The 144,179-nt window shown below is 46.7% G+C and overlaps 2 protein-coding genes across 4 annotated transcripts; one reads left to right on the forward strand and one right to left on the reverse strand.

Moving 5' to 3' along the window:
• Positions 1–53,826: 53,826 nt before the first annotated feature.
• Positions 53,827–101,383, forward strand: MESK2 (misexpression suppressor of KSR 2). 3 transcript variants are annotated; one of them, XM_084590104.1, is made up of 14 exons: positions 53,827–53,943; positions 79,178–79,277; positions 79,388–79,487; positions 80,318–80,438; positions 80,967–81,029; positions 81,113–81,173; positions 82,338–82,502; positions 83,148–83,251; positions 87,256–87,321; positions 91,987–92,086; positions 92,159–92,243; positions 93,725–93,772; positions 94,468–94,518; positions 99,911–101,383. In XM_084590104.1, exons 2-14 carry the CDS (start codon positions 79,182–79,184, stop codon positions 100,033–100,035), a joined length of 1,185 nt encoding a protein of 394 aa, XP_084446230.1. In that variant the 5' UTR covers positions 53,827–53,943; positions 79,178–79,181; the 3' UTR covers positions 100,036–101,383. The 3 variants fall into 3 exon arrangements, with proteins under 3 accessions (XP_084446230.1, XP_084446229.1, XP_084446228.1); XM_084590103.1 differs by lacking the exon at positions 53,827–53,943 and adding an exon at positions 73,197–73,335; XM_084590102.1 differs by lacking the exon at positions 53,827–53,943 and adding an exon at positions 73,735–73,891.
• On the reverse strand, positions 100,943–113,020 carry LOC146205435 (sodium-dependent organic anion transporter-like). Its single transcript, XM_084590105.1, has 4 exons — positions 113,002–113,020; positions 111,798–112,025; positions 109,343–109,514; positions 100,943–102,311 (listed from the first exon to the last, which is right to left on the reverse strand). Exons 2-4 carry the CDS (start codon positions 111,978–111,980, stop codon positions 101,713–101,715), a joined length of 954 nt encoding a protein of 317 aa, XP_084446231.1. The 5' UTR covers positions 111,981–112,025; positions 113,002–113,020; the 3' UTR covers positions 100,943–101,712.
• Between the last annotated feature and the right edge of the window lie 31,159 nt (positions 113,021–144,179).

The raw sequence follows: 144,179 nt of genomic DNA on the forward strand, positions 1-144,179 counted from the left end.
AGAGCTTATACTGCAGAGCGTTTGTCGCCCTATCGGGCTAGCTTTTGTCTTCCGGAAACAGCGTCGTTGTCTGATGGGGGTGGCGAGAGATCTCCCACTGCGCTGTTCGGCTGTGTCGCTTCTCAAAAACGTCGACAGAACCGAGGCCTTGCAAATGCAAGCGGTGGTGCAGGTACATCGCTCTCGGAGAGAGCGGAAACGGAAATGAGTTCGGCAGCCTCCTTTCTGAGATACCTTATTCATTTCAAATACCTTTCAGATCAACAAACGTTATTAAAACTCATTTTTAAGATTACGGACGTTTATTTTCATCTGTGAAGTCTGATGTTCAATGCACGCTTCCTTTTGCAATTTCGTCGCTTTTTTTTTTTTTATTCTTATTTTTTTTTACCGCCCAACGAAAGCTCGCCTATTACAGGCGGTGGGACGTACCTCTTTCTGTGCAAGAAAGCGTATGCCACAGTGTGAATCCTGCGAACAAATGTATGACCGCACTCAAGTTTAAACGAACAACTTAAACAAAAGGGGAACTAAGGAAAAAAAAAAAAAAAGCTTTCGTGCGATTCTCTATACGGGAGAAATGGCGTTAACACGTGTTTTTGAGAAGATATCGAAACACACTGTTTGAACAACTTAGGACTGCTAAGCCAAAGGCATAACCCCTGAATGAAAAATTTATTTGTATGATAAGCGCTCACCGAGCAGCTGTTTTAAAACGACGATTGGTTTCGTTTAGTTTTTTTAACATCCCAAAGCGACTCAGGCTATGAGAGACGCCATAGTGCAGGGCAACGGAAATTTCGACCACCCGTGGTTCTTAAACGTGCACATGACATCGCACAGCAACACGGGCACCTTGCCTTTCGCAGCCATCGAAAAGCGGCCGCCGGGACCGGAATTCGATCCCGCATCCTTGGGCACAGCAACTGAGCGCTGTAAGCACTACACCACTGCGGCGATTTAAAACGATGAGAACTTGAGCTAAACCGACCGCTTCTGTGTCGATGCTCGGCAAGCAGCTGCGGCGGTGCACCCACTGGTGCAAAGAAGTGGAAAGCGATAGCGCCCCTGTTCGCATTGTTACGACCAAGCATCCGCATTTGCGCGCTCTATTGTTCGCCTGTGGGCATGAATAAGTGCTTTGGAAATGTGGTGATGGTCCAATGGCTCTAAGTGAGCCTGTTTCCAGGAATCCTGTTTTGTAAGCATGTTTTGCTTTGTGGACAACCTGCAAATGCCAAATTGGCCCTGTCAAGAGAACGTCTGGAAAAACACAAAGAAACGTCCCCCTGCGGGAAATAGCAGGAAGTGCTTTCTTTTGTTCACCCTTCCAGTCGAGAAGTGCTATCCTCCAGTGATGAATGCCTCCTATCCAAAGGAGACGACAGAGTGACATGTCCGCTGACGTGCAGGACAAGAAAGGAGCATGACTCATACGGCCATTAAGTGATTTCCCGGGAATGCAGGAAAGATTTGCAATTGTCGAAAAGGGACCATGTTGGGAGCCCTATGCGGCGCCACGTGCACTCGGGTTTCTGAGAAGTAAAACCCCTTGTCAGAACCAGCCTGTGGTTTCTTTGCTGAAGAATAGAAATGTACCTCCTCTCCTCGCCGTTCCCAAGCTTTTCCCGCCAACAAGTGATCACGCCCAACGAATGAATGCCGGACCAGTCAGTGCTTCAGACCATCAGTGCAGTGATGTGTTCGATTGGATGCCGATACCTGAGGGGCGTGCCCTGGATTTGGTTGGTCAGCATCTTCAGAGAGGGGCTGGACATAGGGGGTTTTTAAGGACGCTGCAGAGCACGAAATGTCGCTCTGGGCCCTGGGTAAACGGCTCATCCAGTCGCTTCTCGCTATGAACTCTTAACGCTTGCCATTTTGCTGATGTACCCTTCTTTTTCGTGTAAATATTGTAAATAAGTTTTCTCAAAGTGCCAGTAAACCTGCTTGTACATATTTCACCAACTTCGAAGATTCAATCCTACTTCAACCCCGAGTCTCTGCACGCTACCAAGTGAAGGCCGGGTCGACGTAGCCCCAGCGTCACCACAACTGGTGATCAGCGGTGGGATCTGAAGCTACAAGCACAACGACTGGTGCCCAGCGTTGGGATCTGAATCTACAAGCTACAACATCTGGTGATTGGAGGTGGATCTGAAGCTACAAGCCACAACACCTTGTGATCGGAGGTGGCATCTCAGGCAACAAGCAGGCGCAACAATCGGCCAACAAGAAGCAGCTCGGAACATCGATCGCATGTGTGGGTGAGTGCTTGGCTTTTCTTCTGATGTGGACCAGGTTCTAGAACAGGGTTAGATTTTAGAACTGGTAAAAAGTGTTGAAACGCCTTTAGGTTTGGTAGTTTGCACTGTTGTTTTGGAAGTAGCCGACACTCGGAGCGATCATGGACCTACAAAAGCTGCAGAAACCGGAACTGTTGCAATTGTGTGAGGAATTGGGAATTGATACAAGTGGTTTGGCACGAAAACCCTTGATTATAAAGGCAATCACTGATCTGGGAACCGATGATGAGGAGCTCAGTGAAGCATGGAACCTCATCGGTCAAAAAAAGGAGCAGCTCAGACAGCAGAAAGAGCGGGAAAAAGAGGAAAAGAGGCGTGAGAGCGAACGTGAGTGGGAAAAAGAGGAAAAGAAGCGTGAAAGAGAAGCAAAAAAGCTGGACCAAGAAATTGAGCTCCGGAAATTAGAACTAGAGTTGAGCACGAGGTCGGGCAATTGTCCCCAGCTAGCGGTACCTCTTCTCAACAAGGAGGCAGATTTCAAGATGTCAAAGTACATGCAGCCATATGTGATATCAGGGGATATCGGTCTGTATCTGGCTAACTTTGAGCGAACCTGCGAAAAACTGTCCTTCCAGCGAGACACTTGGTCTCAGAGATTATTGACGGTTCTGCCCTGCGAGGCAGCGGAGGTTGTCGCGCGGCTAAGCAAGGAGGACGCGGACAACTACGAGAAGGTCAAAGCTTGCCTTCTGAGAAAGTATAGGCTTAGCGCCGAGGCGTTCAGACAACGTTTTCGGAACGCTACTAAGTCCAGGGACGAGAGTTACCCTGAATTCCTGTACAATTTAAGAGTAAATTTGGGCGAGTGGCTAAAGAGCACTGATTCCTACAGTGATAGGGACGCTGTAGTCGAACGAATTCTTTTGGAGCAGTTTTATAGCTGCCTCCCAGAAAAAGAAAGAAATTGGTTACAGGACCGAGGCGACATTAAGTCGGCAACTGAAGCTGCCGAAGTCATTGAGGAGTACGCTTCGCGCCGACAATTCAGCAACCCAGCAGTGGATAGGCTCCGCAATCCCAAGTTGAGTGTAAATAACCGTCAGAAAAGGCACTTTGCTAGATTTGCAAACGAAGAAAGGAAGGCTTCTTCAGGCAAACGCCCTAGAAAGGACGGCAGTGAGAAAAGTGGGGAAGTGACCAACGCGCAGAACACAAAGAACAAGCTTGGGGCTAGGAAGCCGCTCACATGCTTTAGGTGTAATGAGCAGGGTCACATTGCCGTCAACTGCCGGAAAGAAAAGTTTGCTTTCTCGTATGTCAGTGACTGCGATGAAAATATGCAGCTTTTGGAACCCTACCTGCATGACCTAGTAGTCAACGGGAAGCCTTGCAAGGTACTGCGCGATTCGGCCGCAACGATGGATGTTGTCCATCCGGCGTATGTATCGCCTTCCGACTATACAGGACAGAGTGCATGGATCCGACAGGTAGTTGAGGAACAGAGTGTGTGCTTGCCGATCGCGAACGTGGTCATCGAGGGCCCTTTCGGCGAATTAAAAACCGAGGCTGCCGTTTCAGGAAAGCTTCCTAAGTGCTATCCGTATTTGTTCTCCAACAAATCGGACATGCTACTGCGAAAGAGGGGCATCCTTTTCGGAGACAGAGTTGTGCAAGCCTTAACACGTTCAAAGGCGCGAGAACTAGCTTCACTGCTCATACCAGAAAATTCCACAGCGGAGGAAACGGCAGTTAAAACAGTGGTAGATGCAGAAGATAGCAGGTCAGAAAGCTTTGAGAGCGAGGCATTTCAGATAAGTCAACATGAAAGTGAGTTTAATAAGACACGGAATGAGGACGTTCTAGAGAGTAACCTCTTGCCGCCGGTGTCTAGTAATCTCACGAGACTTCTAAGTGAAACCCGAGAGGACTTAGCTATGGAGCAAGCCAATGATCCCAAGAATAAGCTCGAAGTACAGTGGGAAGGACCTGCTGAAGTCGTTGCAAAGCTTGCTAACCCTAACTACGCAGTGAAAATCTCCGATAGGCGTAAAGCAGTGCGCATTTATCATTGCAATCTTATGAAGCCCTATGAGCAGAGGGAAACCATGGTAAATCTAACGTTAAAGCTTCCTGAGGAGATTGGGGATAACTTGATTTGCCTCAGCGGAAAAGGAAGCAACGCTCAGGAGCTTCTCAGAAAGACGGAGAAGAGAGGAGAACTAAAGAAATCCCAGCTGTCCAATCTGGGCGAAATAATAACAGAGTTTGAGGCCTGTTTCGTGGACAGGCCAGGCAGGACTGATTTGACTGAGCACGATATTGAGCTGACTTCAGACGTGCCAGTGCGATCAAGGTGCTACCGATTCTCTCCAAGGCAAAGAGAAATTCTGGATAGGGAAGTAACTCGCATGCTGGAATTGGGAGTAATAAAACCCTCGGAAAGCGATTATGCTTCGCCTATGATCTTAGTAGAAGCTCCAGGTAAAGACCCTAGGCCTGTGGTAGACTACCGAAAGCTAAATTCTCTCACCAGGGATCAAGTGTATCCTATTCCGAATATTGAGGAGAGAGTAGAACAGGTCAGTAGAGCGGCATATGTGACTACGCTGGACCTTACTCGAGGATACTGGCAAGTACCGCTCACTGAACGCGCCAGCAGATACGCGGCTTTCGTCACTCCGACGGGCAGCTACCAGCCAACAATGATGAGTTTCGGGCTCAAAAATGCTCCATTTTGTTTTTCCCGACTCATGGATAGGGTTTTAAAGGGGTGTGAAACATTCGCAGTGCCTTATTTAGACGACATTGCGGTTTTTTCCGACTCATGGGCGGACCATATGGTACATCTAAGAGCTGTACTGAGCCTTTTGCGTCAAGCTGGATTAACCGTAAAGGCCGAGAAATGTTGCCTGGCAAGGGCGACCGTGGACTACTTGGGTCACAATGTAGGTCAAGGTTTCAGGAAACCCAGCGAGATTAAGATTTCTGCGGTAGCAGACTATCCGCGGCCGAGCACGAAGACGGAAATTCGAGCATTCCTAGGTCTGACTGGGTACTACAATCACTACATCCCTAACTATTCAGCTTTGGCCAGCCCTCTGACCGACGCTCTCCGCAAGACAGAACCGACAAATGTAGTCTGGGACGAACAAAAGGAAGCCTCCTTCGTAAACCTGAAGGCTGTGCTGATTAGCCGTCCGGTATTGCGAGCTCCAGACTATGACCGAGAATTCACGGTCCAGTGTGATGCCAGTGATCGAGGGCTAGGTGCTGTTCTCTGCCAGAGAGATGACGACGGTAATGAGCACCCTGTGCTCTACCTGAGCAGAAAACTGAGTTCTAGAGAGAGGGCTTATTGCGCGTCAGAGAAAGAGTGCGCTTGCATTGTATGGGCCATTCAAAAATTGCAGTGCTATCTTGGAGGGGCCAAATTCACGGTAGAGACGGACCATTGTCCCCTGGCTTGGCTGCAAACTGCGACATCGAAGAACAGTCGCCTTCTTAGGTGGAGCTTGATTTTACAGCAGTACAATTTTGAAATAAGATACAAAAAGGGGAAGTTAAATGGGAATGCGGACGCGCTTAGCCGCTCTTTCTAAGCGATCCGAGATGTTCCTCACCATGTATCCAAATTGATAATCAGGTTTTTTTTTTTTCTTCGTGCGCTTGAATATATGTGACTATGTAAAGCAGCACGTTTGGTTTTCGAGGCATACGTGGGTCCTGAACGTCTTGAGAGTGGGCTTTTCTCGAACAACAATGGCAGTTTTCTTTTAACCTGGTCTCTTCAGACGGGAGCCGAGTGCTGGTTTAGACATGTGGTTGAGTTTCAGACAGCTCGAGCAATTTGGCCTACAACAATCAAGACAACGCGACAAGCAACAGCGAGCTTCAAGCGTTCACGTGCAGGCCATTAAGTCGTCTCTTCATGCAGCAGCTGGGACTGCTGCCCTCCGAGTCTCTTCTGGCGGGGGAGGAGGCTGTTACGACCAAGCATCCGCATTTGCGCGCTCTATTGTTCGCCTGTGGGCATGAATAAGTGCTTTGGAAATGTGGTGATGGTCCAATGGCTCTAAGTGAGCCTGTTTCCAGGAATCCTGTTTTGTAAGCATGTTTTGCTTTGTGGACAACCTGCAAATGCCAAATTGGCCCTGTCAAGAGAACGTCTGGAAAAACACAAAGAAACGTCCCCCTGCGGGAAATAGCAGGAAGTGCTTTCTTTTGTTCACCCTTCCAGTCGAGAAGTGCTATCCTCCAGTGATGAATGCCTCCTATCCAAAGGAGACGACAGAGTGACATGTCCGCTGACGTGCAGGACAAGAAAGGAGCATGACTCATACGGCCATTAAGTGATTTCCCGGGAATGCAGGAAAGATTTGCAATTGTCGAAAAGGGACCATGTTGGGAGCCCTATGCGGCGCCACGTGCACTCGGGTTTCTGAGAAGTAAAACCCCTTGTCAGAACCAGCCTGTGGTTTCTTTGCTGAAGAATAGAAATGTACCTCCTCTCCTCGCCGTTCCCAAGCTTTTCCCGCCAACAAGTGATCACGCCCAACGAATGAATGCCGGACCAGTCAGTGCTTCAGACCATCAGTGCAGTGATGTGTTCGATTGGATGCCGATACCTGAGGGGCGTGCCCTGGATTTGGTTGGTCAGCATCTTCAGAGAGGGGCTGGACATAGGGGGTTTTTAAGGACGCTGCAGAGCACGAAATGTCGCTCTGGGCCCTGGGTAAACGGCTCATCCAGTCGCTTCTCGCTATGAACTCTTAACGCTTGCCATTTTGCTGATGTACCCTTCTTTTTCGTGTAAATATTGTAAATAAGTTTTCTCAAAGTGCCAGTAAACCTGCTTGTACATATTTCACCAACTTCGAAGATTCAATCCTACTTCAACCCCGAGTCTCTGCACGCTACCAAGTGAAGGCCGGGTCGACGTAGCCCCAGCGTCACCACAGCATACAGATATACTTATGGCCGCTAATATATATGGTGTATCCGAGTCGGAAAAAGCGACCGAAAAATTTCGTTTTTTCACGACATAATTTCTGTGCGGTTTTTAACAGTTAACCTGTTGTGACAACGGGAATTTCCCTCCTCTAGCGATCACGCTGTAATCAATTTGGCTCGCTTCACTGCAGCTTGGTCAGGAACAAAAAAACTAAGAAAAACTTAACACCCTATGATAAAGGTGACTACACAAGTATGAATTCTGAGCTATAATCTTTTTGCGACACTTTTGCAGCCACTTATCAAGAGAGGTCTGTTGACGTTAACTGGCAACTTTTTAAAAACGAAATGCTCCGTCCAATCGCGAAGTACATCCCCACTATCACAATAACAGAGAGTGCGCAGTCGCCATGGTTCAACTCGGCACTAAAACGTTTAAACAATAAGAAAAAAAGACTTTTCCGATCTGCTAAGCGCTGCCTCTGCATGGGATAAGTATTTCTGCGCCGCTAAAGAGCATAAAAGACAATTACACTCCTCTAAACAAAATTTGTTCAATAACACTCTGCCATCTATGCTGCGTAATGACCCCAAAAGGTTTTGGAAGGCAATCAGTCCTTCCGTCTCAACCAACATTTCTTTGCTTCGTAGTGACGGCAGCAATGCACAAGATCACGTAGTTGCTGACATGCTGAATAACCCTTTTTGTGCTGTTTTCACTAAAGAGACCTCTGTCGACCTCCCTTCGCCACCAGAACATGCTCATCCACAAATGTATCCTCTAACTATTGACCCGAACGGAATTTCTAATATCATTTATAAACTAAAGAATTCATCCTCGGCGGGAACCGACGGCATTAATGCTAAGGTGCTTAAGGACACTAAACATGTGAGTAGCCTTGTTTTATCGCTCATTTTTCAGCAGTCGCTAAGCACTGGTACCATTCCCATGGACTGGAGGATCGGGTAGGTCGTTCCTCTCTTCAAGAAAGGTAATCGCTCGTCACCCAGCAACTACGGACCAGTATCCCTCACCAGTGTTTGTTCAAAAATTATGGAACATGTTATTTATTCCCAGGTTGCAACATTCCTTTTATCCGTTGGCTATTTCCATCCTAATCAACACGGCTTCCGTCAAGGCTATTCTTGTGAATCTCAGCTTGCTCTTTTCCTTCACGATATTCACACGAACCTCGACCTTAACATACCCACAGACTCCTTTTTTTTTTTTTAGATTTCGAAAAAACCCTTGGATAAAGTCCCACATCTCCATTTGCTGCTTAAACTATCTACCCGTAATTTAGACCCTTGTGTACTGAATTGGATCCATAATTTTCTAACAAATCGTCTCCAGTTTGTTGTCGCCAACTCCCATTCATCTACCCTTTCCCAAGTCCGGTCAGGCGTTCATCAAGGTACTGTATTTGGCCCTTTACTATTTCTAATTTATATTAATGACCTGCCAAATTGCATAACATCTAACATACGGCTGTTTGCTGATGACTGTGTAATATACCGCACCATAAATAACCAATCTGACATCGCTATCCTGCAGAATGATCTGCTTAACGTGCAAGAATGGTGCGACACCTGGCTTATGAAATTAAATGTCAATAAAACGTTTCATGTCTCTTTACACCGTCGGCGTAACTACTTACCTTCTACCTATCATCTTTACGATTTTCCTATAACTCAAACTGACACTATCAAATATCTAGGTATTCATATCTCCAGTGACCTATCCTGGTCCAGTCATATTTCTCATAACCAAATCCGCTTGTCGCGTTCTTGGCTACTTACGCCGCAACATTTCATTAGCTCCCCCTTCTGTCAAACTAATGGCTTACACTTCGCTTGTCAAACCCAAACTTCAGTACGCTCAAGCTATATTCGATCCTCACCAAACTAATCTGATAATTTACTGGAATCTACTCAAAATCAAGCTTCACGTTTCATTCTTTCAGGTTACTCCTATCGCACCAGTGTTACCGTACTAAAATCCAAACTTGAACTTCACAATCTAGCTTTGCGCCGGGAACTAGCTCGCCTTTCTCTTTATCATAAGTTTTATCACAGCTTGCCACCTGACAACGTGGTCATCCGTCCAGCCCATTGGTCATCTCGTCATCACCACTCCAATGCCGTCTACCCCCAGCGCGCCCATACGACAACATTCCAAAAGTCATTTTTTCTCCGCACTGTCCTGGATTGGAACGACCTTCCCGACCACATCGCCTCACTAACCGACATTCATCATTTCAAGACTGCCATCGAAAGACATTTTTCACTGTAACCGCCCTACTACAAGCTCACCCCTCTAAATGGGGCCTTTGAGGATTCAATAAATAAAAATAAAAAATAGATAAATTCTCTATATTTACAACAGCAAAGAACTACATAACTACATAAAATTCTGACGCTTACGACAATTTTTTTTTTCGTTAAACATCATAACTACAGAATAGTTTGTCGTATTTTTGACAGGGTTCAACAGTTTATTATTATTATTATTATTATTATTTTTACTGGGATATACTGTTTATAGGTACATATAGCAAGTTGGTCGTTTTCTTTCTTTTTTCTTTATGTTCCCGCTTTCTCGGAGGCACCGACGAACGGGTGCAGTGTTATCGTATGGATGAATGAACGCGTTCTAACGACAACGCATTAAAGCCCAGCCCCACTTAGAAGCGCTGTTTTGAATACCTGGCATTCCACATGATAACAACGATTAGAGCGAACAATGCAAAAACCCACCGCTTTTTGCAACCTCCGAAGTGTGTTCTTGGTCTTTTCCTTTTATACAAAAGGCGGAAGCCAAGAACACATTCTGCATACCTCAACAATGGAACGCTTTCCCTCAGACTGAGAGTATCAGCGTAACTTTTTGTTTTAAACACATTGGTCGAGGTCGCTAAGCAGTCGTGCTACCAACCAGAGCCAGTGCGCATCGACCGAGAACAGGGCAATGACCTGCGTGCGTCATTCTGAGGCAAGGGCTCAATTTATCAGCACCAAAATATCTTTTCGGGAAAGCATTTTTGTATATTTAGGGGATCTAAACGTTCAATACTGCCTCCATGCATTGAAGTCATATTGCGCATCAAAATTTAAAAGCGACGTTGGCATTGAGCTACCCTATAGAAAGTCAATTCGTAAAGTGCCCGGTGGAAGTCAAGAATGCATTTCTGCGTTTAGAAATACTACCAATCGAACCGCCACCTCAAAAGGGTTATTCCTATACCATCGATCCATCCATCCAGCTACAGATGCACAGAGATTGATAGGTGAACACAGTGATTCTGGTTACTCATGTTGTATTTACTGATGCCACCAATAATGGAAAAAATTTAGTGCAGGAAATATGAGTGGCATCCGCATTGGTTCATGCAGAGGCTCTTCGCGCACGCTTGAGTTGAGGACTGTTCATCCGGGCGAACGGCGGAGAGTCTGTCCTTTCAAACGGTGCGCATTAAAGTTGTACAAAACGGGAGTATTTGCACCAATCGGAAAGGCATCGGAAAAATAGGGGGAAAATGCTTAAAAAGAGTATCCGCCACGTTTACGATGAAGTTGTTTTAACTGTGCGCCGGCGGACACTAGGGGAGCAAAGTACGTCGAGACGCGACGTAGAAGGGGATAAGCGGTACAGCTGAAGTGCTTCGCTTCCTTAATGGCCTTCTCTCTACAACTCCCTACACTGGCTTATCTACAGTAGTCAGAGCTCGAATAAGGCGCCTGCAGCTGCGTGCCAGGGCCTGAAACATAAAAATCGCGTCCGCTCTTTTAGCGAACGTAAAAAAGCTCCCACGTACTCGGTGACGTCATCTGAGATTGGCCCAACGTCTTCTTCCTGAGCGCGCACTGCGGCTGACTACGGCGCCCGGTCAAGTTGCTGTATCCTGTCGCACACGATCGCCCGGTGTCGCAGCGCGGGCTTTGTCACGCGAGAACTACGTGGAGTGCTACATAACGGAGCCCGACAAGTCCTTAGGAGCCGCATTCCCCGTGTAAGCGAAGGGAAATGCGCGGGGCTTCATTAAAACGATGGATGTTAATGCGAGGTTCCCAGAAGGCATCAAAACACCCGTCAGGAAGACATTCTTGAAGTCACCGAGCGCTACGTTGCCGACTGCGGTCCCACTTAGCCGACCGTTCTCGCAGGTGAATTCAATGCCGACTTCATAAAGCAGAAGCAATTCGTCGCCGACGCCTCAAGAGGACCTCGCAAGCTCACTCACGGAACCGTTCGTCGCGGCCATCAATCAGCTGTTGAGCTGCCAGAGGAGCATGAACGCGATTACGCGCATTGAAGTACATTCATCTGACAGCAAAATATGCACAATACAGATGCAAGACACGGAAAACAGGAACACAGTCACTAGATGTTTCGCGCCATTTGCAGTTAGCCGTGAATTTGCCGTAAAAAAAATAAAAAAAATAAATAAAAATAAAAAAAGACCATTGTGAAGCCGCGCGAATGTAAGCTCTACCTTGTGCTGACATTAGGGCTCTCGATGACTTCTTTGTTTTGTTTTTTCTCTCTCTTTCTCTTTTCGCTGACCGAGTTGCATCGTTGCTGACGTGCTGTCGGGACCAGCGTCCCAAGGCAACGTCTTAAATTCAGGAGCTAAAATATCTTATTTGTTGAAAATCCGTCCGGTGCATACAAAAAATAAAAAACAAAAAAAAACACACAGCCGGTTTAACTCAGTTCATCACGGAATATCGTGCAGCAGCAGGGCGTTTTGACAGGGTTGTTGTTATTAAAAGTTATTTTGCTGTGTTAATCAGGCGGCCATGCTTCTAGACCATACATTGCATGTGTGCTCACTAAACGTTCCGAGAGCACTGCAGAATCTGCAGTGGAGAATTGCGAAAGCCCGAGTGTTGCCGAACACAACCAGCGTTCCGTTGAACGGCATCGAAGTGTACGCCGGTGTTCTATATTTTGGTTTACAGGAAAGGAAAAAAGCGGTATCTGTCACACTTGTTTCTGTGGACACCTGAAATCCTTCGGAAAGGTAATAGATCAAATCGGCTTCAGACATCGGGTTTTTGCGAGAATGCGGGTAGCGGGTAATTATAGTGCTGCAGCACTCAAAGAATCCGAAGAGCGGACAGGAGGAAACCATATAAGATGTTCTGCAGGAAGAGCGATGACGGCTTCCGTTCTATGCTATGCAGGAAGGGCATTCTCACTTCTCCCACAGTGAAAATCTGACTGGAAAGGTTAAAAAAAAATATTTTCAGAACTTTCAATAATTTCTCCGAAGTTGTGAAAGAAATGTTACCAATGCGCACAGACCCTTGCACTCCTTCAAGACGGCCTTGTTTCTGGCGGCATTTATGGCGTCAAATAAAGCTCGTCTATTTGTTTTTGCTTTGTTCATTGATTTGCTGCATATCATGAGCCCCATGCGACAGGAATGTAGCTTGAAATTCCACGGTCGCCGCAAAAAGGAGGAAGTTTGTTTGTTTGTTTGATTGATTGATTGATCGATTGGTCAATTGATTGATTGATTGATCGATTGGTCAATTGATTGATTGATTGATTGATTGATTGATTGATTGATTGATTGATTTAAAAAAGCAACTCTTAAAGATCTTAGGTAGGCGGCTCGTCGTGGAGTGCCCCATTCTAATGTTACCGTATTTCCAAAGAATGCAAGCTGATGGATTTTTGAAGAATGAACTTCAACTGCGGGGTCTTTCACCGCAACACAGCTGGCTGTTCTGGAGTCAGTGAATGTAATAGTTTTATTTTGCAAACGTTTTGAAGACAAAGGTTGTGGCTTGAACAGCTAGATTCCTAAACTGTGGCTAAATACTAAATAGCATTGAAGATATAGTGATAGCTCTTCGTGGGTATACGTGGTGGCACCAAAATTTGTTTCGCAGGGATCGTCAGTGGACATGGCTGTAATGGGCAGACGTCCATGACCTGTGAACCCACAATGGTTCACAGGCCGCATGACACCACATATCGTGCTCCCTTTCTGAGTTTTCAGTTTAGGTACTCCGGCCTCCTTGGCGTCACCAAGAAAGGTTTACACCGCCATCGCATAGCGGAAGCGTGACGGGAGATCCTCATCTTGCTTCCGTCGCAACGATAACGTCACTGCTGCAGCCTCGTGCCGTCATTGGCATAAGTCGCTTCCTCCACTGAACGTCCCCCATTTGGCGATTGCTCATCGTTCGTCCTCATCCAGTCCGATCGCGATCGACCTTCGCTGCTATCAAGGTTACCGAAAGCTACACGTGCTTTGAGGACACAGCAGATGCACTTAAAGAGCTGCTTCTAAACGGCTTCGTCGTCTCGTTCAATGTGTTTTTCTAAGCACAGCTGGTCGCAACGTCCCTCCTCCCTGGTTTGCGCTGTCATACTGTAAGAAGGACATTTGCGTCTTATCGCTACGTTTCTAGTTATTTTTTTTTTTAATTCGAGGCAGAGTTGACATCAGTGGCTTGTTCCGTCGCTCAGATGAAAATAAAAAACACAGGCGGTTCCGCTTAGAGTAAATCACCTTCACTTTCAAGAGCGTATATTATACGCACACAGTATGCAACCGATCTGCACACTCGGCGTCTCTTTCGAAAGCTCCGCTTTCTGACCTCGGAGGCTTTTATGGCCTACGAAGTTCTTCTCCGGCGTAGTTTATAAACCACATCTCGCTAGCGTTAACGATCCCGTGTCGCAGAAAAGCCGGTGTCGCCACCGTCCGCGTCAGCGTCGATGGGCGTCAGCAAAAACTCCCTATGGAAACAAAGGATCAATAAAATTCAGTGACATGCCAAAGAACGCACTGATTACCGCGAAAATTCTCAGGATGCTCTTGTAACCAAAAGGGAAGTAATTGAGCTGAAAATATAATTGGACTAAAGTGGGCTGGTGTGAGATTCAAACCCAAAACTTTGGTCTGCGAGACGGGCACTTTGCTCAAAGCACCAGAGGCTTGCTGATATCATGGAGGGCCCTTAGAAGTATACTGTATGTATATATATATAGGTATATATATATATATAATAAACAGGGTGTCACACAACTTTCCCGATTATCTATTTTATTCCAACAGTTTCGGACGGTGGACCGTCCTTCTTCAAGGTAGAATTGAGAATATATATATATATATATATATATATATATATATATATATATATATATATATATATATATATATATATATATATATATATATATATATATATATATATATATATATATATATATATATATATATATATATATATATATATATATATATATATATATATATATATATATATATATATATATAATCCTCAGCCTGACTATACCCACTGCAGAGCGAAGGCCTCTCCCGTATTTCTCCAATTAGCCCGGTTCCGTGATAGCTGCATCCACTTGACCCCTGCGAACTTCTTAACCTCATCCGCCCACCTAACTTTCTGCCGGCCCCTGCTACGCTTTCCATCTCTTGGAATCCAGTTTGTTACCCTAAGCGACCATCGGTTATCCTCTCTTCGCACTACATGTCCTGCCCATGCCCATTTCTTCTTCTTGATTTCCACTAAAACGTCAGTAAATTGAGTTATTTCTCTGACCCACTTTTCTGCACGCTTCCTATCTCTTAATGTTACCCCTGCCATTTTTCGTTCCATAGCCCTCTGGGTTGTCCTCAACTTAAGTAGAATTCTCTTGGCTAGCCTCCACGTTTCAGCCCCGTAGGTGAGTACAGGTATGATGCAACTGTTGTATACTTTCCTCTTGAGCGATACCGGTAAGCTGCTAGTCATAATCTGCGAGTGCTTGCCAAATGCGCTCCATCCCAATCTTATTCATCTTGTTATTTCCTTTTCATGGTCCGGATCAGCGGTTACTACCTGTCCTAAGTAGACATATTCGCCTACTAATTCCAGTGCTTCGCTACCTAGCGTAAACTGCTGTTTCTTCCCGAGGCTGTTGAACATTACCCTAGTCTTCTGCATATTGATTTTCAAGCCTAACTTTCTACTTTTCCTGTCTAGGCCACCAATCATTCTTTGCAGTTCATCTCCTGAGTTACTTAGCAAGGCAATGTCGTTAGCAAATCGCAGATTACTGAGGTATTCTCCATCTACCCTTATCCCTAACTGCTCCCATTCCAAGTCTCTGAATACTTCCTCTAAGCAAGCTGTGAACAGTACTGGGAAGGTTGTGTCTCCTTGCCTAACACCTTTCTTTATGGGAATTTTGTTACTTTCTTTATGCAGAACTATGGTTGCTGTGCAGCCACTATATATATCTTCCAGCACTTTCACGTACGGCTCGTCTACCCCCTGATTTCGCAATGCCTGCATCACCGCCGAGGTTTCAACTGAGTCAAATGCTTTTTCGTAATCAATGAAAGCTATGTATAAGGGCTGGTTATATTCCGAGCATTTTTCTATCACCTGATTGATGGTATGAATATGATCGATAGTATAGAGTACCGTTTCCGAAAACCTGCTTGATCCTTTGCTTGATTGCAGTCTAAGGTTGTCCTTATTCTATTAGCGATTACCTTAGTAAATACCTTATACGTAACAGACAGTAAGCTGATTGTTCTGTATTTTTTAAGGTCTTTAGGGTCCCCTTTCTTATGAATGAGGATAATGTTTGCATTCTTCCATGGTTCCGGTACCGTCGATGACACCAGGCACTGCGTATACAAGGTGGCCAGTTTTTCTAGCACGACATCCCCCCCGTCCTTCAGCAAATCTGTAGTTATCTGATCCTCTCCAGCTCATTTCCCCCTTTTCATAGTTTCTAGTGCTTTCTTGACCTCGTCCTTCGTCACTGGTGGAATGTCTGACTGTTTTTCCCTACGGCCAATCTCATTAAGGTCCTGACTACTTTGGCTACTGTAGAGATCACTATAGAACTGCTCAGCTACTTTGGCTATCTTGTCCATATTCGTGATGATGTTGCCCGCCTCGTCCCTTAGCGCATACATTTGGTCTTTGCCTATGCCCAATTTCTTCTTTACCGCTTTAAAGGCTTCCCCCGTTCTTTACAGCATGCTCAATTTTCTCCATGCTATATTTCCTTAGATCGGCCACCTCGCGCTTATTGATTAGCTTTGATATATTTGCCAATTCTATCTGGTCTGTTGGATTAGAAGCTTTCATACTCTGGCGTTTCTTAATCAAATCTTTCGTCTCCTTAGACAGCTAACCGGTATCCTCTCTAACTATCCTACCGCCTACTTCTACAGCGCACTCAATCAATCAATCAATCAATCAATCAATCAATCAATCAATCAGTTTATTTCCAGTTTTCTTTACAAAAAAACTGAGGGCGGCAAGATAAGAGCAGTCATTACGATACGATACGAGATATCATTACTCAGTAATGATATCTCTGAAATTATTGTTCATTGCTTCTAGGGTAATGTCGCCATCCTCGGTTAGAGCTGAATATCTATTCCGTAGCGAGATTCTGAACTCTTCTGCCCTACCCCTCACCGCTGATTCGTTGATGGACTTCTTTCTTACTAATCTGTTGCGTTCCTTCTTCAGATTTAGACTAATTCGGGACCTCACCACCCTGTGGTCACTGCATCGCACTTTTCCGATTACCACTACATCTTGCATAATGGCGGGGGTTGAACACAGTTATCTTCTCTTCTCTGTTCTCTAACTTCTCTATTCAGCGTTATCAGCTTCGTAACCATTGTAGTGCGTTTTCCAGGGCCTGTATACCATTTTCCTTTGTGCACATATGTCTGCCAAGCGGTATATCCTGCGCTGAGAAAAGTCGGCGAAAGTCCTTCTTCGCCTTGCGCTTTAAAAGGGCGGAGAAACAAAGTGTTTTCTTGTGTAATTTTGCTTTGGAACTGTATGCATGACATTAGTCAACATAGTTCACCTCGTGAAATTCGCCAGAACTCAGTAAAAACATCTAGTTATCTCTCTTTTTTTTTTTATGCAGTTTCAGTTTCGGGCTGTCGAACGAAGGTTAACCGGCGTCACAAGTGAGTATGAGATGACATGACCTATAGAAAAGCTGCAATAAATATATATGCGACCTTCTCGTTTTATTCATGAAAATTGTTACGTTATGCTGCTCTATAGAAGCCGAAGTGTCAGCAACTGGACAAAGAGCTATTGCAGCTTTTACGGCTCTGACGTATTGCAGTCGTCGTCGTTTGGCACTCCGAAACCGACACTGTGTGGCGGAAAAATACAGTTATAAAGTAATTCACCGAGCGTGGGCAGACTTAGCGCACTGTTCTATGTTTACTAATGTCTTACGCATAATTCCGAAGCAGACGTACAATACCAAAAGGAAAAATTGTGTCTCTACCTGTCTGAAGGCAACTTGCACTGTTCTGCTTGGCTAACAACTTGATGCAATGTTTGATCGCAGCATGAGATGCGCATCACCCTTCTGGTTGTAGGGAGCTCATCCACGTGCGGTGGTCTTCTGTAAGCAATACCAGCTGGCACAGCTGGCATGACGTCACAGCCAAGTAGCTACAGGTGGCGACACCCAGTGGAACTTAAATAGATAAAAGTAATACAAAATTAATCATAAAGCTCGTAAAAATAGAAGTAACAATATAAAGCGAGCACGAGAATGACATGAAAAAAAAAGCAAAAAAAAAAAGAAACACGAAAGCGAGAGGCAAATCCAGAATAGCAGTTGTGCATCTTCTTGCTGGAGATTTCTTGACAAAGGTTTGGTTTGGTTTGGTTTGGTTTGGTTTGGTTTGGTTTGTGGGACTTAACGTCCCAAAGCGACTCAGGCTATAAGAGACGCCGTAGTGGAGGACTCCTGAAATTTCGACCACCTGGGGTTCTTTAACGTGCACTGACATCGCACAGCACACAGACACCTTGCTTTTCGCCGCCACCGAAGAGCGGCCGCCAAGGCAGGAATTCGATCCCGCGTCCTTGACGGGAACAGTAGTCGAACGCCTCTTGACAATGAGTTGTAGGCATCAAATTTTTGCTCGCATGTTTTCAGCTTTCAAATGTTGCGCTAGGCATTAGTACATTTGGATCACCCCCTGGTATTCTCCTGTGACCGCTAAATAATTTATAATTTAATTTCTTCTTGATGCCGTTTCGGAATCAACAACAGCGCGATGGTTAAGATGTGTAAGCCTTATGTTAGGTAGTGGTGGCGGTCTAGGTAGCATGGCACCTTCAAAAAAAAAAAAAACGTATCGTATAGCTAGGCATCGTTTGCTAGCTGTCACTGCAGCCCATGAATCTTGCTGACCTAAGCGTTACAGCTAATTAAATCTATATATCAGAAGGTATATTGCTGTTTTTTCTTTGATACCTCGTGTGACCGAAACACACGTGACACATCACAGCCATCGAGACGAGGCATTGGCGTATATGCAGCATGCCAGCAAGTTTGAAAAACGATTTTCCGGAGTTTGGAGATAGCTTTTTTTCGGCGAAGCAGCGGCGGTGTGCATTAGAATACAGATAAGACAGGTCGACTATCGCGCTGCTAAACTAATTGTTCACTTTAGAACTATTTATTGAGAAGTTTGTATGTAGCCCATCCTAAGCACTACTCAGGTGAGCTTTAACATTATCGAAAATTCCGTTATCGCCACAGCTGGGGTGCAAAAAAAGAAAGAAAGAAAGCGGCCGCTTGCGAGAGAAAGTTCTAGATGAGCTGTGTCACGCGGTCACGGTGTTGTCTAGCCCTCACACTCGCCTCTCAATAAATGAGCCCAAGTGCAATTGGTCAATTAATTTAACCCTAGTTAAGCAACCTGGTTGTTGACCCATCTTAGCTGTATTCCGATTAACACCACCGCAGATAATGTTTGCCCCCCCCCCCCCCCCCCCCCATAAAGAAATAATACTAAGGGACTTTTTTGCTGGATGCTAAGCGCGGGAAGACAGGACAACAGGAACACTGAAAACAAGACAGCAAAATCCATGCACCAACTAGCCTGCAAGAATGCTCTGGCAAACTAAAGGACTTAATTCTTGAAAAGCCTATCTTCAAAAATTACAGACAGGCACAGGTGGAATACCCTGCATGGACATCATTGTCTCTCTAGAACTTTCGCTGAACTGAAAGTTACAGTCTGCAGTAATTTATTCAGCTCGAATCGCTAGATACATTGGCGCTTTGGCCAAAGAGGCACTTCGTAAAATTTCGTTCAAGTGAAGATATTTCGAGCGGTATATCGCTGTGCAGAACGGCAGACGCTGGGAAGTTGGACGGGAATAAAGCCTCGGGCACGTTCGTTTCCAAATACAGTGTGCTCGTTGGACAATTGGTTTCGGTTTCTGCACGCAGGAGAAGGCAAGATTTTCCATAACACAGCTGCAAAATGGACCGCGTTTTGGTAAGTCTGAAAATTAATATGTTATTACTGAACAGCATGCTCACTGCAGTGGTTTAAAAGCCAACAGTAGTGCTTTGGTTAACTCGCCTGTCCTCTTTCCTGACGCCCTCCCATTGACTGTGCCAAATGAATTGTTTGTTTTTTGAATAAAACTCTTTTCTTTAATGCGGCTGGAAGTATATGTTGAGAAACCCATTAAAGGACCAACCTAGGCAAGGCTAGTGATTCTTTGCAACTACAGAACCAACCTGGGCAACGCTAGTGTTTCTTTGCAGCTACAGATGTCCCGTTCGGCTCCTAAAAATGCCTTCTGTGGACGGCGATTCAACACCGATCTCATCTCCACTTATTCTTTTTTTCCCGCTCATATGCAGAGCGGGCCGGTTTCCCCCGTCCGCGTTGGTCTTGGTAACAACGGCTAGAAAGGAATTTCTGCTCGCCGATGACGCTGCTTTCTTAGAAAGATCCGTGTCGCATACGACACTTGAATAAAACTCGATTTTGTCCTTTTTGTCTTCATCGTCGCTACGCAAGACGATATTCGAGAATTTTACTTTTGACAGCACGCGCTCGTCTGAATGTCAGGCGATATTAGTCCTGTGTGACTAACACTCGGCCGCTCAGCCTTGTCCCGCGCGGTCGTTCTAAAAGAAGGCCACGTGCTCTACCCGAGAAAGAGGTATTAAATTGCATTTTATACGAGTGCGCTCTATTGCGACGGAGTAAAGTGATATACGGGAATTCAACCTTGAAACTTCACGTGCTCGTTCGTAGCCGAGGACGAGACTTGCCTTTGTTCCCGTGACTGCGCTCATCGTGTTAGCTTCCTTCCAGGCGTGTTTTATTTCACCCTTTGATAAGGGTTCGGTTCTCTCCGCATGACGCCATCATACATGCATACCAGAGTAGTCATTCTGTACCGCTAATGTCTATTGTTCTTGACTATAGCCCTCGTGCCCTCTGTACTGGACGTGCCTGGGAGCTCAGCACTGTTGGACACGCACGACCAAAGACAGTAAAAGGAGTCAGGCGCAGTACAAGCGCGAAAAGATACAAACTTAACACGCGCTGAGACTTCGCGGCCAAGACGGCGAGCACATGCGCGGCAGAGTCGGGACAGTTAAGATAGGCGCTTGAGTACAGTCGAAACATGCTGTATTTGCTTTCTGTCCGCGCTTATACACGCATGTAGCCTGGCCCCGTCCTTGCCAGTTCCTGCAGCGATGGGAACAGGATGAAGGGTGCCGCTGCCCAACAATTCAACAAAGGAACTTTCCTAACCATCACCTCATCCTCTTAGTTTTACCGCGGCGTTGACGAGGCTCTGCCGAAGCATCGCACTTTCGGAGCGGGGTACAACTCCAACGCCGCGGTCGGCGAGCGGTCATTCAGAATCGACGTCGGATGTCGCCATAGCCGACCCGCGAAGGTCGCTGCCAGGGAGCGCTTGCGAAACATGGCCACGCAGTCTTTGTCCAGCTGGTTCTTTGTCAGCTCCGCTTATTGATGCAACCTTGGGATCGCGTCGTTTTTCGTGAGCAGGCGCTTGGCGCGGTGGCACGCGAGGCCTCTCTTGAAATACCTTCCTCAGTCTAATGTCACTATGCTGTAAATACCTTCCTCAGTCAGACGATGCTCCGAACGGTGCCTGTTCGTGAGCCATATTTTATTGAAAAAGAAAGCAAAGAACCGCACTGCTGCAAATATAGGTTCAGTGCTGTGCCCGGAACTACTCAAAACACTTCGATCCCGCGTTCACTGCCATCAAACCCTACGAATGGGAGGCGGCCCTGCTCTCAGGCCCAACAGGACTTGGTCAAGAGGGTCAACTGGCAGTTTCGACCCGTGGATACCCGGAATAAAGACTCCGCCCATTGCAGGGCTCTTTAAAGATACTAAGAGCTTTTCAGCAGCATCACCACCACCATTCTCTAACCGTGCGATCAATCGACAGGCGTAAATGCCACTGTGTTACTTTTTTAAGCGCTAGTGTGTGGCGAAAATCAGAGCGCGTGAAAAAGTAACACAGTGGCATTTACGCATTTACAGTGGCGTTTACAGCGGCAGTGGCGCGCACTGATTTGCGCCAGAAACGAGCGCGATTTATATCGACGTTCATGTCGTTCGCTGGTCTGTGTTGCACATGGCGAAAGTACGTTGGACGTGATGCCCTCGAGTTTCCTGCGTCTAGTATTCGCAACAATCCAATGAGCGAGTGGTCTTGTCTTCTGTGCGTACACGATCGAACGTAGATGAGGCTCGCGACGGCGCGTCATTTGATTATAAAGGGGGAGCAAACGCCATATATGTCGAAATAGGGGCTGCTTAGGTGACGGTGTTACGTTCTTCCTTATTATTATTTTTTTTTAATGCGTAGCATTACTTAGCTCATGCGTGGCGAGTACAGAATGTGTGTGTACCGAATGCGTGCGAAGTGGATGTGTAGCTTATGTCGAGTTTAACAGCTACAAGTGTTATATCATTGGACAGTTTATGTCGATTATAATTGAACTGGATTGAATGTACCTCCTAATTAAGTATCGTTAAACAGTTAATTGATATTAAAATTGACCTTTACGCTACAGCATCAAGTCATATGCCACTGGGTAACTTATACCGAGTGCGATTGCACTACACTAATTGCTGCTCTTAATTTATAACCGTTAATTAGTTAATTGTGATTAACAATTTAACTTTAATTCGATGGAGGCAGAAAGCAAGGCGCCCGTAGCTGTTTGATGTACACGCTGAAAAACCCCAGAAGGTCGAAAATTCCGGAGCCCTCCTCTAGCCTGAGTTGCTTTGGGAAGTTAAACCCTACAAACCGAACCAAACCAATCATCGTTTTAAAGGAGCCGCTTGAAGAAGGTCCATCTCCAGGAGCACACGCACAATGGAAATAAACGAAAAAGAAGTTACGGCAATCCAGAGAGGGCAGATGAGCGTTAGAACTCGGACCTTTCAGGGTTAAAGCGAAACTCCCCACTGTTTTCTCTAAGAACTAGCATTAGTTGTCACCCAACCGAGCTCGACTCCTTGGGGGTGGAGTGCAACGAGTTATCGAGACCTCAGGGACGTCGCGCCCGCCTCAAGAGCATCCGTCACGCGCCCGTACGGTCTGCACCGCGTGGCCAAGCGGGGGGTGACTGCGTAGAGGCGCCGACAGAGCACACGCAAGGGACGCGCCGTGACCGGCCTCGGCGAGCGAGTCCGGCGACGTGACTGGGCCTCCCGTACAGCAGTAGCTCGCGTTGGGGTGCGCCGTCGCGAGGGGCCCCCCGGTCGCCCTTCGCGAACAATGAGCGCCGGCCCCGCGTCGCGCGTCACGGCTTGTTTCTGCGGGTGCTAGAGCTCTTCACGGTGCCGCCATTGTCTTCACCTCGGAATGCCTCCTGTTTGTCCCCGCGCGGGCTGACTGACAGGCCTCAGGAGGACGCTCGGCAGTCGCTGCACAATGGCTGCCGCGCTCACTCACTGAAGGGGGCCCCCGAGGTTCCGCACGATGCGGGCTTGGTTTGGCCCGCGGTCTGCGCGACCGGTCGGGGGCCCACGGAGCAAGGGCATGTACCTGGCCCAGCAGCGCCGCGTCAGTGTAATTTTCCCATCTTTTTTACGGTTTTTCTTATTTTGCAGCCCTTCCTCTTAATTGTTTGTTTATTTCGAGCTTGTTATTGTACCTTCCTGACCTAAGCAGCCGCCCTGAAGCATTCAGGTGAAGACTTAACGAGACTTAATCCCGTGCTCACTGCAGACGTACGAATTAATTAGTCTTCATTTTCCGATCTAATTACGTCTGGAAGTGCGTGTAGAGAAAGCACGGTAAGCAAGGAGTGGGAGGCAGTGTTACTTTAGCGCCTAGCAACAGGATGCGCGGCTGTAGCTGTAGCGCAAGCAATGCGGGGTGGGTACGCTGCTTAGACTCAGCGCGGCTGTCGCTGTTCTTCGTTGAAGTGCTGGCTTCGTGAGCAGCTTCTTCATGGAGGCAGTCATTTGTCCAGCAATAATGCCACCCGGAAACGCTGAGCGTAAACAGAGACAGAGGTGCGGTCATCTTGGCCAGATGGCCGCATTAGCGTTCGGGAAAGAGGGAAAATAACTAACCATAAAAAAATACCTACCCAAAGACTGTTGCTCAGCGGAGGACACACTCGGGCTGTCTGAGTTGCGCTGAGTAGTACCAACAATATCATCCGACAAGAAGCAGACTATCGGGTGGGCCGAGCTGCGTTTCGAGCGGTGTAAACCTTTTGGACTACACGTGGTAACCAGTTATAGCTTGTTAACTGTTTGTTCTTTAGCTATATCTTTTCATTCGTTTCAGTCATGACGTCGTTTTATATTTGTTCGTATTTCCTTCTTTTTTGTTCTTGTTGTTCACAATCAGAACGAGGCCCGCCCCTAACGACATGAGCGGCGGCTCGCTTCCGTCACTAGGCTCGCTCTCAGCGTCATTTTTACAAACACAGCCGAAGCACCACCTAATCGTCGAAATGTGCTCTGTGTGTGCGTGCCCGGTCGCCCTTCGTTCCCGTCCTTCCTGTCGGGAAGAAACCGAGCCGTTGTTGCAATTTACATGACGTTTCCACTCGACAGAGCCGCCGCTGCTTTTATTTCGCCAAGTGGTAAAGCCAGCCGCTCTTTACGTGGAATTCGCGCAGATTCACTAGAGGGGTGGAGGGGGATGCCCATTGCCTCGCCCTTTGACGTCAGATTCCCGCACATGTCGACGCGCTTTTCTTTCTCGTGTTTTCCCGTCCGCTTAACGTCGCCGCGCTGTTCTGCACAGTGTTTAGTGCGACCCGCGAGGGGAACGATCTGAGAGAACGCTTCTTCCGACGGGGCGGCAAACAAAGGACAGCCCTGGCCACGCCCCCCCCCCCCCCCTCCCTTTCCCTTCTTCTGTACACCTTCAGCAGCTCCACTGGTCGTCCGGAATCATCGCGTACACGTCGAGAGCTCGAGGTCATTTGGCGCGATCGATGACCGAGCTCGCCAGAACCCGGGACGACCCGGTTCGCCCCGAAAAGGCCACCGGGGCAGCGTGCGTTGTTGCGGCGCGTAACCCGCTAATCGCGTTACGAATACGGGTTCTCAAATCACCGCTGGAGGGCCACCGACCGCATACTCTCGAGTGGTCCATTGTGCGGAGTGAATAGTAAACGAAACATTGGAGCTATGTGGCCAGGCTCTTTTTTCAGAGCATCGGCATACTGGTGAACGGAGGAAAGTTTAATAGGCGATGCATGATCAGCCTGCTCCTGGAATGACCCGGGACACTGTTACAATAATTGCCGGAATTACCGTCAACTCTTAATTTAAGGCGTTTGACAAAATTCGAAGGAGATTATATGAGCTATCATATTTATTGTGAAAGAAGGACTTGAATGACCTATCGTCGTACCATGACCGTCTTTTTTGCTTTTATCATGCTCACCTCCAAACATGTCAGTAATTGAATTACAGTAATGACATTAGTGTAATTTAATTACTTTTTTGGTAATTTGTAATGTAATGAATTACTTTTCCGGTTTAGTAATTTAGTAATATAATGATGTACTCTTTGGAAGTAATTTCGCAGCAAAAGTAATTAATTCCTTTCGAAATTACTTTTACTAAAGTGCGCCACTACTCCTTCAATAGACAACTAAGTAGAGTGCCGCGAAAACAGGAACGACGTGCGGTAAGCCGAAGCCAGCGTAACGGATCGGCAAAAGGAGACATAATTGAGCAGAACAGCGCGTCTGAGACCTCATGTGTAGCAGGGTCACTTAGTGCGACTGTCCCATGGCAACCATTCTCCAAGCAGCAGGATACAAGGCGTCAAGGGAAGGCGAAAGGGAGAGATGGTGCAAGATGGCTGGTTGAAAACTAGTTGGGTGGTGGTGAAAAACATTTGGGAGCGCGGTGCTGTGGTGTTGCGTCGGCTAGGGCACAGTGGCGCCTAGTTGCACTCGTCACCACGGGGCGAGGGAGGATTGGAGTTGAGGGAGATAGGCGGAAGGGTACATGACGTGAGCCACCGCGGCTTCAGCACAAGGTGCCGACGTCGATCCTTGGGACTGCAGAAGCAATAAATAACCTAGCGCCCATCAAATGGCGCAGAGAGCTTCGGGCCAGCAAGACGCTGGGCTCCCCGGTCACTTCCATGATCGTTGGACGATGCTGCTGCTTTCGTTGATTTTGATTTCTTTTGCTGTTTTGTTTCTGTAATGGCAAGTGCTGTAGGAAAGAGGGAAGGAATATTAGCTCTCTAGGAGGGAATTTGGCGGGAGGACGGAAGAATGTGAGTGCTTCGCGTCTGGAGAGCAAGTTGTTTTGTTTACTAGCTTTACTTAGTTTTTGCATGGATGGGAACTAGAAAGTAATTTTAAAGTAATTGAATTACTCAGTAGAAGTAATTGTAATGTAATTTCTTTACTTTTTGGGAGCAGTAATGAGTAATGCAATTTAATTCCTTTTTAAAAGTAATTTTGCCATGTATGCTCACCTCCACCGCGAAACCGGTGGTTCTCTGTGGATAAAGTATTTTCCAACTCACTCCCATGCTTCAATGCAAGTTACTTATTTCTTATTTGTGTACCTTTACAACATTCGCTGGGATAAGTGGGAGCACACGGACCAGAAAAAAAGAAAAAAGAAATCGATACGCCACTTCACACGGGAACATTTATCTGCTGCCCTCGCGCTTCCTTCTTTCTCTTCACGGGACGTCGGAAGAACAACACAACACGCGATATTCTCCCAGCAGACGCGCGACGTGACCCGAATTAAGCCCGTTTTAAGCAAACGCAGCCGTAAACACGTCGCTGCTGCACAGTTTCGCTGGGGATCCTTGTTGCGCAGCTTCGTACATCCTGGACGTGAAGAACACGACCCATCCAATGGTGGGCAAACTCCTGCTGTTGCAGAACTTGAGCATGACGAGGATTCGTATGGGGCATCCGCGCGATGGAGAAAGGCAAATTAAAGTTGCACGTTAAGCAGACTCGCCGCCGTGTATAATCAAAACTCATATATTACGCCGGCGTTTCTGCGCTTTCTTTCTTTACTTTTTATTTTTTACATTTGCCGAGAGAATTGCTCGAGCACTAACGAAGACTTGATGTCTCGCGATTGGCCAGTGATTGGATTACGCACTTCCGCCGGGGGTAGATGTGCGCAGCCCGTGTCTTTTGCTCTCCCTGGGTAATAGGGACGCGCAACGAGGGAGCCGGCGGCACGCTCGCCCGCCGCCCACGCCCCGCCGTTCATCGCTCAAGCCGCCTCGGGGTTAGAAGAAGCAAGCAAAGCCCTTCGTCGGCCAACGTACCCGTTACTTAATTAGCTGCCGCCCGGCGGAAAGAGTCCCGCGGTGTTTGTTCTGCTCGGCGCGCTTGCTTTTCAACCCATTGTTTCCCTCCCCTCGTCTCGCGCAAACTGGGGGCTGTTGTTGCGTGGCACCTGAGGAATCTATGGACGATAATGTCGCTCCTCGGCGCCGCGGCGACGTCGTTTCCCAATCTCGTGGTTTGCGGTCGCATAAAAGAGAGTCGACAGTGTAATTAAAACTGTCACCGCAAGCCTTGATCGTGTAGTCGCTTACGAGAGCGTTCAGAAGAGCTGCGACACGTCGGCTCTAATTAAACGCGCAGCTCAGCAATCGCGTGGCGAATGCCTGCGCGGAATGGCGCGTAAGAAAACTCGTTTTCCCGTCACGACTCGTACCGGAATCCCTCTTTTCGCAACGCACAGGGTAGAGTCGACCGAGAAAAGCAACTGCTAGGAAACTGAAGTAGCGACGCCGCGGTTGCTGTGCTCACGTCAAATCGTACTGCGGCGGCCACTGTGCTGATCGGGTCCACTGCGTACCATGGTGCGGCGGAACGGCGTTTAAGGATATGCTGCTGCGCGCAGCCTGTATGCACGTTGCAGGGCATCGTGTAATTGGCGGTCGAGCTCAAGGTCACCGGCACCGATCAACGGCTTAGCTCCGAGAGGGTGGCTCGCATTCGACCTACGGTACGAAACTGGCAAAATATTAGGGGGCACTTCAACTGTACCTTTAATAGTATGATGCGATAGTTAGGCTACCAGTCTACATATAAAGCCCCGCTTTAACCAAGCCGTATGAACGTGTCTGCGTGGCCTAGAGGTAGTGTGAATGCAAGGGTCCTGGCAAGCTGATTATGATGTCACCCTCCCAAGGACCGAGTTGGGAGCTCCTATCAAGCGTAATACGTCCAGTCAGTGCTCGGCCCTTTGCCAGCTACCACCTGCCAGGGCCATGCTCATGATGTTTCGCTCACAATGACAACGCCGGCGCCGACGCTGGATTTTCGGTGAACGGGACATTTAACGCTGTCGCATTAAAATTAAACATTGCAAGTATAGTCCAACTTGGTCATTATATTCCCTTCATCACGCCCATGGCCTGAGCTACTACAGCTGACTTTTTTTTTTTTTTTTTTTTTCAAACTTGAGCTGCGGCTCCGAAAAGCGGGCACTATAGCTCTGCTAAGCACCGATGATGGTCTATCGTGCCTCAACGAGTCAATAACTCCAGACAGAAAAGGAAGCGTGTATGAAACAGGGGCACGTTGCGACAACGTTACTAGTATTCAGGATGCCTCCTGTAGCTTTTCTGATTCCATGGCAGTTGGAACAGTAACATTTTTTATCGCCATTCGAAGTTGCACATCAATAACGGGTGAGGAGAGTATGTATGTGTTGGCGAGGACACGTGCTTGTTCGGTATCCAGTAATAGATGCGATTGATAACAGACTGTGCGGTTTTCTCGGCGTCCCCCAAATACCAACGCGATTGAGACGGACCCAATGATATAAAAAAAAAAAAGAAAAAAAGCTTCGCTACACGCCTATCTCAAAGGCGTCAACATTTACGCTAACCCGACCAAGGCAGCCTGATTCAGTATGTGCCTCAGTAGGCGACTCAGTACGTAACGAAAACGCCTGCAATCCCACCTGAAAGACATCTCAATAGAGTCCCATAACACTACCCACTCGATACAAGGCCAGGAGGGCATTGAGTGAAATGAGTCGGAAATGAGGGAAATTTGCGTACGGGATATACCTATACCTCACCGCCAGAGGAAAACGCTGCTATGCGCAAACAGCCCAACACTGCAAAAAAATTATAGGGTGCCCATGCTAATACACAGAGTGTCCTCGTTAATACGACGCCATTTGATATGGGCCACTCGAATTATGGACAGTTTTTCCGGGGATTAAATTTTTTCAATTTATATATACCTTGTTATTACGCAAACACGCTCTCTACAAACTCACCCATATATTTAATTCCCTGCATTCGAGTGCAGGCCCGCTCAAGAACGTATTAAAAAATGTAAATGGCTTAAGCAATTAGTCTCGCGCGCGCGCGCGCGCGCGTGTGTGTGTGTGTGTGTGTGTGTGTGTGTGTGTGCGCGCGTGCGTGCGTGCGCGTGTGTGTGTGTGTGTGTGTGTGTGCGCGCGTGCGTGCGTGCGCGTATGCGTGTGTGTGTGTGTGTGTGTGTGTGTGTGCGTGCGTGCGTGCGCGCGCGCGCGCGCGCGTGTGTGTGTGTGTGTGTGTGTGTGTGTGTGTGCGCGCGCGCGCGCGCGCGCGTGTGTGTGTGTGTGTGTGTGTGTGTGTGTGTGTGTGCGTGCGTGCGTGCGTGCGCGCGCGCGTGTGTGTGTGTGTGTGTGTGTGTGTGTGTGTGTGCGCGCGCGCGCGCGCGTGTGTGTGTGTGTGTGTGTGTGTGTGTGTGTGTGTGTGTGTGTGTGTGTGTGTGTGTGTGTGTGTGTGTGTGTGTGTGTGTGTGTGTGTGTGTGCGCGCGCGTGCGTGCGTGCGCGTGCGCGTGTGCGTGAGTGCGTGCGTGCGTGGGTGCGTGTTTTCATGCTTTAATGAGCGAAGTTGCCGAGTCGGGGCATCTTACCATTTGCCTTATTGTATGAATGGCTGCAAAGAAAATTATCTCTGCAGCTTGTGCAGAGTATAACGCTAAATTCAGTCGCTTTCTGCCGACTGAATGTTAATGTCAGGTATGTGTATGATTGTAAAAGTTAACTCATTTATCCATGACACTCTATTAAGTTATCATAAACCACTGCACAAGTCAAATCGCACCACATTATTTTAATCATAATAATGAACAAGGTAACGAGCTTGTACGTCTAAAAATGGTGTAATTGCAACTCTACTTGCCACCCCTATGTAAAAAACCAGACCTTAATATTCGCGTGTTATATTTTTTAAATTATTTCTTTGCCATTCGTTCTTACGAAGTACTCGCTTTATGGACAAATTTTCTCGGTGGCCAAAGTTTCCAGATTAACGAAGCATGATGCAACTGACTCATGTATATGTCTCCTTCTCCACCGTCATCAACGGGTGATGAGAAATATACAGTGCTACTGCACGAAAGACTAGGACCCGATTTTCATGACATGATACCAAACTCGATCATGTTTTGCCCTTATTGGAGCATCCGCAATCCTTTGGACGAGCAGCCACTGAAAGCACCATACACCCAAGTTTCGGACAGGCTCGTGGCGCGGAAGGTGTGCGACGCGACGTTGCACAGTTTATTTTGTACAGCGTTGCGTATGCCCTTACCCTTGTCCTTTCACAATTTATCGCTCCCTTCTGTATTCGCCGCTATCCTCTCCCTGTCCCTTTTATTGCCGCCGCCCGCTGGCCTTTTACTTGTCGCAGCCGGTGACAACACGGCAGATGGGAGAACGACCCTGAACGGTGTTTGAGGGCCTTGCAGAAAGAGTTGACGTTTACTTTGAGCGCTTGCCCATCGGTAGGCGCTCAAGAATGATCGATCGCGAACGTCGTGTGCGTGCGCTTAACTCAGCCCTCGCCGCAACGTTCCTTATTTTCCCGTCATGCTAGCGCATATTCTTGTTTGGCTGCAGTTCGCTTAACGCCCTGAGGCAGCCTCTCGACGGCAGTGAGTCGGGCGCCTTGCGAGTATAGGTATATGAAAATCTATGCACAACATGATCATTCTGCAACAGATCTCAACTATGTATACCGACTTGTAACCCTGCTTTATGCATTTCTGCCATAAATGCTTTTGTTTTGCTTATTTTTAACATGGTGACATGTATAGGCATGCTCGTGTAGATAGTTTTATTTTTTATGTTCATTTCTTGTTCATTTTGCTTTTGCTTCTGCCGAGTGCCTGTGGTGCTCTTTCAGAAGGGCAGGCCTCTGTCAGGCATTTTCATACGCCTTTTGCCTGTTCCTCCTTGAGTCATGTACTGAATGAATATCTCACCCCCCCCCCCCCCCCCCAAAAAAAAAAATAATAATCTGATGAGCGGCGATGAATGAACATTTTTAACAAAATTGGGAAACTTTTATTGTTCGCCTTTAACATCGCCTTTTCACTGCGCGAATTGTTTCTTGTTTAAATCACGTTAATTTTAAGGTTATCACTGTATAGCTTTTCTGCGTCAGATGCGCAGCTGCGCGAACTTCGGAAATGCGAAAGAAAAAGAAAACGACCATTCGGATGCATAGCTGAACAAAAAGGTCTCTTTATAGGAGCTAACTTTGCACAACCCATCAGTTCATATCTTAAACACACGTTGTTACGTCATACACGCCACAACGCGCTTTCTAGGGAGTTGGAGCCCGAATGGCAACAAATTGATTTCATTAAATTACTTCTAATTTCTGAAATATTTCACTTAGAGGATACTCGTCGGTAATTTTAACTATATTTAGACGCTTCCCCAATTTGTCATATAGCTTTGTTTTGAATGTGGGGTGTTTGAATTTCCCGCACGAGATCATGTAGTTGTGACGTCATAACCCTGTCAACCAATCAGGATTTTTCCGCATGAATATTTTTGACACGCGGTGCCGACTACTACTACACCGACGGCTTTTCGACTGAACGACCTGTATAAGCTTCGCATAAAATATGGAAGCTGAACAAGTGTGTTTCACGGAGCCGACAGGTCAAGCTCCTCTCAGAGCAAAGGAGAATGACTTTTGTTCGAAGGGTGAACAAAACGAGGGGGACTTATCTCGCATGCACACGGTTAATGCGATGGAGGTTGCACTATCGCACACCGGCTTAGCAACGCCCGGCACTTGTCTTGTTTTCCCTTCTGCAGGAGAGCCGAGGGTTGCAGTAAGCCCGTATTTTCGCCGCGCGATTGCGTATGCGAGCCGGGCGCGCGGGGGAGGGTGCGGGCAGGCGTTGTCAACGGTCGCCGTGTGCCCGAATCGGAGGTCTTGCGCGCGACGTTCGGCGCCGCACGCGCCCAGCGTCGCGCACTCTTGGAGTGCCCGCGACGGGCTCTGCAACTCGGGACGAGGACTTCTCGCTATCGCCGTCCCCCAGAGGGCGTCTCTGGGCGACTATTTTCCACCTGCCTTTTTTTTTTTTTTTTTTTTTTCCTTTTCCTCGTTCCGTCTTTGTCGTCGAAGGGCGCAGGCCGCGAACCAGCATCGATTATACAGCCCAGTATCGCTCCTTCCCTTCGTTATCGGAAGAACAGTACGCAGCAACTACCGTCAGCAGCGCCGCGGCATCTCTTGTGGAACTTGCGGCTGGCCGATAGGCGCGTCTGTGTGTGCGTGCGTAGGTACGCGCGCTCGCTTATCGTTCGCCGGCGGCGCACGTCAGTGCTCTAATCTACGCGTGGAAAATTTAGCGCTCCCTCGCCTCATTTTTTTTTTCTTTTTTTGGTTGTTGTTGGCAGCCCGTACAAAGCTCAACAGCCGCTGATAAGTGCGAAACAAAAGCAATAAAAGTTTCCAGAGAGCGGAGAGAGGTGGTGGTGGAGAAGGGACATGACGCGGCTTATCGAGGTGCGAGGCGAAACTTGATGGATTGGGAGAGGAAGCGTGAGCGAGAGGAGTGTGCGTCCGTTAGGGGAGGAGGGAAGGGGAAGGCAAATGAGGAAGCGCACAACTTCTCGAGGGCGAACAGACAGCTGGCGAGCTCTGCGAATGAGCGCCCCTTCCGAAGTCAGGATAGTTAACGGCGAAGACGAGGGCGCAAGAAGGTGTTCTGAGTCAGCAGATTTCTTTGGAACTAGTAGCCTCTCCAGTTCTTCACACATCTCCGTGAGTAGACCTCAGTTAAGAACTGGACGGGCTAGGAGTTTCCGATAAAACGGCTCGTACACACGGAATGGCAAAGAGCAATGTGTGGTTGCAATTATGGTCCCACATTACTCTCTGCCGCCAATTTTCATCGGCACATTTTGGACTCGGTGAACACTTGACACTGGAAATTTTTACATTTACTGTCGTTTTGTTTTTACGCGACAGGGTATACAGCTCGTTCGGTCGAAAAAGCGACGCCGTATCCCAGCATCGAGAAAAAACGTGTCGGAAAAAAATACGCGCGTGATTTCCTATCAAAATTGTGACGCAACCTTTCTTTGCTCAGAGTTCGGGGTGACGTCATACCATTTCGTTTCTCACTCAGCATCCATCTGTAAGTCAATGTGGAGGCTGCTTTGCGATAGGCATTCGAAAAGAAAACATTTTATTTATTTACAATACTATCAGTCCTATTCAGGACAAAGATAGAAGTTGTTTAGTTTCATCAAAGTACACATATAATGGTAAACTAAAAAAGTGCACATGAAATACAGTCATGACCAAAAAAAGAAAAAAAAACAATTCATGGACAGCATACCTACAAGTGCTAATCTAGCGATTTAGATAACAGAGAGGAGAATTCCTCACGGCTCTTTGCGCATACAATATTCATGGACAGTTTATTCCAATCTCGCATTGTTTGGACAAAAAAAAAAAAAGAATATTTCATGCAATCTCTCCCCTGTCTCCTGGTATGCCTGACCGGAGACTTCGACTTCACCGGAGGACCAACTGTAGTCTTGATACGACAGGCCTCCGATCTTGTGTTCTAAATAAAGTTGCTTACGACTACTATTACCTCTCGCACGACGTATAGTAGCGCAATACAAACTTGCTTTGCTGCCACCACGATGGTATTACTGACCTCAGCCATGCTCACGAAAATCAACCCTTCAACATAGCCAAAAACCCTTTCATGTCCTTGAATGCGCTTTAACCAGCGTACTCGAGTTTTCATTATTTATGAAAGAGAACAAATAAATTAGTTGAAGCCGTGTCAACAATGAATCATGGTGGTTTGGACTGTACGGTTTAACGTCCCAAAACGACTAAAGCTATGAGAGACGCCATAACGAATCCTGCGCTGACCTGTAAACCTATTCCTCTTTCTCCTTCCTCCTCTTCTTTATCTTCACACGACAGGCTGTCGGTGACACACTGACCTTGGAGATAAATACGCAATGAGTCAACCATGTACAGGCGCGCAAATACTTTCGCAAGCAACGCAGCCAACTATATCTTTTATACATACAGATAATCGTGGAGAGCATTTGCGAAGGCATCACCGCGAAAGGTCTTTCAGGAGCCGAAGCCTTTCAGGCCACAGATGGGACGACTCTTCAAGGGTGCCCGCGCCTCGGATGACCGTCGAGGATGTCCCCACTGCACGACTGCTACAGCCACGTGGTACTCGCGATGAGATGAGCGGGCGGCCATTTTTTGTTCGTTCTAACGCACATCATTTTCTACGGAAATCGAGCCTGGAAACGTCATGTGCATTACGGTTGAATACAAAATCGAACAGGCCCATTCATCGTACTGGCCTTGGTGCCATCTTGGCCAGCGTGACACCAAGCTCTCGGTGTGATACGTAGTGGCATGACATCCGCGCTACGCTCGATAAACGCCTGCCTGAAGAAGCCACTGAAATATGGTGCTTTGCAGTTCGGGTGTTTTGCTGATAGCAAGTGATTAATTAAAGGCTCGCACACATTCAGACCAAGACACCTGTGTCGGTGGATGAGGTAACAGTATTCATGTCCGGTTGAGATCGTGGGGAACTATCCCATTCACCGTGCTCCCAATGAGTGGTGCAGTGCATGCAGATGCGATGAACGGCATGGGGGACGACATGCTGTGGCGCGTAGGCAGCGGGAAATAACTGCTCAAGAGCGACGAGGACTAATGCGGAAGCAGAATATATTAACTGCGCTTCGGCCTGCTGGTCACATTTCACCAATTCCGTTTACTTGAACGTGAAAGTAAGTTCTTGGTTAGAACTATAGGAGCGCGTTAGAATCACTAAATTACAGAAATTATTCCGGATGGTCTCAATGTTGAAATGATGCAGCTACGTCACATTTTCAAAGTGTTCGTTTGTGACTGTGCCATTCACTGGGCCCAATGACTTAGTAGCTTTGGTGGCGTCGATGAATAAGGTCGAAATGGGAAAGCGCCCGTTCGAGGTGATTGCAAGTTAAACAGGTGACCTAAATTGAGCTGGAGCCTTCCAGTACGGCGTCTCTCGCAAGGAGCACGCGCAGTGTCAGGGTAACCTGACATATACCGTATACTATGCACACTCTCATTCTGTAGCTAACACCTCAGTTGCTCACTACTCGGCATCGGGGACACTGACGCCAAGTATCTGAAATATTCGATCTCAAGTCATGACAAGCGTACGCTAACCAGAGTACAGGTCAGGCGGTGTCTGTCTAACTAGTTAACGTTCGCGGTGACTGTTACTTTACGAAGCATACCGGACAGTCGATAGATGCTCCTTGTTGGGGATGGAAAATGATTACAGGGCACTTTCGCTTTGCTCTTTTTAACAGTAGGTGGTTGAGGCTGCGGGTATATCTGAATAACACATGGCGAATGAAACGGAAGTCCAACATAGAGTGTTTTCAACTTCTACAGAACTACTTAACGTTGGTGCAGCAGTCATCATATTGAGATGCAGGCAAGGACCGTGTGACTCATTATTCAATCTTAACGTAGCGTGAATTTTTTCTGGCGCATCATGAGCTTTTTTCCTTCTGATATTAATATTTCTAGCTGTTAGGCAGTTATTCGTCAGTCTTGCAGTCCGGCGTTATCAGCACGACAATATGTCCTTTTTATTTTTTATTTTAATGCCGACAGCCATTATTGGGATCCCACTCCAAGTAGTTGTAGTAGCAGTAGTAGTAGTAGTAGTAGTAGTAGTAGTAGTAGTAGTAGTAGCAGAGTAGTAGTAGTAAAAATCCTGAAGCCAAGGAGGGCCATTAATCAGGAGAAGAGGGTGAAAGAAAAAGGGGGAGACAATAGCCGAGCAAAGGGAAAGCATAAGAGGAAGAAAATAAACGGAGGGAGGTTGAGGAGCAGTGGCTCTTGCCAAATGATTTCAGCTGGGCCGTAGCGCAGTTTAAACAGTCTTTTTCTTTCTTTCTTTTTTTTTTAACAACATGGCTTGCTTTGTACAGCTGTGATAAGACTGGTTTAGCCACGTAGCCCTGCATTCTACGCTAGGACATACAGCGTCAGCAGCGAGGCGTAATTACATAATGAATCAATATCATCGATTGATTTCAACTGACGATGAATTGAAATTGCGGTTGAAATAACTAGCAACAACCTGGCACGGGTCGCAATATGGACAGAGTAAAATCTCACTACCCATTCCTAAGGGAGAGGAAGGAGATCCCGGTAGTTTCATGGCTGGTACCCGTGCACGTAGAAGGTTCTCTAGTGACGCAACTTTGAGGACGCTTAGTCCGATTATGGGTGCGTTTCGTAGAAGGTAGCCAACCGCCGGATGCAAATTACATGCCCAAATGTGACGCGAAATGGCTGCACCTATACTATAAATGTTTTCGCTGATTAATACGCCAAGCGTGCAAACCTCAGCTGTGAATTTTTATACTTTATTTTATAGATCTTCGACATCGGGAAATTACACCGATTAGAAACGCTGTAAGTCGTGGTTTAAGCTTTCCTTTTTCGGTATCGTGACAGTATATAGTGCACCTTTTCTGCGCAGGGAGATCAAAACAAAAACACCGCCTTGCTAGCACCCTCTAAGTGGACATCACTTTAGTCCGTTATTTGTTTTTTGGCGTGCCATAAAATGGCAGTCTGCATTATACGTGTGGTCCTTACTGCACAACTGGTCATAGCGCGGTGGCATACGGACAGTACAGATTTGCTTGGCGCACGGGCGGCACTAAGCATGTCACACGATCGGCTGCGATCCTAGCGGCGTCTTTCTGAGCTGGAGCACAGAGACTCGGATGCATGCGTGCACTCACCACCATCTTTACTTCTTACAGCGCACCATGCAGTGGCAGTACAGCGTATCTGGAAGACATGCATCGACCGCTTGCCTCCTGAATGAAGGCCGCCCGGTGCGCACGCAGCAACAGCAGTAACCTGGCTGCGATCAGGTTATCCTCTTTATTGTTCTGATCATGCACCGCAACTTATAATCGGCATGTCACGCGGTAGTGACGGGTCTGACGCACATGCGCGACATTGTGGCGTCGTAGTCAAAGGCCCTCGTGCATGGAGGGACACATCAACTGTCCAGTGCACTTGTTTGTCCACTTGAGCTCGTGAACAGCTGTTTCTGTCTCTGGAGCTTGGGCATAATTTCCCTCGCGACATGCATTCGCTGTATCTCCATGTAACGGCATTGCAGCTGCTACAGAGACGCGTGTCTTGGTGTTTGCGTTTGTGTGTACCGGCGCCTTGTAGTTTACTTTACTCTGTCGAGGAAGGGGAGGGGGTACAGAGGAGGCAGCGATCAAATATCGCCTGTTTATCGGGGGAACTCTTTGAGCTGTGTCAGAAAAAGAACCACACAGCCCTCGGACACCGCACAGTGGGGGTTCCATGACAGCGCCGATCCATGGCTCGATGGGGCGGCCTCGGTGAACGCGCTGCCAGGCGCACAACCGACGCAGTCCCGTTGCCTTTGTTTGCCCCTGCACGCGAGCCTTGGTACCTTCGATCTGTGTGCGCGCGCCCCGGGACGAACAACAGAGCAGTAAGAAAGGGACGAGCAAAAAGCACATGTTTGGCCGCGGGGCTGTGCGAAGCAGCTGCTTTTTGTTGACCTCGGGTCGAAACTATTCGCGGAATCGCATTACATGTCTCCCGTTCTCGCATGTTTGTGCAGCCGCATAAGGGGCTTCCGAAGCGAATGCCCAAATAATGCTAAGATTCGCTCATCATGATGCTTTCCCACCACAGCCTGCTTGTTGATGGTATTAAAAGCCGCGACCGTTTGTGAGGGTCCTTCCCTCGGCATCGAAATCCCGTTGTAAGCCTCAAACACGGGGACAGGCAAGCCCAGTGCAGACCCGACGCTCCCGGAGCTCGGCGAATCCTACGGCACAACGACGCGACGTTTTGTAACGTGATATGTTTGTTGCCTCACCTTTCGTCGATGTACTCACCGAGCGGGCTATCGTGAGCTGAAACCGACCAGCGCTTGATCTTACGTGACGCGACATGCGTAGCAGAAACCATGAAGGGCAGTGCAAGACATAAATACTCGTGGAAGAACTTGCAACAACATTTGAACACTTGCAACTACTGAGTTGCAAATGTTGGCAAGACAGTAGGCTGACATCAGGTCTCGCTCTTCGTTGGCTATCGTCTTGCATTGCGTGCAAGTCTTAATCGCTAATAAGAGAGGGGGGAAAATAGCACAGTTTTTGTTAGCTGCAAAACTCCAGGTCAGTCCACAGTTACAAAAGAGGGGCCGAAGCGGACCGCGAAGCATGTAAGCACTGTGCAACACGAGCGTCTTTCGTGTACGTGCGCATCCGAGCTTGGCGCATCAGAGCACAGTATACATGCCTAAGGGCTCCTTTAAGGACACCTGGCTGTCGTGGTGTGTCCAGGTGCACGCAGCGGCAACAGCCGCTATCTCACGAGCTGTAGGCCGCAATCTTGCGGGCTCCCTCCGACCTATCAGCCACCGGTTTTAGCGCGCGGAAAGACTCCCAGGATAGCGGAATCTTTTCACAAGCTGCAGCTTGACATTCTGTGTCGGCTTTCCGCAGCGGAACTGCAGTGAAAGTTTTTCATCTTCCTGCTATTGTTATTCAAGAAAGTTAACCTAACTCTACAACATTTATTCCAAGAGAAGGCAATAAGCGCAGCAAGGGGCGGCAGAAAATTAGGTGGGGGCAGATGAAGTTGAGAAGTTTGCAGCGGTCAGGTGGATGCAGCGAGCACAGGGCCGGGTTAACTGGAGGAATAAGGGAGGGGCATTCGCCCTGCAGTGGCTATAGTCCGGCTGATGACGACGGCAGCATTAACAAAATATTCTTGTTATTCAGCACGTGAGATTAAGCTCAAATGCCGCATGATACGATTCATGCTACTAAGCTAGCAAAGAAAAATTCATCATTATTTTATTATTAGGGCTGCAACATCACTTCTGGGGCAGAAATAGTAACTATTTCGCTTCTATTTTAGTTTGGTGTTTGCTTCCGTGTGCAGTGCGATGAGATTATTGTTCTGGTATGTATCAAAAGTCTACAGTGAAGAATTCGTATCGTCTGTATTTGGTGCAGTATGATACTATACCTACCTTTGTAGTGTTCTGAATCGTTTTACAAGGCGGAGGCTCGGGCAAGTTGGTACATCATATTAAAGGAATATAAACCAGTGTAAAACGCGGGACGAAGAAAGAAAGTGCTGTGTGTCGTGTTCTTTCTTTGTCCAGTGTTCTGCGCTGGTTTACCTTTCATTTTGCATGCATTTTTTCTGTTTCCTGTCAGCGTCCTGTCAAGCGGTCGCATACCCCCCTCCCCCCCGCCAAAAAATAGTACTGATTCAATGTACAAGGAAAACACCCAAGACGATGTCAATTTCAATTATAGAGAGTAAATACTCCATCGTATACAGTCATACGGCTATAAAGAAAAGCTCTGCATTCAAGTGTACGAATATTCAAAACTTAACGATTCAAATATCTTCTCGAATACTTTTCGACTTTTCACATCACGTTCGAATAAAGCTCACCGTATTTTCCTTAACGGCTGTTTTAAAGACACGGTCCACACCGACGCCGCGTGCCATCATTCGCGGGTTGAAGTGTTCAGTCTCAGAATTAGGTACATTCGTATGACAGACTTCGCAGTGCCAGAATCATTCAATGCTTTTGGCAATACTCATAACTCACGAAGACTCCTCGACGCGGCAGTACTCACTCAAGTTCACATACCCTGCTTTGCTGTCCAATCTCGGAGCTGTATATCTCATACGTAAATCTGTCACCCGTCTCATGTCCTGAGGCGTGGTTCTAGATTATATTTCTTTCGCTATCGATAGTAAAATGTAATTCTCTTACACGGGTTTGGATCCCAGAGTGGAAACTCGTTGCGTCTTTCAACAACTGCTACTTTAACTTGATAGGTTATACCACCACAGTGCGGCTTTGCCTCTGGATCTTCAATGCTCACAATTGCTTGTTTTGTACGAGCATTTGAGCGAGTAACGAAAGTTACTACAGAAATACAATTCGCACATGATTGGGTTTTATCTATATTCGATCTGGTTTTTAATTACGTAATTCGTATTCAATTCAGATCGAAAAAACAAAATACTATTCGCACACCACTATATCATGACATCAACAACTCGAAGCGGGAGTGCTGTTAGTCAATAGTAATTAGGACGGATGCTAAGAAGTCAAAGGGTATCTGACCCTCTTTGGCAACTATTTAATGAGTTTTATAGGGTCCTGCTGTATAGCGAACAATTTGTAAGCTTCTACTGACCTTCGGCTCTGCAACGACTGTGAAATGCGCTTTATGACGAAGGGTATAAAGATACGCTTCGTATGAAATAAGGTTAGCGGGACCTTAAAAAACCCCGCATAGTTACTCTGCAGCTAGGTCGACGTGACCAGCACCGGGCCTAGAGACTTGAGGGTTGTTTGGAATAGCGTCTTGTTTGCGGTGCTGGTTGTCTAACCGGCGAGAGGGTTAATGGGAGGCGTTCTTGCTGAGAGAGGTAAAACGAGAACGGGCACTCGTTTTCTTCCTTTGTTTTTCCCTCCCTATCGTGCCGCGTGCGGTGTGCTGAGAACAAAAATACACTTCTGCCGCGGCTTCTCGGAACGTGGAGCGTCACGTGTTTGCTTACATTATGGACGGAAAACATGCCAGAACACCGGCCGGTACCCTTGTTACAAGGACGGGGCCTGCGCAGGGATTCCTTTGCAGGTAGCCTCCGTAGCAGATCTTAAAAAAATAAAGGAAAGAAAGAAAGATATGACAAAACAAAAAGAGGCCCTAATCGCTGTGCCGAGAGGTTCGCTTTGCATTCAGCCAGGGTCTGGCGAAACTCTTTTGTCTGAAGTGAGTGGGAAAGCAAAACGAAACGTAGATATGTGCAGTGAATATAAACAAGCACAGGCAAGTGTGACTAGGGTCGAAGAAGGGAGGATAAAACATAAGAATAAAGGAAAAGGAGAGACATGCAAAGTTCCTTTACGCGTGGGAGATGATACCTCTGTTACAGGGCCAGTTTCAACTACACCGTTCAGGCAAATCAGCTTCCCAACTCTCGTTGGATTGAGCACCAGACCTGCTCTGCGAAACTCAGTTCATCTCTCGATCACATGATCCCACCATTTGCTGCCAACTTGTGAGGAAAACAATGCCCTTTTTTGAAAATCATTTCCACGTGTTATATCATCGAATTGCAATTTACATGCAAATTTTATGCCCCTCCCAAAGCCAAGACTACCCAATAGAGGCACGTCTGTGTCCACCGTTCAGTCACTGCTTTCCTGCTGCTGTTTTGTGGATTCACGTCTTTATGCACGTTTTATTGAAGAAGATGATAATGTATTCCTCGTCTTTGTGGCACGAAGGCGACTTTGGTCAAGGAGCGCCGTGACACAAGACATTTTTTTAATCTTTTTACTCAAGGTGGTGTCAAAGACCGATTTTTCACGCAGTCCTGTTGAGCCGAGCACCGGGCCAGGGTGATGCCCATTGCATCACCGGTGGGTACCCACTGGTGATCGAACCTCGAACCTTCCGCATGCAAAGCGGATTCTCGTATACCACTAGGCCACCGCTGTGATGCCACACTAATTTATTAAGGCGAAAGCCTTTAATGGCTCATGCTGTCGTAGACAAAATGTGTCCCGCTTTTGCAGCGGCTCTGATTGGCCGAGGCGGGATTACGTCATAGAGGTCTCGACCAATCACAGAGCACCGCCGCAATATGCGCGAATGCGTGCCTTATATGGCCATATGCCAATCAATGATCGATTACTAATTAATGACAAATAATCAACTAGTTATAAATTAATGATTGATTAATGATGAACTAATTAATGCCCGATTAATTAATTAATTGCGTACTTATATTAATGAATCAGCTAATGACTAATTCAGTATTAATTAATTGTTAATTTGTGCCAGTTGCGTAGTAGAATGCGGCACTCAGGCTTTCGCCTTCCACTACTTTAGTCGCTAAAGTCCCTCGTAATGTTTTAGTAAATATTGTTAACTGAGACTTATACTATAGCCAGAAGAACATTTCGCATGATCTCAAACGACGTGGCAGGGAGAAATATTGCTGGCTCGGCCGACGCGGCGGGCCCGCTGAGCGACGTCTTGTTAACTGCGGCCCTAAACCTCAATCTAATCGAACTGCAGTTGAGATCTCAACGATGGTTGTCGTTGCCGTTAGCTGCCGTTCAGTTTTACCGTGACGGTTCAGTTAAGTGCCGTTAGAAGCGCCCATGCAACCGGGGTCACACGGACCTGAAGACTCGATGCTCAATCACAGGAGTGCGTGCAATCCGCCCTTTCGCGGCACCATTGTAGTTCCGAACTCGAAACGTTTCTGAGCTTGAGCGATTTCGGGGCGAGGAGTCGTTATGTCGGTGAGCAGCGAGTGAAAGTGCTTGCAGGATCAAGCAAGAACCGTGGCTCCGTCATTTACTATTGCACCCACGAAGCGATATAGAAGCCATATGGTGTGGGTGAAAACGTCTCACTGTGAAAGAAGCAACCCTAGTCTGTGAAATTGCGCATCGCAAATTTTCCCAACGCCTGTGCGAGCGTAGTTTCCCTGTGTAGCGTCTTTTCACAAACAAGTGAAGGAATGCAGCAGGGATATTCGTCCACGCGTATTCTCAGCACGAATGTACACTGCCTGCTCGACGCATACTGTTTCTTGCGAAAAAAAAAAAAGAAAAAGAAAGAAACATGTGGGCAAATCAGCAAGACGCTTCTACAAGGTCTCCTAGTTGGCACTTGCGCGGAAAGAGAGCAGAAATAAAAAGAAAATGCGTCGTTTGTGTATGAACGAAGGAGGCCTGTTTATGCGACGTGCATCGCAACGCATTCCATGCAGTGCACTGCGATTTTCTCTTTGGAAAGTCGAAAGTTGAGCAAGTTACTTGAATCCACGCGCCCAACGATGCAGGCAGAGACGTTTCTTCACCATCGGGCGGCAGGCGAAACAAGAAACTCGCTCGACACGCTGCTACATTTGGAGTGTAACTGTATAGGCGCTGTCTGCGGGTACCAGCAATCTTAGCGGCGAGTAGGAGCGAGCTGTCTGCGGAATATGCGCACTGCCCCGGGCATTTATGCGCCCGGTTTAGTTGAGTCGTACAGCTGCAGGCATCAACTCCTTGAGAACCGTCAGTCTCTCTTCTCGTGGGTGGGGGACGAGATAGGGGGGGGGGGGGGGGGGCAGTAAACGGGCCCACTTACGGACGTCCGTTATCTTAGCGTGCTGCTAAGTTGAAGGCGTCCGTCCCCCGGGACGCACAGGGTATTTGTTGACCTACTTCGATTGTAGTCGCTCACATGCTCGACGGTGGCCATCCTAAGGCTACGATTCCGATCAACCCGCGCAGTGTTCGGGCCGCCTTCTCGAGGTCAAAGCCGCAGACGCCCTCATGCCCGTCCGTCGAGTAGTGTACAGCAGGTTTGGTCTATTCGGGCCCTTAGCGGCACAAGGACGGGTGCCAGCGCGGAGCGTGTCAGCCGCCGCGGGGTCGCGGGCCGCGGCTCGCGGCGGGGGTGAAGGCGGCTCGAGTGGGGAGGGCGCCAGGCGCTATCGGCAGCGGCGTCGCCAGTGCATGCCGAGGTCGACCGCTATCGGATGCCGGGCGCTATTTTGGCTCTCGCACGTTTCCCCTCGTCACGTGCAGCCCTCGCTCACCTGCGCCGGCTGCTTTCTCTGAAGGGCTTCGCGCCGCTTTATCTAATCGCACCCTCGCCCAACCAGGTACGACCGCGGAAAGCAGAGCATGACTCTTCGTGGGCACGCGACCCGTTAGACGACCGGACCGCGCTGTTCATGATGCCGGCACGCGGGCGCGAACGCAGTCAACAACAATGGAAACAACGGAGTCGCGTAGCAGTGAGCTGAAACCGTTCAGGCTGTCGCGTGATTGCGCCGAGGTACAACTCGAGCCGGCACGTGACGCCGTGTCGCGTGACCGCGTTGGAGGCCACGGCGTGAGGCTGTTGAGACTCCCTACATGGTGAGATAAGAACGGTGCCAACCTGGCCAACCGATGCCCTTGTGTTCGCGCCCGATCGGAGCGTAGAAATATTTGTTGCGCCCTGGAATGACGGAATACGTGGCGCCATGGCGACCGGCTTGCTGCAGCAGCCCGAAAGCTAACTCACGATGGTCGGAATTAACTGCCCGTGGCTCGCTCCCAAAATGCCGCTGTCTGGCAGGCAAATGCGGAACATCACCCGAGGGCCGTGAATTGCTTTTCGATTCCTTCAGAATCGGAGTTCATAAAACAAAACAGGGGGCAAGGGGAGACACTTAAGCCCCGCCTTCAAGGGTATATGACGCGACAACGTTAATGGCTCCGGTCTGATGTGGCTCCCCTTGCGGACACTCGTTCGCGTACTCGCCTGATTCCTCCTACTTCACGCATGCTCATCATCATACAGGCGTAAGATACCGCATTATGTGAACGACCACAAGACATAGATAAAAAAAAAATCCCGCTGCCCAAGCGTGTCTAACTGGGGATGCAAGGATCCCGGAGAGTTCCATCCCCATCTCCCCCTTTCGTCTCAAAGGAGCGACCCGAGTTGTGGCAGCTCCTGCCAGCTCGGCTGTGTCATCGTGACGTCATCCAACTCGACGACCAATCAGTGTCATGCCACGTCTCCTGCCAACTACCACCTTCCAAAAGAATGCTCTTGATTTCTCCCCCACTACGTCAATGCCGCAGTTTCTGCAGAACGGGGCCTTTAACGCTGTCACGTTATATATATATGTATATATATATATATATATATATATATATATATATATATATATATATATATATATATATATATATATATATGTGTAAAGCAAAAAAAGATGTTCGGGTGCAACTGAGTCTGTACCACTTCAAGGTTCTTTGCCCTCGCATATATCTAACAGTATTTATTTTCAGTCATGTCTTAATTTGTTTATATCGCATTTTCTCAGCTTCGTGTTTTGTATTTGTATTTTGTATTCTTATCATTCTATGGATTGCATTATTGTATACTGTACAGTTTGTATTTCGCACTTACACGTTTTACTAATCTTTTGTTTCATGTGTTGATAACATGTTTTTGCCCCTCCTGCTTGGGCCCACTTGGGACTGCAGTATTTTCTAAATAAGTAAATAACCGTTTCACCTGAATTACACCCTGTCGTGACCGCGCTTGTTATCATATGATAGGAACTACAAGTCCATCACTAAATGTGGCCCGCGTAGATTATGCACGTGTTACTTGGCCGTGAAAAAAAAAAAGTAAGAAAGGAAAAACATTGCAGAGAAAGAAGAAAAAAGAAAGAAGCAACGCGCAAAAAGAAATAGAGAGAGAATAAAGAGGACGTTATCGGCTATTTATGCGCAGGGCTGGTATAAGGGCCCAAATGAGGATACGTAAAGGCTGTAAAGTCACCCATTCACGTGAGTGACGGCATCATGCAAGCCATGCATATGAGGCCATCGGTAATATATGGCCATCCTCGCCGAGTCGTATTCATGCAGGCGCGCCTTTGCTGACATGGACGTTTCGGATGCCGGGGCCTTTCCCGGCGATCACGCAACGGGTCGCTAGCGCTCTCCGACGCTGCGCACACCCACATACAGCGTCACTGCATCATGAAAGGTCGTGCGCGGGAACGAGATGGCCCGCAACGTGCCGAGCGTCGGAAGCCTCCGTTCCCATGAGGGGGAAGGTGGGGTCAAGGGCTGCAGTGCGCCCTTCCCCTTCCCAGCCGACATGAACCGGGAGTTGCAAGCAGCATGAACGTTACGTGAGACACGCGATGTGTGTCTCCTTCCGGGGAGTTCGGGTGAACTCGTATACACTCGCAAATGGCTAACTTGCGCTTTCCCTTCAGAAGTTTTACACTACAGTCAGGGGCTGACTTGAGCAGCGCGCAAAGTCGCAAAGTGTACGCTGCTTCTATAGCAGCGAGAACGTGGCATAAGCTGTTCAGAGACAAGGCACGTGCCGAATGAGAGTTCGCTAACAGCTTCCTGATGTATGTAAGCGGGCCAGGAAGCGGTGGGGAAACGAGGAAGTTATTAGCGGCACTTCTGTGATATGATGCTGCCGGTCGTGTTCGAAAAAAGAGAAAGCTTTGCTGGTAAACTCGACCACGTGATTCGACGCACTGCCTGGGGACGCGTCGATGTGTAACCGGTACTTTTGTGGGTCTTTTCGGTGAACTTGGGTAAACGAGGAAAGCTATCAGCTCGTCACTGGAAAAGGCAATCGTTCATGCCTGAGCATTACTCGTGAGCCTGCATGTTTTTCGATCCGTCTAGTGGAACAATTTCTTCAGCTTGCCCTTATAAGAGGAACCCAGTCATGGCGCTTGGCTATTGGTTTCCAGGGGCGTGAAGGCTTCAGTGAGGAAGTACTGTCGGCTGTACACTGCCCACTTGACAAAGCTATCCGTGTTTTGTAAGCACAGACTGTTACGCAAGCGTTGGCTATGCTGTCTCCTGCATAGACTGGGACTAAGATGGGAGAGAATAGCAGCAGCGAATGTACCGTCGACGGACGTCGCGAGGAACGACAATTATTAGAATTCGAAAACCGCGCTTTTAAATACGGACATTTTGCAAGCGTCGTACCAATAAGCTTCTATATTGCTGTATGTAACTGTGTCCGTATCAATCTAAGCAGCCCAGTCCTCCAACTAGTTGAATCCCAAGCACTTCCCAACGTAATTGGTTAAATTGGCTCGAAAGATTCAAATAAACTTGTTTTAGCATGCTTCTTTCTCTCCGCTTTTTTTCCTTTCTGAAAGTTCATTCGGCCGAACGCACGCAATATCTCTGCTCCCTTCTCCGTCAACAGTCACAGCAAGTGATCGCCAAGAGCAAGCTGCGCCCCCATCAAACTCACGGCGACTGGCCGAGCGAGCACAAGGTACAAAATGCCGCTTGCGCAACGTGTCCTCAATACGGAAATTTGGCGTGTTCTTGCAAGGTGCGCGAGTGGCCTCGAACTGGTGGCGCTAATGACGGAGGCAACGCTCTCCGGTACAAACGGAAGCTTCGCGCTGACGTCCCTGCGCAGGGTTCAAATGGGACATGGCCGCGCATATAGCCTTGTGTTCTGCGCGCGACACCGCAGCGAAGCCAATAATTACGGGCGCTCTCAGACAATGGCCTCTTTCCGTCGCCGCTCCGGGCCGCTGTAAACAACCCGCCCGAAGAGAGTGCAGGCGCGCAAGCTGACCGTCTTTTACGGCTCCCGCCGATAAGCCGAAGATCGGGAAGAGAGGTTCGTCTGAGCAGCAGAAAGCGGAAGAAGAGCGGAAGCAAGAGGAGACAAGCCCTGGCCAGGCCGTAAACAATCACCCGAGTTTGTTCCTACCGTTTAGGAAACTTGCGGCGTTCCTCCTTCAAAGGTTTGCTCGCTCATTGGAGAGTCAACCGCCGAGGATTGAAAGAGGCTGGCTTTTCGTCCTCTGCTTCAGGGTCACGCGAAAGAAGCCGTTGTGCATATATATACACCGAGTAACCTGCAGCGGGGCAAGTACGTGTTTTAGGGACGTTTCTGACTCACCGCGGTGGCTCAGTAGCTGCAACGATCTCAAGGTCGCGGCATCGAATCCTGGTCACGAGTCTCACGACTAACGCATTTCAATGCGACATAGCCATGTGATATTGTGTCAGTGCACATCGAAGAATCAATCCACCAGTGGTCGAAATGCATCTGGACCCCTGAACCCTGAACGCCATCCCGAAATCGTCTGGTGCGGTGTCCCTTACAACCCACGTAACAATCCACTAATCAATCGCATGGTCGTTGGGATATTTTCGATCGGTTAGTTTCAATGTCAAAAAGGCGACGCGTGTTCGGAAAAATCGAAGCGGTTGTCAAGGGCTCGCTACTATTCGACTCGAACTGCCGGGCACTCGTCGTTATAGGCGTCAGCTGCGAGTACACGCGCTGCTCCAGTTACTCTGGCTGCTTTTCGTCCTTTAGATGTCCCTGGAGCATGCGTGATCGACAGCGCCGTCAAGACTCATGGTGACATTGCGTCGTGACGAGAAGCAGAAGGGGCGCGCATCGCGCATGCACGAGCTTGAATGCACCATTCGCTATCGCGCACGAAAAAAAAATAATAATAATGCGCGACGACAGGCTTCCGGTGAGAGGTGTTGAGAGCACTATTAAGGGTACCGTTGCTTTCTAGGAAGTGCCTCAAAACGGAGACACCCAGCGAGTCAACCTTGAACGCCGAGTCGCGATAGCGGGTATCTCGACCTGGCACTCCTTTGCCCGTGCGCGCGCACACAGAATCTGGAGCAGGACGGGCCTCGCAAGACGTCATCCGCGAGTGGCTCCGCGGCCCGAGAAGCATTATGTGCTCATCCTGGAGCACTCGAAGAAAAAAATGTCAAGGCCGGTACGGATTCCTCCTCGCGTAGTCAGGGGAGAAAACAGAGAGCGAGCAAACGCGTACACGGCGCGCTGTGCCGGGCTTCAAATCGCTGTTGAGTCAAATAATTAAGCTCAGTTGGCGGATGAGTGACGCGGCTCGAACGCGCACCCGCGCGTCCGGAGGAGGTCGTTATGCAAGCGGGTTCATAAAATGCGGGGAGCTGTGCTTCGCGCACGAGTACTAGCACACTGTCTCCGTTTGTCATTCGTGCTGGGTGACGCAAGTGCCAGGCAGACCGCGCAATGCACGAGCAACATCTGCGTCAGCCGTGCATCGTCGGGGCGCGGTGGGTGCTGCTTGCTCTGACGTCGTGCCGAACCTGTTGCGCAGCGCGTTTCCGCTGCGTGTAGAGTACGTGCACGCTGGGCGCCAACGGAGGGGTGCGCCGCAGTCGAGCGACGCCAGCGTTCACGTTGCTGGCCGACTGCGGAACCGCGACGATGTTTCCGGCACGGGCATCCGCAACAAACACGGGGAGAGAAGGCTGGCGAAGCATATCATGTACTCCGCATCTGGCTTGAGAGACCTGCTGGATGGGAAAGTGTAATCGGCCCTCTGAATTAGGCCAGTTCGTGCGCCCTTCAATTGTTGCCACCTCCGCCCCTGTTGCCTGCTTTCGTCCGGGGATGTGCGCTTCACGGAACAAAAATTCCGATCGTAGACATCTGAGGTTATTTATTTCTTTATAAAGTATCCTGGGTGCCCAAAAGACGTTAGGGGAAAAAAGCGTAAGCGCTAAGGCTCTAGCACACTATCACGCGTTAAGAAAGAGATCGACTTTCAGCCCCAGGTAAATAAAACTCACCCTCGATTTAACGCTTTCAAAGCAAGAAATTGTTCTTTAGTTGCATTTTTCATGAACAAAATCATCACGAAGATCGCTGGTCCCGTGTTTATTTCGGGTGACATGGGAAATCCTTGAAAGAGATCGAAAATAAGAATCGAAAACAAGGTTGCATATTGCTAGGTTCGCCGAGGTCTGTCGCAGCACCCCAAAGCTGGCGTCGGGCCAGAGGCACTTAGTTGGCACCGTCTACCGCATCGTATACGGCGGCAATGAGCACCTTGCAATCATCCCGCTGCGCCAATCAAGCTCCCAGAATGAAACAGCACAGTGCTCATAAGACGGGTCATTCACCTATATACACTCGGGGCCGCATTGATGTTCGGAACTGTATGCATACTGAGAACGGCTTTACCATGCAACGGGTCTCTTTGTTAAGTTGCTCTTTGCGTACCATGAAGGCATAAGAGCACGTTAGGACAAAGGGCCCCTCGTTGTCTTTAGAACAACTTAACGAATACCCATCCACGAGCTCAACATCGCGTTCTTACTGAGTACAGCGCACAGGCAGTGAAAAGGTGTAGATAATAAATGCTCTGATATTCTGGCATTTCATCGTTTCTATTACGCCACAAGGAGAAAACAGATTGCTGCACGTCTTCAGAAAGATTGCGCACGCATAGCCGAGCCCAATAGCATTCCATCACCTGCTGGTGTATAGCCGTTTTGGCATTAACGATGGCAGGCCGTGTGCCTCCTGTACCTGTAGAAACTGACGCCGAGGCTGTAGTCTGGTAAGCACGTTTGGAAATTAGTGTTATGTAATACTGTGCTGATCTTGCATCGTGTTTCGAGCGAAAACTAGGGACACTCCTATTTGCGCAGCCTGTATCGTGCGTGCCTTTCATGGTTCAGCTCACCCTCCGTTTCCTCTCCATTTATTTGCTTTAGTGTCCGCAAATGAAGTATGCACGCGTAGCGGCCACTGTGACTACGGTTCGTAGCATGGACGTCGCTCGCGGTTAGTGCATTGATAACGCACACAGCTTGCGAGAGTCAGTACGCCTAATGTATCTCGGCTAAATTTGGGTCTGGGACTACCAACACTAGTAACGTTAGCGTCTGCGACGGATGATTGCTCAGTTTCCGCGTTTGTAGCCGCCGCGTCAGCCGCAACCTGCGTCGTGTGCCCGTCGTCGGCCTACTTGCCGGTGGAACCGACGCGCGTGGACGCTACCCGACTGCGACACGGGCTGTTTTGACTCCTTGCCCCGCAGGATTAGCATTCGCCTCCTCGGTGCCAAAAGGACACTTCGCGGCTGCCCTTGTCGCGTGCAAATATCGATGGGAAGAAAAGGAAGCAGCCGGTCTGTTTACGAACTGGCCGCCACCTCGTACGACGCGTCGCCACCTCTTTCTTCGCTTGGCGCTTTTCTCTTTCGTCGACCGCCGCCTTCCTTTTTTTCCGCCTGCGCCGCACGATAATCTGTGAAACCGGCAGCGGAAACCGTGGCCTCTCAAGGCTACGCCGCCGCCGTCTGGTACGGGCCTAACGAAGTGTGTGTGTGTGTGTGTGGGGGGGGGGGGGGGGGGGGGAAGCTTAACCCACGTGGTATTCGCCGTTCCGTCTTGCTTCTCGTTCTTCTCCGTTGCTGCCTTTCCCACCACGAGGCGGAACGGCCTTCTGGGGTGGTTGCGTAACGGCCGTTGCGTGCACTGCCTTCTTGTGCTTCGTCTCCTTACCTGGCCAGATCGCTGCTCCATCAGCGCACCACGTGTCGACAGTGGAAGGCGAGGAGCCTCTCCCATATGGGAAATCGGTGAAATGCGTCAGTGTCGATTTATTTCTTTATCACTCTCTCGCTTCTTTGCGTTCCTTTTCATTTGTAGCCTGAACAAGATTTCTTACAGAACTCTCTGCGCGATGCCTCTGCGAAGTCAACCTTGTAAGGAAGGGTATGACGCGACCGCGTTCAGGACTGCAACCCTCCTGCGGGGAGTACATTGTTGCTAGCTGTTTAAAGCATCAGCCAGCGTGAGCTGATTGGAAGTTGGCGCCGAAAGGCGTGTAATGAGCTCTGGATTAAGGCCGGGAGCGCAGGCGGCAGGCTTTGCTCTCTAGTCCTGTACTTTCCCATAACAACGACGCACAGCAGTGCGAAAAGTCAGCGCCTACGGCACGGCATCGGCTACTTGGGCGAGCGGGTCGGGTTACCGACACGACCGGTGGATCGAAGCTCCCAAAGAGGCAAACTGACTCCCCTTCCTCCTCATCCCCTCTGACCTATAAGACAAGCGCAATAATGGACTGATTGCTGATTAGCATGAACGCGAGCACAGCCATTCGGCTGTGAAAAACAGAAATTTAGCAGTTGAGAAAGCTGCGCAGCTTTCATTGTAGCCATGCGGATTCCATCAAGTGGATGATAATGAGTAATTACTTCTTTCTTACAAATATGCTCAACCTTGTGGGATCGAGCTGAAACATTCGACAAGGGTCACCACGTACTTCTTCTTCTTTTTTTTTTTTTTTTCAAGCTGCGAAGCGTTCAAATTTTGCCTTGCACGTGCATTGCGTTCGGTCTGACCTGCGCACGAATGGAGGTTGACAGCAATGCACAGCGCGAGAAAGTAGCTGCTTAACACGTGCGATGCTATGCTGCAGCGATGGCCAGTTGTTCTACCCAGAATTAATGTTATTCCAAATAACGGATAATTATGAGGAAAATGACTTTCAATCAGAGTGGCTTCCGCTTTTGACACGGTGTTTGCCGCCCTTTAATTTGTATTTTCCAGCTCAGCCACAGCTGAGTGTTTTGCAAATAGTTTCTACAGATATATAGCCGTCTGCACACAACCACGCGTAATAAATACCATGTATGGAAAAGCAAATGCAGCGATGGCTTAGTTGCTTAATGCAGCGGCCAGGAAAGCTGACATGCGCTCATTCTTGGCCCGTATGCCGTTTAGTGTTTTATTTATTATGCGCTTATCACATGCTGCGTGACGTCAAGCTGTGGCGACGGCAGAGTGGCTTAAAGCATTGGGGCTTCACACTAGGCATTCGCCGATGCTCGATCTTTAGTTTTGCGCATGCCCTATACCATCGCGCATGCGCAGAAGACAATATCGCGCTGCGGTGAATGTCGTGTAGGCTGGATTCCCAGGACCCCCTTAAACATTAAGAGATGCATCTCAATCTGCAAGCATTACGACGGATTGAGTTGAGTTGGCCAAATACGAAGTGTGCGCGCTAGCAAGTCGCGTTTCGCTCCGCTTTCGGTTCGAGGCTAGGTGTTCAAGGTCAGGTTTTATTTAGGCAAGTATTAGCGAAATCGGTGACTGGGAACCTTTGTTGTAGCGCACTATTAAATTTTGGGACCGCTTAATGTACCTCAAGAGGGCAATGCGATAGCGGTCTCTTTGTGTCCATTGCGTAGGGATAGAAGTTGATGGCCACCACGATATGCAATGGCGATAGAGTGATGGTTAAACAAAGGGAGGCGGGGGCTCGGCTACGGCGATGGCGGTAGGTCTTGAAACGACTTGAATGGACGCTACGTCCGTTGAAAATGCATTTCATGAATACTACTGCGCGCTCATATTGCCTGTCTCCCTGTAATCGAGGACCTGTTTAAGACCGAATATATACTCACCCTTAATGCCGAAAGTGGGCAATGATGAGATAAATTTTGGAATTACCATTTTCCGCTGCCGAAGTCTCCATACCCATAGACCGCCTTAACCTGGTAAATAGCCACCAGAACCGGACGGACTGCCTTCTGTGCTTTATAAAACAGTAAAAAGCGTTTAAAAGCATCCGTTTTGACGAGTGCTTTCAGCGAAGTTTTTGATGTGCAACTCCTCCCACTATCATTTTTGCCCTCTCATCAATACCTCATCAAAACAGACCATCCAGCCAAGTTAAGGTGAATTAAATCCTATCAACCGATTTGTTGACAAAGCTATCTAACTAAGACGTCCTCGAGCGCTGCATGCCTTTCCTCTTCTCTTCGCTCTTGCCCCTATGCTTGAAGGCAAGATCAGCTGTGATTTTTTTTTTTTTTTCGGTGCTTGGTACACTCTCAGACGCAATAGTGAACTCGAATGTGCAATTTGCGGATCTACAAGCAACACACGTCGTCGTCAGCTGCTTATTGCCTGCCTATCGAGTGTAGTCCACCGTCGCCTTGCGTTTTTGGTCGAGCCAATTGGTAGTCTGGAGAAGAGAGCAAGTAAGGCGTTATGCATCCGCCCCATCTCAGGAGCGTTGTTATTTCACAACGCATTACTACACTGCGACCTTCCCACCCGTAGACGCGTGACGGCTGCTGCGAACGGTTAGAATTGTAGTCAAATATGATTTTTTTTTTGTCTGACGGCAGTGTTTTTTTAACTTCCACTGCGTATAGTACTGCTGTCTAGCTAGTAACAGTACGTAATGGTTAGTTATCGTTCAGACATTATGTGCGTGCAAATAGGCTCAATATATTATTTAATTAGCGATTATTTATACTTGTGGCATTGATCGATGCGTTTATGACGTATTGTGCACTGGGAGAGTGCTGCGAGTGCGATTGTTCTTGCGCGATTCTTTAACGAGGAGTGTGACTGCACTGTGCAGGACCTTGAGCTTATTAGTATTCTCGTTTGATCCATCTTCGTTAAAACTGCGCAGCCATATAACAGCATGCTGACAGCGCAGCATTTGTAACAGTGTACACGTCGTGATCAGTTAGCGAGGATTGTGAGTCTCTCGAGAGCCCTTACAAGTGAAGCCCTTCCGGAAGAAACGAGTGTAAGCGCCTGTTGCGTGTCTGGCACGCTCACTACGACAAGAAACCTCTCTGGCCTTAGTAAGTCTACCGTTGGAGGACGCCTGATATCTGCACCAAGTTCGTTTATAGTTTCCGCTGTGAAAGTGGTCGAAAAGGCGCTGTGTGTGGAGTTTAATTCGTTTCTTTGTCCATTGAAACGAGGAGGAGGGAGGAGTGTAAGAGCTAAAAATGCAGTTGTAACTAGAATGGGAAGCTCTCCACAATTGTGCATCTTCTTCTGCAAGGAAGGACGTCTGAGTAGAAAGAGGTCCCGTGACAGGCGCTTCTAGGGACAGGCGCCTTTAGGGACAGTTGTCTTCTTCTTCGATGTACTAGCCCCAGAATCACCCCTAAAGCAGTGCGGTGCCCAGTGTGCACCGGTTCAACGTCGGTGATAGAGCAGCGCATTTCGAAGGTGCTTTCAAGGAGTGCATGAATGATCTCCTCGTAGGATGGTAAAAGACTAAGCCGCTGTTCACGGAAATATGGTAGCTGAAACATGGAATAGAAAGTGGGATAGCAATCATTCACGGCGATGTAGGCAGATACAGTGAAGCTGGATCGAAATTGACAGAAACTAGAATTGAAACCAACATCCAATTCAGAGGCACAATAGGCCCTCTATAGAAGCACCATCTTCAGCCCCTTTTCAGCACCCCATAGCTCCGTACACATTCAGCCTCGGGAAAAAATGTTCTGCTGTCTTTTGCCCCAGTGACAGCGCCATTGACGCCAGTCGGCCGCCTTCCGTACGTCATCGAACGATGCGTCATTCAACCGTCGCGAACTGAAAAACAGCGCGCCATGCACACTGCTCAAAACTCTGTATCGTAAGCCAATCGAGAGCGACGACATGCGTCATCGATGCATCTTTGCATACTGCCTGTCCTTAATAACGGCCTTATTGCACCTTCCATGGTACATAAGGAAATAGCTGTTCGTAAACTCACTGGGCTAAGCATCCTCGAGCACAGAAAGGTCGATGCTTGGCTTGTTGGTACATGACTGGAGGGAACAAAATGTAACGCGCCGTCTCTGTCCTTGTCTTGGTGCGCTACAAAATTTGTTCCCTTCAGTCTTCGAGCTGCGGGGCGCCTAATTTCACGCACTCAGACTGAGACGCAATAGCAGAACACTTGCGTCGTCTGCTCCGAAGTTGCATTATTGTTAGTAACCTAGGTTTGCGTCGCTGAACGCCTTCGGTGTGCATTCAGCGCGAACGCCCCTGAGACGAAAACACTTTCAGAGAAACACGAGTCTGCGCGTCGGCGTTCACATTTACCTCCGAGGCCGGAAGTAAACATGAACGTCGACCCGCAGCGGTCGCATTCCTGCGGGCGGGAAAAGATGAACCGCTCCAGTGCAATGATCCTTTGTTGCTTAGGCGCTCCTGAGGGCGCTCAGCTTTGTTGTAATAGGAACCCGGAATTTTCTTCCGCGAGACGTCGCACGCGTCGTCTCCTTCCGGATCCGAAGCCGTGCGCAGTCGGCTGCGAAGCGCCCCGGCGAAGCTTCCTGGCGCGCGATCGTGTTGACAAGCAATCGCCTACTCGTGGTCGTTGGGCGCGGTGCAGTGCGCCTCCGCCTCAGCAGCGCTGAGCGCATGACTTCCCGAACGTTAGCCGCGGCTCCGACTGCGCTCTCGAGGAATGCTGTACGCGACCTGTTCGTACGTTGACATCGTGCACGGACGCAGGTGTTCTAACGCGGAGAGGATTACGCCGAAAGCTCTGCGTCCCGAACTTTTGACGGCTGTCTTCTTTTTTACAAGCGAGGTGGAGTAATCAGATGCGTCTTTCTTTATTTTCAAGCGCGGACACGATGTCTCAAGGAATCGAGGAATGTGGAGACGGCTGCCCTTGTACCGAGGGCACTCTTTTACTCCTCGCACGCACTTTTGTTCAGTTTTTTTTTAAGCCCTTGTTCACCATTATTTGCTTGCACTGTCCTTCACTTTTGTTAGGTCGCCCGGGTGCTACCTGTCGCGGAAAGATCATAGAAGGCCTTCAGGTCTAGTCAGCACACCGCCACTTCTATGCGTTCTAGCTTCCGCTGAGTTCGCTGAGATTTGTTATCACACGCCCCTTGACGTCGACGTTGCTGGTGCCTAGTCAGCGCTGATGCAATCAAGATGCAACGACGCAGGAAATGCGCATACGAGGCAGGTTAACCAGTGGAGTAGAAGTTTACCCGATAGGCGATCAAAATGTCTACATCCTCTCCTCCAACTCTCCGCGATCGACTTCATTTAGCGGCACCAGCAATCACCATGTCTCGCCAATACCGCACAATCTTGCGGGAATCGCATCAAGTTGATTCCTTTCTGATTCTTTAGGCTCTTCTGCCATTTGTAGTTGCCATTTGTGATGTCATAACAGGCAACTATACAAGTCTGTCCATCGTCGGCTTCAGTATTATCAAAGGCGGCTTTGACAAATGGCAAGTAAGCATAAGAACGGTCGCGAGAGAATTGTTATATAAAACGGCCCCATGAGTTGTTCGATCATCCACTCGTGTTAGACAGCGATATAACACCGATGCGACAACCGTGACGACGGCCCACCGCGAACAGAGGCCGCCCACGAGCTAGCGGTTTTGCCAGTTCAGTCCCCGGTCGCCTGCGGCCGATTCCAATGTCCACAACGCTGCACGGATCTTGGGACCTCCCTGGTCACCCACTGCGGGTGTGTTGAACCCGCGAGTTGCGCGATTCTGGTTATCCCCCTGGTTACGCCCTGCTCCGCTATCTCGCTTCCGCCTTTTTCACACTCGGGGCGCGTCAGCAGCGTCCGTCTTTCTTTTCCGCGCCCCGCGGGCTACTATATATCTTCGCGTTCACGCTCGTCGCGACAAAAGGCGGCGGCGCCGGCGGCCCTTCCCCGGGTGCGTAAACAACTTCGCGGATCCCGCTTGCCGGGCGAAGCTGCGCCAGGCGCGCAGCCGGCCACCGCAGCTGCAGCCGCCTCCCAGCTGCTCGCGCGCGAAAGGCCACGGAGCGCCTCGTTCATTTTTTTCCCGCCGCAATGAATGCCAGAGCCGATGGCATTTTATTTTCGCCTACCTGCTTTGTGCGAGTTTCTAGAAATATGTCGCCGCTACAAGCGCCCATAGAAAGACAGCCGTTCTTGAACCCTTTCTTGAACTTAGCCGTTTTATTATGCGATCAAAAGCCACGGTCATGCTCTCTCTCGTTTTTCGCATCACACACTGTCGCATTTCGGCTCCATCATGTGACTTGCAAATTTACCACAAGCGCTAGCAGTGTCCGAATTTCCAAAACATGCCACCAGGAGCTCTGACTTTGGAAATGCATTCGATGAAGTTCCTCACCGACGGCTTTTGTTTGAACTTTCTCAATCGGACTTCAGGCATTTTTATTTAACGCATTCTAGGCCCCTTACTAACCATCAGCGATACGTATACACTAACATGCTCTCTTCTATTCGTTGTTCGATAGTTTACAATGTTCTTCAAGGCACTGTGCAGACTCTTCATTTCTAACCCACGCCGATTACTGATCCCGAAGCCGTTAACCTCCCTCAGCGCAAACCAGCGCAAACCAGCGCTCTCCACCTCCGCTCATCCTTCAAGGCCACGCAGCACTGGAACAGATTGCTCACCTGAGCTTTGCGTTCCATATACGCCTAGTTTTTATCACGGCTGTCATTGAACACATCGTCGCTTGAACAATAAGTCCATCCCTCACGTCATATCCCACACCTGGGGCATTTGAAATATTAATACCAAATCAAGCCACGCAGGAGACTAGGGATGTAGCCGCAGGAATCGACCTTGTGCACTTATCTCCGTGTTTCATGCTATCGCGACTGCTTCGATTTTCATGCGCATTTTGCGCTGACGCTGCTGAAAGCCCGCAGCTTCGTGCCATCGTGCTTGCAGGACAACTGCCATCGAGGTGGAAATCCCGTGTGAGCTCAGGCACGGAGGAAATTTGTTCTCTAGGCTCAAGTGAAACGCTTAAAAGTCTACGCCGAAATCCACAGCGAAAATCGCATTGAAACTTGACCTTAATATGAAGCAGTACTGCTGCCGTACCTTCCTGGTATTACCTTGCCTATTGCTCTGTTTAGGTGCATACAGTGAGCCACCTAGCCAAATATATAGCACGCCTTCCAATGCCTGAAACGAAGTTAAGCACGGAGTCGACTAAGCTTGCATTAATTTCAGAGGCGAGACATGCACCGTCATAGTCACAAAATTCAACGTTCTGTGAACAACGACAGCTTTCGCAGTCGTCGCTTTGCAATTAGCATGCGTACGGCTTGTTCTTCTCGCTTCTGCTTTCTCAGCGTAACCGAAAGAAAATAAAAAAGAAAAAATAGCGGGTAAAAATAAAACGCCTCACGCGACCGACTGTGCCGTTCGCGCGGTATGATACTGTCTGGGCGATATCTGATGCAGGCAGGGTCTCCTCTTACAACACTACTTCGTGTATCTAGGTGCACGCACGGGCGTGTCTGGATGCGATTACGACACAAATTACACCCCCGAGCGAGTCATGTTTGTTCTGACTTCACGTTTGATTAATGTGTACCTAAAAGCGCTCCCTTTAAGCCTTGCACTGCACAGTGCAAGAAAGACCATCATGTATAAATCGTACCTTGAAGGACACCATTACAAACACGACAGAAAAAAAAAAAAAAAAAAGAAAGTATCAGACGGCACTTGTCTGCTTATAAGCGGAAATGGCGAAATCCTCTGTATAGGGCTGTTCTCACAAACTGCATTGTCACTGTCATCCCTGCTATCATCTTCATCACTAATGCTGATGTCATAATTCTCAACCGTAATGCACCGTCATTGTCATCGCTAATACCATCATCATTATCGCTAACTTCGGTGTCATCGTTATCACTAACTGCACCGTCATTGCCGTCACTACTATCATTCTCGCGCTAGACGTGGAGAATTACGATCGGTTTCTCCCGCGAGCCTGGCCTGGCGCAGTGATTAACTCGCTCGGCTAGGGATCGGAGGGTAGTGGTTTTGGAAAAAATTTACTCATGGCTATTTTCAGGAGAGAGTGTGGGGACTGGCCTTAAGGTCCAGCCCCTTACAAATTCTAGGTAGTAGTTCGTTTCTCGGTCGAGACAGATTTGTTTTCTGTAGTGTCAGTTCGTTCTTGCGAACACTTCTTGCAAACATTTCCTGCGGACATTTCCTGCGAGAATGTACGCAGCCCATGAGCCAAGAGAGGCTTTCACCTTAAGAAAAAGACAAAGAAACAACGCTTAGTAAATAGTCATCCGTAAGCCAGTAGCGAACTTCGGTCCATCGATCGCTATTCACTAGACCACCTCCCCACCAGATCTCAAAATAAACGCTTTTCATCATCATCAATACTAGAGTGATTTCGCACGTTTGCAGATAGCCGCGAAAAAAAGTTATAAAGAGAATATTTCCCGGGAATTTTTTGCTAGTGTCAAAGTTGAGTGCTGCAACCTGCCTCGAGTCCACACCGGCGAACCAGCAAATCTGCTGAAGCTTCTACCGAAGGTGACGAAATACTCCGTCATACTCGCCATCACACGGGGAAAGTGACGGAGTGCTGACGAACTGCCGCCCGGGGGTTGATTCGGGGACTCTTGCGCGCCGCGTTAAACGCGTGGTGCGAGGCACGTGCAGCTGCGTGAGGCACCAAGGCCCCGGCGCCGTAATAACCTCTTGTTGGTGAGAGAGAGAGAGAGAACATCGTCATCCAGCGTAGGCGTCCCTCTTTTCCTTCTCCTCTCGTTGTCGCCGAGGTAGTCACGACCAGGAACCACTGGCGACGAGTATGGTCTGACCACTCCCGCCGTAATGAGAGCTCTGTCGAACGACGACGCGAATTTGCATTGCAGATGCGTCCTAAGCAGTGCCGCCTGGTTCACCGACAGAAGCGTGGCTTCACTTTGGAGGATTGCGGCAAAGCATGCCAGGCCGCTATCTTTCGTGAATTCGTTGTTGTCCCCGCGCGTCCTGGTGCTCCACATATTAACTTTTCCTTTCTTTTGCCGAAGCTTCCTGGGAGGCATTTTTATCAAGCTTGTTTTTTTTTTTTTTCTTCTTCTTCTCGTACGTGGGAAAACGCTGCGCTTGCCTTCGGTGGAAAGAATGCCTCGTGAGTGACGCGTACAAGACGCCGTGGCGATCGCTCGCACGCAGCTATGCGAAGAGCGTCCTTTGAGCGCCCGTTTCTCTCTCGCTCGTCGCTCGCGTCATTCCGCCTCGGTATTTTTTCATCTTCTCGCCCAGTTGACTCTTTCTGCCGAAGGAAGGCCGGGCAGCGTGCGGTGAGCGCTTCTTGCGCTTTCGCCGGATGCCGTTCTCGGAGAGCGTCACGCTCGGGGCGTTTTCTGTGACCCTCCCTCCGCTCTGCTTCCGCCGACACGAAAAACGGCGCCGGGAGAATCATCGCAGGCTGTTTGTGTGGTAGCCTCCCCCCTCCTTTCGCAGGCCCGGGCGTGCCTCCTATGCCGCCTTCTTTGTCCCCGCGGCGAGTGTTTTCCATGCGCCGTAGTGCGACGGCGGGAATACCCCTCCTCCCCACGTCCGCACACGCACACAGTCACACACATAACAGAGAGCCGCCGCAACGAGATGAACGAACGGCAGCGGGCGCGAAAGAGAGAGTGACGGATTCTATCGTCGTCGACTGTCGACGAACTCTTCCACGTCGCGGTGACTTCTGGGAACCGCAAGGGCGTGAGGGAGATCGTTTGGGGCCACGAGCGGAGTAGCGGCCCCGAGTAGCCTGGAGTTCAACCGGCAGCTCCATTATTCGGGCTATTAAGACCCCGCCACGGCAGCGGTCTTCGTCCGGACGCGCCGCTCTGTGCTCCGACCCTGAGCAGGGAGCCGCTCTCCTCGATTCGAGGCCGGAGGGGGGCCGCGTGGTCGCCGCAGTGGCCGCCCTGAACGCGCAAGGTCAAGAACGGCGGCACGCCGGCCGCGGGTCGTCAGCCGCGCTCGTGCCATTCGTGGGAACTTTTGTTTTTTCTTCTTTTGTTTTTTCTCTTACATTTCGTGGAAGACGCAGCAAAATGAAGCCCTCAGAAATGCGTTCCTCTCACCCACGTTTTCTTTATGTAAAAACGACACAAATCGATTCACGAACATATGACTCGAATCAAGTTGCGTGTTCCGTTCCACAAGTTCATGTTGCATAATTTAGAGTAGCTGGAATTTTAAGTAGCGATTATGAATCAGGAGGAATCAGAAGAACATCACAGAAGCATACAGTTGTACTAACGGCGATCCATTTAGGATAGCTGTCGTTTCATATAGACGATGCAGAGTAAGGTCTAATTGTGAACAACCTTGAAAGAGATGGTAGTTATTACGCACTGACTACTGTTTGGTCATATAGTTTCTAAATATTATAAGCTGTAGATCATCACCAAACATTTACCTCGGGTACTTCTGGTTGAAGCTAGGGCAGCGTTAGTACATTGGTTCAGGTTATGGGACAACGACGGATTAATTGAGGAAGTTCGCAGCGGATGCCACACCTATCATCAGCAGCAGCAGCGGTAGCATCATCATCATCAGCATCCTCATCGGCCGGACGAAGCCCACTGCAGGGCAAATACCTCTCCCATGTTCCTCCGATTAACCCGGTAGCTGCATCAACTTGTTCCGCAAACTTCTTAATCTCATCCCCCACCTTACTTTCTGCCATCCCCTGCTAGGCTTGCCTTGCCTTGGGATCAAATTTGGTACCCTTAGAGATCATCGGTTATCCATCCTCCATTAGCATGACATATCCTGCCCACGCCCATTTTTTCTTCTTGATTTTGGCAAGAATGTAATTAACTCGCGTTCGTTTATCTACTCTGCTCTCAGTCTTTTGTTAACGTTACAACTAACATATTCTTTTCATAGCCCTCTGCGTTGTCCTCAATTTAACTAGAACCCTTTTCGATGGCACATACACAGCACGCTTATCATGGCCACCGCTGCCCCCCAAACTCGTAGAAATTCCATACGAATAAAGGAAGGGAAGCGCTGAGGTCTACGCACGAGCTCGTTTCGCTGTCGGCGGGCTGCGCCTTGCCTGTGGCAAGGGCTACAGCGCTGCGGATCGGCCGTTCCGAACGAGCACGAATGATACCGGAATCACCAACCGGCCGTCCAACGCTCTTGGAGGAGGGTACAGGCCGGCGCCAAGACAGCGGGACGGCGAATGAATCTAACGACGGTGCAGTTCGGATCGTTCCTCGGCTGGGCGGATAACGTCCGCGGTATTTCGGCTCCAGTGGCCCCACGCTACGCATACAAGATGAAAACTCACTGCCTGCTAGCGAGATTGTATCTCAACAATTATAATTCCGAGTTTACAGGCTTGCAGCTCGATGAAAGGTCGGCCAAGCTTCAGATTTTCCTTGCCTGCTCGGAAACCGAAGCAGAGAAACAGACCGTGAGCTGGTTGCTTCGCTGAAACAGGGTTAAGTGGAGCGGTGAAGGAAGTGAATGAAGATGACGTTGCCTGAGTGCTCGGTCTTTTGGCTTAAAGCGTACCCGTTGAGATGGAAAGTACCTGAAGGTGCGACCGCTGAAAAGTCACGGTTCCGATTCTCCTCTCATTAGCTTGTATTGTTATCATAAGTGCCCTTTCTTACAAGTATTGTCGCCGGAAACAAACACGATTCGAATTTATGCGCGAAACGCGCGCGAACTAGCCATTGTTTTTTTGTTCCACTTGCTAATATTCATCATGCGCGCCTTTCGAACATAAAGCTTATAAAGCGCTTCCCAAGTGAAGAGCAGCATTTTAGTTGTAGACAGCACATTCTTTCGGGCGTGTACGAGTTGCTGGTTGTGCGCACTTGCCCAGAAATTCTGGACGAGCTCATTTTTCATCACGAAGGGGTCTATGAACGCATATTCTTTTTTTTTTTTTTTTGCGTTTCATAAGGTTATACCACAACAACATATCCTCAGATCCACCCTCAGGACTCTTTTAGTTTTCTATACTTATCGTAAAAAACGCATCGTTTGATTTTCTGTGGCGTTCTCTCCCTCCCTCCCACTTTTCCAAACATAAGATGAGTTTAAAAAGCAAGGTTTCCCTTGGCATTGGAAGGTGTGACCATTGCCATCAATAGGTTCGCAACAATATCCTGCATTATTCCGCAATTGTCTCACAATTAAGCCCAATGTCTAAAAAGCTGGACTTGTTTAGGTCCTTTTTGCCGAGTTCGGTGTAGTTCCGGCATGGCATTCTTGCGCAGCTGCATTAAGAAATAAGAAGTCACATGAGCTCATCTGGCAAGAGAACTTTGGGAGTTTGATGCCTTTCGGAACGTTCTGCTAGGCCGCGTTCATCCAACTGTCATCGTCGGCAGGATATTTGACAATGCGTGCGTCCCATTGTGCAGGTCGCGTCTTCATCTAAGCGCCTTCGAGGAACTATATATATTTCTCCATAAAGCGCATTAGCTACAAAGTATTTTTCGCATTTTTTACTGTTCACAACTTCACATACACTATGATTATCATCGAAACAACGATAAGGCGATGTTATACGGTATGCACGAGTTTTATTTATTTATTTATTTATTTATTTATTTATTTATTTATTTATTTATTTATTTATTTATTTATTTACTTATTTATCAATACTGCGTAGTCGCTCGACTCCAAGCAGGAGTGCAGGACACAGAATAATACAATAAAATACAAAACTATACAAAGACAACTGCATCCACAGACACATGATACTCTGATGTATCGTATTACATTATACACATACAAGTAGCGAAGCCTCAACAACTACAAACACAACCAACAATGTATATGCATACAGTCCAAACCGGAGCTGCCCAACAGCTCTGCCTGGCGTTGACGAGATGACTGTGCATCGCTGCTCAGTGAGTAAGTGCGCGAATGATAAGAGAGTTGGCAGAAGCAAAAATGGGAATGCGGAAGAAGCACCGACATAACCTAATTTTCTTTTATCCAATGTAGGGGGAAAATAAAACAGAGACGTAATTGCTCACGGAGAGCATGACATTAACTCGCGCACATGTGTTCTGGCATACACTGCAGGGAGCGAACGATATATATTCAAGAGTGACTGATGTAAAGAGAGAGCTGAAGCATTTTAACGAGTTGGTTACCCCGCCGGGGTGGCGCAGTGGTTACGGCGCTCGACTACTGTTCCCAAGGATGCGGGATCGAATCCCGGCCTCGGCGGCCGCTTTTCGATGGAGGCGAAAAGCAAGGCATCCGTGTGCTGTGCGATGTCAGTGCACGTTAAAGAACCCCAGGTGGTCTAAATTTCCGGAGTCCTCCACTACGGCGTCTCTCATAGCCTGAGTCGCTTTGGGACGTTAAACCCCACAAACCAACCTTAACGAGTTGGTATACGTATTGCCACCTTCGCGAAATAAATGGCCGCCGTTTTCCTGTTGCCGCGGCCACAGATAAATTGTAAGCGAATCGAGGAGATGAAAAAATAAATAAATAAAAAGGTAGGCGTTGGACACCTCAACTGCGCCGTGGAGATGAGGGAGCAGCTTTGATGGTCTGTAGCATTAGTGAAGGTAGCATTAGAATTACGCCCAAAGGCGAAAATTTATGGCTTTTGGCGATGTTTTTTGAACCAGTTAAAAAAACTATCGAATAAATCAAGTGTCAATTATGGAATCTTTTTTTTTTTTTTTTTGGCCTTGATGTGGAGCGAATTCAATTCAACACACATCGGTCACACAGTCAGAGTCGCAATGCTACCTTATACCCCCCTCCCCTCCTCCGTGTAGAACATGCTCGAAGTCTGAATTCGCGGTTATATCACTGCCAGCGATGTCCCGCAAAAAGGTATCTCTTTAAATACTCAACGTGTGGATCGTCTCTTAATAGAAGCCATGCCCGACAGCTGTGCAGATACATACAGTAATGCACTAAAGAACAAAGGCGAGAGAGATTGATGGGCAGAAGCAATGGGGGACGCCATGTTAGTGCTTGCGCGGTACTTCGCTCGAGGGCGACATCCCTTCCTCGCTCGCTCCTGTGTGCGTCCGTGATCCTCACCTGCCGTGCGCTATCGCGCCTTCTTGTCGCGCAACCTATTTGTTTCTTTTGCTCTCGCGAGGTCCGCCGCCCAGTTGCTTTCCGATCAACTCGCGCACGGTCTGACCGATGTTACCGGAGCTTTCTCGGTATAGATACTGATTTCATGAAGCGTAGTCCACGAGTCGCAGGTCTAGTTAGAACCTGCTTCACCTCTGAACAGGAAATAACTTGACTGGAACTTCGCGTCACTCAGCTGTACCTGCTCCTGTGCAGGCTACGGAGAACACCTTGTTGCGCACGGCCAAGGATTGGTTTCTACCGCCCGGCGTTAAACGTACCGCCAAGCTCAGTATATACTCCGGCTATTTTGGATTTCTGCCCCACGCAAATGCGACCACCGGAGCTGGCCGTTCAAGACGCAACGCCTGCACAACAGCAGACTGTCACAGCCGCTGAAACCGTAGGGCTAGGCAGTATGATGAAAATGTGTGCAACGTTCCACGTAACATTTCTTTGCTTCCTGACGGGCGCAACCGAATATGTACAAAAATAACTGTTTTAAATGTTCTTTCTTTCCGAGGACAATTACGGAATGGAATAAACTTAATAGCGAGACTGTAACTCAGAGTTCTTTACTAATGTTTGAAAAATGCCTGCAAATTTTATGAATTTAAGTGCGTTTATATGCTCGTATTTCTTTTTGGTTTTCCCACCCTGCTATGATCTGTACCTGATCGCAGTACCTATAAATAAATAAATAAATAAATAAATAAATAAATAAATAAATAAATAAATAAATAAATAAATAAATAAATAAATAAATAAATAAATAAATAAAACACGTGCAATGTTCTGCGAATTGATTGCACTATAAAGAAAATTCTAGAACATGCGAATCAGTTCATGGCCACACCACCGCGGGATGCATCGTACACCGAGTATACGAGTCAAAATATTTATCGATCTTGAGCTGCCTCATCCTTCCCCCCTACTTGCGCAGGACGACGCCTGCTGTCAGCGAAGTCGTATCTGCGCGCTCACGTTTCATGGCGGGATCCTCGTGTGCGCCATTTACGGCCAACTGGTCGCCTTGATTGGACAGCGCGCCACGTTCCATCAGCGCAGCGAGGCTCGGAAGGCCCCGAGGCGACCCTTCAGGCGCCGCCGCGGTCATCACGCATGAACGCTCCGCTGGGCGAGGCTCGGGCTGCGGTCGGCCCGGTCAGACCAACCGAGCTCCCTCCGGGCGCCGAAACGCGCTTCCAGTCGTCCACGGCAGGACTGCTGGTTCTTCCGCGCTAGATGGCATAGTGACGTTGCCGTCAACGCTCGGCAGCCAGCGAGGGACGGTCAGACGTGAAACGAAGACCTTAATACGCGACGTCATAGCTAACCGGCTGAGTGCTCGCTAACCACAGTTGAGCGTTCACATCGTGCCGGACCGTAAGTCCCACATGGCCAAAACTTGCTCGGAACGAACACGTGGCGTCACAGTCTCCGTTGACGGAAGCTCTCAAGCGAGAGCAAGAACAACTGCCGCGCTATTGGGGCTCAGTCATGCATTAGCCGAATTAAATAAGAAGCGATTAAACCAGCCAGTCCGGGCTTTGTCATTTTAAATAAATACTAGTTCGAATATGAATCGACCCGCAAGCTTATACCATGCCAGACAAGGTGATCGCCGAGGCCCCCGGTGTTTACATACATCGCAACAGCAAGGAAGCACTAAATGGCTGAGTGAAAGTGTCATCAAATTTTTTGTACTCAGAAGGTGCACGAATATGGGAACATGGCGTTTTGTTACTGTTTTATTTTTTATTTTTTATTTTTTTTTTCATTTCTTGCTCGTTGTGCCTCTGGGTTGTGCTACAGCCTCATTCGTGAAGCAAGCACTGAAATTTGGCTCCAGTGATGTGGATGCAGTCCCCCAGGTAGCACTGAACATTAGGTTTGGTTTGGTTTGTGGGGTTTAACGTCCCAAAGCAACTCAGGCTATGAGAGACGCCGTAGTGGAGGACTCCGGTAATTTCGACCACCTGGGGTTCTTTAACGTGCACTGACATCGCACAGCACACGGGCGCCTTGCTTTTCGCCTCCACCGAAAAGCGGCCGCCGAGGCCGGGATTCGATCCCGCGTCCTTGGGAACAGTAGTCGAGCGCCGTAACCACTGCGCCACACCGGCGGGGCGCACTGAACATTAGAATTTAATGTTATAAAATTGTTATCTAAGTTGCCTGAATGTTACCTAACGTTCTGTCACATAAAAGTAACATTAGTAGAACATTCAAAAGAAACATTATACTAACGCCGACTTTTGAATGATATATCCTATATGTTATATTGTCACGTCGGCAAAAAGGCGTGTGTAGACCGCAGAGCCGGTAACACAAAGAGCCCGGTGTTGGCGAAGTCCAGGGACGTACGGTCCGAGCGCGAGAGGGCAACTTCGTCGTCTTCTGCTTCTCTTCCTTGTCTTCATCACACTGGCATCAATATAATGTTCAATATTACACTATAAACATTGTTTTAATGTTACAAACAAATGTTGTTTAAATATTCTCTTCTAAACATTACGGTAATATTTGAATCGTAACTATAACGAAACATAGCATATATATTTCAAATACCAAGTCCCATCACTTTTGCCCTTTTTCTTCCAGTAACCATGTTTTTTTTTGTTTTTGTTTTTCGATAACACTTCTTTGCAACTTGAGCTTCGAGACGATGCCAACCGCAGAATGCGAGCATCGCTCTAACATTATGTTAGAAAGTGTTGCTTATTATCCATTGGCCACCATCACTCATGGAACACTCGTCGGCGATGGATATAAAAGCTTGACTCTGTGATATTTGTTCAGAGGTGAGTGTAGCAGTTGTGCTGTATTATGGAGTGGTTGTATACTGTATTGCGGTCTTTGCAAAGCGTGCAAGCTGTGCACCACCACGAGCGGTGGGCTAAAGGTTAATCGCGAGCTCCGCGGTGAGCCGCACTTGCCCAGTTTTCTAAGAGTGGGACAGTGGGCCCGACAGCCCTCCTCCTTACAAGGCAATCACAACGCAGAGCGTCAGTAGCACTATAGGGACGCCACTGTTACGATCATGCTCAAATCAGCCGTACCATTATATTTAAAAAAATATATATCTTTTTATAGTCTGTCTTATACACTGTCTACAGACAAATTTAGGACTGTCTATAGATTGTCTACAGACAAAGAAAATTAAGATGACTGTAAACGTTTATCTATAGAAAATCAATAGATTGTCTAATGCAGAATTATTATGTATAATAGAGGGCAATAGAGTCCATAAAAGTCTATGTCGAATGTCTATGAACCATTTTCACAAGGGTGGACCTTATGAAATTTTTTTGCGGTGCTCACCGGCAAAGTAACGACTGCGTTTCAGGACAGGCATCTTCACCGAGGTGTGTGGTGGCTGAAAGGCAGCCTGTTCTGTTATTGCCTGCACCTGACGTACTGTCGTCTACTGAATTGCGCTCGCAGTGTGTGTCACGAATGACAGGAGACACATGCCTTGAATTATTACGCCATTGAGGCTCGTTCCGTTACCTGCAGTGGATTGAAAGCGTCAGAGGCCTTCATCTCTGTGCAACTCGTGCAGAGCGCAAAGCTTTTACGACAGCGCGCTGCGCAGCTGATGGAAGCGGCGGCATGTGTAGAAGACGAGACGTCTGTTACCTGGGGAGAGGCGATTGCGCACTTGGGGCTCGACGAGTGCGCCAGCCTGATCGTCAGCTGCTTGCAAGGCAATCGATGCGCGCACAGACTCAGCAAGACAGCACGCGAGGACGGAGGCGGCTTCGCTTTATCTCCCGGTCGTAATTAGATAGAAACAGTTGGCGCGCGCCGCAAATTGTCCGTGCGCTTGTATGCGTGACCTGCACGCGCACGGACGTCAAAAGGTCCGCATGGATAGGCCATGGCTTGCACTGCTTGATCTGCCGCGGGGAAAAAAAATAAATAAAAAATTCATCCCTCTATTTTCCTCTTGATTCGCCTTCTATTCAAGAATGCCTATATATAGACGGTGTGAGAAGGTATTATTTCCAAGTTAATCTGTGAGCGTAATTTCGGCGTGGTGCAGAGACTTTCTGAAAGGCGCGCGAATGAAGCAGCAAAAAAAAAAAAAAAAAAAGGAAAAAAAAACACGCAAAGCTTGAGCGAGAGCGCAGTGTAGCGCAAGCACCATCAGCCTATTTTTATATATTTTGTTCGAGATGTTGGTCGTTTAGGGGAACACGGCTGAAGAACACTGGCATCAAACTGACGCCTAGACTGGTGGGATTTTTGAAATTGTTCTCCTTACTGCTGGTATTTGTACGTGTAATTCGTGTAATATAACTGATGTGGAGCTGTTTTTCCTGCGCAATTCCGCTAAGGACTAGCACATTCTGTACTGTTCTTCATAAACAGCTTACTTCTTGGACTTATGACATCTAAATGTGAGAAATTTACGCCAACATGAAGTTAGGGCTGCACCACGGCCTGCCCTAATGTATGCTAATGAATAGCAGTTTTCTCCAAGAATAAGCTGAGGGTGCGCTGCTGTAAACAGGCATTCCTGTCCTTAGTGCAGGAAGGGCCACCTGCACGCCTGCAGTTCAGGTGGATCCTCACCGCACCGCCGCTTCGTAACCAATATTGCCACCAGGCACAGGTTCGACGCGACGCGTGACACTTACCAGCACGGTAGAAAGTGGTCCGATTGGTCGAATCTTCAATTGTGGAACTAGCCAAAATTGTACGAGGGTAAATGAATAGTCCATCTAAGAGCATTCGTCAAGCTCGCACGCCTGATCGAGCAGACCTGAGCACAGACGCGTCGCGCAAGGATTCTTTTCGTCCGCAGAGAGCGCGATCAGCGAACGCAAGCGCTAAAGGCATCGAGGCACCCTCAAGCGCATTCTCGTTTTTCTCCCCTCTGCGGCACATATTTGCCAGTGGCAGCGGTGTGACCTGTCTCTTGTGCGACATGCCGAAGCTCCACTGCCCTTCTCCACGCACAACCAGGCCAGTTAACGTAAACTCGCTTAATTCCAACTTCTTCCTGTTTATCTGAACTGACGTTTTAATCCCGTGAACATCAATCAGTACGTTCGAAAGCCTCCCCCTCCCCTTTTAATTACGTCCCCTCCTTACTCAACAGATTTTCTGAATTATTCTGTTGAAAACATGCGTGCATCCTTGCTTCCGAGTGCATTTTGTGCATTCCCATTGAGAACATTGAACCGTCATATTTACCTGTTTAGCCTTCATAGCTTTTATTGATTATTTAATTCATTGCTCAGTTGTCACCGAGCCTTCAGAATCAGAATTTTACTAGTAATTTTTCAGCTGCGTGTTACAAGGTTGATATGCAAAAGGAGGTCCCATAGTCGGTGACTGAAAGGGGACCTATACTGTGGTGGTACTCTGTGATTGGTCGAGACCTCCATGACGTCATCCCGCCTCGACCAATTAGAGCCGCCGCAAAGGCGTGACACTTTTGCTGACGACAACGATGAGGAAATAAAGGCTTTCGCCTTAATATATTTTCACGGCTTTGTCCTTATGCCTGTCTGGCCAAGAAGGCCACTGCATACTCCGGTACGACGCTCGTCGGTGTTAGTAGTTCTGGGCAAACGCAACTTTTCTGAAGCTGAAATCATTGTAGATCTCAATAGTAGTTCTTCTCCCGGCAGAAAATTCACTCTTCTATGCAGGCGCGGTCGGTGTCCATGAAAACTAGGCGTGGCTATACCCCCGAGATAGCAAGTTGTCAGTGAGTGTTTATGGCGGCTCGAAGATGCATACATTCCAAGCCATCGATCTGAACGGTCCACTGGAACTACTTTTGTAGTCCGCAGTGCGACGAGTCGCTGTGGTGTTCACTTCTACTGGCTGAGGCGCTGATAACTGAGGATACGTGCTACGCTTTGAGTGCGTTTGTCGCACGGGTGACCGACACTGCTGGCACCACGGAGGCAGTGGAGGTAGCCCCAACTCCTTCAAGCCATGCTGCGAAGGTGTTGACCTGTATGCATGTAGATTAAGGTATTGCTCCGGTGGTGCTACGCATGCCGTAGTGTCGGCAGCAGCCTGATAACCGCGTTCAAGAGTGGCCGACGCAGAGCATTGCCCCGGGAGAACTGCCGATAAGAGAGCGCAAGTTGCGAGATGAAAGGCGTATTGCACTGTGCTCGATTCATTCATTCGGGAGGGAACGTCGCAATTCGCTGAGCCAGCAATGCCATTACAATGCAGCATGCTGGCGGATGGCCTCCGTGGCTCGCGTCAAGCTATTTCCACTTGCCGCAGTGCATTCCTGAACCGTGTTCAGTGGCGACGAATCTCTGCCAGAGACGCTTGGCTGCTATTTGAACACCCTGCAACGCTCACTTCTTGCTGGATGAAGGCAGCAAGAGGCGGGGTAGTCTTTCTGAGCATGATGCTGGTTGATGTTACAGGCAGCAGAATTTGGCCTGAGCTCTTTCTGCATTGCCACACCAGGATGCCCTTGCAATACTTGGCAGGGACGTTTTACACACACACACACACACACACACACACACACACACACACACACACACACACACACACACACACACACACACACACACACACATGGTGGGTGACGCAGTCAGATATATATATATATATATATATATATATATATATATATATATATATATATATATATATATATATATATATATATATATCTGACTGTTTGAAACGCCGTTACACCAATCAGATGACTCGCGGTCAGGGAGACAGCGAGGCTTTCGATAACGACGCGAACTCGGATCTGCGAACTCCAAGCTGTGCTTTTATATTACTCTCTGCATGATCTTTATCTTCTCCCATTTTTCATGCCGCGGAAAGTACTCCAGAGGGCCATGTTGGTCGTTCCTGAGCCCAAATGACCGCACCAGTCGTCCCACTTCTTATGAGACAGCTGCTTTTAAAACATAACGACGTGCATGCTTCAGCTCTGTTGACGAGATTTTGCGTGGGTGGTGACATCGTCCATGAACACTAGAGCCGTCCACGATACAATCATGGGTGGCTCGCGGACAATTTTGTGGCTCTGGAGTGAAGGTTAGGCAGGAAAGCGAAGGTGACTGGCTTTTGCCCCTGTCACAAGGGGAGGATGGGCTACCTCATTCAACACCCCCTTCACCCCACTGCACCCCTACAACCGAAAAATACACGCCACGGCACAAGAAATGGCCGTCGCACTGTTCGCATTTATTTTTGTTGCGCAGTATGGGTTGGCCACATGTGAATTGAGCTTTTTTTCTGTTTTCATGCTTTTGATGGTCACATTTTCGCTGTTTAAGAGTAAATATTGCAACCTAGCTCTTCTGAGGGAGCCGTCTAGACTTCCGTAGCAGGGTGTCTTCAAGACAGTTCGAAACCTGCAAACACCCAGCGTAGCTGAAGACTGAACAATCCTTTCTACGACAGCATCCAGACGTCTTGACGCCTCGTAGATAAGTATCAAGCAACGTCCTGTAGATGTCTTTTGTTGACCAAAATATCTATGCTCTTTAAAAACTGACGTTTCATGGTATGTAAAATATATTCTGTGCTCAGCGGGCCGTCCCCACAGCTTTACAATGGAATAAAAAGTGGGGCAGGAGAATCTACGAGGCATGAAATTCAATGTTATCGTCGTCCGGCGAAAAGTGGCTCCTGTCACGAGGGTCAGGACTTCGATGTAAGCTTTTCACGTCCAATTTGTGCCCAATGATCCCCTCTCCGTGTTCTTTTCGTACGGCCGCACTTTTGGCTGGCGCCGCCGAACGGTGCCAGACAAATCGATACGCACTGGCCCGGCCGTACTCTGCTGAGCGCGCGACAGTGACGCGCTCGTCGCAACTTTCGCCGCGCCACTGTGCGGTCTTGTACAGCTAAGTCGCGTTTTTATTGCGTCACCCACCATTGTGACTGATTTTAAACGGTAATGGCTAGTAGAAGTTGTGCGCCATAATGGGCGTTGCGCATTAAGCGACTCTCCCAGCTTTGAGTCAGTCCGGAGGCCGGCTTTCCGTGTCACGTACCCTCCGCGACATAAATCGATGAGTCTACTTGGACTCGTACACGGAGAGAGAGGCGGTCATGCATGAGGAGCACGAAGAGACAGTTGGAGAGGAGGAGGCGGCGGCGGTTCTTTTATTTTTAGGCGGTCGACGATGTACGTGTGCGGGAGAAACGCGCACGTGGTGTCTCCGTTTGTTGTGCCACGTGACCAAGCGCAGCCAATAGCGTGCGAGAAGGAACCCCGCCCTTTAAAGAAAGCACAAAGGCGTCAGAGCAGCATAACACAAGGTGAACGCGGAGCTAGCGAGGTGCCTGGCTGCATTGCGAGTGATCTGCACGTTGTGATTTCCCATCTGCCGTGCCCTCCAGGTAAGTCGTTGGTTCTCGGACATGCCGCCGATTTCGCCCGCGCGGAGCGCCGGTCTCCTGCCCATGATCGCGACGTCGACGGGATACAGCGCCGGTTACGTTTACGCGCATAGACGCAGATGCTGGCCGGCTGGCTGGACGGCCGCGTAGTTCCAGGCCTAGGTGAGCTGTCATCGCGGTGGGAGGTGACTCTTTGAAAACCGGATTTTCAGGAAGTGTGAGTAGCCACTGGCGTCGAGTGAAACGGAGGCCGTCCTTTTCTCAGCGTGCGCCGCGGCCAAGCTTGTTGGCGGACGGCATTGTCTCTGTTCGGAGAGCTCCGGCGTGACTAGCTGCATTTCGCAGGAGGTGCGATCGCAGTCAGCGAAGAAAACTAAGTTGTGCTGCACGTGCTTGATTCGATCTGTGTTCTCCTTCGTGGCTGACTTGGACGATCTGAACCGACGATGGATGCTGCCCTGTCCAAACTGGCGAAAAAGGATGTTCCCTATGCGAAAATGATTCCTGTGCAAAAGGATAGCGACAAGAGCGAGTTTGTGGAAGCTCAGGACGAGAGGTGGGTGACCTCTCGAAAATGGCCACTATACTTTCTGGCAAGCAGGTTTGGGCCTGGCGTACGGCTGCGGCCTGCTTTCTCTTCCTAGCGTGAGCAGGTTCTCGCTGATCCGGCGTCTTGAGCGCAGAACGCTCTGGCCGTAAGAAGCCTTTCTCGGTCGCGTGAGCATTACCATTCTCGGCAAAATTCTGAAACTTTCTAGATGGGCTTTTTTGGCTCCAAATGATTGATCGAACAGCGCGGTGTGCAGGTTGAACATTAAGAGCGTGCAACTTTATTATCTTTATGAAGTTATCGGAGATTGATTGCTCGCAAAGGCGACGTTTTACTACGCCAGGAACGATAAAGTAGTATCATGCTTGACCTTTTTGACCATTTCGAGTGGCGTACGTGCCCGTTGCTGCTAGCACCTTGAATTTGTCGAATATTGAGGTCAGTGATAGGATAAGAAAACACCCCGACGTAGGGAGCACGGTGATGCAATCGAAAAGGCAAAGTCTCTGGTTGTAAAACCAGTAGTATGCCAAAGTTTAGATGTGCTACGCTTGAGCAAAGGCCATGCCTTAGCTGACAAGGGCATGTTTCTTGCTAAAATGTGGCACTGCAAACGATTTGATCTTTGGTGGTACCATGGGGTCGATCGATGGGGTCTCGTTTATGTAACACTGACTTGTAGTGTATGTGATGCGGCTTTTTTTTTTTTTTTTTTTTTTTTTGTGCCAGTGCAGATTCGATCGTCCCTTTCCTAATTAGCAGTCGACCTTGAGGAACCTGTCTGTCTGTTGAGCTGTCCGGGTATTTTAAATGTTAAGTCGTGGATGTGACCTTCTCCCGTGTTTCAAGTTTTGTACGCCGTCTGAATTGATCACTCTTTCCTTGCTAGCCATAAGCAAGCAAACTGAAGCAGTCTGATGGCACCCAGTGTTGTATGCGTCCCTAATAGGGGTCGAGTTTGAGCTTGCGGTAGTATTTTCTCGCGTCGAAGCACCGTTAATTTGACAAAGCAGGCGGCATTTTTTTTGCCAGGATGATATAGTCCTTAGACTATATCCTCGATTGTAAAACGTAATAATGTACTGGCATAGCATTAGATGTGCATTAGTGGAGCAACCACGACGCTAAGCATCAAGCTCATCCTTTGTATAGTATGCCTTTCAGCATGCTCACATTTTGAAGAACTACTGTCTGTACCAGAATGTATATTTTCTTTTGCTAGTGAACCTGGAAGAAAAAAAAAAATGAATTTTCTCATGGCCTTTGTATGCAGCTTAGAATTGGAAGACTCCACTTGCGTCTGTAGCCTCTACTTCAGGCTTTTCAATTGCAGGCTTTGAGAAAAGTCAATTTTTTTTACTGCTTATGAGGTTCACTGACAATTAGCTCAGTAAGAGCATGTGTAAATACAGCCTTACATTTCTGTCATTCTCCATTTTTTATATGGAGTTCACAGTCACTCTATAATAAACATCTCCCCATTAATTCTAAGACGTTGCTGGTGGGGACCATGGCTTAGTTCAGTTTTTCTAATTGGTGTGTGGTAGTGCAGCTTTGTAGATAGTTTGCTTCTCAGTGGTTATGGCTGCTTGAGGATACTACATGCACACTGAAGGCTGTGATATGGTGCACCTACGTACTAGTTGAAAAGGAATGTAAAGAAAAAGGGCTTTGCATTGCATCAAGGCCACCTTCACTTCATTAGGCTTCTTCTGTTAAATGTTCATTCAATTCCAGCAGAGTGCCTACTTTGTCCTGGTTTTGTAATTAGCTGTGGTAGCCTGTACAAAACAGATCATGCTTATGGAAGGTCACTTATAAAAAATCTCCAGGTCACGAGTTCCATTGAAGGACAGTTTTACATTTGCTCATATTGGCTGTTCCCTGTGATCCTTGTTAGTTTGTGTGTGCTGCCTGGTGAATGTTGTTAGGCCTGAAAAAGCTTTCCTTGCTGCAAAATTGTGGTCTGAATTGATATAATATGATTCTGCAATCGCTTCCTTGCCATCTTGAATTTCCCACCCTTCACTATGCCCCAAGTTCACTGTTCATCATTGGCATAAGCCTGGAGCATAGTGTTCATTTGCAAAGGGAGGGAAATTCAAAATGAAAGTTATTCGAAGAGGAACCGGTTATATATATATATTCTGGTTTATGGGGTTTAATGTTCCAAAGCAGTATCGGTTATGAGGGATGCCATAGCGGATGGTGCCGGAAAATTCAACCACCTGGGATTCTTTGACATACACTGACATGGCACAGTACATGGGTGGCTTGCTTTTCACCTCCTTCAAAAAGTAGCCGCTATGGCCAGGATTCAACCCATGTCCTCCTAGGGTTCAGCAGTCGAGTGCCCTAACCACTCGGAAGTCATGAATGGTTGCTTCAGTAGGCTGTCATATTTCTTGTTAGGCTTAGTTCACTGCTTTGGTAGTATAATATCATAATAATAATTATAAATCCTCTGCCACTCTGGTTGTTACCTTGTGAGTTCAAGATTCCACTTCTTTAGAGTTCAAGCTTCCACTTCTTTAGAACTTTAGCATTTTCTTTGAAAGTAATGTGGCCAGGATGGCAAAAAACAGTTTAGATTTGCTGGTTGCAACCTGCATGCATTTTGTGGTGCAGGTGCTTGGTGGAATTAATTTGTTTTCTGAAGAAGCTGTGAGATTTGTAAGGTGTTCTTTTCTTAAAAAAAAAAAACAAAAAAAAAAAAACAACAGTGTCAGTTTGTGGCACAGCAGCATCATAGGGCAGCATTTTGGACACAATTTTCTCACTTGTTGCTTGCTTTGTAGGTCCTAATTTTCTCTTGTTTACAAAAAATGCTTTCACTTCGTATGCACTTTTTTGTAATAGGGACTAGGTGAGGCGATGTAGTCTCTTGAAAACTGACCCCACTGGGACATCCCCGTATTCTTTGCCCTTCTTTCTTTTCCTGCTAGCGCTTTTCTTTACCCCTCTTGCTTCTCCCACGGATATTGCTCAATATAGATGGCAATGGTAAAACACTTCCTTGCTCAAAATAGATGGCAATGGTAAAACACTTCCCATTTGTAGTGTGGGGAAACACTCCAAGCAGAAGCTTGCTGGTCTATTAAAAGACATGCTATGTGTGACAGGGTGGGTTGTTCAAATAGATAGCATTTGCCATTGTGTGGGCAGGATTCTTTTAGAGTGCCTTCCATGTTTTTCTGAGGAAGCAGGTTAGATAGTGTACTGTGCTTGAAAGGTATACATACAGGGTAAGTTTTGTAAAATTCTTATTGTTAGTTTGATGTGAAGTTAGGGCTGTATAAGTTACTCGTAAAATGTGAATTATAGGTAAGGTAACATGCTGACTACTTCTTTGCCATTGCTATTTATTCATGCTGTCATAGGTTGAGTGCTCCAGTAAAAGGATTGGGTGTAGGACCTGTATTACAATTTTTTTCTTGGTGCATGTAATTCTGCATCTTGTTTATCAAGCTGGCCTCCTCTTGACAAGCATTCACTGCGATTAGCCTTTTGTGCATTCGGACATATTTACTTCATGGTGAAACTAATTGCTATGAAGAGATATTGCTTTCAATATATTTAGACATTTCTTCAGAATGATTGCCACCTAATTTGCATTTTTGTGTCTTTATTAAAATTTGCCATTTCCTGCAGTAAAATCATTGAGGGAGGCTTTCATGGGAAATCACAGTGCCACAGGTGTCATTTTACTGAAATTTGTTCAAACTTGTTTCACTCTTTTAGTTGCTGGGGCACTGCCTAGGTGCTTTCATAATGGTCCTTCGCTAGCAAAAAAAAAAAACAACATATATGAATAAAGCTTTCATAAATGTTAAGTCAGCTTCACCTCTATGCTGCAATCCCCTCTAATGGTGGAACAGCAATGTATTGAAACATTATATTATGGCCATAATTCATATCATTTATGCATCAGAACATATTTGCATACTTGCTCTATTACCACTACATGCATCTGTGTAGAAGCAACATGCGATTTCAGGTCTATATCGCCATTTTTCTGGCAGCCACTGACGCCATGTTTGGGGAAAGAAGCAGCGTGGGAAAGCCTACTTAACGATTTTTGCAAGGGGTCCATATAATTGTCTTGTAAATAGGGCCATGTAAAAGAAACTGACACGCCCATGAAAGCGTGAATGACCGCAAAACCAATTTCAGCAGTTTATATATAATTTCTGAATGTAGCATTCTCAAGGCAGACCATGCCCTCATTTTCTTGATATTGCTCTTCAGCCATTTTTATATGTGCTTTGGTCATGTGAGACATGAAAAAAAAAAAAACTGAATGATTGTTGACACACTGTTCCTTGCAATGCTGAAGATATTGTGCTTTAAGAGCTTAAATTCCAGCAAACAATATATCAGTGATTATACAGTCGTTTTTCCTTGCTTCACATGACCTAAACACATCTTAAATGTGGTGTCTCTCTTAGCCCGAGTTGCTTTGGGACGTTAAATCCCACAAACCAACCAACCACTTCTTACTTGTCACAGCCGTCATTTGATTCTTAAAACCAGAATAGCATCATCAAGAAAGTCAGCTGTCAATAATTTGGGGGTTAGAAGGGTATATTATAGGGGATATTTGTGTGTAACAATTTCTAATGCACCATTCGAATGAAGAAAATACTCAAGCAAGAATTTGGTGCCTGTACACCTTTAAACTGACCATATATAAAACTTTTCATTGATTTTTCTTTTTCTTCACTTATGAAGTTCATTTTTCCAAGTTTAAAGGGAAATAATGATGTGTTTACTATGCCCCTTTGTTCTGGGCACTAATCTTTTTTGTGTGATGAGCTAAAAGTGTTTTTTTTTTTTTTCTTCAGGCTATATGCATTTGTAAACTTTGCATGCTTCTATTAGTGCTGAAAAGTATTAAAATTTTGAAGAGAAGGAAATGTTTTAGTAACCGCCTGTTGTTTGGCAGTACATACAGTATATAGTCGTTTTACATACATATATTTTTATGCATATTTTACATCTCTCGTAGAATTACTGATATTCATCAATGTGGCCTGCATTGTATTGAACAAATGGGAATTAGTATCTATTATCTATGGATGTAACTTGCTCCACAAATAAATAAACTAACTATTGCAAAACAATAATCTGTGCCATGGATGATAATTAATGCAGCTGTCTTCTGTCTGTCTGTAACAAATTTCGTTGTTTGACAAAGGGCATTTTCTCACACCTTGTGTGTGTGTGCCATGTGAAATTATTATGCAGTATGATTTTCTGCATCTTTTTCTAAAACATGTCATGAATGTGCAGGGGAATGCCTACGGACACGATGGACGATATCGAGCTTAAGAATGTTGAGCTGCAGTACCCTCTGATGAGATCTCTCTCCAGGAGTGACTCGTACACCCAGGTGAAATGCTTTGCCTTTATTTTAATGGTGGGCTTTACCTGCTGTTAACCGGTGGTAGGGTGAAGATTTAATGCTTGATTTTTTTGCCATCCATTCACCTTCCGTTTCAGGAGGACCGTATTGAAACGGACTTTGGGACCATGGTGGTTGCTGTTCAAGGGGACCGCAACAAGCCAGCTGTTTTCACGTACCATGACATTGGATTGAACCGTGAGTGCCATTGCTATTCTTGTGAACTTAATTCTTGGCTGGATTGACTACGCTCATTATGAGAGCTAATATTCCATAGTAACACGGCCCCCTGGAGAGCAAACAGCCACAAGGCTAGGCAAATAACTTCACCTGGTCATGTAATGACCTTAAGGTTTGTGTGCTTCTTTCTGTGTTGTAAATCTCTTAATTTGTTTTGCCCTTGCTTTGCTTTCTTGTTTGGTCTTTTCTTTGTATTTTTCCCCTCTTGTCTTTTCTGATGTAGTAGTTGTATTCGTATGTCCGCAGTCACCTTCATTAGAACATTGCTGACAGTCTGCACTAGCCCTTTTTGCTGCTATTTCTTCTTTGTTACATATTGTTCCTCCTTAACTGTAATAGATCGTAACAACTTGCTGTGTTTTCATTTCTTGTTTTATGTGCACTCTGTGGTTTGGAGATCAGAGGAAAGTCTAGCCAATTGTCACTGTTTTCTAAGACGACTAGGTAGCATCATCTGCATACACCTGCCAGTCACCTAGCGTGATGTGTTGTAAGAAACCTCAATTCAGAAATCAAAATTGAAGCTGCATAATGAAACAACTCGCTCATTGGAAGCACAATTTGTGCACAGGATTGGCGTGATAGCATTTTTATTACTCTAAGAAAAATTCTGTACCATTGATGTTTCTGCTCTGTCAGCTATCGATATGACCTTGGCTTACACTTAATGCTACTCTGCCTTTGAGTAATTGAATATTGTTGAAGTATTTCCTGTTCTGGAGTTGTGCTGCATGTACATATATATTTTTTTTTAATGAGGACTAATACTCTATTTTATTCCTTTACAGATGTTTCAAACTTCCAAGCATTCTTCAATTACACTGATGTTCGAGATATGATGCAGAACTTTTGCGTCTACCATATTAATGCACCTGGCCAGGAGGAAGGGGCAGCACCGCTTCCTGAGGGGTATGAAATCTTGGATCTTGTCAACTCTAATTGTTGTCCCAGTCTCAAATGTGTTTTGTCTCATCTATGCCAAGTGTGGCATTTTGTTTTGTTTACTAGGTATAGCTAACTGTTGCTTGGCCAGTGTGCATTTTAATCAGTTTTCTGTTTCGTGTGCAAATTGTTTGCTCATATGCGAGTGCAAGAACAGTGGAGGAAAAGGCAAGATCATCGAATGAAACTTCTTTAAAAAGCTGCCAAGGCTAGCGTGTGTGCTGTTGTCTCTCCTTCTGTGTGTGCGTGTTTTTTGTGTGCTGTGTAGAAGCTGGCTAGAGTGGAAAATTGTGATCAATAGGCTTTTTAAAAGAACTTCTTCGTCAACCTGCTTATTCACTATAACTGGTAGGAGCTTTGCCTTTATACATTTTTGCTCATTATGCTCTCTGTTTAGCTTGTTGTGTACATACCATGTCTGCTTGGTTGGTGTACGTGCTGAGTGTTGTTAAACATCCAAACTTCTTCTTCTTTTTTTTTTTTTTTTTTTGTCAGGTATGCCTACCCATCCATGGAGACTCTTTCTGATATGCTGTTGCTGGTGATGAAGTTCTACAAGTATGTTTTTCAATCCAGATGCCTAAATTTTTAAAGGTGTTTGCGTGCTTTGCCTCATTCGATTATTTGGTCTTTGTTTACAGGATCAAACACTTTATTGGATTTGGTGTTGGAGCTGGTGCTTACATCCTGGCCAAATTTGCTGTAAGCGCTTGTTTCTTGCATCACCCCCTTCCTTCTATTTTTTTGGATTGAAAGCTCTCTTTCATGACCAAAACTGCAAAAGCTGACCTATCTTCGAAGCCTGGCCTTGATTTAACCTTTTGAACCTAGCGTAGCAACGGCATGTGGATAAGCGTATAGTGTGAAACCAAAGTATAGTGTGGTGTCCCCATCTTTTGACGGGAACTTGAACCATGTAATTTCATCAATGCTGCATAATGGATTGCTTCCAAGCAAGGCCAAGCTAAACAGTTTTCACTTGACAGTTCAGATTAACCACTTTAAAACCGTACCATTAACGATCAACTCTTTATTAGAGATAGTACTGTCACGAAATTTAGTGCTGAAGTGAAGCTAGTTGTGGTTTCTGTGTAGTAAGATACAAATCAAGAGCATAGTGGCAGAGCCCTTTAAAAGGAATCCATATTTCTACGTTCGTAGCCAGCTTTACTTTCTTTTTTTCCCTACACGCCGCATGCATTCCCTCACGGCTTCAATGCTTACGTAAAGTTGGCTTATCCTCAGGGTTGATGAGCCTGGTGGTAAAGCCATTTAAAAAAAAAAAAAATGCCTCGTGGTCCTAGGTAGTGCGCATGAGGCAATGTCATTTCTTGGAATACGTCCTCGTGGCCAGGTGCACTTTAATATAATCAATTTTTATCAAAAATGTCTTGACTCTAAAGGGGAAAAAGTTTACAGTCTTCTATAGAAGACGAACTGGGACTTCGATTTCACTTTACTATATCGGAGTAGTTACTATATCTGATTTTAGTATAGCGGGGTTCTACTGTAAGGTGCACATTAGGCGTTTAATTTAGACAGGGAATTTTTGTGGCCACATTTTCCTAGTGTTTAACAAGGCTTAGTTTTCAGCTGGCTGGCCTATCATGGCATGATGCTGGTTGAACAAGACTGACACTCATACTTAGAAAGCCTTAGCTAAAGCTTATTTATGCATCAGAACAGCAAATCAACAGAGCAACGGGCGAAAGTTTGCATTAACTATGCTTACATTGGGGATAGCTGGTTTATTTGTTCTAGCTATGCTCAGTGCATTGTTCTGCAGCGACCTAGACGCTAAACTGCTCTTTTTGAAATGTAGCCAGGCTGGGTGACAATTGCACGGTGACGTGTACTCTTGTACAGCTGGACCGCCCAGAACTTGTTGATGCCTTGTTCCTGATCAACTGCACTGCTACCAAGTCGAGCTGGACAGAATGGGGCTACCAGAAGCTGAATGCCATGCATCTCCGTAGCTCTGGCATGACTGCTTCCACATTGGACTACCTGATGTGGCATCACTTTGGCAAGGTTTGGAGATTCTAGCTTGACATAGACAATACTTGGATATTTTGCATGGTATGTTCAATTTAAACTTCTGAATGCATATTGGATTGGTTTGTCCACAAGACATGCTTGGCACTGGCCTCTTTGAACTGTGATTATTTATCACATGTCATTATTGCCGGGTATGCAGTGGTACTTGCAGAATTATAATAATAATCATATTGTAGATTGGCTTACTTTTTCTTCTTGCAGATAAGTAGACTGCTTTAACAATATCATTATTATTTTTATTTTTGGCAGCTGATTGTTTGAATCAGTTGAATTTAATTGTTGATATTAGTGCCAGTGTCTTTGAAAGCTTCAGTCTGTTAACTGTGGCAGTTTACCTTTATGAGCATGATTACTAATTTGAAAGTCATGTGGGGCTGTGTTGGGTTACTGCATAATTCTTTTATCTTTGTGGGCAGACTAAGGCATGTTTATTTTTTTTCCAGCACTCGTACATGATGTACATGCAGCTATAATAATATGGAGCGAAATTCGGTAATCAAATGCATCTTGTTTTATCTGCATTATAATGGAAGGAAGTGTCGTCTTCAGCCTTGTTGAATATTCTTGGGATAATAATCTTTTTATCATATTTTGACCTATGGCTGTGCCTCTTTGCAGCTGAATGAAGAACGCAACCATGACCTGGTGCAAGTCTTTCGCCAGTACTTTAACAAGACTATCAATGCCCAGAATCTGGGATTTTTCATTGATGCCTTCATTAAGTGAGTGCCGGACGCTTTGTTGCAGCTTCTTTTTTTAGTGTACAATTAGCTTCATTGTCTGTATTCTTACAATTTGTTCAGTTCTCATTCACTTAACTAACTACATGAGAACCTCGTTGATACATTCTCGGTTCATATGATTTCCTGTTTCATACGCTCAAAATCGTGGGCAGTAAAAATCTCCCATAGAGTTGCACTATTTTTCTCCCAGTTAGTATGTTCCCAGGTAACATGATTTCCTGGTTACTGTGTTCAAAACTTTGGCAAATTGTGGTCGTATAATGCGTTTGGTGATCAACCGGACATGTGCTAACGTGTGAGGGGGCCTAACCTGGGGGCTCGCGACATGAAAAACGATGACAGCAGTGCCCGCCTGCCATGGCTGCTTTCCTGCAATGCCTTGGTGTTAAGGGGTGAAGTACAAAGAAGTTCACCACACCAATTTACTAGGTACCCGTTCCCATGAAAACACAACTTCGTGAAAATAAACGTGGTGGTTTCTTTGCAGTGCCTTAAGGGCATAGGGGTGAACCATTTGATAACAACTATGCGCTTACATATGAGCGAACCGGGTCTGGGGAATGCAGCATGGGCCAAAACTCTATGACTATAAGTTACTGTGATGGCTTCGCCATGTGTCACAGGTGTAAGAGGGCAAAGCAGCCAAAGAAACGATCCCAGCTCATCATTGTGGTCTACAAATGGGATTTGTTAGTAAATCTCTTCCGCACTTAAAACAGTGCAAATATAAACCGAATTCTGTGAGACCTAAAAAAAAAAAAAGCTGTTCATATTTGATGTCAAGGAGTGCTAACCTATGCTTTTGTGTAGCGAAAGCGTCAATTCTAAATGCCTTTGTGCCTCATTCAATAGTAAAAATTTTCAAAATAAGGCAATTCGGATCATACGTTTTCTCGGATGACACATTTTCCCCCGCATGCTTTAATAAAAGTGGATTATTGAGGTTTTACTGTATTTAATATATGGGCTAGAAAAAGTTGAGGCAATTTTAGAGAGGGTGGGGGGGACATGACAGCTGCAAGTAAAAAATAAACTACATGTAGTAATTCTTGCCTGTTAATGCTAGTAAGTTGTAAGTGCCCTGAAAGGTTTAAACTCTAATAAATTTGCTGAGCGTGTGTGCATTGTCTTTTCGTGACGGTACACATAGAACAGAAAGTGCCTTTAGTGGTTGAAGCATTTTCTCAGGCTTGTTATTACAGTGAAACCTTACTAGAGTAAACTTGGATATAGTAAACTGAAACAGCGATCTTATTTTGCCTCCCACAGTTGAGTGCATTTCTTCGTTTACAGTAAAGACCACTTTAATAAAAATGGCTATAGTAAAGAGTGTCTGGCAGTGAAGTACTTCCTGTGGATTGATGACATTGTGGCTAACTTGCAGACTAGGACCATGAGGCCAACATTTGGAAGCAATTGGATGCCAAAAACGATAACTCTTTAGATGGCTTGCACACCTGGCTTGTGAGCTGGCAGGAGGAGCCAACATTTTAAAGACCTTGGAGCTGTGAGGCCAGGCTTGCAGTGCACCCAGAAAAAAGTACATTAGAACTCCTCTATAGTAAAATCTCTGGGAACGGCAAAAATCTTTACTATATCAGGGTCCCTACCATGTCAGTGTTGGTGATGACATGGTGATGACAGAAATGTGCGCGGTGGTCAAGCACTGGTAAACCCCACAGGCCGTGCCTCGTGTTTTGTGCTGCACAGTGCTGCAAATGTTTGGCTGTTTCTTCCCCTGCCTATTTCTAGTGCACTTATACTCTCCTTTTCTTTCTGAATGGACTGCACTGCCTTTTTTCTATGTTGGTGATCAGCTTTACTTTCTTTTTTTTCTATGCACTGCACGATTTCCCTCACAGCTTCGAGGCCTACGTAAAGTTGGCTTCTCCTGAGCGCTATTAAGCTTAGTGGTAAAGCCATAAAAAAAAAAAAGAACTGTTCTTTAAAAAAAGTAGAAAATTCCTTACTATCTTGGGTAACACGCGTGTGGCGATGTCATTTCGTGGGAAGTCGTTGCCGCGGCCAGACGAACTTTACTCTAACCGATTTTTACCAAACATGCTTTTACTATAAAGGGGGAAAAATGTACAGTCATCTATGGAAGGTGAACTGAGACCAGTTTCACTTCACTATATCAGAGTTCACTATAGCGGGTTTCTGCTGTAATGCTGGCTTCGAACATAGGTGAAAATCAGGACAATGTGAAAGTAGACAGTAGAAGTGCAATGAAGGGAAGGGAAAAAAAAGAGCAGAATGTTTGCAGCACAGGGCAGCACACGAAGCATGAGGCAGTGGCAGCACTGCATGAGCAGATGTGCTGCTCTGTATTTTATTGCACATTTGTTTACTATTGCCTCCTAAATGGCACTGATGTTGTGAAAGACAGTGCCTTGTTCACACAAAATTTTGGTTCTCACATGAAATCAAACTTGCTCATGTTATATTCTTAAATATTCTTAGCAATGCTCTATTTGATGAAATGTGGTAACTTCCTCAAGAAGTAAATGGCATTGAGAATGTGATTGTATAGAATGTGATTACTGAAAATAAATAGTTATTGCTTAAAGGGATAAGACTTGAGTGGAGGGTGCAGTCGAGCTCACTTACTTATAATGACTGCAGTTATAATGAACGTCTTTTTATTATGAACTATCTATTATGGTTATGGCACGGCGTCCCAAATGAAACATTCACTCATAACTGTACCACCCTGAAAGGTGCAAGCTTTCCACCAGCACAGAGATGGATGAATGTCTTCTAGCTCCCTTGATCCCCCTAAGAAATATCAAGCCTCCTCCACCCCTTCCCCTCCTTGAAAAAAAAAAAAGCAGGCATTGAGACTCCTGTTAATAGCTTGTGCACAAGCCTGCATTGACTGTCAGTGCATGCATGAGTGTGCCGGATGGGAAGATTGTGTAAAACAAAGTGTGGCAAGTGCGATACATGGGTAGTGTTGAAAGCGAGACTGCTCACACAATCTGTGCACAAGTGACAATGGTTTGAGAAATTTCAATACAAGTCGATCATGCTTTGCTGACCTTCTTGGTTGCATGGTATGTGTTGCCAGCCCAGTCTGATCTCCACATTCTCAGGCTGCACACAGACAGCAGTCTCCATCATCCTTGGCCTGGAACGGCAAAGCAGTATGTACTAATCAGTGAAGAGTGCAATTAAGCAGCAGCTGACACTTTTCAGGCAAAGTACCAGGTTCCATCTGGTTCATAGGCTTAAGCAAAAAAACTAGTACCTGTGCCAAGAGAGGTGTATTTGGAGCCCAATACACTGCTGGAATCTTTAGACAAGGTTGACTTTTACATTCTGCACAAAGATGCACTCCTATAGCTTTGCCGCTGCATCATTGCAACTTGAAAGGATGCAGAGGAGGTTCTCAAACTACCACCAATCGACATCAGCACCTCAATTGCTCTTTGTATGGTGCATTTGTGAAGTGGCTCGTTTATAGGAAGGGTATCGACTAAGAGCTCATCACCACGCTGAAGAGCTTCGAAGGTGGCTTGACAAGGTGCTGTTTAAAGTAACAGTTGTGCACAGTGGATGTGTTGAAGATATAGCTATCGCATTTGTCTGACAGTATTTTTTTGCTTTGGTAGGACAAAGTCCACTTACTATGAACTTTGGATATAGCGAATGCAGTCTGTATAACCGTCAGATTCATTATAAGTGGGCTCAACTTTGAGTGCCTCTTGTACTAGCCAACAGTGTTGGCTAGTACAGTTTTGCTATCAATTCTACTGCTCATATTGCTGGCAGCATAAGGGATGCACTTGGCTTATATGCTTAAATCTAAAGATAGAGTGAGTCTGATGTTACTTCTGTAGATTGCTAGTAAGAATTGTAAGAAGCTGTTATAGCTTCAATATTCTATTTTATTATTCCTGCAACAATTTTCTTTTTGCCTTTAGTAACAAATTTTAAAACCTGAGCTGATGGTTCTTCTGCTGTTAAATCATATTTTGCAGGAGGTCGGACCTCAACATCTCTCGCGAAATGGATCCTGTGAAAAAGAAGATGGTCAAGAACTTCAAGTGAGTTTAAAGTTAACTTGTAAAATACTGTAAGAAGGGAGTTTGTTGTGTAGTTTTGGCAAGAAATATAGGCACATTTGAATGTTTCTTTTTGTTCTAGAGGCTAGCAATATGTCCTCTGTCACTGGAAAACTCTGTCAAACTAGCAGATTCTTTGTGTTCTTATATTCCTTTACTTCCTGTTGAACGTTGATAACATGCATTCCCATTGTTATTAATTGTGAAGCGCCTAAGAAATGATTCCATTTTCAGTGAACACTAAGCTTAGAACATTATGCATTGTGGCATTGTCCTGAACTGATCTTAATTTGTAGTGCTTTATTTTATGTCACCACACAGTCTTTGCATTTACTGTTAGTGAAGCAAAGAGAATGTGAAAAAGGTGTGTAATAATAGTGTATTCTCATAGCATGTTAATAAAAATAATGGAAATTATAAGCCACATAGTCGAAAAAAAACATGACGAGATATATTTGAAGAGTATAGAGTAAGAGCCCAGATAGGTATGACAGTAAAGCCTGATTGCAAAGTTGCTATAATTTGGGGTAGCCTTCTGTGGCTTTGCAGGCAAAGATAAGCAGAAGAATGTTGTCTCGAAGCTCTCTCTTTGTTTTTAATAAGAATAATGGGGTCTGCTGCAATCTGATTGCAAAGTTGCTATAATTTGGGGTAGCCTTCTGCGGCTTTGCAGGCAAAGATAAGCAGAAGAATGTTGTCTCGAAGCTCTCTCTTTGTTTTTAACCCCTTTTGCTGTCACGAACGTACCGGTACGTTTTTGTCCTTCCTCCCCCATAATGTCATCGACATACTGGTACGTTCGCTATCGTGCGTTCAAATCTTCGTGCCTGAGCGCGAAGCTAGCGTGCTTGGACAGGCTGCGCCATCTGTAATATCCTTTTACAAGTTCGTATTTTCGCCCCGCGTTGTGTTGATACGTATATATGAAGAGTATAGAGGGACCGCGCCACCTTCTTTGCTGGGAGCACGGTCGCTCCGCGCGCACTACTTTATCTCGCTAAGTGATCATGCGGCGTGAGCGTTTGGCAGTGCGTGCGTGCGTGCGGTTAGGGGCTCAAGGATTGTTTTGCTATCTGCCGCAGGTTTGCAGGTTTTTATTTTTATTATGCTGGCATGTCTGCTACGAAGCGTCATGTTCAAGTGCTCGGGTTGCCTCTCCAATAGGTCGACGCATGACTTGATGATCACTGCTTTCGCTCTCTCTTGCCGTGCCCTTGCTTGCGGCTAGCAGCAGCAAAGGAAGTTGTTTTAGCCTCTTTTCATCTCCCTCTGTCATCTTTATTTCACAGCGTGCCATTTCTCTCTGTTGTCGCGCTCTCCGTGCGCGCGGTTACTTTCGGATGGCTGACCGCGCGGGACCTGTGACTGCGGACTGGAGCGATGGCTCTTTTGATTATAAATGCAAGCCGAGCTTGGATTCATACTCTCGAGAAGTATCGATCAGTTTTTTTTTTTATATTATCCTCATTTATCTAATTTATAATCAGGATAATAATAATGATGAGGTTAATTAACGACACATGCAGAACACTGAAATGTGCAGATTTCGTTGACTATGTTATTTGTATAGCAATCATAATAAAATATAATCACTATGCTCGTTCCCTGAAACCAAGCCGACACTGGGGGTGTGTCACGGCCTGAAACGCCCGACAGCGAAAGGGTTAATAAGGATAATGGGGTCTGCTGCAATCTGATTGCAAAGTTGCTATAATTTGGGGTAGCCTTCTGTGGCTTTGCAGGCAAAGATAAGCGGAAGAATGTTGTCTCGAAGCTCTCTCTTTGTTTTTAATAAGAATAATGGGGTCTGCTGCAATGCTTTCTTTGCCTTTTGCTAGGAGAAGAAATGAGATTTAATTTCTATGAGGTCCTTGCAAAGTTTTGAATATAGTAGCAAAAAATGTCTGCAAATGCACGGGCTTCAGGAATGCTTGCTTTTACCAGAGCAGGCCAAAGAAAGTGAATTTCTAACTAAGATGGGGTGTTTTCAGGGGCAGATGTCAATGGAACCATATACTAGTAAAGATTGGTTTGGTTTGGTTTGTGAGGTTTAACGTTCCAAAGCGACTCGGGCTATGAGAGACGCCGTAGTGGAGGACTCCGAAAATTTCGACTACCTGGGGTTCTTTAATGTGCGTGACATCGCACAGCACACGGGCGCCTTGCTCTTCGCCTCCATCGAAAAGCAGTCGCCGAGGCCGGGATTCGATCTCTCATCCTTGGGAACAGTAGTCGAGCGCCGTAACCACTGGGTGGTGCAGATGTGAAACAAGAACAATCAAGCGAGCTTTACTAGCAGCTTTGCCAGAGAAGCTGCTAGCTGTACACTGAGGAAAATGACTCACTGACACACTAGTCATGTCATGATGATGTGTGGTTGCACTTAAAGAAAAAAAAAAAAATCTAAGGGCCTGCAGGTTTTGTACACAATTTTGCAAGTACTAGTAGCAGCTGCATTGGCTGTTGCTTCAGAAGGTTTCTGTTGAAGGAGCACTGTAACAGTTTTACCACTGTGCAAAGGAGTCCCTGTGCAATCCGGTGATCAGTGCAAAAAAAAAAAAAAAAAAAGAAATAGAAATCTGAACTTGTGAATGAGTTACAATAGATCCCAGATATATCAAACCTGAATATATTGAATTAATGCTTATATCGAACAGTCAGAAAATCTTGTTGAAAATCCTATGCAGAAGTGTAGCACTACTGCATGTGTTTATCAAAGTCCTATAAACGAAACATTGAATATATTGAACAGCATGTCGCACCCCTGCAAGTGGTACTTCTCATCATGTTCTCCTGCGATCACGTTTTGCGTGCGGAGGTGTGTCAGGTGCAGCCTTGAGCACCTCCTTGGTGTGCTGACGTCAAGGTGCTGGAAAACTGCATGACACAAGGATGGTGGAAAAGATCTTCATTGGGCAGGTTGAGGGAGACCTCCGTGCAGAAGTAGAACCCTTAGTCTAGGGACCCAACAGACCTCGTGGCCGCCATGGTCTGGGCAATAAGCTGGCGCTGATTGATCAGGTTGGGTGACCGGAGTGCATTCTCCCACCTGACGTGAGGAATGTGGCACATGATCGGCTTTGTCTTTAACACACGACACTGCTGCTGTGCGGGGAAGCCAGCATTTGGTACAATGACCAGCATTGACCAAAACCTTCTGGTGGCTCATAACAGACTTGCTAACTTGCTTCACATACCTTGCTACCAAAGGTGCTGCATAAACCAACAGCACTTTAATCTTAATGAACGATTAGTATGCTTATAGGGCACTGGAAATACTATTAGGCCTCTCATGTTTGGAAGTGGCTAGTTACAGAGCACTCTCCATGGCGGCTTCAATGTGAAGTAGGCCAGGCATAGCAACACCCAGCGAGCTGTGTGCTGCCAGTATGCCAGAGGACAGCATATTGCTGCAGGATGCATCATTCTTTCTTCTAGGTTGCAGGCAGGTTTTTCACTGCCATGTTTATATACATAGACAGATTGAGGAGATTGGATGCAATTGCTTTTTACTTGCTTTGCTTGCCCATAGCCAAGATTTGGAGATATCTATCAGAACTGTGCCTTGTGTGCAGTGGAAGCTTGCATGCCATTATTACCTGCCAGGATAGCTCCCAGCTGCTCATTTTGATGGTTTAGTCGTTCTGCCTGCACATGTAGCTGGTGGAGCTGAAGAGTGGGGAATCTTACCCCCGTCTATCTCCCCAACCCATATTATTCTCAGTCTCCTGTTCTCTTTCCTCATTCTTGCCCATGGTGTCCATCAGCTGGCTATTATTATTAATTTTGTTTTGGTCTTGTCTTCTTGGTACTAGTGGCAGTTTGAACGGCAGCACTCCTCTCTGTGATAGTTTGAAGTGAAATGGTAAATTCCATCCCTAGTGCTCTATTTATTAGTTTCTGTTTGCCATTACTGTTTCTTTTAGTTTGCTTCTTATGGAACAATTTGTTGTATGAGTGTAAACTGGATGAAGGTTCAAACCGGATGGCCAGCTAATTCATGTTCGCTGTCAAAAATCTCCACTATGTTTTAGCTTTGCCCAGTTATGATTTTAGTGATCTCATGGGGCTCAGGATATACAAAGAGTATAACCAGCATGCTTGGTCTGTGTTGCAGGGCCCCTTCAGCATCTGCCTGTGTCCTTGCTTGCTTGTCATTTTTCTTGGGAAGACATCTTGTGGCAAGAGTCGGCAGTTTTTGGTGGCTTTGTCTGGAGTGTGCATAGATACTACACACTGCCAGCTTGATTTGGAATTTGTGAAACTTTCATGGTAACAAATGCAGTGAGCACTCTGAATATAAAGCACAGATGATTGTGTTGCCTGCATGTAGCAAGAATATGTGCTATTAGGACAGTTACTTATTAATGGCTAATATTGAATTGTATATGCAAAAAGAATATGCTGAAAAAGAAATCTTGGGAAGTTATTTACAGTTTAGATCAGAACCTACAAAGCATAAATGTCTTTTAAGTACGGCTACTCTGCCACAATCTGGTGTTATGGTTCTTGCGCTCTGGCTGCATTGCCACAGAAAGTGGTCTTTTCAAGTATGGGCTTGAATTGAACATGCATGTTGTTGGCTAATACTAATGTTGTGCATGGGACAGATTGTAAGCCCACTGTGGGATTTTACTGAATATTCAGGTGCACTGTGATGCTGGTTGCTGGAGCCCTGTCGCCACACCTTGATGACACAGTGAACATGAATGCTCGCATGGACCCAAGTACTTCGTCATGGATGAAGGTATGCCTAGCTGGTAGCACTGTGCCTGGTTATTATTTGGTATTATTTTTTAACACTTTATGTTGCATCTAGGTGTCTGACTGTGGCATGGTACTTGAAGAGCAGCCAGGGAAGGTCAGCGAGGCATTCAGACTGTTTCTTCAGGGACTTGGATATGGTAAGGAAGCAATTTGTGATGCAGGTCAAAAGTGCTGTGATTTCACAAATAATGTACATATGCAACTGTTGTGACTGTGCTTGTGTAGCAATAGAATATATCTAGGGCTTCTTGCTTTACAGTAATCGAAATTCTTGGCATGCTTTAGGGCTAATGTCTCTCTTTTCTTTTTTTTATCTAATGCAGGAAAAATCCATCTTATAAATCCACATACAATAAAGCTCTCTGCTCCCAGTGAATGAAAATGCCACTTCCAATTGACTTGCATATAGCAGAAAAGCCCTAGTTTATCGTGCAAATCCAGCAAGTTTGTTAAAAGGAGTATAGACACCAAACTTTGGTTACATTTCTTTTTTCTTTTTAATGACACATGACATTACTGAACATGCATCACTGTGCGCCATTTGCCTACGACTGCTAAACAATTTATAGTTGAATTTTATTCTCACTGTTCCAATTTTGTTTTAAACAGAGGGGCGATAGCTACGACGTCATACAAGTAGGTCACAGGAGGGATAAAAAAATCTGCAGTGTAATCGCTGCTGCTTCTCTCATTGCGATTCCTGTCCTTGAAGCAGGCTGGCTTCAGTGTTGTAGTAAAGTTAATGAGAAGGATTGATTATATTTTTTTTTCATCCCTCATGTGACCTATACCTAACTTTGAAATCGAAACAGGTGAGAAAACAAATTCGACTTAAATTATTTAACAGTTATAGGCAAATAGCAATGATCTGTGTATAGTAATGTCTTGCATGCAAACAACCAGAACTATTCTCCTTTAAAGGAAGTTGTTACACAGGCAGCACAATTATGACCGCCAAACTGTCGCACCGCAGAGCAGCTGCTAGGATTGAATACAGGCGCTCCAGGCATTAGTTGCTGAAAAATTTTGAACTATGCTGGCGCTTTTTTGTGGAATTATGGGTTTTTATTTTATTGTACACTTCTGAATTCAGCTGTTCCTTCCTGTTTATGCACTTTGTCGGTACCCAGGCATAATTATGGGGCCTCATAAACATTCACATTACAATTTTTTTATGCAGGTAGTGATGATATGCCATTTCTTTTGTTCGTAAATTTGTCAAATATGAGCGTCAAAGAATTGTGTGAAAATGTTATATAGTGTAAAGCTAGCACAGGGCATCTTTGGGATTCATATCGAAACTGGCTTCTTTACAACACTTTTTTTATTTCATTGCAGCGGCTAGACAACAAAGTAGGGCAACTCTGGAAGCAGATGCTTTCATTTCATTCTGCTCTTGAAACATTTAATGAGTGACCATTTTGATGTTTCTCCTGCCTACCCTTAGAAAGTCGTGGCCTCTTGGTGATTCCTTGCTGCATGTGGTCCTATTGTGATTAACAATGATGAGCAAGTGTGCGATTCCAGCAGCCACGTCTTTTAAGATTTCTGTACTGCTGCTGCTCTGGTTGTTATTCACTGAGCTATTTTAACATTTTCCTTTACTTTTTCTGTAAAGCTTTGAATTCATCCCAGAGGAGGTCGTCTGCAGCTTCACTGAACGAAGGTATGTAATTTAGCTGGCCTTTTCTTTTTCTGACCTGTTCAGACACACTGTACTGTGTTGCTTTTTGTAAGTGTTAAAGAGTGCATTTCATTTTGTGACTAGCATATTAAGATGTAGAGCCCTTAGCTGTGAATACATTTCTGGTCTATTTATGCTGCCCTTTGCAGAGGGCAGTAATCCAACAACATATAGACATTGGTTTCGTTGATCGCAAATATGTCACATTGAAGTCACTTGCAGCCATTCTAATCTTGAGTGGCTGAAGAGTTTCAGCAACCATTGAAGGGTTCATTTTTCAGCAGGTATGGTAATTGGCACTTAAATGGGGCACTATTGGTATTTTTCTAATTTTCATTTATTGTCCTGCAATTGTTGTGGTCAGTTTTGTATGGCATGCACTTGTAATTTTGCTTTCTGCTTTCACGCATCATTCTGTTGACCACACAGCTGATTGCATGAGTTTTTACACCTTGAAGCAACAGTACACTCGGTTTTGATATGCTTGTTTAGCTCACTAGTACGTCTGAGTTGCAGCTATGAATGTAATGAGGACTATCTTATTCACTGAGATTTTCATACTACAAAGATTCTTTGAGGCATTGTAGCAGTACTGCTTTGAGCAAGCACTGAGCATTTGCCACATGGCAGCTTTGTTGATTTGGTTATTATCCTTTTTTTTTGCTTGCATTGGCCAGCCCTGGAGATGCGTCGTCGATCCTCCCTCACTGCTTCAGCTCACAATGCAGGTTAGAGCCTTGTGTTAGTTTTGCTTTTTGTTTGTGCCAGAAAGAGCTTTTGCGCCCTTGCCCAAAACAGACGAGGCCTGAAGAGTGCGAGAGGAACCCGTCAGCACAGGCTGCTGGAAGCGCTGCGACTCCTACAGATGTATGCATCTGGGCCAGTAGCAAAGCCAAGGCCTGGTGGCACAGCATATGGGCTCCATTTCATTTGCTGGCTGGTGGCTGGCAGTATGCACATTGCAAAGGCATTAGCCTCGGATGGTCACTGTGATGGATACCTTACCTTTTTGCCAAACTGGGAAAGAACTTGCTGCTTTTATACTTTGGCTGTGACATATTGGCTGTCGAGTTTCATTTTATTGTTTTTGGCAACCTTTTTGATGCTTCTCGTATGCTAGCGAGTGAGTGTGTGCGTGTATGTGTGTGTGTTTGTGCACAGAAATTAAATTTACACTTACTTGGTGATGGTAAAATGTCTTAGGTGCTGTAAATTAATAATACGGTGTCGTAGTTTGCTGTACGATGTTTCTCTTGCAGTGAGAAATGCACAGGTTTACGCTTGGAAGCTTCAAAGGCCACCTTGCTTAAAAAGCAGCACTCTTTTTATGTGACCGTTTTATACTAGCACGTAGTGGCTTTGCATACTGTTCGTGTATTGCTGTCCATACATCTCTGTCTCAGCTTGCAGTGGGCTGTGCAGGTAATGTTTAAAAGCACAGGTGTTCTACTCGCCCTTTTCTAGTCTTCTATGTTGTGCTGATATAAGCATGCTTCTAGATGTAGCTGTAGTATGGTAGGTTAACACTTAACATTGCAGCACCAACTGGACTCGTTTAGAATACTACTGGCTTATTTCGGTAAGAAAGGGTGTGCATTCTCTGCACCTGATTTGTGGCCAGCAACACATACCAGCTTAAAATAAACACTGTGGTGCTACTGCTGGGTTACGCACAGGAACCATGAATGCTTGGCGATAGGTTTTGTAAAATTTGATAATGAGATTTGAAAGATCTCTGCTTTGTACATGGTGCGCATGAGAGTAACATTGCTGGTAGTTGCCATTTGTGTGGGTGTGCCAATGGCTGGGTAGTGCAGTGGGGGAAAGGTGAATATTGAGGCTTTTGTGGGCATGGGTCAGGGTGATGTGCAAGGATTTTTGCATTTTGCTGAAATCGTTTACCTTGGCAGTGGCTTCAACTGGCAAACTGGTTGTACACACCCATTTTGCATTATCTTCTGTTGCTTCCTTCAATTCCTGTGTGCTTAGTGCTTTATTCTGATTGATGCCTTTCTAGTGCATGTAGGCTTTGTCTCATCTCTGTTGTGCTGCTTTCTTTCATATGACTGGCTTGTTTAAGGTGTTTCTCAAATATTAATTGCTGTTTCATTTTTCTTTTGCCAGCTATGTTTTCATGTGCTAGTTGATTGGTTTTCAATGCTTCTACACAATCAATCTTGGGGGTGAAGTGGTTCTGATGTAAGTCATAGGTTTTAATCATTTGTATTTCAGTGCTCGTATCCTTCCTACTGAAATCACTTGTGTACCCATGTTTGTGTGTACACCTTGTTGCACTTGTCAAAGCACCAGCAGCCTGCTGGTTACTAATGCACAGCTCTGTACACATGGGGTACACCTACCTTGTACCAAGTGTAAGCTAGTACTTTGCTTCATAGAGGGCTGATACCATTCTAGGAGCACATCATGTGCTGAGGAGCCCATGCTGCATTTAAAGGTCCTTTATACACAGCCTTAACTAGCTCTGAGCATCCCCCCTCCCCATTTTCTTTCATTACATGTAACAAGGCACGTCTCTAGTGGCCTCTTTGTCATTTTTTGCATTCTTTTCATCTAAGCTGCCTTCTGCCTGCTCACGGACACAGATTACAGTCACAAGTGGCACAAATTTATGCAACTGCGTTACCATGGTAACAAGATGCTGCCTAGTCTGAGTGCATACATATTAGGGCATAGTTTGCATTCAGTTATGCAGAGAAAAGTGGTTAAAGTTACTATGGCTGTTGACCTAGCTATGGCGTCAGTTCAGTTTGCAAATATTATCCCTGTAAGGTACCGTGGAAAGTGATATTTGCAGAGACCAGACTACCCAATCATTTTTTGCTGTGGCCTGTGCATTTTGCATGCTTTTGTAGTTTGGAAGTTTTATAGAGATGCTCATTTATGCCTTGGACTATTCCCCTGAGGGATTTAGTGATGAGTGGCAGATCGTCATGTGCATGCACCAATTGGTTCAAGCAAAATGGACAGGATAAAGCTTGAGAGAAATTTTTTGCTCCCTAATGAACATCTCGACAAATGATTTGGGCAAAATTTCTTGCACAGTCCTGCACTCCTTACTGTAGCATACTTACACAAGGTTTCTTGGCATCTTCTCTTAAACGCTTCACTTCTTCTGTTGTGGCAAGCTTGGCTTTTGAAAGAAAGCATTGTGTACAGCAATCACAGGCGTAGCTGGTTTGTAACAAATGTGTCAGTCATGAATGAACATTGCCAGTCAAGCAGGAACTAAACGTATGCTGTTTATTTGTTACATCTCCAAGGCATTCTAAATACTCGTCGTCTGTAGGGCCCCTGAGAGGTGCACCTGTCAAGGAAACTGATAGCATGGTGGACGTCCCTAACACTCTTGTAACGTCTCCAAGCATTTACACCCTCAGCATTTTTCATCTTGATAGTATGTTACTCTGCTTCATTGGAAAGACTCCCTAAATAAGCTGTCATCATATGGTGGCATCCTTGTTATAGAGCAGGGGTGGAAATGCTGCTCCATTTGCTCCATTCTGCTCCAAACTGCTTTTCCTGCTCCATCCTGCTCCAAAATACAATATTGCTCCAAGACTGCACTAAACTGGCTGCCTCGATGTTCTTCTATCAAATTAGCAGAACATGGGAACAATTTCACAGCACCGGGAGCAAAGTTACAATGCATCTTGCACTGGGTTTAATACAAATAAAATTTTTGTAAGGGAGGGAAGCGCGGAGCATATAAATATTTGTCCGCAAGTAAATTTAGCATGAGCCACAGGCGATTGGAGGGAATTAATTGCAAAAAAGAAATTCACTGTGCATATGTGACATGCAGCACCACCTCCCAGCCTTTTGAATCTCTGCTGGAGAGAAGTGAGAGCAGCAAGGGAAGCAAATAGGCACAAACTACTGTGAACCGTTAGGAAACTTGTCTGACTGAAAAAACTGCATAAGTTATTCTAATCGCTGTGCTGTGAAAACGAGACTTCAACATGGAGCCTCTTCTTTTATTGACAATCTTGTCAGGCCTGTACGGCAGACAAAATCATATTTGAAGTGTTATGGGGTGGTATGCCAAAGGCGTTAGTAGCTAGGAAGCTTCTGAAGAGTGTTGGGAAGCCATACAGGCTCTATGCCAAGAGATTAAAAATGAGCCCCGGCATTTCATCAGTGAATTAAAAAAGCTGAAGGATGAAAAGGCCTCAGTGCCATCTATCTTTCATGAAGGCACTACTGACCAGCGGTTAGGAATTTATCAGCACAGACATAGGATTGAAAAGGATATGCACAAGATAGAGAGGTACCCATTAATCTGAACTCTAAATATCTTTCATGAAGGCACTACTGACCAGCGGTTAGGAATTTATCAGCACAGACATAGGATTGAAAAGGATATGCACAAGATAGAGAGGTACCCATTAATCTGAACTCTAAATTAGTGGCACTGCTTGAGCGCATTGATGTGGTAGACTCGACATTTTAATCTAACAAGTCAAAATAGGCAAACGCTTTAGGTCAGACGAGGTGTACAGTTATGAAGTGCGCCAGCAAGTGTTCTGTTTGTTGCTAGTCTATTCCAAGTTGTTGCTAAGGTCAGCCTGTGTTATATATATCTTTACATGCTTTGGCTGTTTGTCTTGTCAGAGATGAGTGCGAAGTTGCAAAGGCATTGAACTTTCATAAAAAGGAATCAAATTGGAGATTTTATATTTCAGAAAGAGAAAACTGTAGTTCTCAAAGGCATTTGACCTTAGAAACTTTCTCCAAGACATAATTCAAATGCTCCAAAATTCTATTTTCATTGCTCCGAATCTGCTCCAAAATGCTCGAGTCTGCTTCCACCCCTGATAGAGGAATGAAGAGTGCTTATTCATCCATACTGTAAACATAGTGGTGGAGGTGCTGTGAAAAGTGCAGCTTTTTGGTGGTTTAGTGTTGGGGGCATGTCATGCATGTCATGCATGCCACACTGCCTCTTGTGCACTGGGGATGCCCCCTGTAGCTTACAGCATGCTAACAATGCTGCAAGAGGAGACTCAGAAGAAAATGAGTATCCATTCAGGAGTCCTGTAGTGGCATGTGCACATCCTTTCACTTTTAGTGCCAGTGATACTTGAAAGTATGGCTACCAGTCAGCAGTTCCATGGCTCAATTCGTCTCTTTGATGCACTTTTTCTTCTTTGTGGTCATCTCTATCAAGGCCACACCAGATATACAGTCAGGGCAGTGATAATGAGCATTTCAGTGTTACCACAGTTATCGAGCATAGTGAAGCATGCTGCTAGTGCGAGGAACACACTGTGGTCCATGCGCTAGTAGTCGCAGCTTGATGGTAGGCTGCATGAAATCTTGCCTTCAGCTATGCCACTGCGGTGAGTGCAAGCAACTCTGAAGCATGAGCATCAGGACTTGGCTGCCAAATTTTCCATTTAAATTAAGTTCAGTGGTATTGTTAAAACTATCCCAACCCGGTCTTCCATAATGTTGAAAAAGAATTTGAGCTTTTGGCAGCTTGATCTTACTTTTTTTTTCTATGTGAAATTGCAGTATCACCACTAGTGCTGCTCGTAACTGGGCAAGTAGCATAGTTTGTCATTCTGTGCAGATGTACGAATAGAATGTAGTTGTACTGCAGTGTTCCTTGTGCATCAGAGTATTTGTACCATGTACATGCATCTTTCTTTTTTTTTTTTTTTACGCACTTCATATATATATAGGCGGGTCACAGGTTATGCTGTCAGAATTGTGTGCAAGGACAGGGATGGGGACATTTTTATTTACCTTGTTCTGGTGCTTTGTGTTGCAGTTCTTTTTTCTTTAATTGGACTTTCTGTGCGAAAACCTGTGTGGCTGCTGCTTGACCTTTATTTCATACCCCACACCTCCTATTTTGTCCCAGTTTTTCTTGATCTTGTTTTGTAGTTGCAACACCTTACCTTAGGCGCCTCTGGCAGTGTGCTCCCAGAATTGCGTGTACGTGGGTGTATGTGTGTGACTGTGCGTATGATGATAGTTCATTTGTTTTTCTCTTATGTTTTGAGTTGGTTTTGTAGATCTGAATTGTTTTTTATTCTATTTCTTTTTCCCTCTCCCTCTCCCTTCTTTCTTTTTCCCCCACCCTCTTCTTTGTAGTCCCTAGTCTTGCTGGTCAAAAGTTGAGCTCAGTGCGTCAGACTTCACTTGAAGAGGAGGCCAACGCCAAGCAGGAAGTGCACATTGTCGAAAACCCCATAAACCAGCATCAGGTGAACTGCTAAGTGCAGGCGGAGAAACTCCAGCAATATGGAGGGCCCCCACAGGAGCTTTTTCGTGACAGCACTCCTGCTAAAGTTGGTGTGCGAGGACTGTTTTGGTCATGGGACGGGGTACAGACACACACAAAAAAAGCAGAGCGATGTAAGCATCAGCTAGGTTTAAACAAGGGAGCTGCTGCTGCTAGAATTGCATGTTATCGCATCACAGAAGCTTGTTGGTGTACCCACACGCACGTGGTAGCATGCACAGTGGTGCCTGGTGGTAGTACAAAGCTGCAGTCCCTTGAGCTCAAAAGGCACTGACCTTTGTGCCAGACCTGTCGACGTGTGTTTCTCGGAGTCTTGCTCTATACTTAAAACAGGCCTTGACCAAAGAATCATTGATTCTTCTGGAGAGCATCTCAAGAAAGCAAAAACGAGTAAAAACTGCATGTGTGCATCTACTTCTGTGCGTGTGGCCAGGCTACATCGGACTCTATTACTTGTGTTGAGGCTGTAGAATAAAGTGTACGGCTCTCAATAGTACAACGAAAGAGCTTCAGCAACAGTGCTTGCCTTTGTGGCTGCTTTAGCCAGCTTTGTTTGGCAAGTTAGGTGTGGAGCCTTGCTTCAGTACAGAGACTGCTGATGAGGAGGACCAACGCATTGCTTGTTGACGCTTTTCTAATATTAGCTTGTTGCCGGTGCACTAAGTTCACAAGGGCACAACTGTGTTCCTCGCAGGCTGGAGCATTTTCAAGACATGCCTGCCGTGGGTTTTTATGTGTGTAAGCTGGTTGCGTGCACCAGGGCTCATGTCACGTTATGCAAAAATAGCAATGTGCGTATAAAAACTTGCTCTTATTGTGAAAGGTTGTTGTTTCAACTGTTCAGTCTGCTTTCACTGCTTGCTGCAAAGAAGAGGTGGGGAAGTAGGCTGCATTGAAATGGCTTGTTTTGCTCTGGTCTCACCCACCCATGTCTGTTGTGAATGGTGGCAAAGTGAAAGTGAGTTACGTGCTGTAAACGTTAAAAGGCGGAGAGGTTTGGGCGTGTTTATTATTATTTTTTTTAGTGAGGCCTTGTTTGAAAGGCTTACTTTGTAGATGGTGGTTGAGATGGTGGCATGTACTGTACACAGTGTATACATGAGTGAAGCCTACTACACAAGATGTATAAATGACGTACTTTTACTTTGACTACGGGCATATGTTGCATTGTATGTTCTGTGTGCTGCTCCTAAAGATTCAGCCGAAGAAATGTATTTTTATTATAGTTTGTTCCTTACAACTGCATGTACAATGAATGCATTTGTTTTACATCTATGCAGGTACATGCACATGGTACAAATAAAGCAACATCATACACACAATGCTGGCTGTCTTTTTTTTTTTTTTTTTACAACCCCATGAAAAAAGTTGGGGCTAAGCAAATTAACATCCATACTGCTTACAAAAGAGAGCTGATTGCTTTCCCTGCAGAAGTTGTATTTTAATATTTTGGACTTCACACTTCCAGTAAGTGCTATGCTGCACTTCTACAGGAGTGTTTAATGGCACTAATGTATATTTGGCACTGCCTTATTCGTACTGCTAAGCATATGTAAAAGGAGATCTGTCACAGCATGGGTGACAAAGCCAGGTGGTGTCTGAATATCTGTAAATGATAAGCTCTGCTTAGAGTGCACTTAGGCTGAACATTTTACTCTTCATCTCTATTGATGGAGGTTTCTAGCTTGACATCATCCTGGCAGGCACGAGCATAGGTAGAACACTTTTGGCGTACTGTCAGGATTGCAAAGAGGGTTAAAAGTATGGCACTTGACAATGTTACCAGCACTACCACTGGTACTACAGCAAGGTCACCGCTTGGTTCTGGCAGTGAAAAAGTGAGGATAACAATGGCAAGCGGTCCATTCTGAATGGCAGTTTCCAAGGAGACTGCTATAACCTGTTTCCTGTTGAGCCGAAATAACCAAGCCATTGTTGCACCAAACAAGAATGCTGTAACTACAACCATAAAAGCAGCTACAACGTCCATGATGGTGATCAATGTGACAATGTACCAATAGCTGTATGTCCCTATGACTAGGGCAACAAGTAATATAACCACGGAAAAGGGCTTCACAATTTTCTCTGATGTTTGTGCCCACTTGGGGCATTTGTATTGGATGAGAAGACCCAGCCCAAGTGGTAAAGTGAGTGCCACCAGGGACACCATCAGGTTGCTGAATGGCACTGCTGGTGTGGTGCTACCAGCTATCTGGCGTCCAAGGGTGTGCATCCACATTGGCATCAGGGCTGCAGGGCCAGAGAATGTGGCAGTAAGTACACGTGGGTACATAATATTACGGAGCAGGCTTCTGGCGTTTGAAATTTTCTCACTCCTGCAGTATAGATCATATGATGGCTATTTAGATCCGTATGCGAGCGCACCAGCGGCATGCATTTACGTATGCGCAAGATGATTCCTAATATTTGCTAAGTTACATGCGCCAAGATTTTATCGCCGAGGCATGCTCCGTATTATGGCTGAGACTGTACATGCCATTTTCAATGCAACAGCAGTGTGACTAACCAAGGCTTGCATGACAGGCAAAACTGCAAACACTATGGCTATGCAACTTGTCTGCATTTTACCAACAGCAAGAACGGGCCTCGTCGGGCAATACATCAACTGCCTCCCTGAACAAGCACTTCACCTTAGTTCAATGGCTACTTGCCTGTCGTGGGGCGGTGTGGATGGTAACAATAGGATATACAATAACCATCAATCAGTTTGCCCTTTACAGGGCAAAGGCCTGTCCCATATCCCCCAATTAACCTGATCCTGTGCCAGCTGCATCCACTTGACCCCTGGAAACTTACTAGCCACATCTGCACACTCAACGCTCTGCTGCCTTTTGCTTTGCTTGCCTTCCCTTGGAATCCAATTTGTTACTTTTAGCGACCATAAGTTATCGTCTTTGCATTACGTCTCCTGCTGATGCCCATTTCTCCTCACTGATTTCGACTATAATGTTAACATGCATTTGTTCCCCGACCCACTCTGCATGCTTCTCGTCCCTTAACATTACACCTACCATTTTCCATCCCAATAACTCTGCGTTGTCCTCAATTTAAGTAAAATCCTTTTCATTGCCCTTCATGTTTCTGCCCCACAGGCGAGAACTGGTATGACACAGCTGATACATACTTTCCTTTTGAAGGATAATGATAAGCTGCTATACATGACCTGAGAGTACTTGCCAAATGCAGTCCATCCCAATCCAATTCTTCAAGTTATTTTCCTTTTGTAGTCTGGATCTGCGACCGTACCTGCCCTACGTAGACACAGTCTCTTACTGCTTCTAGCACCTTGCAACCTACTGTAAATGCTCTTCCTTTTTGAGGCTGTTCAACATTACTTAAGTCTTCTACATATTTTTTAGGCCTATTATTCTGCTCTGCCTGTCTAAATCATAAATCATTCTTTGCAATTCATCCCAAGTTACTTACCAAGGCAATGGCATCAGCAAAGTGCAGATTACCGAGGTATTCTCCATCAACCTTTATTCCTAACTGTTTCCATTCCAGGTCTCAATACTTCCTCTGAGCAAGTGGTGAATAGTACTGGAGAGATCGCATCTCGTTGCCTAACATCCTTCATTATGGGAATTTTATCACTTTCATTATGGAGGACTATGGTTGTTGTGCAGCCACTACAGATACCTTTGAGTACTTTCATATATAGCTCACTGCAATGCCTGCATGACTGAGAAGGTTTTGACTGAGTGAAATGCTTTTCTGGTAATCTATGAACACTGTGAATAGGAATTGGTTACATTCTGAGTAATATTTATCACCTTGTTTGCAGTGCGGATATGATCCACTGTAGAGTATTCTTTACGAAATCCTGCCTGATGCTTGGTTGATTTAAGTCTAAGGTTGCCCTGATTCTATTAGCTAGTAAATACCTTGTACATCACAGATAGTAAGCTGATCAGTGTGTAATATCTAAAGTCCTGGACATCATCTTTCTTATGCATTAATGTAATGTTCGTGTTCTTCAGATTTTCCAGTACTCTTAAGGTCATGAGGCATTGTGTATACAGGGTGGCTAGTTTTCCTAGCACGATCTTCCCATCATCTTTTCTGCAGTTACCTGATCCTTCCTAGCTGGTTTCTCCCATTTTCATTACTTCTAATACCTTCTTTACTTATTCTTTGTTACTGGCAGAATATCTAATTCATCTGTAGTACTGCTATTCTCATTATCACCCTGACTACATTGGCTACTTATACAGGTCAGTGTTGAACTCCTCAAACACTTCGACTATCCTATCCATATTGGTAATGACATCACCAGCCTTGTCTCAGTACATACATCTGATTTTGCTTATGGCTAGTTTTCTCTTGACCGTTTTCAGGCTATTGCTGTTCTTTAGAGCATGGTCATTCCCCTCCATGATATACTTCCTTATGTCGACATTTGAAGGCAAAAGCCTATATAGGCTCATGAGTGTCCATCCGCAAGAAAAGTCGCACTTCTTCGCAAGATTCCGCGGGATACCGCAAGATTGTGATGTCATCACCTGGTGACGTCATCACCCATGACCGGATGGGATGTCATCATGACGTTACGTCCGGTAATGTTTCATAACCAGAACTGTCGTCATCATGACGTCATGTCCGGCCAGGACCGATGATTTCACCAGGCGGTTCACGCATATACGAAGCTGACCCTGCCGGGCGTCCGATCCAGGCGTACGTGCTGCACCCTTCATTTGGTGCTTCCTCGAATGCTGCACCACACACCATACAGAAGTAGATGCAGTAAAGCAGGAATCAGCGGCATTTCAAACAAAGGCTTTCGCCTCATCGCACTTTAGAGGCACAAAGTGCCCCCTAGAAAGAATTTTACGCTTACTGATTAGCTTTGATAGCTCTGCCACTAGCTATCTTGTCTTGGTTTGGAGGCTTTCATGCAATATGGTACACAAAATGATTGGCAGGATTAGCAAATCTGAAAATAATTGGCTATGCTTAGACCTAGCATACTAAAGTAGTTATATCAGCCACAAGGTGTGGGGAGGTTTTTTTTTTTTTTCATTCGATTTATTGTGCAGTTTCTAGTTATGTATAGTTATGTATAGTATCAGTTTCCTTCAAAGTGCCTGAAACCTTCTGCTATTTTAAATTTTATTTTGTACAAGCTTAAACTTTTGCCATCGGTATGTCATCTCCTAATGGAACTGGTCATTGACCTGTGAAATTCACCTGTCTGACTAGGCCTTTTGGCCGGACTGTACGCCACCAAACCACTGACTATGCATTCTGCTTTTGTAAAGCAGCTGCTGTGGCAGTGAAAAAATTTGGGGGACACTTAAGCTCTGCTTTTAACAGTATGATATGACAGCGTTAACGGCACTCATTTGCGGCTCTCCGTAAGATCCTCATTTGCATACATGCACTGCTATACTCGATCAATGATTAATTATTTCCGCTTGACTGGGAAAGATACCATAACCTTTCGAATCTAACTACAGCTGCAATCCTGGAAGCTAAGGAAAATTATTTTAGCCGGACTCTCCCCAATATGCTTAAAACCAACCCTAAAAAAACTCTGCCGCTCAATTAATCCCAAACCTGACCAGACTGTGCCTATCCCAATGGACGAGAATAGTTATGCCTATTGCTCTCCATTTATCGTTGAAACGTTTAGTGAATTCTTTCGTCAAGTATTCACAGACGAGATGCCACTTACCAGTTCCCATGTACTCACTCCTTCGTGTGCACAGTTTAAGTTCCCCCCAATTGTAATATCTGAAAACGGTGTAGTGAAGGCGATTGACAGACTTCCGCGTTCCACCAGTCCTGGCCCCGATGGCATCACCTCCAAACTTCTCAAACTAACGTGCCATAAATCAGCATTTCTTTTAACGCTGCTATTTCAGCAGTCACTTAACTCAGGATGCGTCCCGGATGACTGGAAGATTGCTCACATCATTCCTATACATAAGGCGGGAGCTCGTTTTGATCCTACTAACTACAGACCCATTTCCCTGACATCAATATGCTCCAAACCATTAGAACACATCTTGTTTTCTCACATTATGAACCATTTAAACTTAAATAATTTGATTCTAGAAAACCAGCATGGTTTCCGGTACAAAAGATCATGTCAAACGCAGTTATTTGAATTAGTTACTGACGACCTACATCATGTGCTATATATGTCCCTTGACACAGACGCAATTTTTGTCGATTTTTCAAAAGCCTTTGATCGTGTTCCTCATAAGCGTTTACTGTTAAAAATTAAAAATCTTCAGTTTGATGATAACACGGCCAGATGGATCGCTGAATTCTTGACTAATCGTTTCCAATCAGTTAAGATAAATGATTGCATCTCTAACCCTGCATGTGTAAAAACAGGTGTTCCACAAGGGACAGTTCTCTGGCCTTTGCTCTTTTTAATTTATATAAATGACCATAGCAAGTAACATCAACTCATCAATTCGCCTTTTTGCAGACTGTGTAATCTACAAAAGGATATCTAACGCGGAAGATGCACATACGCTCCAGTCCGATCTAAACATGCTAACTGAATGGTGCCGTACTTGGCAAATGGAAATTAATGAAGAAAAAACTAAACATCTAAGATTTTCGCCTGTTCCAGGACCGTTACTTAGCGTGTACACAATCAACGATAAAGCTGTTGAATCTGTTTCTTCTATAAAATATCTGGATGTTCATTTGCATTTTAGTCTCTCTTGGAATGCTCATATAGACCTCATCACTGGCAAAGCTTTTAGAAAACTTGGCATGCTAAAGCGCCGTCTACACCTCGCAAATTCTAACACAAGACATCAAGCTTACACTACACTGATAAGACCAACCTTAGAATATGCTTCCGTCATATGGTACCCTCACCAGGACTCCCTTTCTAATCTTTTTGAATCCGCCCAGAATAAAGCAGCAAGATTCACTACATCATCCTACTCAAGACTTCATAGCGTATCATCAATTAAAGAAGTTTTAAACCTACCATTGCTCGCTTTCAGAAGGAAGTTTGCGCGATTATCATTTCTTCACACATTATACTATAGCAATTCGGAATTTGCTTGCTCCCATCTTCTTCCTGCTCCTCACGTCTCATCCCGCCTTGACCATGCAAACAAAATCCTCCTAATTTTCGCATGAACAAAATAATACCAATATTCACTACTCCCTTTAGCAATAAATGAATGGAATCAGTTGGCGTCAATTATAGCTGTTTTGACTGATTTATCAGGGTTTCAAGCAGCAATGCTAGCTTCTTCAGACGCATCGTAGTCAATTTGCGCGGTTTTGTCGTTCCCTGTGTATAGTTTCCTTTCCTTGATTCTTTCGGTGTCATGTGTTTCTGAGTCCGTGAGATCTCAAATGTTTCATTTATCATCTTTTTTCCGGTTTTAGTTTCTGTATTCATGGTCAGCTTTGTAGAGTTTGTCATGCGCGATATGCATGTTTTTCCCTTTTGCTGAAATCGCTGCACATTTTTCTCTTTTTACAGTTCTCTTATTATGTTGAAATGTTGCTTGCCCGACTATTTTTTCTTAGTTTTGTATAAAGATTACTATGACTAGTTATATGCCTCCCTCACATACCACCATAACATCATCTGTTATCCTGTTTTTGTTCTACCCTGATTTGCTTCCACATCCCCCCCTATGTAATGCCCTATTGAGCCTTTAGGGCATTTCAAATAAAAAAAATAAAAGAAAAAAACCCCTTAATTTGCACCTTTGTTATCTAATACATACTTATCAGTACACAGCTGCAAACTACTACATTAAGTGTGCGACCACCTGACATGGATATGAAGCCTCGTTTCAATCAAGAAACATAAACGTGTCTGCTGGCCAAGGAATAGTGTCTCCGACTCGGGATCAAAGGGCCCCTGATTAGGTTCCCATCTCACCTTCTCACTGAATGAGTTACCCGAGTTGGCAGGAACTGTCATCTTGGCCATGCCATGTAGTCTAATGATGTCACAACACGCTACCCAAATGGTTCCCAGCCACATCACCTGCCAACTGCCACCTGCCATAGGCATGCTCACAATTTTTAACTCATTGAATGAATGATTTTCTAAAACCACCAGAATCAACATGAACACCTATGTGACAAATTGTTAAGTATTTCACTTGCTCCACTCAAGGCTGAGTGGCTCACAGCTTCACTTAGACTAAAAGCCCAAGCGCTGATGTAATGCAATATTGACGCTTTGAAGACGCATTACCAGAGTTAATATATCATTGCTTTCAAGTACAATGATAAATTTTTCCAGGCACTTTCAGATGCAGATGTTTAGAATATAAGAACACATGTGCTCATTCCAAGAGAGAGAGTGCCTATGTAAGTGTTCCTGTCCATTCTTTCTTTTACCATTTCCTTAAATGCTATTATGAAGCAACTAGCACTGTTTATCATTTTGAGATAAGAGTTTCAACCTACTAAATAAACTTCCCTGCAAGATATGAAGAACTCAAAGCATTTGTAATGTTAAAACAAAGCATCAAAGCAAGGAAGAATAAACGTAATGCGTCATTTTATGTGTCATGGACTTGTCAGTTTTTAAGCCTCTTTCTGCATCCACTAAACAATGCTTTACTTGCACAACCGTGTCGACACTGAACTGCGCACAGAGGCAGATATACTCTGCTGCTGTTATATTTCTAAAGGTTGCAGAAGAGTAGAACAGACTTTTTGGCCACTATAATTTTGGCAGTCTACTTAAACTACCTCAGCTGAGAACTTATCAAGACCATGCACATTCTACAAGGAGGAGATTGTATCAGCTAGGAATTTGTTGCTTCAACAAATCGGGAGGTTTGTCTTCTTAATCAGCAGTCTAGTCTGCAGGTTTCACACCACGTGGAATCTTGAAATAGCTTTCTTGCACATTATACTAGTACGTGGTATAGTACAGTCTTCTCGGCACCCTCAAATACAGTTCAGCTGCAACTTCAGCACTTATTGTGTTGTTTGCTGTCAATTTCTGTCATGCTGTTTGATTCTTTTGATTTTTCAATACACCAAAGGTTACCACAGAGAAGAGCTCTCAGTCTGGCCAAACATGACACACTACACCACTGTGTCCCTAGAATGAATTCAGGTAAACTAAGCACAAAGAATGAAAACGATCCGAAAAATGTTTTTTGCACATGTGTGCAGTGTTCAAGGCTGACTGCTCTCCCATACATCCTTCAATATGAATTACAGCCCTTGATTCTATTTACTGAGCACCCATGACTAATAAGTGTATAGGCAGTGCCTCAACTGTCAGTCTTTTCGTTGCTTGTACATACCTAGTGCTCCAACACTGCTTATAAAGGTCATGGTAACGCTTAGATCCAAGTCTCCTTGTAAGAGTAGAGTATAGAAGTTGCTGTAGATTCCGCCAGGACATGAGCCAATTGTAAATAGCCCAAGTCTTGCCACTGCATTTTGGAGCAGCAGCATGGAAACCCCATAAGAAACCTGGAAGAATAACAACATGAAGAATAGCAAGTAGTGTCAGGTTATGCGAACCACTGATTCCATTTTCATCCTGCGTAGTGCACTGCAACAATTCAGTGGCTAGCTTGACCCGATTGCACAAGTCACTAAAGTTTCGTTTTATCTTGCCACTTCTAGCCATTCTACTATGTAAATAATTTACATGAATGCGCAGTTCCTAAATATACCCCGCTCCCCACAGTGGTGGCTGAGAGCTTAGGGTGTTAGGCGCCTGAGCCTGAGGATTCTATCCTAGCCATGGCGGCTAAGTTTCGAGGAAACTGATATGGAGGGCACCCATGCACTATGCAATGTTCAGATAAATTTTGACCCCAGCTGGCCGAAACTTGTGGTGCCACCCATAGCCCACGTTGCGTTGGAATGTTAAACCCCAAAAATCAGCGCCTTTGCTCAATGTCTTCAAATGCACTTTGAAGCTGCTTGCTACTTGGCAGCTACTGACACTTTAATTCTGCAAACGTATGCATGCAAGCCTAAAGCAATTCGTAAACAAAACCAGACTAAAACCTTTACAGTTCATTAATTAATTAATTAATTAATTCATTCATTCATGCTTTTATTCATACACCAAGCTGTACAGGAGGCCAAGGGAAAAAGCCATTCTACGATGGCTTGAGGAGATCCTGGCTCCCAAAAATGCAGTGGCAGCAGAAAACACAAAGACAGGATGAAAAAATGATTACAGCCCAGTGATAACACAGAATATAAACTTATTAGCGTGCAAGCATGCACAAGTATAAGAAAGAAACTATACAGAAGGTTCTAAACACACATATATGCACACACACAAGAAACCATCATCCAATAATTTAAAATCGGGTTTTGAACAGCTGTTTAAACTCGGAGAGAGTTAATTTCAAAGCATTAATGCCTAACCTATTGTATTCATTTAGGAGCCTTGGTAACACATTTTTTAGCATTTGTATACTGTGGTTGGTACGGCATTTTGTGACTTTTCAGTGTTCTGTGCTTCTTGTGGAATACAACAGATTATATTGTGACAAGTCCGCTATACTCGAAAGGAGAGAGATCGAATGTTTTGCACTAGAATAGTATACGCGAGACAATATGCAGCAGTATAAACTGTGTGATTTGTGCACATTAAGTTCTTTAAAAAGATAGGCAGAAGGTTCCGTGTATTTTACATTTGCAATCATACGTAAAACTTTTTTGATATTTAACAGCTTGTTTACATTTGTCGCCATAGTGGCGCCCCAGACTAAATAGCAGTAATGTAGGGAGACACAAACAAAGCAAGCCATTAGTTTGACTGATTGTGGAAGTGAATAACGATAGCAATTAAGCATTCCCGTGACTGAGCTTAACTTCTGCATCAAGTTATTCACATGATCGTCCCATTGCATATTTTGTGAAAAATAAACGCCCAGAACTTTACCACGTGGAACAATATCTATTTTTGAATTTCTTAAGGTGATAGCATGTTCATTAGGGATGCATCTGCTCTTTGGATGAAAAATTACCGCCTTTGTTATTTTAGTGTTTATTTTCAGGTGGTCGGCACTAGTCCAGGTATCAAGTTTTCAAGCACACTGTTTGCTTCCGCTATGTTCAGCTTCACAAGGTGATGAGACAAAAACACTCTATCATCCGTGTATATGACTAGTTTAAGATAGAAGCTGATGTGGGTGATGTCATTTACACATAAATTAAAAAGTAATGGGCCAAGAATACTACCTCGCGGCATGCCAGCAATAATTTATTTCTTACTAGATATTTACTGAAACAAGCTGTTCTATTCAAGAGGTAACTATTTATTAACTTCAAGGGAAGACCACGGATGCTGTAGTGGTTTAACTATTGAAGCAAAATTGAATGTCTAATGTAGTCGAACGCCTGAGGGAAGTCTACAAAAATGCCAGCAACAAACTGTTTCCCTTCAAGTTTTTGTATACATATTCTTTTCAACTAAAAGGGCAAGTTCTGTTAACATATGTTTTCTGAAACCATACTGTGCTTTAGTTTAAATGTTGTGTTTGTTATAGAATAGGACAATCGCTTGAACAGAATCTTTTCAAAACCCTTAGCAAATACTGGGAGAATAGGTATAGGCCTGTAGTTATCTCTGATTAACGTGAATGTCATACATAACGTGGGTGGAAATAACCTGCATGAAGCATCCTGAACTGAACAGCTCAAAATTCACACAACAAAGTGAAGCCTTTGATGATTACCTACTAAAAACTGTAATGGATGGTGTTTTTTGCAGTAGCTATGGTTACTTACCAATGGCATGAAGACGAACTGGCAGAACATGCCAATAGCTGGAGCAACAGGTCTCTTGATTTGTGAAAACACTACATGCATGTCCAGTTGGCATCCAACATTGACATTGTTCAAGGCCACCAGAACTCCTATGACAGCTCCAAATCCCATTGAAAATGCTGTCAACTCCCGCACAACACACATTTTGTGGATGCCATTGTAGGTTCCATTTGTGAGGTTGTCTTCTACCTGCCACAAAAGGTTTGCATAACCAATCTTCAGCGGCATCAAGAGTGTTGAAAAGTTGTCATCAGGCGCAACTTTTTCCAGAGACATTTTGACTTCATCTTCATTCAACTGCACAACTGATGAATCACTAGAGTGGAGAACAAGAATTGCCTTGGTGAGCTTCTGAGTAAAGCTGAAAGTGACGTTAGCAGGTTCGGAAAGCTGCAACCTAGATACTTGACTGCTAAAATTGAGCACACATTGTGTCGATTGAGTAAGTAACACTGTTACTAAAAGACAGGAATATAACAGCCACATGGCGTATGCACCGATGAGTTCAGTCTACTGGTCCTCTGCAGCAGGTCGAGCTCCGTTCGATGCCTGTACCAGAGGATAGAGGGCAGATAAGATATAAAATATCGCAAAAACCCCTAATCAGCTCCGAGAAACGGTAGACAAGATACGTAAGCTCTAGAATCCAGGTGCAAGAGAAGCCTGTGTGCGACAACTCTCCACATAAGGAAGTTCGGTATGTACGGAGAGTAGTACTAGCATTCTAGTTTATGAATTCGGGGCGTTTTCTGTTTCGCGATCCGCAATAGTTCAAAGGCAGTGAACTGCATGGTTTCATTCCGATTCATAGCACCACAGTGTGGAACCACTTTTGTTAAATGAACCCGATCACAATACAGTGATCGGTAATATGAAGACGATGCGACGATATGGTTCGTACGGTAGTTTGTAGCCAGACATTTAAAGAAACCATCGGGGCAAGCCGGCGATCACAGGAGCAAAGCTAATGCCGGATGACAGACGGAGGAGCAGCCACAAAATGAAATAAGTGCAGTTCGTTAGGCTGGCTGACAGCCGAAGAGCAGGAGCCGTTGCTTCTCGAGTGAACAAAACTATCAACAGCCACTAATCGTAACACGATAATGATTACACAGAGATGAATGAAAAACAAAGCCGCACGCAGTTTACACAACGTTTTACGCACGGCGTGCGCCGAGTGCGGCAAACCGGAAACTCAGAAACCGTTCTACGCGGACGTGTAGACGTCGCTGTGGGTACAGTTATAGCAGTTATAGTGCTCTAGAATATAGCTGTAAATCCAAGTGATGATGATGATGATGATTTATTTACTCTACCCTTCGTATCGGGCGGGCACCATGTTGGCGCCGCAGTCGTAAAAAAAAAAAATTAATAAACAATACAAAGTACCGTAGACACAACACCACACTTAACTCATAGACACACATACAACAACAAAAAAAAAAAAAAAAAAAATGTTAGGGGTAGCGTGGTGCCCTCTCTCGGCTGGGGCGACAACTTTGTGCATTTGAGGACTACGTTATAGTGCCTCGTCGTGTCGGATAATCGGTGTCATTGCCAAGGTATAGTCCCGCTACCTCTGTGGATGTGATGTGCAGACGCGTTCCGAGAAGACTGGAGCGTCTGTAACCCCATGTTTGATGCTGCGCGTTGAAGTCCCCGCCAATGAGCATCTCGTCTTTAGGATGAGCGTCGCGAAGTTTCCGTATCCAGTCAAAACTGACTTCGTGAGGCTTTGCGTGGGGTCTGACGTATGCGCTGACAACTACAGGGACTTGAATATTTGGGGGCTGGGATTTAAAAAATTCCTATGCAAAATCTACTAACCCATTCGAGCTGAAATAACATTCACAAAGTAGCAAAATATAGTCTACGTTATCTAATAAGTGATTCAACATCGGTACTTGCCTAGATTTCTCGAAGTCGAGAAAAAACTGCTCTCGGCGGCGTGCACACTTTTCGCAGAAGAGAGTCGAAAAGCTATTTTAACATGGTGCGTCATCTGTCGGGCAGTGAGACAAGCTTCATCCCGGCCGTTGGCGCGCTTGCCTCGCTGCCCGAAAGATGACGCACCATGTTAAAATAGCTTTTCGACTCTCTTCTGCGAAAATTGTGCACGACGCCGAGAGCAGTTTTTCTCGATTTCAAAAAATCTAGGCAAGTACCGATGTTGAATCACTTATCAGATAACGTAGACGATATTTTGCTACTTTGAGAACGTTATTTCAGCTCGAATGGTGTAGTAGATTTTGCATAGGAATGTTTTAAATGCTAGCCCCCAAATATTCAAAACCCTGTACAAGATGTTTGTGGTTGTATCGCACTCGCGCTGCTACGATTTCTTGGTGCGGTGAGCAGAACGCGGATGTGTCAAGTTGGGCATGGGGAGTATTTTTACGAATAAATATAGCAGCCTGAGCGCGGATTACAGGGGCGTTTTGGTAACGAGGCGTATGCATAATACTTGGAGAATAAAGTGCCTTGTAGTGACGGATTCCAGGGGATTCCGAGCCAATCATGAAACTCGCCTGCGTCACACACCCAACGGGCATCGCCTCCTCACTCGAATCTTTGACGAAGCTAACCTACACTTGCCCATATTGGACCACCTTACAGCACCATGGACAGAAACATTAGTAAGAGATCCAAAACCCATTCCAACCAACACCAAAGGACCAGGAAGAGATCACCGACAACGCCACATAATTGATACACAAGACCAGCACATCGGTCTCCGCATTTATACCGACGCCGCCCTATATCATGACGATGACACCGGCATCACGTTTGCAACCACTGCTTACTACCAAGAGGGTTCACAGCTGCACGCCACTAGCCACAGTGGTCGCAGGGACTGGTCCGCAACTGAACTCGAATTAACAGCCATCGACGAGGCCCTTCAACACTGCACCAAAGGAACAGATCGTTTCATCCACATCTACACCGACAGTCAAGAGGCTATAAAAACCCTGAAAGCCCGTTCTTACAAGACCTCGGTACAACACAGCATCAAAGAGCGCTGCCGATACCAGCGAGAGACCTCACAAGTCTCGGTACGAATACATTGGACACCTGGACATCACGCACAAGGAACTGGGAACAGAATGGCCCACGAGGCCGCTGGCGCGCAGCTAGAGGAAGACCGCCGGCATAGCCTTGATGTGGGCCCGTCCAACTAGGACCACCCTTACTGTTCTCCCGTCTCCTTCATCATACCGGACTCTGTCATCACGCGGCTTAAACATGAGCGGAGGGGTTTGTTGCGGGACCTTGTCCCCGGTATTACTCCTCCGATCCCTTCCGGCCTCTCTCGTCCAGCCCAAGTTCTAACTCACAAGGCGCGAGCCGGTGCAGCGTACACACCGGACATCCTGAGTCAATGGCGCCGAACCAAGATCAGCTGCCCCAACTGCCCTGCTGGCTCCGTTGACCTGCAGCACTTGGTCTGGACCTGTCCTGGCACGGCTGGCCTCCGCGCACGCTACACATCTGCTTACCACATTCAGAGCTACGAAGACTGGACAGCCCCCAATACCAACGCCAAGCGCAAGCTTAGTGCCCTGCTAGACTTCATGTCGGAGTCTGGCGCCCTCAACCTCACCTAACCCACCCCCTTCCCCTCTAGGCCTCAGGTCATCCTCATGAATAAAGGTTTATGAATGAATGAGTACGTTATAGTGCTCTAGAATAACTACGTGCTCCGTCGATTCTTCTTCGATCCCGCAGGCTCTGCACAGCGCCGCTTCTTGAACTTCCGGGGCAGTGTCGAAGTGGCGGCGGTACACCAGTGTGCGAAGCGCTCCCGCTCGTGCTTCAAACAAGAGTGCGCTACTGGTGCTGTTGTCGTACAGCGTTTCAGCGGAGGTCGCTCTTTTGTGTGCGCCTGAGTCGTCTTTTTTTGGGCAGCAGCACTCCACTGCGCGTTTTCCGCCTGCTGTATATGGTGGTCTTGGGCAAGGCGGTCTGGTCCTGGGTGTCCGTCTGCGCGCCGTATTTCCGTCGTAGAGTCTGCACACGAGCACACCATTTTGTCCGAATGCTAGCAATGTGTATATACCGGAACAGCCTCCTTGCCCATCTGTTATTGTCCATGGCGCGGAGTCTGGTCTCGTACCCAATTTTGCTTTGGGCTTCGCGGGCCTCGAACGTTGATCAGCCCATGTCCCCCTGGATGGCCTCCACAGCAACGCGACCGTGGCAACCGAGCGCCAGTCTCCCCACCTCGCGTTGTCCGCGTTCCAGCCATTCCCTCGTTTGGGTAGATATATACAAAGTGGCGTTTGCGAAGGTCAGCCCCGGCACATGTACAGCCTTCCACAAAACGCGCACCATCATATATCGATTGCACCCCCAAAGGCGACATTGTCGCCTGAGCATATGGCACGCACGAGTTGGTCATTTTCAAATGTTTTTCCTGCGCCGCGTACAGGGCACCTTGTGTGTTGAGGAGCACTCCAACTAAGGTAACGGTACTCCACGGCGCGCGGTATGGGGTCTCCACAGGGCAGCAGCACCGCAGGGGTGTCTTCGGGCGAGCCCGAAAAACGCAGCACAGCTGACTTGAGAGGATTGAAATTCAGCCCCAGTGTAGATAGGTGGTCAGCACATATTTGCCGCGAGATCGACCTAGAGGTGGCGCCACCGTAACTCCGGTAGTGTGGATCGGCAGCCGGCGGCGCTCGCAGAAACCCACGCTGCGTAGGTCTGCTTCCGAGTTTACGGCGGGTTTGTTGGCGATGTAAACGTGTCTTCTGCAGTATTTATGCAATATTGCAGAAACAAATCCAAGGATTTCGCCAATGCAGCAGAAGAAGAGCGGATTTTAGGAAAACAAAGCACGCAACCGCCACTCTTCTAGATTTACTTTGTACGTTTCTTGCGCTGTACCGCGCTCACGCGCCTAATGCTTGGGCCTGCCTTATGACTGCTTTGTTTTTCTTATCGACTTTTAAACAGTTTGCACGTGTCTCATGCGAATGAGACCGGCGAATTTAGCGTCAAGCCCACGCAGATACAAGGTTCGTGCTCTGATCTGCAGCAATTTAGATTGAATCGAGGCAGCCTGGTTCACTATACCGTACTTGACTCGAGGATTAAGCAGGTTAAATGTAGCATTAGCAGCGCTCTGCATGGCGAGTTGCTTTAGACTGAGTGCACATCAGCTCTGGCCCCAGAAAACCACGCACAAGTATTCCCCAAAAAATGAGATCACGCCGACACTATACAGGAAACCTCGCCGCACAGGAAAGCTGATTGTTCACGTGTACAGCGCTGAGTTTCTAATGTCGACTGTACCTCTGATTTTAGGCACAAAACCGCATTTCCGAAAGTAAGTCCGGGCACCATAATTCCTTTCCAAATACCCCTCAAAACCTCATACCTATTGTATCCCCACAATGCCTTATGCTTCATTATCCCGGCATTCCTTCGCCCTTTGGCCTTAAATGATTGCTCATGCTTTCCAATGTATGCCAATCCTTCGTTTATCCATACCCCCAGATATTTATATTCTGCTTCTCTAGGTATTTCAAGGCCTTGAATTTTAAGACCCTGGTCAGTTGAGCCGTTGAAAATCATCAGACCCGACTTAACGGCGCTGAAACTGAAGCCTAGAGCGTCCCCTTCGTCTCCGCAGAGGATTTACAAAAGTTAGCGCCATCTAGTGAAAGAAACAGAAACTGTGCGCGGCGGCCATGTTTTGTTCAGTCCGCCCGCGCCTCCCATCGAGTACGCTGTCAACGTGCGCCTTCGTGGAACCCATGCTTGCACCGCAAGGTGCATTGGAATGATCACAAGTGATTCTTTCATTTTTTAACATCACAACAGTAGCTGCTAGCACCAAGCTCTATTCGGAATGATGCCAGCATGTTGCTGCGTACCCTTCTGCAGCAAGCGCACCGTCGTATAGATGCGCACGGATACAAGGTATACGCGTGTATGCGACCGCTCGTTTGCAATCCTAATCGGCTTTACGTCCCCTTGACTGGGAGCTAGCTCACAGAACGTGCTATCAACTAAAACAGCAAGGTTGTTTTGCGTGCTATGGAGCCTTGGGAACTTGAAGGATAAGCTTATGCTTCGATGGAGGGCACGGGAGAAGGAGCAATGCATGTGTAACGAACGCTATAGTTCAAATACATTCTTTGAAACCTTTTGTACGTAGGTTGCATTTACCATTGTGTATTTGATTTAAGACAAGGGCACGATTACCGAAACTACTTTTCACAGTCGTACGAAATGGTAGTGCTTGGTGCGCCCGAGGTGCGTGTTTCACGTTGCAAAAGCGGCTGCCAAACTCGCGGCGTCTAGTAAAGCAGGAGAAGATGACATCCCACTAGTGTGTTGTAATATGCTCATGTCCAGCCCCTTTCGAAAGATGTTATCACGTGATAATGCACGCGAAGTCCGATATGCGTCCAGAGCGTGCTGCTCAAGTTTGCATTCTGTGCCTTCATACCTACTAGTGCGGCCGATAAAATATCGAAGTTTGCTTTTCACTTTTGTGCGTTTTATCGAGTTGCCCTATGGTTCGCTAATTGACAGCCACCTGAAATTCAGTTGATTTTGTAAATATGCCGATTTCTTGTTTATTCCCTCTGTCAGATAGCAGACATTTGAAGCCTTAACCTCATATGAAAGTGCTGTCATGGAAAGCTTCGAGGAACTCGGAGGAAGAGAAACTCGGCTGAAACGAAAAAAAATTTGAAAAGTCAACTCACATAACTGCGAAGTGTCAGTGCTTGGTGCAACTGGCTGTGTTCATAAAGTCAGATTTATATTATATAACACTGTTATAAAACATTAGGGGGACACTTGAGCTCCGCCGTTAAGGGTATGACGCGATAGCGTCTCTGTCTCTCACGCACACACGTTTTCTTTCTTCCCTTTTTGAATTTTTAGCTTTTATTTGTTTTATATTTCGATTATTTGTTTCTTTATTTGTGAATAGCCTAAGATGAATAGCCTGCCTGGCCCTTTCGCCTGCAGTATCTTATAAATAAAAAAAAATATTTTTATACACCAATATTTACAGTCAGCAACAATCAATCACCTTTCCATTCTGAGCAATTTGACACCTTTGAACACATTCAATTATATCAATTAATCAATTACACATTCTAAATTTTCTTCATTAGTATCATCAAGCACTGATTTTTCCTTCTGGGCATTTTGTCACCTTTAAACCTTCAATTTCCATTTTTTTTTCTTTTTTTGTTGCTTTATTTCATCAATTGGTCAATTAATTACAAATATTTTATTATCTCATCATCGCCTATTACACACCAATCAATCTTCACTTACTGGAAGCAGAAATTACCATGACACATTTTTCTTTTTTTTTTTTACGCAGCCCCCGATTATTTCTGAGACCCCTGCCAATAACTGCGTCGACAGCATAGGCAGGAGCGCCATTCCGACTTACGCCAAATTACGCACGATTCTTTCATCTCAAAACGAATTGCATCTTCGCTCATTTCACCAACAAGTATCCCACTGCTCCCAGTGGGATGAGTGACGGTGATGCGCAAACCAAGCAAACTCGCGATCTTCTCTCATAGTCGTTAAAGTAAATAGCAAAGGCACACAGACAAAAAAAAATCTGCACATTACAAAACTCTAGATACTGTACCTGGATACGGATGACGCTGCGCGCATCGACGAGGGGCCCATGCACGACTCATAGAGTAGCTTGTAACCGCTACGCCTCGGCTGTCAAAATACGCTTCTTGGCTTCGCTAACAGACACCGCCAGGGAGAAGAGAGGTCCAAGCACAGCACACTAGATTACAACATGAAAAGCGCGGGCAGAACGGCGGGCGCTGACGGACGGACACAAAGCGAACCAAAGCGAACGGATGGAGCGAACAAAATATGGCTGCCAGCGCCGGATCAGCGTGCCGCTCATGGTCGCCAGACTTACTTTTGTAAACCCTCGATTGGTGCCTCCTTGGCATCCTCGCACCGGTACCCGCGCGGCCCGAAGGGGAGAAGCGGGTGAGCGAAGATAGTGATCTAAAGAAAGGAAAGACGCTTGATTCTACAACCCGTGAGGGTGCACGGCGAAACGTCAGGGGCGAGTGGCGCGCCACGTGTCGGGGCAGCGCCGCACATTGCGAGGAGGGGTTCTTCTGTGTTTGCCGCAAGATGGCTTGGCATGTGCGCAGAGCGCAGAAGAAACGTAGCGGAAACGTACTTCGCTACTCGTGTAACTGCGACTTCTGTAAGTAACATGCTCATAATTACCGATATACACCGCAGTATAATGTTCTACGGCACGTTTCTAAGGCAACACCGCATTCACTAGAAGCGCTTTTGTACCGCTTTCAAGCATCGATCTCATTACTGAGTGTCATCTATGGCCTTTTCTATCTCTTGCATTGTAATAGGTATTTCCTTGTTGTTCATGTATACTTCGGAAATAAAGAAGAAAAAACTCGTGGCTGAGTGGTAGCGTCTCCGTCTCACATTCCGGAGACCCTGGTTCGATTTCCACCCAGCCCACCTTGGAAGTTGCTTTTTATTTATGAAGTGCATGCCGGGATTTATCGCTCACGGCCAACGCCGCCGACGCCGACGACACCGGCTTTTCTGCGACACGAGCTCCTTAACGCTATCGCGTTAAAAAGTATGAACACTTGATCTTGACCTGGTTGGGTGTCAGCGTCCATAATTCCGTGATGTTCACTGAAAGGTACAAGGCTTCTTCATTTCCCCAAAACCTAATTTAAATTAAAATTATGGCCCCGCCGCAGTGGTGCAGCGGTAAGGCGCCCGACTACTGTGCCGGAGTACCCGGGTTCGATCTTGAACGCCGGCGACTGCGTTCCGATGGAGGCGAAACGAAGAGGCATCCGTGTCCTGTGCGATGTCAGCGCACGTTAAAGATCCTCAGGTGGTCGAAATTACTTTGTAGCCCTCCACTATGGCTCCTCTTTCTCGTTTTCCACGTTCACCCCTACCTTCCTCCCTTCCTTCACGCGCGGTTCAGGTGTCCACAGAAAAAAGTGACATATACTGCGCATTTCCCTTCTGTGAACTAATTAAAAAATAAAAATTATGATAAAAACCGCTGATTGAAAAGCGGGTATCAAAGGCAATATCACTGCAACACTCACAGCTTTCAAATCTATCAGTAGGTTCAAGCCATGCTTAAACCCCCACAATTTTCATTAGCAAAAATACGTGCTCCGCGTTTTGGCGCAGTGTTTAAGACACCCGACTACTGTCCCGGTGTACCCGGGTCAAACGCGACCACTGCCGTAGGTGCAACGGAGAGGAGGAAAAAACATTTATTTAAAGAAAGGCCTCCGTGTGCTGTGCGATCTCAGTGCATGTTAAAGATCCCCAGGTGGTCAAAATTACTCCGTATCCCTCCATTACCCAGCAACTCTTTCTCTTTGTTTTCGCTGCTAGCTTTCTCCTTTCCCTCACAGCGCGTTTCAGGTGTCCACCGAAGAAATTGCCGGCGATTACGTGAAGGGTGGGAGAAGGGTGGCTGATCCTGGCCCTGATGGGGCTTGGCCAGGTAGGTCAACGCCGTTTGCGGCGGGGGCTGGCCTGCCACCGAATTTTATCTTTGTAGGCCGTCATTGCACCCGCCACTGCTTCGGTGGTGGACGACGGCTGTTGTTGCGGCGCGCGTCTTTCTCTCCCCTCTTCTTTTTCTTTCTTTTATATTTTCTCTTCTGTCCGCACGAGGCAGCGGAGGTGGCTCAGCTACAGAGCCAGTAGCAGGCCCGTGCATTTTCTTTTCCATCTTCCTACAGCCACAACAACAACGATTACGTCGCTTTCTAATGCGAAATGTGAGCACAGGGGTAGTGCAGTGGTAAGACGCCCGATTATTGTGCCGGAGTCCCCTTTTCGATCCCGACCTCGGCAGCTGCGTTTCGATGGAGGCGAAACGAAGAGGCGTTGGTGTACTGTGCGATGTCAGCGCACGTAAAGATCCCGAGGTGGTCGAAACTACTCCGTAACCCTCCACTACGGCTCCTCTTTCTCTCTATCCACTTTCATTCCCACATTCCTCCTTTCCCTTACGGCGCGGTTCAGGTGTCCACAGAAACCAGTGTTACAGATACTGCGCCTTTCCCTTCCTGTGAGCCTATTATTATTATTATTAAGGCTTTTAATTGCTCATACTGTCGTGGACAAAAGTGTGTCCCGCTTTTGCGGCGGCTGTCGCGTGGCATTCCTTGGCGCTCGTTCAAGTGTGGGATTGCAGATGGCAGGAACGCTAGACAAGATGAGGCCTCAGGTTTTCGCCTTTCACTACTTTAGTCGCTAAAGCCCCTTGTAATTTTAGAGCGCAGCTCTTTGGCGCCCGTTTCTGGGTTTCGCGTAGGCCTCGTAACCAGCTCCGCCCAATTTTCAGCGCCCCAGTTCGAGCCGGCGCTTCGGCAACCGAAGCCTCGCAGGAGGGGGGGGGGGGGTACACTCAGCGGCGAACGATGGGGGCAGGAGCGCGCGCAGCAACCGGAGAACACGAGGAAAGGATGGAGGGGGGGGGGGGTCGCTGCCTGCGCAGCGAAGAGATAGCAGCGACTGCCTGATGCCGCTGACGCCGCTAGCGAGTCAAAACAACGTGACTGCGTAGAACATATATACACACACAAGAGATAAAGACCCAATAGTATTGCGCGAAACACCAGTGGCATCCCCATATGCATTTAGATACTATGCTAAAAGGCGCCCATTGTTGCGCGACCTAATTCGGCCCTGATCTAAGCGAGAAAAGAAAATGGCATAGGCTAGCATGGTCTTTATGGACAAAAACCATAGCTTTCGAGGCACTGCCTACAGCTGTTATCATGGTCAGTACTTGATCGCTGTGAGCGAAAAATCACGCGAGCACAGTTCTGGCAGGTAATAATCGGATATGAATATCGCCGAGCACTTTCTCGTCGATTAATTGTGCGAATTAACGATATGCTGTCATTAAGTTGGGAGGTGCGATAATATGGCCAACCGCGGTGGCTCAGTGATTGTGATGCCCTACTAGAGTACCCGCGGGTTCGATTCCGACCGCCGGCAGCTGCGTTTCGATGGAGGCGAAACGAAGAGGCGTCCACGTTCGATGCGATGTCAGCGCACGTAAAGATTCCGCAGCCCTCCACTACGGCTGCTCTTTCCACTTTTGTTGCCACCTTCCTACCTTCCCTTACGGCGCGGTTAGCGCGGTTCCCCCGTACAATAATGCCCATTCTGGCGCTGTAGATACTTGAATAAATAAATAAATAAATAAATAAATAAATAAATAAATAAATAAATAAATAAATAAATAAATAAATAAATAAATAAATAAAGTTTAGTGTGCATCGTCAAAACGTTTGATCATTCATGATATTTCGGTCATTTGGTCTCCGAAACCGAAACTGGTGTAGCAGCTGGTTCGTGAACCAAATAACTAGCCACTGGCAGTCAGTAATATCGGTTTTTATACGGATCTGCCCGCTCTAGTGGCTCTAGTTACCATGCCAGTCATCCTGCTGGTGCTGCGTTATATATACCTTGCGTTATACATTGCTTAGTTTCGGTATGTGATACCCAACAACCAGTGCAATGATCAACGACTAGACATGCTTCTTGTGTACCGACAGCTGTGCTGGATTGAACTTGTTGCTTTTAAGTGCTGCAGTAAGTTTCAGATGTGTGTTGACACATTCACACATTTATGTTGTACAGCGTTTCCCTCCTGCAAACACTTCTGCTCCTGTAGTACGTACTACATGCTATGCCAAGCGCTCCTGTATTAGATACGTGCCATGTCGTTTCTGTGCAATGAGCTTATTATGCGGGTCGTGTGACCGTCAAAGTGTTCTTTCAGAAATGTCTTACAGGAACGTTGCCGTATAAAAATTTATGATTGGAACTACTCCCAATATATTTTTCTAAACAAGAGAGAGGTATAATAACGAATCTATACACGAATTTTAGTGTAATTGCTGAACATTGGGTACCATACGTTTGTCCTGGTCGTTGGGCGTGGACTCAATGCATGTGCTTTATAAGGATTGTAATACTTTTTACTGTCCTAAAAATACGACCACCTGGATCCTTTGCATAGCGATTCAGAGCACCTATACGTCGCATACACGTGCTGAAGTACCTCGCATTCAGTTGCGCTTTGTTTTTCTAACGAATGACTGAGCTATGAACCTCAGCTGATCTTTCGGAGGTTGCTCTCTGTTCCAAAATTTACTTTCAGGTCACTGTTAACATACTTTGCATTTGCTTTTCAGGCTAGACAACATGTCGTCTGCGTTTGCAAGTGCTGTTGCTGTTATTCATGCTGGAGACCTGCATTCTCTTGAGAGGTCTCTTAATTCCAAGGTCGTGAGGCCTGATGAGAAGGACAAGGTGGGAAATTTTGAAACTTTTTCAGTGTTTGCTTTACCTTGCTTGTGGACCATGCATTGTGTACTCTCTAATTGTATATTATTGTGGCTGTGTTATCTTGTTAACTTTTTCCTGTTTGCAGAATTGCCAAACACTGCTCATGGTAGCTGCCCAGTACGGACAGCTTCCCATTCTAGAACTTAATAGACAAGGAGCTGATGTGCACTTAGAAGACCTTATAAGTTGCCATTCTTTGGTACCTTTAAATGTGTAAACTCTACAGTTGTGAACACGCAACTGAGCTTTGTGCAATAAAGGTTTTATTTAGTTTGGTTTGTGGAGTTTAACGTCGCAAAGCGACTCAGGCAATGAGAGATGCCATAGTGGAGGACTTAGGAGATTTCGACCGCCTGGGGTTTTTTAATGTGCACTGTCATCGCACAGCACATGGGTGCCTACTTTTCGCCTCCAACGAAAAGCGGCCGCAGGGGCTGTGATTCGATCCCGCATCCTTGGGAACTAGTCGAGCGCTGTAACCACTGTACCACCCCGGCGGGGCCTGTGCGAGAAAGGGACGGAACTTTAAAACTAAAACTTTTACATGAGCGCTGCAGGTAAGACAAAATCGTTCAGATGTGAGCACATTTTCCTTATCAGAACAGTTGCATTAAAATTTCAGTACATTTGTTTTGCCGTATGTCGGTCAAGTGCTTTAGACAAGCGTGCCTATCTCTGCACTTGTGTACATGTAAGGTTTGGCATTATGGGGTGAAGCAGTCATTATTATTAGACTTGCTGTTTTACCTTTGACTAAGGACCTAGACAACTGGGCTGTGGTCTGGTACTGCAAGCTCAGCTCCAATGAATGGCATGAGGGAGTGAAACATTTTATTCTTTACTAATCATGACTAATTTTCAGAAATAAGTGTTCTTGTGGATCACACAGTAGCCAGGGAAGATGCAGTGGCGGCTGAAGGGTGTTGCGAGGTACGGGGTGCAGACTCCGTGATGGTGTTTAAGAGGGGTCTTAAATTAAATAATTGCGACCCAAAAGTAAATAAGATGGCCCTAGGCCCTTAAGAAGTAGCGGGCTCCTTGTGCAGCCGTGCTTGTCTGCTGCTGGAGAACTACTTCCTCGCTGCTGGGCACGCTCTACACAACGTCGTCACGTGACCCATCCGTGGTACAAGGAAGTAATAGTTCTTGGGTGGCCGAGCCGGGGCCACCCCCGAGTTCCAATGCCGGAGTTCCATGCACAGACGATTAGAACGTAACAAAGAGTTTAGAATGTGGGCAGCGTTTCATGCTAGGCAAGTCCAGAGAACGGGGTGAAGATGCAATGTTGGAGTGGCCTTGCTGTCGCATAGAAAAGGAACACAGAGAAAAACGATATAGTTGTTCAACAAGCACAGTGTTCAGCTTACTGCTATGTACCCCGATAAGACTATGCGATGAACACTCGACCATATGATGCTTGGTTCAGGTGGAGACAACAGAGACTTAACAGAGTGCTGCAAAAGGTGCACTACATGTTGCTGGCTCATTGAAAAATGAATATGCGTGCTATTTATGCGCCTTCATTTCATCTATTTTGCTGTCTTGTGATGAAGTGGCACATTTAGTAAGAATGTGCCTGTAGAGGATTGCTGTGTCACTTCAGCGTGCTCAGTTTGAACAGGAGCTGAAGTTTATTTGGTTCACGAATTTCATCGTCATTGGCTGAATACTAAATTTACACAAGGGGCTTAATGCACGCACATGCGCATGCACACACAGAACGCTCTCAGAACTTGGCCACAAAGCTTCCAGAACAGCAAGCACACAACGCTATATTCAGCTTAATGACTGATGCACATGCTCGCTATCCAGATTTCCACTCTGCTTCGCCTCGGCGCTGCTGTCCCGAGATATTATTAAAAATCGGGAGGGCTGAAGGAAAGTCTTCAGATATATTTGGCCTTTGTGTGGAAGAGAGGCATAAGAGTTTGCAGGCAGAAAAATCGAACGTTGGTCAAACGTACACCTGCAGTTGAACTTACTATTATTCACAGGTGATAGACCCAGTTACTTATCCAATTACTATTGCTCAGAGATATCCAGTATAGAGAGGAACCATCCAGCTGAGAAACACAAGGATTTTAATATGAACCAACTGAGCTCCCTTTTGTTCAATGCTTCCTTGAGTGTCTACACCTTATGTGGCGTACTCTAGCGTCGCTGCCCTGCAGGTGGCAGACTGATGTGCCAGTAAGGTCTGTGCATGCATGCATGCTGGGACAGCAAAAAATAGAAAAATTGAAATATTATGAGATACTTTGGCAAACTCCTATGCTTATCATAGATGTGAGACATCGGTGCCACTATTAACAGCCAGCAAAAGCATTCGGCACAGTTGGGATGCAATTGTTTAGCGGTGATTGCAGTTTTAATGTTTGTGAAAAATATGTGTAAAAAAGTGCAGTTGCACTACACAAGCAATGTAATGCGCGAAGTCTCAGCTGTTTGCGTGGCGCAATGGCTAAGACACTCAGTTAAAACTCCAAAGGACTTAGGATGAAATCCCGTTCGAGGCAGTTTTTTTTTCTGTCGCTTTTTTTTTCTTATTAAGCACCCATGCCATTTTAATCTTACTTTTTTCCAGCCGTCCTTTTCTTTCCCAGCTCCACTCGGGTTTCTGCAGGTGCATTCTGCACAGTAAGTTGTAACTTAATCCTGCATGTATTTCATACCAGATTTATCAATATAAAAAAGCGCTTACTGAGGCACGAACTTCGTCAGAGGAAAATTCTGCTGCTCCGCACTTGTAAGCCAAAGTATGTATGCCAAAAATGAAACCATGTGGGCATGCAAAATGCATAGCTGTGATTTCAAAGAACCAAAACATACCAAAACGAAACTGACAGTCTGTCGTGCTGCCAAGCGCAATTGTTACTTGGCTTCCAATATTCAGCCTGTCTTTTTGCCATTTTTGAAACAAAATTTAATTCAAACATGAAATCATAGTGCATGTCAGCCAGCCTCCAGGATCCCTTGCATGTCATTGTGCATGCATTTGCGATTTCTGTATTTCTGCAATGCCTGCATTTCTGTTCCCTCTTTTCTACCTTAAAAGTTTTGTTTTCAGTGCGAGTGGTGTTTTTGCGATTAAGAGCCAGTATACCATCACTGTAAGCCTACTTTTTCTTTCTGTGTTCCTTTAGCACTACTTGCAGGTCTTTCATATTGCACTCTGACCAATTTTTTACCAATGCTTTTCATTAATATTTTCGAAGCATGATGGGTTGTAGCAAGTGGATTTGATTGCACCTGAAAACTTGAAACACAAGTTGAGAGCCTGTAATTTTTTTTGTTCTTTTTTTTTCTTTGCTCACTGCGCGCTCTTTCCGATTGATGAGTTTGACCGCTCTCTTCTCGAGGACATCGAAGCTACTTTGAATGCCCGCCACTAGGCACAGTTCTAGCAGTCTCGTAGCTTACCGGGTGCACGAGGTATTTCAGGTCACTATTCTTCATGGCCATAGACACCAGCAGGCTGAGCATATGTATCTAGGCATGCGGCTTCTTGTTGGTTGACCCCTTATCATTAATACTGCGCAGTTTGTTGAAAAATGGAAGCGTACAAGTTGACGCCGGAAATGAAACGCCATGCAGTCCTCGTCGCACTGGCAGCGCGCCATAGCGACTTGGAAACTACTTAATGTAGCGAAGTCTTTCGTTAACAAGGTGCGGACAGAAGCGATGTGCTGTGACGGTGACATGGCATCTGTGTCGAAAAGGAAAAAACACAGTCAGCAGTCAGACGTCGTCAGAACACCTGATTTTCTGCAGAGGCTGCAGGTCATCGTGAGTGACAACCCAGGGAAGTCAATGCGGGCCATTGCAAAGGATTTCGATGTCTCAGAGTCAACTGTCAGGCTCTCTGTGCATGAGGACGTCAGGTACCATTTCTATGTCATAAAGGGGTGCAATTCTTGTTCGGTAACACTCGGGATAATCGTCTGCTCTGGTCCAAGCGCTTGCTAGGCAAGCTGTAGAGGACCTTCGGAGCCTGGAATGCTTCCCCCCCCCCCCCCAGATGAAAAGAACTTTGACTAAGACCAAAACGCTAATTACCATAATGATAGATAGCTTTACGGAAGCGCTAATGAGGTGCCGACAGTGATGCACACAAAATTTCTGTCTGTGATGGTGTTAGCAGCCGTCAGCAACAAAGGTGACGTCATGCCGCCACACTGTTCTCCTTGCAATTATGCCGCCATAATTATCTCCTTGCAATTATCTCTTGGTAGGGGCAAGAGTAAGAGAGTGCGAAGTTCTTAAAGCTTATCACATAAGTATGCAAGGAGATAATTGTATTAACACAGCATCCATATCGTTGATGCAGAAAGAAATGTTTTTTATCTGAAAGACCCTAGTGCCTTGGCTATCTCCGAAGCGTTGCTGTTTTATGGTTTTGCCGCTTGTATGCTGTGTGTTGGACATCGAGCTGCGCATTCCTTGCAAGGTTTCTTGGGAAATGTTATTTCAATAAAGCTCAGTTGTTAGTTCCAGCTACCGTGTGTACATTGTCTTTCTTCGTCCTCGTCCCTTGGCTGGTTATTATTCTCTAAGATGGTTTATTTTATTTCATACATACTGCTAGCCTCCTTGCGGAGGCTGTTGCAGGTTTGGGGCATAATATAGAAACAGCAAATGACAGGAATACTGACTAATTTTTATGAAATTCTACTATTGGCAGTGTGGAATAAGAAATAGAAAAGAAGGATATGACACGATATAATCACACTGAAGACACGTTTCACAATATTTGTACAGAGGTCAGGCTACTCATATATAGAGTACGCAAGGAACAATTTCCAGCCATGAGCAGGAGTTCTGAGTAACTATATAGGCAGGGGTGTCTGAGGAGGAGGAAAGGCAGGGAGGTTAACCGGAAGAAGAAACCGGTTTGCTACTTGGCACTGGGGGAAGGGGGTGAGTGGATATAAAAGTGACGGCTAAAAGAGGGTTACAGAAATATAAAGTCAGTACTGTCACATCACACTCATATTATGTCACATCACAGCAAAATCACAGCCTATCGATCAGGCCTGTGGCTTTCATGAAGCAGAGCAGTGCCTGGGAGGTCTTGATCGCAGACGATTGCCGTGGCCAGTGGCCTAGATCTTGATTTCTGTCAGCGGGCGTCCATCTAGATTCTCCAGCGCAGCACAGACACACTGTCTTTCCGCACTGTATGTGGTGCACTCTCAAAGAATGTGGCCTAAAGTCTCGTCAGAGCCACAGTTTGCACATGCAGGGCTATCAGCCATACCTGTCTCAAACGAATAAGAACTTGTGAATGCTACACCAACCTACAGGCGGCACAGCAAAGTTGCTTCACGTCGGGGTAGGCCGTGTGGAAGCCGGAACTTCAGGTTAGGAGCAGGGGTGCCGAGATGAGTGTTCTAGCTGCTTATGATATAATGACAGCACCACATCTAAGCTGTAGTGAATACATCTTGCTAAGAATGTTGCAATAAGCGGGTACCGCACGCTTGCTGATTTATCCATACATAGGAGAGTGTCCCCCTTATATGATGCAGGGAGAGAAATAACCACAACGAGACCAAAAGGATGGAGGAAGGATGATGATCATGATAAGCTCTTTATTTACTCCCAAAGAAGGGGAGCCAGCCGAAAGACTGGTTGCGCATCTTAGAGAAGGTCAGCAAGGATACTTTGGGACTCTGCGGCCTCCAATGCGCGCAAAATGAGCCAGCGCTGTTGGGCGAGCTCGGTACTCCCACGCATCCACTGTAGTTGTATTGTCTGCGTTGTGTCACGTACATGTCTACACCATGTGAATGAATGTGGTCGGTTGTGAGCAGTGTTTGCAACTAGGTGCAATAAGATTTGGGAAAATTTTGCTATATAGCCATAGGGTTTGGAAAGGTTGCTGTTTGTATTTTGCGCCAATGGACGGCCTCGCTCGGGATAGTTACCGGTGTGCAGGGGGTATAGACATCGTTCGAGCCGATAATGCTGGAGTATGTCCGTGTATGTAAAAAGGCGTAAATGAGTGCCTTGGGAAGTGTCAAAGGAAGCGGCAGACTGAGGAGGGTGCTCCGCCCGATAGCTGAGTTCTCGGGCTAGAGCATGCGCTTGTGCGTTCCCGCTGAGCGCCTCATAGGCTGGGGCCCATATGAGGAGACGAGGTGTAGACGGTAAGGGGATAGTGTGCGCCTGTCGGGATATACGACCTGCATCGAAGTTACGAACTGCCTGTTGGGAATCGCTAACGACTACTTTGGTGGAGGGGTCGGTCAGAGCTTACGCGATGGAAACCTCTTCCGCGGTGATAATAGTTGCGGCGTTGGGCCAGTTTCGGTGTGGTGCCAATGCAACCGCAACCATAGCGGTGCGAAGGGGGCGTTGGAGGCATCCGTGTACGTGAGACTGACAGCACGCTTTCGTGCCACTGAAAAACTGTGGAATAAAAGAAATCAGCCTAGTGCCAAGAGACGCTCGGTTGGTAACTTGGTTTATGGGGTTTAATTCCCCAAGCATCTCGAGTCGTACGACATCAAGAGAAATATGACAGCAGAGCTCTGCACATATAACAGTAGGAAAAAAAAAACAAAGACAGAACAGCACTTGCCCAGACATGTAGCTATAAACAGACAAGTGTAGCAGTATCACACCAGGGCTTTGTGCCTTACATATTGTAGCGATCGCGGAGAACCGCGCATCCCTCCGAAACACCGCGCGCCGCGGAGGATGAAGGGGACAAAAGTATTCCTTCTCCTCCGAGGATGAGTAACCCAAACGGGTTGCTCGATAGCGTTGCGTTTCCCTCTTCCCTCGCCGCCGCGCAGGAGCGCACCGCTAGACGTCGCAGACGCGACGCTCATTGGCCGAAAAAGGACAAAGGACAAGATGCGCCGAGATCGGCGGGAACCGGCTACCGCCAGAGAAAGACGACAGCGAGCCGCGACAACGGAAGGACGCCAGGTAAATACCTCCCCGCTATACTTCTTTGTTGTCGCCATCTTGCCCTTCAAAGTGTCAGGCCCCATCCAAAAGGATAGGGTCGCCAGCAAGACCTTTACCAGCGTTCGTTTTGGGAAAGCCCAATAAACATCTGGTTCCGGGCAAAGTCCTGTTCTGTGTTGTGTCGTACTTTGCATTACCACTTTGCGGCCGTGAGAACGGCTGCCCGTGGTGTGTGATCGCGGGAGCTCTGTGTTTGCGGCCTAGACCTCAGAAGAGGCTCGACGGCTTAATAAGAACCCCCACATAGTCCACGGTCGCCCTTGCCAGGCAACATTTCTCGGCCTTTACGGTTAGTCCAGCTTGACGCAAAAGGCTCAGTACAGCTCTTAGATGTACCATATGGTCCGCCCATGAGTCGGAAAAAACCGCAATGTCATCTAAATAAGGCACCGCGAATGTTTCACACCCCTTTAAAACCCTATCCATGCGTCGGGAAAAACAAAATGGAGCATTTTTGAGCCCGAAACTCATCATTGTTGGCTGGTAGCTGCCCGTCGGAGTGACGAAAGCCGCGTATCTGCTGGCGCGTTCTGTGAGCGGTACTTGCCAGTATCCTCGAGTAAGGTCCAGAGTAGTCACATAGGCCGCTCGACTGACCTGTTCTACTCTCTCCTCGATATTCGGAATAGGATACACTTGATCCCTGGTGAGAGAATTTAGCTTTAGCTTTCCCTGGGCCATTGTCCCCGTCTCGCTGGCCTCTGCCAACCTTCCTGCTGCCGTGGTGCCCCGGACCCGTGACTTCCTTCGCGCACATCGTAGCTGCTGCGTGCGAGGTGCGACCTAGTGCTGCAACCGACTCCAGGATCGCCGGACCCTCACAGTGCGCCCCTTCCGCCCTCGAGGCGTCGACCCAGTGCTGTGCCGGTGACCTGGATTTCCCCGCGGCACACCCCTCGTCGCCTCCACGTTTGCGGCGCGCCCCTGCGTTGGACCGGGCTCATGGCTACTGCGGCGGCCCACTGCAGCTCCTCCGTGGGCGCAGCCCTGCTGGCCACTGCCAGTCTCCCGCGGACTTCACGGTCCGCTGGCCCTGACGCACCCGCGTCCCCTGCCGCTCCTGCGGTCCCCCCGCTGCTTCGCCAGCATTCCCGTGGGCCTTGTGCTCACGGCCTTCGACGCGCCGCCTTGCCAGCGGCTTCTTCAGCGTCATCCGCCGCATCTCTGCCACGGCAGAAGTAAATCAGCGGTCCTCCCTGCTGCCGCCCGGATTCTCCAGCGGCACAGCTTCCCGTGGGCTCCCTGCTCGCGGGCCTCGGCGCGCTGTCTACGGACGGTCTCCTCAGCGCCACCCGCCGCGCTGCTGCCTTGGCAGCAGTCTATCGCGGTCCCCTCCTGTTACGGCGGTTGCCCCAATCGCAGTGGCGTCCTGCCGTCACCAGCAGTCCTTCCTGTGCATCGCAGAGGCGCAGTACCAGGCTTCGCCTGGAACACCCCTAAGCGCTGCTGCACCGGAGGCTGCCCACCGGACTATCGACCTGCCGACGTTCACCGGGCTATTTGCTTGGTGCGGGCCAAGACGATCCCCCCTCCCCTCCCCACGTCCCACTTCCTCATCCCCCGGACACCAAGAGTGCCGCCGCGACATTAGGCCAGCATAACCCGAGGCACTGCCTACAGCTGTTATCATGGTTAGTACTTGATCGCTGTGAGCGAAAAATCACGAGTACAGTTCTGGCAGGTAATAATCGGATATGAATATCGCGCTGAGCACTTTCTCGTTGATTAATTGTGTGAATTAACGATATGCTGTCATTAAGTTGCGAGGGGCTATAACATGGCCAACCGCGGTAGCTCAGTGATCATGATGCCCTACTAGAGTAACCGCGGGTTCTATTCCGACCGCCGACAGCTGCGCGTTTCGATGGAGGCGAAACGAAGAGGCGCCCATGTTGTATGCGATGTCAGCGCACGTAAAGATCTCCAAGTGGTCGAAATTATTCCGCAGCCCTCCACTACGGCTCCTCTTTCTCTCTTTCCACTTTTTCTGCCACCTTCCTGCCTACTTTTTCTTTCAGTGTTCCTTTTACTTGCATTTCATATTGCACTCTCACCAATTTTTTACAAATGCTTTTCATTAATATTTTCGAAGCATGATGGGTTTTAGCAAATGGATTTGATTGCACCTGAAAACTTGAAACACAAATTGAGAGCCTGTATTTTTTTCTGTTCTTTTTTTTTGCTCACTGCGTGCTCTTTCCGATTGATGAGTTTGACCGCTCTCTTCTCGAGGACATCGAAGCTACTTTGAATGCCCGCCACTAGGCACAGTTCTAGCAGTCTCGTAGCTTACCGGGTGCACGAGGTATTTCAGGTCACTATTCTTCATGGCCATAGACACCAGCAGGCTGAGCATATGTATCTAGGCATGCGGCTTCTTGTTGGTTGACCCCTTATCATTAATACTGCGCAGTTTGTTGAAAAATGGAAGCGTACAAGTTGACGCCGGAAATGAAACGCCATGCAGTCCTCGTCGCACTGGCAGCGCGCCATAGCGACTTGGAAACTACTTAATGTAGCGAAGTCTTTCGTTAACAAGGTGCGGACAGAAGCGATGTGCTGTGACGGTGACATGGCATCTGTGTCGAAAAGGAAAAAGCACAGTCAGCAGTCAGACGTCGTCAGAACACCTGATTTTCTGAAGAGGTTGCAGGTCATCGTGAGTGACAACCCAGGGAAGTCAATGCGAGCCATTGCAAAGGATTTCGATGTCTCAGAGTCAACTGTCAGGCTCGCTGTGCACGAAGACGTCAGGTACCATTTCTATGTCATGAGGGGGTGCAATTCTTGTTCGGTAAAACTCGGGAGAATCGTCTGCTCTGGTCCAAGCGCTTGCTAGGCAAGCTGTAGAGACCTTAGGAGCCTGGAATGCTCCCCCCCCCCCAGATGAAAAGAACTTTGACCAAGACCAAAAAGCTAATTGCCATAATGATAGGTGGCTTTACGGAAGCGCTAATGAGGTGCCGACAGTGATGCACACAAAATTTCTGTCTGTGATGGTGTTAGCAGCCGTCAGCAATAAGGGTGACGTCATGCCGTCACTGTTCTCCTTGCAATTATGCCGGTTCCGCATGAGCTCCCGCCTTGAGACCGATTTTCGGCGGAACGCGCTGTGCCTTGGACTTGCTTTTTGTGGGATCGTCTGCAGACAGTTGCCCTGTATCTGTGGACACCATAGTTTGGCAGGTATTCCCCCCTTTGAGGGGTTTTTATGCGAAGCATATTGCTAGAGGTAAACCACAGCCCTTCGTGACGGTTACATGCCGTGCAAAGAATGTGGAATGCTGCGTCACACCACGTGATACGCTGACGTCACGACAGAGGAGAGACGGGGGTCCAGCTCACGCCGTCGGCTGCGGTTGCAGGCCGTGCGGACCACGTGGTATGGTGACGTTACAGCACGTGATACGCTGACGTCACGACAGAGGAGAGACGGGGGACCGGCTCGCGGCGTCGGCTGCGGTTGCACGCCGTGCGGACCACGTGGTATGGTGACGTCACACCACGTGATACGCTGACGTCACGGCAGAGGAGAGACGGGGGTCCAGTAACGACCGTTGGTGCACGTCAAGCCGGCTGGACACGGGTAGTTTACGGGGAGGCTTTCCCATACGACCGTGTTGTTGCCGAAGAAATCAAAATCGTTGATTCCTTTAGCACGTCGGTGTTCTAAGAGCTTTTGCTTGTGTACATATTCGCGTAGTGGCAATCGAGTATCGTTGGCCTGGGGGACGACATGTTCGTTGTGCGTGTCGGTAACACAGTTAGATTAGAGATGAATGAGTTATGCTATTACCTAGTTTTATGGGATGGGAAAACATTGTGCATTCCAAGTTTAAACCGTGTAAAAGCACGTGTAACCAAGGAAAGGAAACTTTAGCGAAGTGTAGCCATGGAAAGCCGAGTTTAGCAATCAATATGCTTCGCATCTGACCAGGCTTAACCAAGCTAAGTCTCAGCCATTTTTTTTTCACGATTTGTACTCTACCACGGTGCGGCAAATCAGGCCTAATCATTAGGCCGAACCGACGCCTGCGGCATCGGGCTCCGGGGCTGTGACTTGTGGTTGTGGGCCTTTGCGAGGCTGAAGACAATGGAGTACTCCATTGAGGGAGAATCTATAACGCCCGAAGAGTTCGAGGCGGGAGAATGGACCTGGGTTTTGAAGGCGCAAGATCGATTCAAGAAGTCTGTGTACGGGGATCACTCCGAGAGTAGGCCTACCGAGAAACAGGCTGGCAGCGACGGGCGCCAGACGCACGGAGCAGCCCAAGTCAAGCGGGGGAAAGCACCGGTGTGGAAGAAACGGGGACCGTTTCTGAAGATGCCAGCCAAGGATTTCAAGTTTGTGTGCCGGCCCAAACATTGGGACTTGAGTATAGTGACGCCGAGGGAGCTCGGATGTGCCTTGAGAGCGGCAGCGGAGCTGACGAACGCGACTGCGGTGGAAGAAGACCTGGTGCGGGTCAATGAGACAAACAACACGATGACGGTGAGCACGCCGTGTATGAATCGTAGTGGGGCATATGCGAATGTAAAGACGCTCAAGCTGGGCGGTCGTGACCTTGAGGTTTCGGCGTACGTGGCGGCGCCGGAGAACTCTGTGCGCGGAGTAATTTACAATGCGTACAACGGATGCCCATTGGCAGAAGGTCGCGCAGGATTCTTGAAGAAGAACGAAGACATAGACATTTTGGATGCCAGACCTTTGGGCAAGTCAAAGGCGATTCAGATCACTTTCGACGGGAAGCGCGTTCCCCGGCAAGTTATTTATTGGAACTGTCTGTACGCTGTGATCCCGTATAGAGAGTTAGTCGAGACCTGCTATAACTGCAGACGAGTGGGACATCGGGCGGACGTTTGCTATCGTCCGAAGACTAATCTGTGTCGCCGTTGCGGGAAGGAACATCCTGAACCACCGGACGGAGAGTCGCTGACCTGCGCGCCGGACTATCGTTTGCCATGGGGCGCACAGCACGGGAAACCGCAACTGCAAAAGTTTCGCCTAGCCTGTCAGCAGCCGACGGGTCTGCAGCACAGCAACGAGGACAAGAGCCAAACTGGCAATGAAGAGCGTCGTTCGCAGCACAGCAACGAGGACAAGAGCCAAACTGGCAAGGAAGAGCGGCGTTCGAGGCCCAGGAAGCGGTCATCTAGCGGTGCGAGAGGCGATAGCAAGAGAAGGGACCGGTCAGCTTCCTTCCCGTCACTGCCTGGACCCGAGCCTGGCAAAGGAGGAGGTCAAGGTTCCGGTCATTGAAGAAGTCCAAGTGCCACAAGGAAAAAGGTGAGCTGGCCAAACGCGGGATCCCAAAATGAGACTGCTTGAGAGAAGGAGCTACAGAGGCAGGTGTTGTAGCAAGCCGAAACTATCAAAAAGATGGAAGCTAGGATGGCAGAGATGGAACGCGCGCTTAAAACCGGCAGAGTAGAAAGGGTACAGACGCCGCTGGCCCAGGCCCCACAGAAAGCGGTGCAGGCGAACGCTTCTGGCGTGGACGATAACTCAGCTATGGAAGTGGAGAATCGGGGGATGGTCAAAAGGTCGCCACCGGCAGATGAGGGAGCTCATGCAAAGAGAATAGCAGAAACTTCAGCGGCGGACACGCCGCAGCCAGTAGTTCTGATTTTGTTTTTCTTTTTTGCATTCCAGGAGGATTGAAAAACCTCGAATCGTTCTCCTCGATTGCAACCTTGAATACAAGAAGGGTGAAAGCCAGGTGAGCCTCCCTCCTCTTTTTTACATCACTCACTAGTCTTAGTCTTAGGACTAAGTCACTAGTCTTAGGAGGGGCATGCTTACCTTTGCGGAGAGAGTAGGAAAACTGGAAGAAAGACAGGATAGGTTGGAAGGTCGGGTCGACAGGATCGAAGCCAGACTAGGCAAGATTGAGGAGTGTCTTGACGCCTTCACCAATGACTTGCGGGGTTTCCAGACCCAAGTAATGGGTATGTTTAAACACCTAAATGCTATGCTAGAGGCTAGATTGCCTCCCGTAGTCGGCCAGGAGCCGATGTTAGTGAACCTAGTGCCTTACCATGGCCCCTCGCCAGCAAATTGAGGTTTGGCAGTGGAACTGCAGGGGCTTCCGTTGCAAGCGGGGGAACCTGCAGTTGCACATACAAAATCTAGATAGTAAGCTGGACATAATAGCTTTGCAGGAGGCTAGCGGCTCGGTTAAATTACCGGGATTTAAGAAATTTACACCACCAGAGATTGATCGAGGGGGCGTATCGAGCGTCTTCATGGCCATGCTAGTCCATCGGAACACCACAGTGATTCAGCATACCATAGATAGCAGCAGGGAGGACTACGTCCTGCTGGAGATTTTACCCAAAAGAAAAGGCGATAAGAGTCTCTTTGCTCTTAATGTATACTCTTGTCCAAAAGATAAGGGGGTGGGCTTGCCAGACCTCCTGATAAAGACGCAACGGCTAGCGGCTAGGTCTCAACTCATCGTGGTGGGGGATTTCAATGCGCCTCATCCGGAGTGGGGCTACACCCGAGCCAGCCCGAAGGGAAATAAACTTTGGCAGGTTGTCCAGGACCTGCGAAGGACGATCTTGAACAACTCGCTAGATCATACGAGGATAGGCAACAGCGCGCGAGCATAGACACCTATCCAGACCTCACATTTGTGAATGGTATCAGGGATACAAAGTGGGTAAACACGGGACAGCCACTGGGAAGTGATCACTATATCCTTTCCACGATATTTAGTGCTGCTAAGCACAAAGACAAGGTGAAAGGAACTCGAGTGACGGACTGGGACCGGTTTCGGAAAGTCAGGAATGACACAGTGAACGGGGAAATCGAGGACTTAGGAGCCTGGGTTGAGGCACTCAAGCAGGCTGTGAAGAGTACCACAAAAGAGGTTCCAACGGAGGAGGAGGGCTCTACGGCTGACTCCAGATTGTTACACATGTGGGAAGCACATGCGAGTCTTCTTCGGAGGTGGAGGAAACAAAGGCATAATGGTGTCCTCCGTAGAAAGATGGCCAAGTTAGAACGAGAAATCGAAACGTACACATTGGAGTTGCAGTGCAAACAGGGGGTGGGGGGGCAGATTTGTGACCGGATGAATGGGCAATTCGGATGCAAAAAACATGGCAGTTGTTGAGGCACCTTTTAGACCCGGCGGCAACCAAATCTGCGCAGAAGGGGCAAATGGCTAGGTTAGTGCGTCGGTATCAAGGCACGACTGGGGAATTTATACATGAACTCCGAAAACGTTACATAAACGCAGAGGCGGGCGGTTGCTTGCCGGATTACTCGGGAGAGGAAAACCTTGAATTAGATGCAGACTTTACGGTGGCGGAGGTGGAGTATTGCAATGGGTCAGCTTCGTACCACGTCAGCAGCGGGTCCGGACGGGGTTACTAATAAAATGCTGCGGAACCTGGATTTCAAGTCAGTAGGGGCACTCACGAATTTGATGAATAAATTTTGGGTGGCCGGGGGGATTCCGCCAGAGTGGAAGCATGCTAGGATTAGATTTATTCCCAAAGCAGGGAAGAAGTTCTGAATTGAGAATCTGCGTCCCATCTCGCATCTCGCTAACGTCGTGTTTAGCCAAATTGATGGAGCATGTGGTCCTGAACAGGCTTCAGGGTTATGTAGAGGACAAGGAGTTGATACCTGAAACAATGATTGGTTTTAGGGCTAATTTATCAACGCGAGACGTCATGATACAGCTCAAAAAGGACGTGGTTGATCCTGGGTACGGCACGGGCACCAAGGCTATCTTGGTGCTCGACCTAACTAAGGCCTTTGACAATGTTACCCATGAGGCAATATTGAGGAACCTATCGGATATAAGACCAGGGGGTAGAACCTTCCGGTACATCAGATCGTTTCTGGAGGGTAGGACTGCGGAGATTACAGTCGGAGAAATGAAATCGGATCCCTTCCCATTGGGGGGCAGGGGGACACCGCAAGGGTCGGTATTATCGCCGTTCCTATTTAATCTCGCCTTGATCAAGATACCACCCAGGCTGCAAGGGATATCGGGACTTAAACATACATTTTATTTCATTCCATTTCATTTTTATTTCCTTAAAGACCCCTTTTGAGGGGCATTACATAAGGGGTGGATACAAATTTTGGATGAGATGGTACAAAGTCATGTGCTATGATGATAGATAGCTGTAGGCTTTTTGTGCGAAGATTATTGGACAGGTTGTTGTTGCAATCTCTTTGGGAAGGCCATTCCATTCCGCAGCGGCGCGTGAAAAAAATGAGTTTGCGAAGGTGACGGTTCGTGCACGTGGACGGCTGATCTGGAGATGGTGGAGAGTGCGGTGAGATATGCGTGCTGGTGGGGCCATATAGGGTGCAGTTTGTAGATGGCTGTAAAAAAACTTGTGAAACAGTGAAAGAGTGGTTATGCGGCGGCGTATCTCGAGTGGCTGTAAACCTGAAAGGGATTTCAGATATGATACACTGGTGCTGTAATGGTATGACGAATGATTAAATTTGGCGGCGCGGTTCTGCAAAAGTTCTAGTGCATTGGTGAGGTAAGCTTGATGTGGGTGCCAAATGGGTGATGCATATTCTAGCTTTGATTTCACAAGTGATTGGTAAGCTAGTAACTTGACGTGCACGGGAGCATCGCGAAGATGACGTCTTAAAAAATCAAGGGATTTGTTAGCTGAAGAAATGATGCTAGTTATATGAGTTTTCTAGGACAAATCAGCGCACAGAGTTACGCCTAAATATTTGTAGGATAGCACTGGTAGCACGGGAACGGAGACAATTTGATAAAGGGATATGAGTGGGTTGCGGCGGCGATGAAAAGACAGTACACTGCATTTGTGAGGGTTTAGTTCCATTTGCCAAATTTCACACCACTCCTGAATCTTGTTAAGGTCGTTTTGGAGGTATAATTGATCAGAGGTGTTCTTAACTGTTTGATAAAGAACACAGTCATAGCAAACATGCGGATTTTACAGGACACTTGAAAGGGTAAATCATTTATGTAAATTAAAAACAGAAGGGGACCTAGTACGGAACCTTGAGGGACGCCAGATGTTACAGGAAGGGAGCTGGAATTATATTCATTTACGAACACGGATTGAGTGCGGTTAGTTAGAAATTCGGTAATCCATATAACCACATTTGGATCGAGGTTAATGTGAGATAACTTGTGTAACAGGCGCTTGTGAAGAACTTTATCGAAAGCTTTTTTAAAATCAAGAAAGATAGCGTCAGTTTGTAGGTTAAGATCTAGGTTGGCATGCAGGTCATGTATAAAAAGCGCTAGTTGAGTATCACAAGAAAAGCCTTTCCGGAACCCGTGCTGCGCAGAATGAAAAAAATTGTTTGAATCCAGGAAGGCAATGATATGGGAGAATATGACGTGTTCCATGATCTTACAAGGCACACTTGTTAAAGAAATGGGCCGATAATTTAATGGAGAATTGGTGTTACCGGATTTGAAGACTGGAATGACCTTCCCAACTTTCCAGTCAAGTGGAAGTTGGCCTGTAGTAAGTGATTGCTGGAATAGCAAGCATAAATATGCGGCACTGATGGGTTTAGTACTCTTAAGGAATTTAGCGTTGATATTATCAAAGCCGGCTGAGGATGAGTTTCATTTTATCAATCAGCGATAGAATCCCAGAGGTGTTAAATTCAACAGGTGACATAATATTATCAAAAAGTTGTCTAGCCCAGGAAATGGCACATCAGATTCGTTAGTGAACACTGATTGAAATGCAAGATTAAACATGTGAGCACAATCTGCATGACTAAGCACTTCTCCCGCTTCATTTGTGATAGTGACATCGTTTTTGTGTTTAGGGTTGATGATGTTCCAGAATTTTCGAGGATTGGTATTAAGTATTTTGGGCAAGTCCTTGTTAAAAAAAGAATGTTTAGCCTTCCGAGCGGTTGACTTATATGCCTTTTCGGCAGCGTAGTATTTATCCCAGGCTTTTTGGTTAGTTTGTGCTTTGGCGGCGCGAAAAAGACGTTTCTTTCGATTTTCCAAACGTTTTAGTGTTTTAGTGAACCATGGTGTTATGACCGTGCATCATCCGCACTTGCGCGCTCTATTGTTCGCCTGTGGGCATGGATAAGTGCTGTGGATATGTGCTGTTGGTACAATGGCTCTAAGTGAGCCTGTTTCCATGAATCCTTTGTGTAAGCCTGTTTTGCTATGTTGAGACCCTGCAAATGCCAAATTGGCCCTGTCAAGGGAACGTCTAGAAAAATACCAAGAAATGTCCCCCTGCGGGAAATAGCCGGAAGTGCTTTCGTTCAATTGTTCACCCTTCCCGTCGAGAAGCGCTATCGTCCAGTGAGGAATGCCTACTGTCCAAAGGAGACGACAGAGTGACACGTCCGCTGACGTACAGGACAAGAAAGGGGCAAGGTGATTACGGCCATTAGAGGATTTCCCGGGAATGCAGGAAAGATTTGCAATTGCTGGAAATGGACAATGCTGGGAGCAGTATGTGGCGCGCACGTGCACTTGGGTCCACTTACCGGAACCAGCATACCGGATCTTTGCTGAAGAATAGAAATGTACCTCCTCGCCGTTCCCAAGTTCTTCCCGCCAACAAGTGACCACGCCCAACGAAACAATACCGGACCAGTCAGTGCATCAGACCATCAGTGCAGTGATGTGTTCGATTGGATGCCGATATCTGAGGGGTGTGCCCTGGAACTGGTTGGTCAGCATCTTCAGAGAGGGGCTGGACATAGGGGGTTTTAAGGACATGGCAGAGCACGAAATGAGGCTCTGAGCCCTGGGTAAACGGCTTATCCAGACGCTTCTCGCTATGAACTCTTTACGCTTGCCATTTTGTTAATACACCCTTCTTTTTCATGTAAATAATCATGTAAATAAGTTTTCTCAAAGTGCCATTAAACCTGCTTGTATATATTTTACCAACTTCGAAGATTCAATCCTTCATCAACCCCGAGTCTCTGCACGCTACCAAGTGAAGGCCGGGTCGACTTAGTCCCAGCGTCACGACAACTGGTGACCAGCACTGGGATCTGAATCTACAAGCCACAACATCTGCTGATTGGAGGTGGATCTGAAGCTACAAGCCACAACATCTTGTGATCGGAGGTGGCATCTCAAGCAACAAGCAGGAGCAACAATCGGCCAACAAGAAAGCAGCTCGGAACATCGATCGCATGTGTGGGTGAGTGCTTGGCTTTTCTTCTGATGTGGACCAGGTTCTAGAACAGGGTTAGATTTTAGAACTGGTAAAGAGTGTGGAAACGCCTTTATGTTTGGTAGTTTGCACAGTTGTTTTGGAAGTAGCCGACACTCGGAGCGATCATGGACCTACAAAAGCTGCAGAAACCGGAACTGTTGCAATTGTGTGAGGAATTGGGAATTGATACAAGTGGTTTGGCACGAAAACCCTTGATTATAAAGGCAATCACTGATTTGGGACCCGATGATGAGGAGCTCAGTGAAGCATGGAACCTCATCGGTCAAAAAAAGGAACAGCTCAGACAGCAGAAAGAGCGGGAAAAAGAGGAAAAGAGGCGTGAGCGTGAAATTGAAATTGAAAGAGAAGCAAGAAGGCTGGAGCTAGAAATTGAGCTTCGGAAATTAGAACTGGAGTTGAGCAAGAGGTTGGGCAATTGTCCCCAGCTAGCGGTACCTCTTCTCAACAAGGAGACAGATTTCAAGATGTCAAAGTACATGCAGCCATATGTGATATCAGGGGATATCGGTCTGTATCTGGCTAACTTTGAGCGAACCTGCGAAAAACTGTCCTTCCAGCGAGACACTTGGTCTCAGAGATTATTGACGGTTCTGCCCTGCGAGGCAGCGGAGGTTGTCGCGCGGCTAAGCAAGGAGGACGCGGACAACTACGAGAAGGTCAAAGCTTGCCTTCTGAGAAAGTATAGGCTTAGCGCCGAGGCGTTCAGACAACGTTTTCGGAACGCTACTAAGTCCAGGGACGAGAGTTACCCTGAATTCCTGTACAATTTAAGAGTCAATTTGGGCGAGTGGCTAAAGAGCGCAGATTCCTACAGTGATAGGGACGCTGTAGTCGAGCGAATTCTTTTGGAGCAGTTTTATAACTGCCTCCCAGAAAAAGAAAGAAATTGGTTACAGGACCGAGGCGAAATTAAGTCGGCAACTGAAGCTGCCGAACTCATTGAGGAGTATGCTTCGCGCCGACAATTCAGCAACCCAGCAGTGGATAGGCCCCGCAATCCCAAGTTGAGTGTGAATAACCGTCAGAAAAGGCACTTTGCTAGATTTGCAAACGAAGAAAGGAAGGCTTCTTCAGGCAAACGCCCTAGAAAGGACGGCAGTGAGAAAAGTGGGGTAGTGACCAACGCGCAGAACACAAAGAACAAGCTTGGGGCTAGGAAGCCGCTCACATGCTTTAGGTGTAATGAGCAAAGTCACATTGCCGTCACCTGCCGGAAAAAAAAGATTGCTTTCTCGTATGTCAGTGACTGCGATGAAAATATGCAGCTTTTGGAACCCTACCTGCATGACCTAGTAGTCAACGGGAAACCTTGCAAGGTACTGCGCGATTCGGCCGCAACGATGGATGTTGTCCATACGGCGTATGTGTCGCCTTCCGACTATACAGGACAGTGTGCATGGATCCGCCAGGTAGTGGAGGAACAGAGTGTGTGCTTGCCAATCGCGAACGTGGTCATCGAGGGCCCTTTCGGCGAGTTAACAACCGAGGCTGCCGTTTCAGGAAAGCTTCCTAAGTGCTATCCGTATTTGTTTTCCAACAAATCGGACATGCTACTGCGAAAGAGGGGCATCCTTTTCGGAGACAGAGTTGTGCAAGCCTTAACACGTTCAAAGGCGCGAGAACTAGCTACACTGCTCATTCCAGAAAAATCCACAGCGGAGGAAACGGCAGTTAAAACAGTGGTCGATGCGGAAGATAGCGGGTCAGAAAACTTTGAGAGCGAGGCATCTCAGATAAGTCAACTTGAAAGTGAGCTTGATGAGACGCTGAATGAGG

This window comes from Amblyomma maculatum, chromosome 1 (assembly GCF_055883805.1).
Source record: "Amblyomma maculatum isolate TAMU_Amacu chromosome 1, ASM5588380v1, whole genome shotgun sequence".
NCBI lineage: Eukaryota > Metazoa > Arthropoda > Arachnida > Ixodida > Ixodidae > Amblyomma > Amblyomma maculatum.

Coding starts and splice junctions, on each gene's coding strand:
- MESK2 (XM_084590102.1), top strand. CDS start 73,782: ATGGATGCTGCCCTGTCCAAACTGGCGAAAAAGGATGTTCCCTATGCG. Junction 93,773..94,467: donor TGCAGCTTCACTGAACGAAG/GTATGTAATTTA, acceptor TGCATTGGCCAG/CCCTGGAGATGCGTCGTCGA. Junction 94,519..99,910: donor TGCTTCAGCTCACAATGCAG/GTTAGAGCCTTG, acceptor TCTTCTTTGTAG/TCCCTAGTCTTGCTGGTCAA.
- LOC146205435 (XM_084590105.1), bottom strand. CDS start 111,980: ATGTGTGTTGTGCGGGAGTTGACAGCATTTTCAATGGGATTTGGAGCT. Junction 109,515..111,797: donor AGTTCGTCTTCATGCCATTG/GTAAGTAACCAT, acceptor TTATTCTTCCAG/GTTTCTTATGGGGTTTCCAT. Junction 102,312..109,342: donor AAGCAGTGTTGGAGCACTAG/GTATGTACAAGC, acceptor CTGGCCCTGCAG/CCCTGATGCCAATGTGGATG.